Below are 121,896 nucleotides of genomic sequence, written 5' to 3' on the forward strand. Positions count from 1 at the left end.
ACTGTAATATAGTCATTATCAGAAATGTTTATACTGTAACATAGTCATTATCAGTAATGTTTATATTGTAATATAGTCATTATCAGTAATGTTTATACTGTAACATAGTCATTATCAGTAATGTTTATATTGTAACATAGTCATTATCAGTAATGTTTATATTGTAATATAGTCATTATCAGTAATGTTTATACTGTAATATAGTAATTATCAGTAATGTTTATACTGTAACATAGTCATTATCAGTAATGTTTATACTGTAATATAGTCATTATCAGTAATGTTTATACTGTAATATAGTCATTATCAGTAATGTTTATATTGTAACATAGTCATTATCAGTAATGTTTATACTGTAACATAGTCATTATCAGTAATGTTTATACTGTAATATAGTCATTATCAGTAATGTTTATACTGTAATATAGTCATTATCAGTAATGTTTATATTGTAATATAGTCATTATCAGTAATGTTTATACTGTAACATAGTCATTATCAGTAATGTTTATATTGTAACATAGTCATTATCAGTAATGTTTATATTGTAATATAGTCATTATCAGTAATGTTTATACTGTAATATAGTCATTATCAGTAATGTTTATACTGTAACATAGTCATTATCAGTAATGTTTATACTGTAACATAGTCATTATCAGTAATGTTTATATTGTAACATAGTCATTATCAGTAATGTTTATACTGTAACATAGTCATTATCAGTAATGTTTATATTGTAACATAGTCATTATCAGTAATGTTTACACTGTAACATAGTCATTATCAGTAATGTTTATACTGTAATATAGTCATTATCAGTAATGTTTATATTGTAATATAGTCATTATCAGTAATGTTTATACTGTAACATAGTCATTATCAGTAATGTTTATACTGTAACATAGTCATTATCAGTAATGTTTATATTGTAACATAGTCATTATCAGTAATGTTTATATTGTAACATAGTCATTATCAGTAATGTTTATACTGTAATATAGTCATTATCAGTAATGTTTATATTGTAACATAGTCATTATCAGTAATGTTTATACTGTAACATAGTCATTATCAGTAATGTTTATACTGTAATATAGTCATTATCAGTAATGTTTATACTGTAATATAGTCATTATCAGTAATGTTTATATTGTAATATAGTCATTATCAGTAATGTTTATACTGTAATATAGTCATTATCAGTAATGTTTATATTGTAACATAGTCATTATCAGTAATGTTTATATTGTAACATAGTCATTATCAGTAATGTTTATACTGTAACATAGTCATTATCAGTAATGTTTATATTGTAATATAGTCATTATCAGTAATGTTTATACTTTAACATAGTCATTATCAGTAATGTTTATATTGTAACATAGTCATTATCAGTAATGTTTATACTGTAATATAGTCATTATCAGTAATGTTTATACTGTAATATAGTCATTATCAGTAATGTTTATATTGTAATATAGTCATTATCAGTAATGTTTATACTGTAATAGTCATTATCAGTAATGTTTATATTGTAACATAGTCATTATCAGTAATGTTTATATTGTAACATAGTCATTATCAGTAATGTTTATACTGTAATATAGTCATTATCAGTAATGTTTATATTGTAATATAGTCATCATCAGTAATGTTTATACTGTAATATAGTCATTATCAGTAATGTTTATACTGTAATATAGTCATTATCAGTAATGTTTATACTGTAACATAGTCATTATCAGTAATGTTTATACTGTAATATAGTCATTATCAGTAATGTTTATACTGTAACATAGTCATTATCAGTAATGTTTATACTGTAACATAGTCATTATCAGTAATGTTTATACTGTAATATAGTCATTATCAGTAATGTTTATACTGTAATATAGTCATTATCAGTAATGTTTATATTGTAACATAGTCATTATCAGTAATGTTTATACTGTAACATAGTCATTATCAGTAATGTTTATACTGTAACATAGTCATTATCAGTAATGTTTATATTGTAACATAGTCATTATCAGTAATGTTTATACTGTAATATAGTCATTATCAGTAATGTTTATACTGTAACATAGTCATTATCAGTAATGTTTATACTGTAATATAGTCATTATCAGTAATGTTTATACTGTAACATAGTCATTATCAGTAATGTTTATACTGTAACATAGTCATTATCAGTAATGTTTATACTGTAACATAGTCATTATCAGTAATGTTTATACTGTAATATAGTCATTATCAGTAATGTTTATACTGTAACATAGTCATTATCAGTAATGTTTATATTGTAATATAGTCATTATCAGTAATGTTTATACTGTAATATAGTCATTATCAGTAATGTTTATACTGTAACATAGTCATTATCAGTAATGTTTATACTGTAATATAGTCATTATCAGTAATGTTTATACTGTAACAGTCATTATCAGTAATGTTTATACTGTAACATAGTCATTATCAGTAATGTTTATACTGTAATATAGTCATTATCAGTAATGTTTATACTGTAACATAGTCATTATCAGTAATGTTTATATTGTAATATAGTCATTATCAGTAATGTTTATACTGTAATATAGTCATTATCAGTAATGTTTATACTGTAACATAGTCATTATCAGTAATGTTTATACTGTAATATAGTCATTATCAGTAATGTTTATACTGTAATATAATCATTATCAGTAATGTTTATACTGTAACATAGTCATTATCAGTAATGTTTATACTGTAATATAGTCATTATCAGTAATGTTTATACTGTAACAGTCATTATCAGTAATGTTTATATTGTAATATAGTCATTATCAGTAATGTTTATATTGTAACATAGTCATTATCAGTAATGTTTATACTGTAATATAGTCATTATCAGTAATGTTTATATTGTAATATAGTCATTATCAGTAATGTTTATACTGTAATATAGTCATTATCAGTAATGTTTATAATATAGTCATTATCAGTAATGTTTATACTGTAACATAGTCATTATCAGTAATGTTTATACTGTAATATAGTCATTATCAGTAATGTTTATACTGTAACATAGTCATTATCAGTAATGTTTATACTGTAATATAGTCATTATCAGTAATGTTTATATTGTAATATAGTCATTATCAGTAATGTTTATACTGTAATATAGTCATTATCAGTAATGTTTATAATATAGTCAATATCAGTAATGTTTATATTGTAATATAGTCATTATCAGTAATGTTTATAATATAGTCATTATCAGTAATGTTTATACTGTAATATAGTCATTATCAGTAATGTTTATACTGTAATATAGTCATTATCAGTAATGTTTATACTGTAACATAGTCATTATCAGTAATGTTTATACTGTAACATAGTCATTATCAGTAATGTTTATACTGTAATATAGTCATTATCAGTAATGTTTATATTGTAATATAGTCATTATCAGTAATGTTTATACTGTAATATAGTCATTATCAGTAATGTTTATACTGTAACATAGTCATTATCAGTAATGTTTATACTGTAATATAGTCATTATCAGTAATGTTTATACTGTAATATAGTCATTATCAGTAATGTTTATATTGTTCCTTCTATTTTCAGATCCGGATGATGATCCTACTCCTGAGACAACTTCTGGGCCCAGTGTGTCAGGAGTGTTTGCAGGGTATAAAGCAACAGTTCCACCTGCTGACCCTGCAAACCCCTCTAATGACACCCCTCTAAAGACACCCCTCTAATGACACCCCGCTCCTGACACCCCTCTAATGACACCCCTCTAATGACACCTCTCTCCTGACATCCCTGTAATGACACCCCGCTCCTGTCGCCCCTCTCCTGACGCCCCTCTCCTGACGCCCCTCTCCTGACGCCCCTCTCCGGACGCCTCACTCCTGACGCCCCTATCCTGAGGCCCCGCTCCTGACGCCCCTCTCCTGACGCCCCTCTCCTGACGCCCCTCTCCGGACGCCTCACTCCTGACGCCCCTCTCCTGACGCCCCTCTCCTGATGCCCCGCTCCTGACACCCCGCTCCTGACACCCCTCTCCTGACGCCCCTCTCCGGACGCCTCACTCCTGAGGCCCCTCTCCTGAAGCCCCTCTCCTGACGCCCCGCTCCTGACGCCCCGCTCCTGACGCCCCACTCCTGACGCCCCTCTCCTGATGCCCCGCTCCTGACGCCCCGCTCCTGACGCCCCGCTCCTGACGCCCCCTGAACGAAATCAACTGGAACACAAAGGGTACTTTGCTGCCCCCTAGCAGTTAAAACGTAGTCAAAAAGGGATTGCTGCGTGGAAGCGACCTTTACTTCCACAGGTGAGTGGAGGCGTCTAGAGGTCCTTCATAGGGTTCGCGGATACACCCTTTTTCAAAGGCATCTGCAGGTAAGTGAAAGTATCTTGATTGTCTTTTCACCAGTTTAAATTTTTATTGAAAAACGTAGGAGTTGTCCCAAGATGGGAGCCACGCAAACAATAGAAATGTTAGACAATGATGTGCTGCTAATGGAAGCGCCACTTGGGTCGGCCCGTCGTAATATGCATACTAAGTACGGTACTTATGCAATAAGGTATTGTGACGTATGGTTTAAAATAACGATGAAGAGTGCTAGACTGTTTCCCAGGATTGGTAGTTTTGTTAAAGATTAATTAGATAATGTCCGGGATCACATCAGTCTGATGCGTTCTTGAGTGAAAAAGGTAAAACATAACGAATGTTTAAAATTGTGGCAGCATGAAGGGAATGCGTGTCTTAAAAATGTGCAAGTGACGCAAACTAGTGTTGCGAATGCATTGCCAGAAAGTACACCCGCGGCGCTAAATTACAATGCGTGTGAGACGCAAAACGGTGCGCACGTGCGACAAGGTTGTGTTGCGGAAGGTATTGCCAGTAGTTCACGCGCACCACCACCACCTTATGTGGATAGGAGTGCAGGTACAGTTATTGAAAAAACCCATAGAAACGTAACAAGCAATTTGCACCCTCTCTTAAGTAACCATAAGGAAAATATTTATGATGTGGATGATGAGCCTATTGTTATGTCTGCCATTTCCCATGCTGTGCACATGTTAGATGCGGCACCACGACAAGCTCAAGTGGTGCCACCATCTCCATCTGTAACAGCACGGGAAGTGTTAACATCCTCTGCACCCATAGAGGAAGTTGTTAATACCATACGTAGCAGCAACAGACTAAACCCCCAGCCAGGTAATAAGGTCAAAGGTAGCAGTGCGGCCGGTCTGCATCCCATCCGGACAATCACTGTTCCAAAAGGGAATGCGGATGCGAACGGAGTAGTGCCCACAAGGGATGTGGTAATGCATTGTCCTTGGACAAGAGCAGGGCTAAATTCCATCATGAATGATTTCCCCGATCCCAAAAAGGAACTAGCCAAATGTCAAAGATTTTTAAGAAATTTGGGTAGTTCTCAAGAGCCAACCAATAAAGATTGGTGAGTGGTGTTAAGGGCCTGTCTACCATGCAATATCGACATGACAAAATTTATCACGGATTGTGCATTAGATGGTGATGTTCCCTTAACAGACCAAGTGAACCAAGGTAACATTTCCCGTATTATAACTCAATCGGGTGTATATTTTCCAGTAGTAGTTAACTGGAACAAAATTTTCACTATAAAACAAAAAGAGAGTGAATCTGCAGAAGACTATTGCGACCGGGCTCTGCAGGCTATCACCCAGTACACTAGGTTAGAAAATATTAAAGATAGCACTCACCACAGGGGAATGATTGTCACTATACTCATGGATGGCCTTAAAGAGAACCTAAAAACCTGGGTTCAGACCTCACAGCCTGGCTGGAGGGGAGTTACAATAGATACACTCATAGAATCCGCCATAGAACATGACAAAAACATCTCAAAGAAGAGAGAGACCCAGAGCGAGAAACTAATGTCTATCAGTATTCAAGCTCTAGAAGGAATGACGGTAACATCACAGCCAGCAGACACACCTACACCCACACACACACCTGCACCTGAACAGTTACATGTCCTCACCAATCCCACACCACTGCAAACACAGCCTTATCCTACACAACCACAAGTCCCATACCTCCCACAAACTTCATATCCCCCACCATATCCTTTCCCTCAATATCCTTACCCATACCCACCACATCTCCCTCCTGCTCAACCCACACAACAATCCTTTCCCCAAAAGTGTTTTAATTGCAAACAGCCAGGACAACTCAGTAAGAGCTGTATGGCAAAGAGGGTAGGACCCCCTAACCAGGGAGTACCTGGATATCCCCATAAAGGATATACACAGAGACCAGTAAATATCCAACAGGCACCAGCTCCAATTGTGGCCGTTAATGCTTTATTGGAGAGTGGGAGCCAGCGCTAGTGGTCAGGTCATACCAGGTTAACGGGGGGGGGGTACTAGGGAAGAGCCAGTCATGATGGTTGACGTAGCTGGTACTAAATAGACACAGGGGCGACCAGGTCAGTGATAAAATCTCCCGTTAATTTACAGGTAACCAACGAGACAGTACCAGCCATGGGCGTAATGGGTAAAGTGCAACATTATCCTTTAACAAAATCCACAGAGGTTACTATCGGGCCATTGCATACCTGGCATTCTTTCCTCCTGGCAGCAGCAGCTCCTACTAACCTACTGGGAAGGGATTTGTTATGTAAGATGGGATGTGTCATATATTGTACCCCTGATGGTGTATTTTTAGATATCCCAGAGAAAGTTGCGCACGAGGTGAGGGATATGTTGGACACTCCCCAAAGGATAATGTATCACTCTACCAGTTTAAATGAAAATCCATCTCAGGTAGATCAAATGCTATCCCAAATTCAAGATTCACTTTGGACCAAGGATGGACAGGACACTGGATTAATGGCAAACGTAAGCCCCATAATGGTAAATTTAAAAGGCGGTAGGCAAGCTCTAAAAATTCCCCAGTACCCAATAATTGAGTGATTATTACAACAGGGAATTCTAGTTCGTACAGCTAGTGTAGCCAACAGTCCCATCTTTCTGGTGAAGAAGAGTGGTGGGAGGGGATATAGACTGGTACAAGACCTTATAGGTGTTAATAAGGTAGTAGAGAGCCAATTTCCCGTAGTGCCAAATCCAGCTGTCATTCTTATGCAGATCCCACCCAATGCAACCCATTTCACTGTCATTGACCTCTGTTCTGCTGCTCTGTGCCTCTTCATCCTGACTGTCAGTATCTATTCGCTTTCACATACAGAGGTGTACAATATACATGGACACGATTGCCCCAAGGTTTTATAGACAGCCCCAGTATCTTCTCCCAGGCCCTGCACGACTGTTTACAATCTTTTCAACCTGCCAATGGATCTGTTCTAATTCAATATGTGGACGATATATTGCTATGTTCTGATTCGTTTATGTCATGTTTAAATGATACTAAACTTTTGTTGCTTCACCTTTCGCACACAGGACACAAGGTTGCTAAGGAAAAACTACAGCCATGCCAATCCAGAGTAAAATATTTGGCACACTGCCTAACTCAGGGGTTACAACATCTCACAAATGACAGGATCCAGGCCATACAGAACATGACACTGCCGCAGAACCAACAGCAAATTCGTACCTTCTTGGGAATGTGTGGAAATTGTAGAATGTGGATCCCAGGTTTTTCTATTTTGGCCTTGCCATTACAGGACTTAGTCTCTTCCTCAAAGCTCGATCGTGTCATACACACAGAGGTAACAGAGCAGGCTTTCCTTAATCTTAAGGATAGTCTGACAAAAGCACCTGCATTGGGAATACCTGATTATGAAAAACCTTTTGATTTGTATTGTACGGAAGCCGAGGGTTGTGCTGCAGGTGTCCTCACACAAAAACAAGGTGATGCCAGTAGGCCCTTAGCATAGTACAGTGCCCAATTGGACACTGTGGCAAGATCACTCCCAACATGTTTAAGAAGTGTGGCAGCAACGGCTCTATTGGTGAGTAAAAGTGAGGACGTAGTATTGGGCCATGATATGATTGTCTATACTCCCCACGCTGTATCTGCTCTGCTGAACTCTGCCCAAACCAGACATGTTTCTTCAGCTAGGTTTACCAAATGGGAACTAGCTCTAATTGCACCTGCAAACATCACTGTTAAATGATGTAATAGGCTGAATCCAGCAACGTATTTACCATATGTACAACATGATGTACAAAGGGTGGAAGGGACGAGTTGCTGGCGGGAAGTGAGTTCAGCGGACATAGTGATACACACGATTGTATGGAATATCTGAATCAGACCTTTACTGCTAGACCTGACATACGTGACACACCTTTAGAGAAAGTGGATGTGACATTTTACATGGACGGGAGTTGTCATAGACAAACAGACACAAGTGAATTTTGTACAGGTTATGCTGTTGTAAATGACACAGACATCATAGAAGCTGAACCCCTTGGTCCTCCTCACTCAGCCAAGGTGGCAGAGTTAGTAGCACTAAAAAGAGCATGTGAACTGGCAGCAGGCAAATCTGCTAACATTTACACTGACTCTAGGTATGCGTTCGGGGTGGTGCACGATTTTGGAGCTCTATGGCGTCTGAGAAACTTTATGACAGCAGCAGGCACACCAGTTGGACATTCCAGACATATAAAACAATTACTAAAAGCAATCCAACTGCCCAAAACAGTGGCAGTAATTAAGTGTAAAGCCCATACATGTGAGGATGATCCGGTGTCACTGGGCAACAACAGAGCAGATGAAGCTGCGAAATGGGCAGCAGGGTTAAAAATGTTTTTATCAACGGAACAAATTATGTCTTTTCAAACAACTGATATGCTGAAAGTAATTGAGATGCAAAATTTGTGTTCAATCCAGGAAAAGTCAGTCTGGAAGTCCAAGGGATGTGGGCAAGAGTCCACTGGGCCCTGGAAGGATGGACAAGGTAAGCCAGTAGCCCCTAAGGCATATTACCCCAGCCTGGCTGAGGCAGCACACGGTCTGACTCATCTGGGAAAACAAGGTATGTGCAAATTGGTGAGAGCATACTGTGTGCACCGGGTTTTTCTTCATAAGCAGAAAAGAGAGCAATGTCCTGTCTGACCTGCTTGAGGAAGAACATAGGGAAAGCAATCCCTACCGAACTGTCCCACATTCCACCGACTGACGGACCTTTCCAGGTAATACAAATTGATATCATCCAATTACCACCCTGCAGGAATCTCAAGTACGTATTTTCAATTGGATTGAGGCCTACACAGCGGCCACTAATACTGCTGCGTTTACTGCCAAGAAAATAGTACAGGAGTTTGTATGCAGATACGGTATCCCTAAAATTGAGAGTGACAGGAGTACTCATTTCACAGGTGATGTTTTTCAAAATATGTGTAAACTGATGGGTAAAAATAGTCGACTTCACACCCTCTACCGACCACAAACCAGTGCCAAGATAGAGAGGATGCATGGGACTATTAAAAATAAGTTAAGTAAAATCATGGCAGAGACTGGACTAGGATGGCCAGAAGCATTACCGTTGGTCCTACATAGTATAAGGACCACTATAGACCCCCTCTAAATCTGTCCCCCTTTGAAACACTGTTTGGTAGACAACCTCATTTGATTATAAGTCCACAGGAAGACTTGAAGGGTAACAACGAGGTAACTGTAAGGTATCTTATATCAATGAGTAAACAGTTAAAACAGCAACAGCAAAAACTGAATTTGTTGTCCCATGATATGCCTGAAACTAACTGTCATGATGTTGAACCTGGAGAATATGTTATGATCAGAATTTTTTTGCGTTCATGTTGTTTGACTGATTGGTGGGAAGGCCCGTACCAGGTGTTACTGACAAGTACCACATACTTGAAGGTGGCTGAGAGAGATACCTGGGTCCATTCCACTCACTGCAAAAAGGTCAACCATTCGGTTGAGAGACAAGGTGGAGACAATGCTGATAACCTGGATCTGTCGATCGCGAGCTTGTTCCGGGAGGATTGAAAGTTTGTAGTGAGATACCTGAACTAAAAGAAATTTGCAGGTCTTTGTTGTGGCAATGGACTGGCCTGCTGTGTTCATTTTCATATTCTCTTCCAGAGTTTTCACATTCTAGTTGGTTCGGGAATGTCCGGTTTCTGTGATGGGGGACCGATAGAGGAGATGGTAGCTGATGGCAGTGCTGATGGAGTGGAGTCAGAAGGAGGAGTGCTATGCCAATCAGGGGAGTGTCTGATCAATCTTAGTACTGTAATTGTTAAGAGAGCTGCTATTCCGGATACTCGGGGAAGGTGTGGAGGTTTATCGTCTGAAGATTCCTGTATTTATCAGCTTTGTGGGTTCCTAGTTGATGAGAACTGTATCCAATGGTGCCAGCCTAAATATAACCCTTATTGGGGTGGGTATCCTTTAGAGGATTATCATAGCATGGTAGGCAAAGTATTAAACCAGACTGATTTTTGGGTGTGCTCACACGTGCCACAGGGTCAGCATAATGTAGGGTTGGTGCCATTTCCGCTGAATATTACGGAAATTTTAGAATTGCAAAAAGGGAAACCATTGGATGGAAAATTCCTCTCATCCAAACCACCTCATTTCAAACTCTATCAATTCCAAGTAGATAGATCACTTTTGTGCTTAAACATAACCAACCCCAATAAACCAGGGAGTTGGGAAGTGACGGGGAATAACCAGACGATGACCTTCTCACTGAGAGCTGATATTGAGTCCGTGAATCATGATCTGTTACGCTCAATTAGATCTAATGGGAGACACTTTAGGTATTGGTATACATTGAGTTCCACCAAAGAAATTATTGGTAAGGTACCAGATGGATATTGTGCTAAGATAATACAACCAGAAACTTGCATGTACCAGATAGAAGAGCCTGAGATAGGATTGTTTGCAAGGGAAATGTGTTTAATGATAATGATGCATACTATTCCTTATGTTCTCCCCGAAACTGTATATTTTATATGTGGAAGAAAAGCGTATAAGTGGCTCTCCCCGAGTTCCGAAGGTTTGTGCTACCTGGGAAGAGTAGTCCCAGAGGTTATCAAGTCACACATGTTGAAATGCTTGGTATTCATAAAAACACACCATCACCATATCTTCACACGCAGTATGAACACAGAGGCAAAATAAATATGATACCTGGTGACGTGCATAAAGCCACCCAGTTAATTAGTGAGACAACTGGCTTTCAAGTTTTAGTGGCACTGGATCCCACCAGGATCGCTCAGGGTACATTAAATTTTAGATATATTCAGGATCTTGCTAAATTGATAGATAATATCACCGAGATGTACGATGACACATTCAGGTATACAGGTAGGGAATTGCAAGCGTACAAGAAAGAACTGGTGCAACACAGGCTAGTGTTAAATTATTTAACTGCTGTTACTGGAGGGTATTGCGTAACTTTGGCCACCCAATTTGGAGTGAAGTGTTGCACCTATGTCACCAATGATACCAGCGACCCCAAGGAGGTGATAGAACGGAAGATGGATGAAATTCTGCAGCTAAAACGCTTCAGTGGCTGAAGTAGAGGAGAAGGTAGAGGAAAGGGTTTCATGGTTGAACCCAGCAAAGTGGTTCTCAGGTCTAGGGGAGTGGGTCCAGGAAAAGATCGCAAGAATAGGTAAACTCCTGATCCTCATACTGGTTGTCATCATTGTAATTGGCATATGTGTCCGGTGTGTTCCTACTGTGGTGAAGTGTGGAAAATGTAAAGATAAGGTAAAACGAAAGAACGAAATTATGATGGTGGTCAGTAATGACAATATGAATACTGAGGTAAATATAGAACTGCATTACATTACAACCCTGAACTAGGAAATACCATCATATAATGTATTATATTTAGACATGCACAAAATGTATTATCAAAATGTTATTTTAAAAACACCTCAAATAATGTAAGTCCCTATTCCCCCTCAAGACTGCCTTTATAGGATTGATGCATCCCCACATCATTCCCATGATCTTCCAAGATCCGCGGTGTGCGTATAATGGTAGTTTTATGTCCCCTCCCAGAGACACATTGATGGATTAAGAATCACCATGTGCCATCCCATAATAACATTAAATAATATATATAACTGTAAGCCTAAATTAAATTTTTAAATCAGAGTGTGATAGCTGTTGTTCGCTATCAAAGGGTGGGTTGTCGAAGCTGGATAATTGGCTGAGACAAGATCAGCTTAAAATTAGATCGAAATGACGCCATCTTGCGAATGGCCGCAAGACACCATCTTGAAAATTACATCTGCAAGACGCCATTTTGCGAATGGCCGCCCAGCGCCATTTTAGCTAAACTCACACTTAAGTACATATGGCGATGCGATTATTAGCAGCAGGCAATCACATACTTTACCATACCCCATACACACATTAATACACACAGTTGCGCTGTTAACATGTCGCACATGAGCGAATGCATAATACCCCGCATGTGAACGCTGTTTATTAGCTTTGTGCGTACGCATCTGCCCCAAGTTAACCAGCGTCTTTTCCCAAACCCCTAATACTTACACTTTAAAACTATGGAACCTTTTATGTGAGTGTGCATTGTGTAAGATTCAAGTTTTATTCATTTATTACAAATGCTGTGAAATAAATGCTATTTGGTATCTAAGGTTTAATATATGATAAGTAATATGATATGTAATAGGTAGCACCAGTCATTGTGAACCATACACTATCACTATTTCCCTATAGAGTGTAAGCCTGGGAGCAGGGACCTCTCACCTCTCTGTTATTACCCGGCTGGCTTGACCGTTAAGGGTGCTGTAACCCCCGAAAGTACACTCCAGTCCAAACCAAAAAAAAATTTATTTTCTGTTTGTGAATTGTGTGCGCAGTAGCCGCACGTGCATCAACAAAGTAGTGCCAAGCGTGCGCCTGTGTCATAAGTAAAGGGCCGGCTGGCTTGACCGTTAAAGGGTGCTGTAACCCCCAAAGTACACTCCAGTCCAAACCAAAAAAAAAATTATTTTCTGTGTTTGTGAATTGTGTGCGCAGTAGCCGCACGTGCATCAACAAAGTAGTGCCAAGTGTGCGCCTGTGTCATAAGTAAAGGGCCGGCTGGCTTGACCGTTAAAGGGTGCTGTAACCCCCGAAAGTACAGTCCAGTCCAAACCAAAAAAAAAAATATTTTCTGTGTTTGTGAATTGTGTGCGCAGTAGCCGCACGTGCATCAACAAAGTAGTGCCAAGCGTGCGCCTGTGTCATAAGTAAAGGGCCAGCTGGCTTGACCGTTAAAGGGTGCTGTAACCCCCAAAGTACACTCCAGTCCAAACCAAAAAAAAAATTATTTTCTGTGTTTGTGAATTGTGTGCGCAGTAGCCGCACGTGCATCAACAAAGTAGTGCCAAGCGTGCGCCTGAGTCATAAGTAAAGGGCCGGCTGGCTTGACCGTTAAAGGGTTCTGTAACCCCCAAAGTACACTCCAAACCAAAAAAATATATATTTTCTGTGTTTGTGACTTGTGTGCACTGTGGCTGCGCGTGCATCAACAAAGGAGCAGTGCCAAGCGTGCGCCTGTGTCCCATAAGTAAAGAGCCGGCTGGCTCATTTCTTAAAGGGTGGTGTAACCCACAAAGTGCACTACTCTCCAGCAAAAATAAAAAAATATTTTCTGTGTTTGTGTGCGCTTTAGCCGCACGTATATATATCAATATAACATAAATGGAGGACCAAACTTTCTCCGATAAAAATAAAATAGGGAAAGATCAAGAACCACTTCCTCCTAGTGCTGTTGCTGCTGCTGGGAGTTGTTCATCATCCCAGAGAGGAAGTAGGAACATCACTACTTTTACTAAACAATTGACCCTCCAACAGTCCCTAGCGATGAGGATGAAGTACGACAGCAGTCATCCTGAAGCAAAACGTATAACTGAGGCCTTGACTGCTATGTTGGTGTTAGACGTGCGTCCGGTATCCGACATTAGTGCAGTGGGATTTAGACAATTGATGGAGGTAGTGTGTCCTCGGTTCCAAATCCCGTCTAGATTCCACCTGCATCCTCAAAGCAGCAGCGACAAGCGTGCGTCTGTCTGTTAAAGGGTGGTGACACCCTCAAAGTGTGCTACACAAACAATTAAAATATTGTTCTTTTTTTTTCTGTCTTTGTGAAATGTGTGGGCTGTAGCCGCACCTGCATCCTTAAAGCAGCAGCGACAAGCGTGCGTCTGTCTGTTAAAGGGTGGTGTAACTCTCAAAGTGCTCCAAAAAATAAAAAACTATTTTTTAATGTGTTTGTGACTTGTGTGCGATGTAGCCGCACTTGCATCCTCAAAGCAGCAGCGACAAGCGTGCGTCTGTCTGTTAAAGGGTGGTGACACCCTCAAAGTGTGCTACACAAACAATAAAAATATTCTTCTTCTTTTTTCTGTCTTTGTGAATTGTGTGGGCTGTAGCCGCACCTGCATCCTTAAAGCAGCAGCGACAAGCGTGCATCTGTCTGTTAAAGGGTGGTGACACCCTCAAAGTGTGCTACACAAGCAATTAAAATATTGTTCTTTTTTTTTCGGTCTTTGTGAAATGTGTGGGCTGTAGCCGCACCTGCATCCTTAAAGCAGCAGCGACAAGCGTGCGTCTGTCTGTTAAAGGGTGGTGACACCCTCAAAGTGTGCTACACAAACAATAAAAATATTCTTCTTCTTTTTTCTGTCTATGTGAATTGTGTGGGCTGTAGCCGCACCTGCATCCTCAAAGCAGCAGCGACAAGCGTGCGTCTGTCTGTTAAAGGGTGGTGACACCCTCAAAGTGTTCTACACAATTAAAATATTCTTCTTTTTTTTCGGTCTTTGTGAAATGTGTGGGCTGTAGCCGCACCTGCATCCTTAAAGCAGCAGCGACAAGCGTGCGTCTGTCTGTTAAAGGGTGGTGTAACTCTCAAAGTGCTCCAAAAAATAAAAAACTATTTTTTTAATGTGTTTGTGACTTGTGTGTGATGTAGCCGCACTTGCATCCTCAAAGCAGCAGCGACAAGCGTGCGTCTGTCTGTTAAAGGGTGGTGACACCCTCAAAGTGTGCTACACAAACAATAAAAATATTCTTCTTCTTTTTTCTGTCTTTGTGAATTGTGTGGGCTGTAGCCGCACCTGCATCCTTAAAGCAGCAGCGACAAGCGTGCGTCTGTCTGTTAAAGGGTGGTGACACCCTCAAAGTGTGCTACACAAACAATTAAAATATTGTTCTTTTTTTTCGGTCTTTGTGAAATGTGTGGGCTGTAGCCGCACCTGCATCCTTAAAGCAGCAGCGACAAGCATGCGTCTGTCTGTTAAAGGGTGGTGACACCCTCAAAGTGTGCTACACAAACAATTAAAATATTGTTCTTTTTTTTTTGGTCTTTGTGAAATGTGTGGGCTGTAGCCGCACCTGCATCCTTAAAGCAGCAGCGACAAGCGTGCGTCTGTCTGTTAAAGGGTGGTGACACCCTCAAAGTGTGCTACACAAACAATAAAAATATTCTTCTTCTTTTTTCTGTCTATGTGAATTGTGTGGGCTGTAGCCGCACCTGCATCCTTAAAGCAGCAGCGACAAGCGTGCATCTGTCTGTTAAAGGGTGGTGACACCCTCAAAGTGTGCTACACAAACAATAAAAATATTCTTCTTCTTTTTTCTGTCTATGTGAATTGTGTGGGCTGTAGCCGCACCTGCATCCTTAAAGCAGCAGCGACAAGCGTGCGTCTGTCTGTTAAAGGGTGGTGACACCTCAAAGTGTTCTACACAAACAATTAAAATATTGTTCTTTTTTTTTCGGTCTTTGTGAAATGTGTGGGCTGTAGCCGCACCTGCATCCTTAAAGCAGCAGCGACAAGCGTGCGTCTGTCTGTTAAAGGGTGGTGTAACTCTCAAAGTGCTCCAAAAAATAAAAAACAATTTTTTTAATGTGTTTGTGACTTGTGTGCGATGTAGCCGCACTTGCATCCTCAAAGCAGCAGCGACAAGCGTGCGTCTGTCTGTTAAAGGGTGGTGACACCCTCAAAGTGTGCTACACAAACAATAAAAATATTCTTCTTTTTTCTGTCTTTGTGAATTGTGTGGGCTGTAGCCGCACCTGCATCCTTAAAGCAGCAGCGACAAGCGTGCGTCTGTCTGTTAAAGGGTGGTGACACCCTCAAAGTGTGCTACACAAACAATTAAAATATTGTTCTTTTTTTCGGTCTTTGTGAAATGTGTGGGCTGTAGCCGCACCTGCATCCTTAAAGCAGCAGCGACAAGCGTGCATCTGTCTGTTAAAGGGTGGTGACACCCTCAAAGTGTGCTACACAAACAATAAAAATATTCTTCTTTTTTCTGTCTTTGTGAATTGTGTGGGCTGTAGCCGCACTTGAATCCTCAAAGCAGCAGCGACAAGCGTGTGTCTGTCTGTTAAAGGATTACATCGGTGACAGCATCCAAGTAGGCATGTCAGACAGTCCGTACCTGTACTGGCAGGAAAAAGAAGCAATTTGGAGGTCCCTGTACAAACTGGCTCTATTTTATCTGAGTTGCCCCCCCCTACAGTGTGTACTCCGAAAGAGTGTTTAGTGCAGCCGGGAATCTTGTCAGCGAAAGGCGTAGGAGGTTGCTTCCACAAAATGTGGAGAAGATGATGTTCATAAAATGAATTATCAACTCTTCCAGGGAGACCAGCCTCCAGAACGTACAGAGGGACCTGTGGTTCCAGCAGGGACGAATTAATACTCTGTGAGGATGAGGATGTACACACTGAAGAGGGTGAGGAATCGGTGGATGAGGAGGATGAGGATGACATCTTGCCTCCGTAGAGCCAGTTTGTGCAGGGACAGATAAATTGCCAGCTTGTTTTGTGGGGGCCCAAACGAACCAATCATTTCAGCCACAGTTGTGTGGCAGACCCTGGCGCTGAAATGATTGGTTTGTTAAAGTGTGCATGTCCTGTTTATACAACATAAGGGTGGGTGGGAGGGCCCAAGGACAATTCCATCTTGCACCTCTTTTTTTTCTTTGCATTATGTACAGTTTGGGGCCTAGTTTTTCAATGCCATCCTGTCTGCCACTGCAGTTTCACGCCTAGATGGGTCACGTGTTTGTGCCGCCCACTCGTGTCGCTTAGCATAGTCATCCAGCTACCTCGGTGCAACCTTTTGGACATAAAAACACTATTGTGAGGTGTGAAGTATTCAGAATAGACTGGAAATGAGTGGAAATTAAGGTTATTGAGGTTAATAATAGCATAGGAGCAGAAAAACCTACAAATTCTGTGATTTTAGCTGTTTTTATGCTTTTTTTCAAAAAAATACAGATCCAAAACACAAAACCCAGAACCCAAAACACGGAAGGGTGGTTTTGGCAAAACCAATCCAGATCCAAAACACGAAGAAAGATCCAGATCCAAAACCAAAACACAAAACACGAAAAGTGGCCGGTGCACACCCCTAGTTATTACCCTGTATTATATGGCTGGAGCAATATGTAATAGGTAGCACCAGTCATTGTGTACTATACACTATCACTATTTCCCTATAGAGTGTAATCCTGGGAGCAGGGACCTCTCACCTCTCTGTTATTACCCTGTATTATCTGGATGGAGCAATATGTAATAGGTAGCACCAGTCATTGTGTACCATACACTATCACTATTTCCCTATAGAGTGTAATCCTGGGAGCAGGGACCTCTCACCTCTCTGTTATTACCCTGTATTATATGGCTGGAGCAATATGTAATAGGTAGCACAAGTCATTGTGTACCATACACTATCACTATTTCCCTATAGAGTGTAAGCCTGGGAGCAGGGACCTCTCACCTCTCTGTTATTACCCTGTATTATATGGCTGGAGCAATATGTAATAGGTAGCACCAGTCATTGTGTACTATACACTATCACTATTTCCCTATAGAGTGTAAGCCTGGGAGCAGGGACCTCTCACCTCTCTGTTATTACCCTGTATTATATGGCTGGAGCAATATGTAATAGGTAGCACCAGTCACTGTGTACCATACACTATCACTATTTCCCTATAGAGTGTAATCCTGTGAGCACACTCTGGCCCTGATTCAGAGTCGGACGCTCTTACAGAGCGCTCGCCCTGAATCAGGGCCGTCCCCCTGAATTTAAGAGTGGCCTCCTGGACGCTCGCATAGCTGTGGGTGACCACCCACAGCTATAGCGAGCGGCCAAAATGATGGTTGCGATGGTCAAGACCATCGCCACCATCGGGCTTGCGACGAGACCCTTGTGGTAGGGTCTCTTTGCCGCAAGCCCTGGAGTGCTTTTGGCTCTATCACAAGTGATGTCAGTGGGGCCGGCCCCAGACGGTAGGCGTTCCCATGGGTACGCCTCCGTCTGGGCAGCCACGCCCCCGGCACGCCCACCAAAAGGGGGCGTGCTGTCAATCACCATCGACAGCACGCCCCCTTTGGTGCGAGACCCATAGCAACGGCTTGGCCGTCGTTATTCGGGTCTCGCGCATGCGCACTTGGCCAACATCGACCCGCTTGCGAGCGGGTCTGACTCAGTCCCTCTGTCTGTCTGTTATTACCCTGTATTATCTGATTACTGTTTGTTCACAATTGTAAAGTGTAAAGGAATATCCTGCGCTATATAAGTAACTCTTAATAAATAAATAATGAAGTGTCTTTAGTGCTAGTAATAAATGTGAGAGTCACTAATGAGAAGCGTATCTGGGGACGGGGCCACGTCTCAGTAAGTCACATTATTTGTTATTATTATGACTTGTATCCTCCATAATGGCAGCAGTGTAATATACAGTATATGCTGTAATCTTATCTTCTGATGTGTCTTCCTTGGCCACCCAACGTGACGGCATCATGTAATGTAACAATACTGTATAATGGGCCCATGGAGTAACCAGATGTCACAGTGCTGCCTTACAATGCACCGGGCCAGGATCTGCCTCCCACGTGGGGGACCAGACGGTACATATGTGAGAGCCTTTGTCAGTGATCCGGGGAACATTGCGCCTCATTCCTAGGGTGTGCGCACATACGGTAACACAATACTGATTGCCTATGTACCTCCGATGCTTAATGCAATGGATTATTTCCCTATAGAGTGAGACTTCCCCTCTCACTCCTGCACCAAGACAGCCAAAGTGTGGGGAGCAATATATAATGTATGTATTACATCCATGGCTGCCTGGGTATGCAAACGGGAAGCGCTGGCGGACCTAATCCCGACAGCCGGCTCCCCGACTGCTTTATCCCTGCGAGGGTTAAATGACAGGCATCTAAATCTAGACACCTGTCATTTTACTGACGCCGGGAGACCGGCGCCCGGCATCCCGATTGAAGTGATACCGGGCGCTGAGCGCGGACAGCCAAGGGGAGGTTAGGTTTAGGGCTCCCGGTGGGGACTTAGGGTTAAGCACCCCCCGGGAGGTTAGGGTTAGGCTAGGGGGAGAGAGCATTAGGCACCCCGGGATTTCCTCCTTTGCCGGCCTCCTGGTGTAGGGTTTCTAACCACCGGGCAGGGGTCCGGCGGTAAATCATAACGCTTCCGCTGCCTGGCACCAGCCGTACATACAGTAACATATGCTGGGTGCAGGGAAATGGTGACTGTTCTTTATTTTCATGAATATAAATGCACATTCTCTAATAATAACCCTCCGCCTTCATAACCTAATCCGTGCACTAACACGGCGTCAGTGGACCATCGCGGGACATGCGCATTGTTGCTCAGGCGACGTAAACCAAACATTGTCCAGTTGCGTCTGAATGTAAACTGCGTCCGTCTCTAGACTCAGGCCCCCTGTGCAGAAAGAGGCGTTGCGCAAGAAACAGAGGCGGCTGCTCCCAGGTTATGACCCTGTGAGGCACCGATGTGTGAAGACACCAGTGAGGGAAAACCTCACACGCGGATCATTGTGTAAAACGCGCACTTCCTATTTACTTACCTCCTCCTGGGTCTGACCCCGAGGTGACGCTAATTCAACCGCGTCTGCAATTGTTACGCAGCACAACCGCACTTTTATGCCAATGGAATTCCTAGAGATGCTCAATGGCTATGACGCTAATCTGCCGCTTTGTGTACAAAGACTTACCCGTCAGTCGCACCATCCAACGCTGCACCAGCCTTATGGAGGCGCAGAATGTCCGCCTGAACTTGGCTGTTGGGATCAGTGCATCTGAGGAAAAAGTCGCAGTCGCTAGCCGCGACACGCCTGTGTCTGGCCAGCCGCCCCCCTCGTTATCACCCTGAAACACCCACTGAAATCCCACCGCACTGCGTCCAAATTTACTCTGCGTCCCCCGGCGGTGACCATCAGGACGAGTGCGACTCAGAGACAGGTGTATCAACGCTGCGACCGCTGCTGAATAGGACCCTCTGTGTTTAGCTGTGAGCTGGGAAATCTACGTTCCTGGTTCCCTGTGGATGGAGGCAGAGAGGAAACGCTCCAGCTGTGCATTGTGATTGCTCTGTGATTTATAAATGAGAGACGTGCGCTTCCTACTGAGGATAAACCTCTCCCGCCTCAGCACTGACTGTCCCTGGGATTTGCAGGGAGACATTTGTCTGTGACACTTTCGCTTCTCTCCAGGGGGAGATGAGATCTACAGATTCTGAGGCCTTGAGTCATCCTCTTTATCGCAGCCACATCTGAGGGTGCAGAACCGTACAGAGCGCCTGAAGATAACTGCACTGCAGTCTTGCAGCTACAGGCCGCATCCCTCTGATACCTGTATAGGGCTCTTCTATCTCCCTGAGGAATCTTTTCATGGCGACGCGCATCTAGGAAGCAGCGTCCGCTGTGATGTAGCCGGAGTTACCCATATTTCCCATTGCAGATAACCTCACAGGGCAATTCCCAGCCACTCTTATGGAAATCTCCCCGCTGTCGCATTTATAAACATGGAAGGAAGAGAGAAGTGCCGCGCCTGTAGAGCCATTTTGTCTATCTGCTCCAAGAAGTAAATTATTTTCCTAACGGAGCGTAATCATTTATAACTCGCTGACACAACGTCCACAGTTATTGGCACCTGCAGTCATTACTGCCAGATGACGGATAACAGCCAGGGGTAATACATACGGCGGACGCGAGCGCGCGCACACTTAAATGTGACATTGAACTATGAGACGGAGCCGTGCGCTGGATGGATGGTTGCGGCTCAGGAAACTGTGATGTCCTGATTCGTCTGATTGGCTCACTCTAATTTGCAGCTCTCAGAAGCTGATAGCGCGAAGCTGCAGTGATCGGTCAGGACGGGGGACTCGTTAGTTTGGGGATGACAGGGTTAATAACAAGATTAAAGTGAAAAATGAATATTCTGGGTATGGTGCCAGTTGGCGTAGTGTAAATTGCTCAAAATGGCACCATGCTTGCCAAAAACTAGAATACACGCACATATATATATATATATATATATATATGTCAGACATAAGCAGATCTGGGGTGCAGCTAGGCTGTATGTTACCTGGGCAAGGACTTTGAACGACAATCAGCACAGGGGTACACTCCATATAGTACCAGGTGCTTCTCTTAAGTAAAGAAACGTTACTAACTGCAGGTACCATGTGCCAATGCCGGTATTTCTACTCCAGGTTCAACGGTCACTCTCAGGGCCTCATTCAGACCCGCTTGCAAGTGCTGAGCGCTCGCAAGCAGGTCAATGTTGAGGCCCTGCGCACAAGCCCGAGCGAGAGAGGAATTCTCTCGCTCCGGGGCTCACTACAAAAGGGGCGGCTGTCGATGGTGATCGACAGCTCGCACCGTTTTGTCGGCGGGACGGGGGGGGTGGCTACACAAACGGAGGCGATCCCGACTGAACGGCTGCCATTTGGGGGCGGCCCTACTGACATCACAAGTGATGTCAGTGGTGAGCTTCCGGCTCTATTAGAGCCAAAAGTCACTGGGGCTTGCGGCAGACGAGACCCTACCACAAGGGTCTCGTCGCAAGCCCCTATGGTCGCGATGGTCAACCTGGCCGCTCGCATAAGCTGTGGGTGGTCACCCACAGCTTAGCGAGCGGCCAGGAGGCCGGCGCTTTACTGAGAAGCGGCCGCCCTCATTCAGAGCGAGAGCTCGCATTTTGCGAGCGGCTCTGAATGAGGTACTCAGTCACTCTCTCACTGAGGGGTCTATTTACTAAGCCCTGGATGGAGAAAAAGTGAACAGAGATAAAGTACCAGCCAATCAGCTCCTAACTGCCATGTCACAGGCTGTGATTGAAAAATTACAGTTAGGACCTGGTTGGCTGGTACTTTATCTCCATCCAAGGTAAACAGACCCCCTCACTCGCTGACACTGTGCAGTAAGGTAGAGTGTCAGTTGGATGCATGGTGCAAAGCAGCCCCACTTCACTGATCATTGAGCGTGCGCACTCAGGTCTCCAGACACCGTCCGAGGATGCAACGCCACTGATCTGAGGGGCAATGATTCATCAATACCCTTCATTTGATCCCCTTTGGTGCTGACTGATCGCACTCCCCACATGGTACCTGTCCACCCCCCCATCTATCACTGGGGGCACGTGACCCCCCAGCAGTGCCCCTACCAGCACTTGCCTTTCCTTAAGACTGTAGAGGTGAACAGGTGTGGGAAGGATTGTGCACGTGCAGGCCGAGTACAGTAAAGGCGCGTCCATGGAAGTGGCTGGTCAGGCTTGTTCAAGGATTGGGGTATAATCCATAGCTGCTCTGTGCTTGCCGGATTTCTAGGAGTCTCTCCAAACTCTGCACATGGCTTCCAGCAGGGTTACAATGTGAGTGGGGGTAAGATCTAGAGGCTCTCCACACACCTGCAGAAGATTGGACTGGATGGGATTCTTTTAATTCCCTCATCTCACGGTCATCTGCAGTGGAATCGGTATGATTTATCGCCAGACCCATGCCCGGCGGTTGGAATCCCGACAGCGGCATCCTGGCAGAGGAGGAAATCCCAATCGTCCCCAGGTTAGTATATACTAACCTATTTCTACCCCCTAACCCTAACCTTCCCCCCCAGTGCCTAACCCTAATCTTCCCCCCCAGTGCCTAATCCTAACCCCCCCTTTCCCGGCCGCCTAAACCTAACCTCCCTGGGGTGCCTAACCCTAAGTCCCCCCCGGGAACCCTAAACGTAACCCCCCCTGCAGCTATCCGCGCCCGGCGTCGCTTCGATGGGGATACCGGGCATCGGGCTCCCGGCGTATGTCTAATGACAGGCATCGGCATATCGACGTCTATCTTTAGACCAGTGATTCCCAACCTCGGTCCTCAAGGCACACTAACAGTCCTGGTTTTAGTGATATTCATGATTGTGGCCAGAAGGTTAAATCAAAATAACTGAGATACTAATTAAGTCACTTGTGCTCAAGTATGGCTATCCCTAAAACCTGGACTGTTAGTGTGCCTTGAGGACCGTGGTTGGGAACCCCTGCTTTAGACCCTTGATTAGGTCCGCCGGCTTCCTGCCTGCATACCTCAGCAGCTCCACCGGAGTTTTACCAATTCTTATTTGCACTGGACAGGGGCACAGCTAGGTATTCTTTTACCAAAGGCAAAGAATCTGCTCTGCTCCCCTCCCCTCATTTGGGTCCAAAAGTGGAACATTTTGAAAAGTTACTTGCAGAAGACATATCACACGTATGATGGTGAATAATATCTGAAGTCCTGCACCAGCCCCATGGATGTGCATTAATCTGCAGTATACCAGGTTTATACAGAAGTGGCCACTTCCACCTGATCTGACCTCTAAATGGCAGAGAGCACAAAAAATGAACGTTTCAAGAGTTTCCTTGAAGATGCCAGACCTTATACATGAATACATTTCCTCCGTATCACTCTCACTGCCCCTCCATATCACTCTCACTGCCCCTCCATATCTCTCTCACTGCCTCCTCCATATCTCTCTCACTGCCCCCTCCATATCTCTCTCACTGCCCCCTCCATATCTCTCTCACTGCCCCCTCCATATCACTCTCACTGCCCCCTCCATATCACTCTCACTGCCCCCTCCATATCACTCTCACTGCCCCCTCCATATCACTCTCACTGCCCCTCTCCATATCACTCTCACTGCCCCTCCATATCACTCTCACTGCCCCTCCATATCACTCTCACTGCACCTCCATATCTCTCTCACTGCCCCCCTCCATATCAATCTCATTGCCCCCCTCCATATCACTCTCACTGCCCCCCTCCATATCACTCTCACTGCCCCCTCCATATCACTCTTACTGCCCCTCCATATCACTCTCACTGCCCCCCTCCATATCACTCTCACTGCCCCCCTCCATATCACTCTCACTGCCCCTCCATATCTCTCTCACTGCCCCCCTCCATATCACTGTCACTGCCCCCCTCCATATCACTGTCACTGCCCCCTACATATCACTCTCACTGCCCCCCTCCATATCACTCTCACTGCCCCCCTCCATATCACTCTCACTGCCCCCCTCCATATCACTCTCACTGCCTTCCTCCATATCACTCTCACTGCCTCCCTCCATATCACTCTCACTGCCCCCCTCCATTTCACTCTCAATGTCCCCTCCATATCCTCTCACTGCCCCCCTCCATATCCTCTCACTGCCCCCCTCCATATCACTCTCACTGCCCCCTCCAGATCTCTCTCTGCCCTTCCATACTGAATATCTCTTACTGCCCCCCACCATTTCTCTCAATGTCTCATTGCCCCATCCACATCTCTCATTGCACCCTCTCCATATCTTTCTCACTGCCCCACCATGTCTGTCTCATTGCCCTCTCCCTCCATATCACTACCACTGCCTCCTCCATATCTCTCTCACTTCTCCCTCCATAGCACTCTCACTGCTCCTCCATATCTCTCTCACTGCTCCCCTCCATATCACTCTCACTGCCCCTCCATATCACTCTCACTGCCCCTCCATATCTCTCACTGCCCCCTCCATATCTCTCTCACTGCCTCTCCATATCTCTCTCACTGCCCCCCTCCATATCTCTCTCACTGCCCCTCCATATCACTCACTGCCCCTCCATATCTCTCTCACTGCCCCCCTCCATATCACTCTCACTGCCCCCTCCATATCACTCTCACTGCCCCCTCCATATCACTCTCACTGCCCCCCTCCATATCACTCTCACTGCCCCCCTCCATATCTCCGTCACTGCCCCCTCCATATCACTCTCACTGCCCCTCCATATCACTCACTGCCCCCCTCCATATCACTCTCACTGCCCCTCCATATCACTCTCACTACCCCTCCATATCACTCACTGCCTCCCTCCATATCACTCTCACTGCCCTCTCCATATCTCTCACTGCCCCTCCATATCACTCTCACTGCCCCCCTCCATTGCACTCTCACTGCCCCTCCATATCTCTCTCACTGCCTCCTCCATATCACTCTCACTGCCCCTCTCCATATCACTCTCACTGCCCCTCTCCATATCACTCTCACTGCCCCTCTCCATATCACTCTCACTGCCCCTCCATATCTCTCTCACTGCCCCCCTCCATATCACTCTCACTGCCCCCCTCCATATCACTCTCACTGCCCCCTCCATATCTCTCTCACTGCCCCTCCATATCACTCTCACTGCCCCTCTCCATATCTCTCACTGCCCCCCTCCATATCACTCTCACTGCCCCCTCCATATCTCTCTCACTGCCCCTCCATATAACTCTCACTGCCCCTCTCCATATCTCTCTCACTGCCCCCTCCATATCTCTCTCACTGCCCCTCCATATCACTCTCACTGCCCCTCTCCATATCTCTCTCACTGCCCCTCTCCATATCACTCTCACTGCCCCCTCCATATCTCTCTCACTTCCCCCCTCCATATCACTCTCACTGCCCCTCCATATCTCTCTCACTGCCCCTCCATATCACTCTCACTGCCCCTCCATATCACTCTCACTGCCTCCTCCATATCTCTCACTGCCCCCTCCATATCTCTCTCACTGCCCCTCCATATCACTCTCACTGCCCCTCCATATCACTCTCACTGCCCCCTCCATATCACTCTCACTGCCCCCCTCCATATCTCTCTTACTGCCCCCTCCATATCTCTCTCACTGCCCCCTCCATATCACTCTCACTGCCCCTCTCCATATCTCTCTTACTGCCCCCTCCATATCTCTCTTACTGCCCCCTCCATATCTCTCTCACTGCCCCTCCATATCACTCTCACTGCCTCCTCCATATCTCTCTCACTGTGCAACCCATAACTGTCACTGGCACCTCTATGTCTCTCTTTGTTCCCTACATACATAAGTCTCATTGCCACCTCCATAGTTCTCACTGCCCCCACACAGCTCCCTCTAATTCCACACAGCTCACTGCCCTCACGCCGCTGTGATTTTCCCCTCACAGAGCTATCTGCCCCCAGTGCCCCACACAGTTCTATGTCCCCTCTCAGATATCACTGCAGCACACAGCTCACTGCCCCTACACAGCTCTGTACCCCACACCAGCTCTCACTGCCCCTACACAGCTCTCTACGCCACACCAGCTCTCACTGTCCTCTCTCAGATCTCACACTTCCACACAGCTCCCTCTAACCCCAAACAGCTCTCACTGCCCCTACACAGCTCTCTACCCTCAACCAGCTCTCACTGCCCCTACACAGCTCTCTACGCCACACCAGCTCTCACTGCCCCTACACAGCTCTGTACCCCACACCAGCTCTCACTGTCCTCTCTCAGATCTCACCCCCCCCACACAGCTCCCTCTAACCCCAAACAGCTGTCACTTCTCCTACACATCTCACTGTCCCCACAGAGCTCTCCCTGTCATATATATATATATACTATATCCCATCATTACATCATACCTTACCCCTAACTGTATATATTATATATCCCATTATTACATCATACTGTACCCCTAACCGTATATATTATATATCCCATTACTTCATATTTTGCAACTGAACATCTATAATATTTCATTACACTGCAAACATCTAATATACAGCATAACCCATCATTTCATCACTTGAGGAAATTCGCCCATCACATTATGGATTAGCTGACATTATTATCATTAGTGTAGTTACATTGAGCACCGTTCCACCTGTGAGAAATCAGCCTACATCTCATGTATTAGGAGGTCGGAGGAATATATAATCTCACACTGCTAGAATAAAAATAAGGTGCTTTATTGTGTTTATGGGGACAAATAGAACCCAGTCTACATTCTAGTGGAAATACTATAAAGCCTGAAGGCGATAGTAATCTACACATGAAATACCTACAGGAAGGCAGACAAGTAGACATTCAGACAGAAAGACAGGTAGGCAGACTAACAGACAGACAAGCAGACTAACGTACAGGCAGGCAGACTAACATACAGGCAGGCATACTAACATACAGGCAGGCATACTAACATACAGGCAGGCATACTAACATACAGGCAGACTAACATACAGGCAGGCAGACTAACATACAGGCAGGCAGACTAACATACAGGCAGACTAACATACAGGCAGGCAGACTAACATACAGGCAGGCAGACTAACATACAGACATACTAACATACAGACAGGCAGACTAACATACTAACATACAGACAGGCAGACTAACATACAGGCAGGCAGACTAACATACAGGCAGACTAACATACAGGCAGGCAGACTAACATACAGACATACTAACATACAGACAGGCAGACTAACATACAGACATACTAACATACAGACAGGCAGACTAACATACAGACAGACTAACATACAGGCAGGCATGCTAACATACAGGCAGACTAACATACAGGCAGACTAACATACAGGCAGGCAGACTAACATACAGGCAGGCAGACTAACATACAGACAGGCAGACTAACATACAGACAGGCAGACTAACATACAGACATACTAACATACAGACAGGCAGACTAACATACAGACAGACTAACATACAGGCAGAGAGACAGACTAACATACAGGCAGACTAACATACAGGCAGACAGACTAACATACAGACAGACTAACATACAGGCAGACAGACTAACATACAGACAGACTAACAGATAGGCAGACTAACATACAGGCAGACTAACATACAGGCCGGCAGACTAACATACATGCAGAGAGACTAACAGATAGGCAGACAGACTAACATACAGGCAGACAGACTAACAGATGGGCAGACTAACATACAGGCAGACTAATATACAGGCAGGCAGACTAACATACAGACAGACTAACATACAGGCAGACAGACTGACATACAGACAGACTAACATACAGGCAGGCAGACAAACAGACAGGCAGACTAACATACAGACAGACTAACATACAGGCAGGCAAACAGACAGGCAAGTAGTCAGACAGGAAGACTAACAGACAAGCAATTTTGATGTGTTACATTCCGCCACTGATTGCATGTATACTGGCATTAGTAATGCTGTATGCATGAAGACTAAGCAATGGACAGCTCTCCCTATAAGTGGTGTGGTGACTTCTGGGTTTATGACCCAGTAATCCTTCTGCGCTGTCCAACGGGGACCATGTCGGGGAAAATGCTGATAAGAAGCCCATAGGCTTCTATTAGGCAATGCCATGTGTAGATGGCATTGCCTAATGCATACGGTGATTGTGGTCAAACCTCAGAAAACTGCATTTTTAGTGTTGATGCATCGCACCCAATGTATGGCCATGGTATCTGCTGGTCTGACAAATACTCACAGTGTATGCCCAGCATAATAGACAGATAGCCAGGCTGGCAGACTTACTGACAAGCACTCAGACAAACAGACTTACTGACAGCCAGGAGGATGGATGGACAGACAGCCAGGTAAGGAAAGAAGACAGGTAGGCAGACATAGGGACAGCTAGGCAGAAGAAGAGACAGGCTGGAATATGGACGGACAGACATCACCCACCATACTTGCAAATTCAGAAACTGTAATGTTACCTGGAGACTCTGTGCTGACTCTGGGCCTGGTTCTGAGGTGCAGTAACAATGTTTGCGCAGTTCAGCGCTACTATACATGTGCAGTCTAGAAAACCCGTACTGCACACACATGGACCAATGTGTGTGATGGCGTACACATTTGCATATGATATTGTTATGAGTTGAGACAGAGTCAGCGATCCATGGGCGTTTCAGGTTGGTGACAGGAAGGTGACCTAAAGTGATCGCAAAACGAGGTGGTATGGGAGTGTTATGGGAGTGTCCTGGGTGTAATGGGCATGTCATTGGAGTGTTATGGGAGTGTCCTGGGTGTAATGGGCATGTCATTGGAGTGTTATGGGAGTGTCCTGGGTGTAATGGGCATGTCATTGGAGTGTTATGGGAGTGTCCTGGATGTAATGGGCATGTCATTGGAGTGTAATGGGAGTGTCCTTGGTGTAATGGGCATGTCATTGGAGTGTTATGGGAGTGTCCTGGGTGTAATGGGCATGTCATTGGAGTGTTATGGGAGTGTCCTGGGTGTAATGGGCATGTCATTGGAGTGTTATGGGAGTGTTCTGGGTGTAATGGGCATGTCATTGGAGTGTTATGGGAGTGTCCTGGGTGTAATGGGCATGTCATTGGTGCGCTCCTACCACCGGGCCAGCGCAGTGCAATAAAGTAATTTGTTTTGTTTGAGAGCCGCCATGCAACCTCATGTTGTGCCATTTATAGAAAGGATCCGCGGCGCAGTGTGATGTCATGTGCGCCGGTTTTCAAACATAAAAAATTTGCCATGCGCCATCCCGGCATTAGGAACGGGTGGGTGCTAGGTACAGCGCCACACAGTTGCTGTTGAAATGGTCAGGTGGTTGGAGCAGGAATGGACCCCCCTCTCACTTTAATACACAGAGGTATGAGCCCCCCCCACTGTCAGTGTGTGCGTCCCGGAAGTCCCCAACTGACGGTGGCCCTCACAGTACTTACAAGGTATACAGTGACACCGCTCAGTCATGTCGCACACTAAATTGCACCTTGTGCTTTCACAGCGCTCTCACATTCTGGATTATGGGTCTGATTTAGGTGGACGCAGTGCCAGTTTTTGCGCAGTTGAGCAATTATTTGCTTGTGCGCATGCCCAAAAAGTTCTGGAAACCCCTAGAACCATTGAGGTAAACACATTGGAGTCCCTGAGCAGTGATTGAGAGGTGGCCTGAAGTGGGCGCAAAAAAAAGACCATCTCATAGGTGTGTCCTACCGCTGATCCCTGTGGCTGGGGAGTGACTGGGGGAGAGATACTGTGAGATAGGTAGAATCTCTTTCAGCAGCTGCGGGTGGGAAATCCTATGAGGATCACTGTGGCTGGAGAGTGACTGAGGGAGAGACACTGTGAGTTAGGGAGAATCTCTTCCAGCAGCCACGGGTGAGTAATCCTATGAGGATCACTGTGACTGGGGAGTGACTGGGGGAGAGATACTGTGAGATAGGTAGAATCTCTTCCAGCAGCTGCGGGTGAGTAATCCTATGAGGATTGCTGATCACTGTGGCTGGAGAGTGACTGAGGGAGAGACACTGTGAGTTAGGGAGAATCTCTTCCAGCAGCCGCAGGTGGGTAATCCTATGAGGATCACTGTGACTGGGTAGTGACTGAGGGAGAGACACTGTGAGTTAGGTAGAATCTCTTCCAGCAGCTGCGGGTGAGTAATCCTATGAGGATCACAGATCACTGTGGCCGGGGAGTGACTGGGGGAGAGACACTGTGAGTTATGTAGAATCTCTTCCAGCAGCCGCGGGTGGGAAATCCTATGAGGATCGCAGATCACTGTGGCTGGGGAGTGACTGGGAGAGAGACACTGTGAGTTAGGTAGAATCTCTTCCAGCAGCTGCGGGTGAGTAATCCTATGAGGATCACAGATCACTGTGGCTGGGGAGAGACACTGTGAGTTAGGGAGAATCTCTTCCAGCAGCCACGGGAGGGTAATCCTATGAGGATCGCTGATCACTGTGGCCGGGGAGTGACTGGGGGAGAGATACTGTGAGTTAGGGAGAATCTCTTCAAGCAGCTGTGGGTGGGTAATCCTATGAGGATCGCTGATCACTGTGACGGGGGAGTGACTGAGGGAGAGACACTGTGAGTTAGGTAGAATCTCTTCCAGCAGCTGCGGGTGGGTAATCCTATGAGGATCACAGATCACTGTGGCTGGGGAGTGACTGAGGGAGAGACACTGTGAGTTATGTAGAATCTCTTCTAGCAGCCGCGGGTGGGTAATCCTATGAGGATCACTGTGGCTGGGGAGTGACCAGGGAAGAGACACTGTGAGTTAGGGAGAATCTCTTCCAGCAGCCGCGGGTGGGTAATCCTATGAGGATCGCTGATCACTGTGGCCGGGGAGTGACTGGGGGAGAGATACTGTGAGTTAGGGAGAATCTCTTCCAGCAGCTGTGGGTGGGTAATCCTATGAGGATCACTAATCACTGTGACTGGGGAGTGACTGAGGGAGAGACACTGTGAGTTAGGTAGAATCTCTTCCAGCAGCTGCGGGTGGGTAATCCTATGAGGATCACAGATCACTGTGGCTGGGGAGTGACTGAGGGAGAGACACTGTGAGTTATGTAGAATCTCTTCTAGCAGCCGCGGGTGGGTAATCCTATGAGGATCACTGTGGCTGGGGAGTGACCGGGGGAGAGACACTGTGAGTTAGGGAGAATCTCTTCCAGCAGCTGTGGGTGGGTAATCCTATGAGGATCGCTGATCACTGTGACAGGGGAGTGACTGAGGGAGAGACACTGTGAGTTAGGTAGAATCTCTTCCAGCAGCTGCGGGTGGGTAATCCTATGAGGATCACAGATCACTGTGGCTGGAGAGTGACTGAGGGAGAGACACTGTGAGTTAGTGAGAATCTCTTCCAGCAGCCGCAGGTGGGTAATCCTATGAGGATCACTGTGACTGGGGAGTGACTGAGGGAGAGACACTGTGAGTTAGGTAGAATCTCTTCCAGCAGCTGCGGGTGAGTAATCCTATGAGGATCACAGATCACTGTGGCTGGGGAGTGACTGGGGGAGAGACACTGTGAGTTATGTAGAATCTCTTCCAGCAGCCGCGGGTGGGAAATCCTATGAGGATCGCTGATCACTGTGGCTGGGGAGTGACTGGGGGAGAGACACTGTGAGTTAGGTAGAATCTCTTCCAGCAGCTGCGGGTTAGTAATCCTATGAGGATCACAGATCACTGTGGCTGGGGAGAGACACTGTGAGTTAGGGAGAATCTCTTCCAGCAGCCACGGGTGGGTAATCCTATGAGGATCGCTGATCACTGTGGCAGGGGAGTGACTGGGGGAGAGACACTGTGAGTTAGGGAGAATCTCTTCCAGCAGCTGTGGGTGGGTAATCCTATGAGGATCGCTGATCACTGTGACTGGGGAGTGACTGAGGGAGAGACACTGTGAGTTAGGTAGAATCTCTTCCAGCAGCTGCGGGTGGGTAATCCTATGAGGATCACAGATCACTGTGGCTGGGGAGTGACTGAGGGAGAGACACTGTGAGTTATGTAGAATCTCTTCTAGCAGCCGCGGGTGGGTAATCCTATGAGGATCACTGTGGCTGGGGAGTAACCGGGGGAGAGACACTGTGAGTTAGGGAGAATCTCTTCCAGCAGCTGCGGGTGAGTAATCCTATGAGGATCGCTGATCACTGTGACTGGGGAGTGACTGAGGGAGAGACACTGTGAGTTATGTAGAATCTCTTCCAGCAGCTGCGGGTGAGTAATCCTATGAGGATCGCTGATCACTGTGGCCGGGGAGTGACTGGGGGAGAGACACTGTGAGTTAGGGAGAATCTCCTCCAGCAGCTGTGGGTGGGTAATCCTATGAGGATCGCTGATCACTGTGACCGGGGAGTGACTGAGGGAGAGACACTGTGAGTTAGGTAGAATCTCTTCCAGCAGCTGCGGGTGGATAATCCTATGAGGATCACAGATCACTGTGGCTGGGGAGTGACTGAGGGAGAGACACTGTGAGTTATGTAGAATCTTTTCTAGCAGCCGCGGGTGGGTAATCCTATGAGGATCACTGTGGCTGGGGAGTGACCGGGGGAGAGACACTGTGAGTTAGGGAGAATCTCTTCCAGCAGCTGCGGGTGGGTAATCCTATGAGGATCACAGATCACTGTGGCTGGAGAGTGACTGAGGGAGAGACACTGTGAGTTAGGGAGAATCTCTTCCAGCAGCCGCAGGTGGGTAATCCTATGAGGATCACTGTGACTGGGGAGTGACTTAGGGAGAGACACTGTGAGTTAGGTAGAATCTCTTCCAGCAGCTGCGGGTGAGAAATCCTATGAGGATCACAGATCACTGTGGCTGGGGAGTGACTGGGGGAGACACTGTGAGTTATGTAGAATCTCTTCCAGCAGCCGCGGGTGGGAAATCCTATGAGGATCGCTGATCACTGTGGCTGGGGAGTGACTGGGGGAGAGACACTGTGAGTTAGGTAGAATCTCTTCCAGCAGCTGCGGGTGAGTAATCCTATGAGGATCACAGATCACTGTGGCTGGGGAGAGACACTGTGAGATAGGGAGAATCTCTTCCAGCAGCCACGGGTGGGTAATCCTATGAGGATCGCTGATCACTGTGGCCGGGGAGTGACTGGGGGAGAGACACTGTGAGTTATGTAGAATCTCTTCCAGCAGCTGCGGGTGAGTAATCCTATGAGGATCGCTGATCACTGTGGCCGGGGAGTGACTGGGGGAGAGACACTGTGAGTTAGGGAGAATCTCTTCCAGCAGCTGTGGGTGGGTAATCCTATGAGGATCGCTGATCACTGTGACCGGGGAGTGACTGAGGGAGAGACACTGTGAGTTAGGTAGAATCTCTTCCAGCAGCTGCGGGTGGATAATCCTATGAGGATCACAGATCACTGTGGCTGGGGAGTGACTGAGGGAGAGACACTGTGAGTTATGTAGAATCTTTTCTAGCAGCCGCGGGTGGGTAATCCTATGAGGATCACTGTGGCTGGGGAGTGACCGGGGGAGAGACACTGTGAGTTAGGGAGAATCTCTTCCAGCAGCTGCGGGTGGGTAATCCTATGAGGATCACAGATCACTGTGGCTGGAGAGTGACTGAGGGAGAGACACTGTGAGTTAGGGAGAATCTCTTCCAGCAGCCGCAGGTGGGTAATCCTATGAGGATCACTGTGACTGGGGAGTGACTGAGGGAGAGACACTGTGAGTTAGGTAGAATCTCTTCCAGCAGCTGCGGGTGAGTAATCCTATGAGGATCACAGATCACTGTGGCTGGGGAGTGACTGGGGGAGACACTGTGAGTTATGTAGAATCTCTTCCAGCAGCCGCGGGTGGGAAATCCTATGAGGATCGCTGATCACTGTGGCTGGGGAGTGACTGGGGGAGAGACACTGTGAGTTAGGTAGAATCTCTTCCAGCAGCTGCGGGTGAGTAATCCTATGAGGATCACAGATCACTGTGGCTGGGGAGAGACACTGTGAGATAGGGAGAATCTCTTCCAGCAGCCACGGGTGGGTAATCCTATGAGGATCGCTGATCACTGTGGCCGGGGAGTGACTGGGGGAGAGACACTGTGAGTTAGGGAGAATCTCTTCCAGCAGCTGTGGGTGGGTAATCCTATGAGGATCGCTGATCACTGTGACTGGGGAGTGACTGAGGGAGAGACACTGTGAGTTAGGTAGAATCTCTTCCAGCAGCTGCGGGTGGGTAATCCTATGTGGATCACAGATCACTGTGGCTGGGGAGTGACTGAGGAAGAGACACTGTGAGTTATGTAGAATCTCTTCTAGCAGCCGCGGGTGGGTAATCCTATGAGGATCACTGTGGCTGGGGAGTGACCGGGGGAGAGACACTGTGAGTTAGGGAGAATCTCTTCCAGCAGCTGCGGGTGGGTAATCCTATGAGGATCGCTGATCACTGTGACTGGGGAGTGACTGAGGGAGAGACACTGTGAGTTAGGTAGAATCTCTTCCAGCAGCTGCGGGTGGGTAATCCTATGAGGATCACAGATCACTGTGGCTGGGGAGTGACTGAGGGAGAGACACTGTGAGTTATGTAGAATCTCTTCTAGCAGCCGCGGGTGGGTAATCCTATGAGGATCACTGTGGCTGGGGAGTGACTGAGGGAGAGACACTGAGTTAGGGAGAATCTCTTCCAGCAGCTGCGGGTGAGTAATCCTATGAGGATCGCTGATCACTGTGGCTGGAGAGTGACTGAGGGAGAGACACTGTGAGTTAGGGAGAATCTCTTCCAGCAGCCGCGGGTGGGTAATCCTATGAGGATCACTGTGGCTGGGGAGTGACAGAGGGAGAGACACTGTGAGTTAGGTAGAATCTCTTCCAGCAGCCACGGGTGGGTAATCCTATGAGGATCACAGATCACTGTGGCCGGGGGAGTGACTGGGGGAGAGGTACTGTGAGTTAGGGAGAATCTCTTCCAGCAGCTGTGGGTGGGTAATCCTATGAGGATCGCTGATCACTGTTGCTGGGGAGTGACTGGGGGAGAGACACTGTGAGTTAGGTAGAATCTCTTCCAGCAGCTGCGGGTGAGTAATCCTATGAGGATCGCTGATCACTGTGGCTGGAGAGTGACTGAGGGAGAGACACTGTGAGTTAGGGAGTATCTCTTCCAGCAGCCGCGGGTGGGTAATCCTATGAGGATCACAGTGACTGGGGAGTGACTGAGGGAGAGACACTGTGAGTTAGGTAGAATCTCTACCAGCAGCTGCGGGTGAGTAATCCTATGAGGATCACAGATCACTGTGACTGGGGAGTGACTGAGGGAGAGACACTGTGAGTTAGGGAGAATCTCTTCCAGCAGCCGCGGGTGGGTAATCCTATGAGGATCACAGTGACTGGGGAGTGACTGAGGGAGAGACACTGTGAGTTAGGTAGAATCTCTTACAGCAGCTGCGGGTGAGTAATCCTATGAGGATCACAGATCACTGTGACTGGGGAGTGACTGAGGGAGAGACACTGTGAGTTAGGGAGAATCTCTTCCAGCAGCCGCGGGTGGGTAATCCTTTGAGGATCGCTGATCACTGTGACTGGGGAGTGACTGGGGGAGAGACACTGTGAGTTATGTAGAATCTCTTCTAGCAGCCGCGGGTGGGTAATCCTATGAGGATCACTGTGGCTGTGGAGTGACCGGGGTAGAGACACTGTGAGTTAGGGAGAATCTCTTCCAGCAGCTGTGGGTGGGTAATCCTATGAGGATCGTTGATCACTGTGACTGGGGAGTGACTGAGGGAGAGACACTGTGAGTTAGGTAGAATCTCTTCCAGCAGCTGCGGGTGGGTAATCCTATGAGGATCACAGATCACTGTGGCTGGAGAGTGACTGAGGGAGAGACACTGTGAGTTAGTGAGAATCTCTTCCAGCAGCCGCAGGTGGGTAATCCTATGAGGATCACTGTGACTGGGGAGTGACTGAGGGAGAGACACTGTGAGTTAGGTAGAATCTCTTCCAGCAGCCGCGGGTGGGAAATCCTATGAGGATCGCTGATCACTGTGGCTGGGGAGTGACTGGGGGAGAGACACTGTGAGTTAGGTAGAATCTCTTCCAGCAGCTGCGGGTTAGTAATCCTATGAGGATCACAGATCACTGTGGCTGGGGAGAGACACTGTGAGTTAGGGAGAATCTCTTCCAGCAGCCACGGGTGGGTAATCCTATGAGGATCGCTGATCACTGTGGCAGGGGAGTGACTGGGGGAGAGACACTGTGAGTTAGGGAGAATCTCTTCCAGCAGCTGTGGGTGGGTAATCCTATGAGGATCGCTGATCACTGTGACTGGGGAGTGACTGAGGGAGAGACACTGTGAGTTAGGTAGAATCTCTTCCAGCAGCTGCGGGTGGGTAATCCTATGAGGATCACAGATCACTGTGGCTGGGGAGTGACTGAGGGAGAGACACTGTGAGTTATGTAGAATCTCTTCTAGCAGCCGCGGGTGGGTAATCCTATGAGGATCACTGTGGCTGGGGAGTAACCGGGGGAGAGACACTGTGAGTTAGGGAGAATCTCTTCCAGCAGCTGCGGGTGAGTAATCCTATGAGGATCGCTGATCACTGTGACTGGGGAGTGACTGAGGGAGAGACACTGTGAGTTATGTAGAATCTCTTCCAGCAGCTGCGGGTGAGTAATCCTATGAGGATCGCTGATCACTGTGGCCGGGGAGTGACTGGGGGAGAGACACTGTGAGTTAGGGAGAATCTCCTCCAGCAGCTGTGGGTGGGTAATCCTATGAGGATCGCTGATCACTGTGACCGGGGAGTGACTGAGGGAGAGACACTGTGAGTTAGGTAGAATCTCTTCCAGCAGCTGCGGGTGGATAATCCTATGAGGATCACAGATCACTGTGGCTGGGGAGTGACTGAGGGAGAGACACTGTGAGTTATGTAGAATCTTTTCTAGCAGCCGCGGGTGGGTAATCCTATGAGGATCACTGTGGCTGGGGAGTGACCGGGGGAGAGACACTGTGAGTTAGGGAGAATCTCTTCCAGCAGCTGCGGGTGGGTAATCCTATGAGGATCACAGATCACTGTGGCTGGAGAGTGACTGAGGGAGAGACACTGTGAGTTAGGGAGAATCTCTTCCAGCAGCCGCAGGTGGGTAATCCTATGAGGATCACTGTGACTGGGGAGTGACTTAGGGAGAGACACTGTGAGTTAGGTAGAATCTCTTCCAGCAGCTGCGGGTGAGTAATCCTATGAGGATCACAGATCACTGTGGCTGGGGAGTGACTGGGGGAGACACTGTGAGTTATGTAGAATCTCTTCCAGCAGCCGCGGGTGGGAAATCCTATGAGGATCGCTGATCACTGTGGCTGGGGAGTGACTGGGGGAGAGACACTGTGAGTTAGGTAGAATCTCTTCCAGCAGCTGCGGGTGAGTAATCCTATGAGGATCACAGATCACTGTGGCTGGGGAGAGACACTGTGAGATAGGGAGAATCTCTTCCAGCAGCCACGGGTGGGTAATCCTATGAGGATCGCTGATCACTGTGGCCGGGGAGTGACTGGGGGAGAGACACTGTGAGTTATGTAGAATCTCTTCCAGCAGCTGCGGGTGAGTAATCCTATGAGGATCGCTGATCACTGTGGCCGGGGAGTGACTGGGGGAGAGATACTGTGAGTTAGGGAGAATCTCTTCCAGCAGCTGTGGGTGTGTAATCCTATGAGGATCGCTGATCACTGTGACCGGGGAGTGACTGAGGGAGAGACACTGTGAGTTAGGTAGAATCTCTTCCAGCAGCTGCGGGTGGATAATCCTATGAGGATCACAGATCACTGTGGCTGGGGAGTGACTGAGGGAGAGACACTGTGAGTTATGTAGAATCTTTTCTAGCAGCCGCGGGTGGGTAATCCTATGAGGATCACTGTGGCTGGGGAGTGACCGGGGGAGAGACACTGTGAGTTAGGGAGAATCTCTTCCAGCAGCCGCGGGTGGGTAATCCTATGAGGATCACTGTGACTGGGGAGTGACTGAGGGAGAGACACTGTGAGTTAGGTAGAATCTCTTCCAGCAGCCGCGGGTGGGAAATCCTATGAGGATCGCTGATCACTGTGGCTGGGGAGTGACTGGGGGAGAGACACTGTGAGTTAGGTAGAATCTCTTCCAGCAGCTGCGGGTGAGAAATCCTATGAGGATCACAGATCACTGTGGCTGGGGAGAGACACTGTGAGTTAGGGAGAATCTCTTCCAGCAGCCACGGGTGGGTAATCCTATGAGGATCGCTGATCACTGTGGCCAGGGAGTGACTGGGGGAGAGACACTGTGAGTTAGGGAGAATCTCTTCCAGCAGCCGCGGGTGGGTTATCCTATGAGGAACAGCGCGTTGCGTGTAATGAGGCACAGATGTGTTAGCACTGTAGGAACAGCGCGTTGCGTGTAATGAGAGGCACAGATGTGTTAGCACTGTAGGAGCAGCGCATTGCGTGTAATAATGAGAGGCACAGATGTGTTAGCACTGTAGGAGCAGCGCGTTGCGTGTAATGAGAGGCACAGATGTGTTAAAACTGTAGGAGCAGCACGTTGCGTGTAATGAGAGGCACAGATGTGTTAGCACTGTAGGAGCAGCGCGTTGCGTGTAATGAGAGGCACAGATGTGTTAGCACTGTAGGAACAGCGCATTGCGTGTAATGAGAGGCACAGATGTGTTAACACTGTAGGAGCAGCACGTTGTGTGTAATGAGAGGCACAGATGTGTTAGCACTGTAGGAGCAACGTGTAGCGTGTAATGAGGCACAGAAGTGTTAGCACTGTAGGGGCAGCGCGTTGCGTGTAATGAAAGGCACAGATGTGTTGACACTGTAAGAGCAGCGCGTTGCGTGTAATGAGGCACAGAAGTCTTAGCACTGTAGGAGCAGCGCATTGCGTGTAATGATGCACATATGTGTTAGCACTGTAGGAGCAGCGTGTTGTGTGTAATGAGAGGCACAGATGTGTTAGCACTGTAGGAACAGCGCGTTGCGTGTAATGAGAGGCACAGATGTGTTAGCACTGTAGGAGCAGTGCGTTGCGTGTAATAATGAGAGGCACAGATGTCTTAGCACTGTAGGAACAGCGCATTGCGTGTAATGAGAGGCACAGATGTGTTAACACTGTAGGAGCAGCACGTTGCGTGTAATGAGAGGCACAGATGTGTTAGCACTGTAGGAGCAACGTGTAGCGTGTAATGAGGCACAGAAGTGTTAGCACTGTAGGGGCAGCGCGTTGCGTGTAATGAAAGGCACAGATGTGTTGACACTGTAAGAGCAGCGCGTTGCATGTAATGAGGCACAGAAGTCTTAGCACTGTAGGAGCAGCGCATTGCGTGTAATGAGGCACATATGTGTTAGCACTGTAGGAGCAGCGTGTTGTGTGTAATGAGAGGCACAGATGTGTTAGCACTGTAGGAACAGCGCGTTGCGTGTAATGAGAGGCACAGATGTGTTAGCACTGTAGGAGCAGTGCGTTGCGTGTAATAATGAGAGGCACAGATGTGTTAGCACTGTAGGAGCAGCGCGTTGCGTGTAATGAGAGGCACAGATGTGTTAAAACTGTAGGAGCAGCACGTTGCGTGTAATGAGAGGCACAGATGTGTTAGCACTGTAGGAGCAGCGCGTTGCGTGTAATGAGAGGCACAGATGTGTTAGCACTGTAGGAACAGCGCATTGCGTGTAATGAGAGGCACAGATGTGTTAACACTGTAGGAGCAGCACGTTGCGTGTAATGAGAGGCACAGATGTGTTAGCACTGTAGGAGCAACGTGTAGCGTGTAATGAGGCACAGAAGTGTTAGCACTGTAGGGGCAGCGCGTTGCGTGTAATGAAAGGCACAGATGTGTTGACACTGTAAGAGCAGCGCGTTGCGTGTAATGAGGCACAGAAGTCTTAGCACTGTAGGAGCAGCGCATTGCGTGTAATGAGGCACATATGTGTTAGCACTGTAGGAGCAGCGTGTTGTGTGTAATGAGAGGCACAGATGTGTTAGCACTGTAGGAGCAGCGTGTTGCGTGTAATGAGGCACAGATGTGTTGGCACTGTAGTAGCAGTGCGCTGCGTGTAATGAGAGGCACAGATGTGTTGGCAATGTAGGAGCAGTGCGTTGCGTGTAATGAGAGGCACAGATGTGTTAGCACTGTAGGAGCAGCGTGTTGCGTGTAATGAGAGGCACAGATGTGTTGGCACTGTAGGAGCAGCGTGTTGCGTGTAATGAGGCACAGATGTGTTAGCACCGTAGGAGCAGAGCGTTGCGTGTAATGAGAGGCACAGATGTGTTGGCACTGTAGGAGCAGCGTGTTGCGTGTAATGAGAGGCACAGATGTGTTAGCACATTGTGTGAACAGCACTAAGGGTTTTATTTACAAAGTTGTAAAACTCGACAATTCTGTTTGTCTTTCTGCCCTTACTAGCAGTGTCTTGAGAGTAAAATGCCCTTTTTTTTAACAAATAAACCACTTAGTGTGCAATGAGATACACAGAGTAGATGCAATAACTCTGGAGCTCAAAACGCACATGCATATAGATCATACAGTAAATGCAAACAGGTGAAATTGGCTCAACCAAATACACTGGCGCCCACTGGACTTCACCATGGATATGGATTTTACTAATTGAGGACACTGCCCAGTGCAGTTGGTTCCCACCATGAAAGCAACAGAGTACTTAGCTAGTATTTGGACTGGAAATTACGCTGGAAATGCAGGTATGGCTGTGTTGCTGTCAAGGAGACCAAACATTGTAGTTGAAACAACACTGGAAGCAAACTATACTGGAAATTATAGTTCTGAAGCAGGAGCATCTATGAAAACACGATTGATACTCTGGCACTGGAGAATCCACCGAGCAGACTTTTATAGTGGCTGGCTGATAGGCGATTCCCTACATGAGTCTTCAGTGCTGAAGGTTAGTGGTAACATTTGAGAGAGGTATTATGTCATCTCTAGCCTAAAGCTGGGTACATACTAAATGACATGCGACCCAACCACATTAGATGATCAGTTGCCCGACTGTACGATGTCGGCCCCTGCCGCATGAAGTCATCAGCAATCTCGCCAGGTTGAGCTGCATGTAAGTCTGACCTGAAAATGCGGTTGACGACCCCATGGGAGCTCGCACCGTCCGATATAGTGGGTACACACTAGACAATTTTGAGAATTTTCCGTTCCGATCCATCGGAATTGCCCAAATTGCTCAAAAAATCATCTAGTTTGTACCCAGCTTCAGGTTGAGCCCAGCTGGGTTCTGTTTAGGCTTGCATGAGTCACCAGTGCTGGAGGTTAGTGGTAACATCTGAGAGAGATATGCCATCTAGAGCCTGTGTCATGTCTGAGGGTTGGTTTGGGTAGGAACAGGTATGGTAGGCTGAAGGGGAGATCAGAGATGTGTGAAGGAACTTGGGTGGTGTAGCCAGGACTTCCTCATGTAATGATGTGAGGAGATAGAGACATGGCAGTGGATGATGGGCCCAAAGGTGAGGACAGGAATAGAATGTCTTTATTTAATAGCGGGTTGGGATGAGAACTGGAAGTGATAATACTGAATGAATGAGCAGAATCGGATTACAGTAGGACTGATGATGCTGGATTGAGAGCTGGATCGGTTTGAGACCGATGTTGATGATTTAAAGAACTTGATGGATTTGAATCTGATGTTGAAGAATTGATGAACTTAATTGGTTGGGACCGATGTTGATGAACTTAATTGATAAGAGTCTGATATTGGAATCATCGGATGAGACTGATGGCTGGAGTTATCGGTTGGAACCAAGTAAAAACCAGACTAGTGTGCAAGATGGTATAGGAGACTTGGGGGCTTGCGTGTACTGCTCAATGCAGATTCCCGATTGCTGTGAGTGTGCAGAATGGGTCCTGCTAAGACGCAAGCGAGCCTTTGCATGCCTCTGCCTGATTCCGCATTTCTGCCGTTTTTCGGGAGTGGCCAGCCCAGAGAGTGCGTGGACGTACGCAGTCCGCTGGGCTTGCAAGTATGCTGAAGTTTACTCAGCTGGCCGGCGGCCCGGCACCATCCCCCATCGCGACCACAGATGGTCACGATGGTGATCACAGCACTGCAACCTCCGCCGCAGTGCTGGGATCGCAAATGCAGCAGGGGGTGTCATACACCTCCTGCTGCATTTGCATGATTGCAAGGATTGCATTGCAAAGATGCCTGCATGCATAAATCATATATCTATAGCCTGCGTGTATACATCATATATCTATAGCCTGCATGCAGCTTCGCAATTGCGATCCTTGCTGAATCAGGCTCTAGTTTACCAGATCTAGGAACTGGATATGATGGACTGGGGGCTTCACTATGGATCGCATCTGCGAATGCAATAGCGATTCCGCACTGGATGCGAGTGCTCGCTCTGAATGAGGGCGGCCGCATCTCTAAAAAGAGCAGGCCTCCTGGCCACTCGCTAAGCTGTGGGTGACCACCCACAGCTTTAGCGAGCGGCCAGGTTGATGGTCGCGATGATCAAGACCATTGGGGCTTGCGACGAGACCCTTGTGGTAGGGTCTCATCTGCCGCAAGCCCAAGAGAGCTTCCGGTTCTAATAGTGCCGGAAGCTCTCCCACTGACATCACTGGTGATGTCAGTGGGGCCGCCCACAAACGGCAGGCATTCGTTTGGGAACGCCTCCGTTTGTGAAACCACCCGCCACGCCTACAAAACAGGGCAAGCTGTCGATCATTGTAGTGAGTCCCGTAGCAAGAGAATTTCTCTCTTGCTCCGGCGCTTGCGTATGCGCAGTGCGGCCGCTGAGCGTGTGCAGAGCCCAACATTGACCCGCTTGCGAGCGCTCAAGCGATTGCAAGCGGGTCTGAATGAGACCCTCAGTTCAACTGCGATAGTATGCGAATCCATTGCACTACATAGGGACGCCCACCTTACCTTACACATATCCATAATGAGCATGGAGATGGCACTCCGCAGTCACTTGCTTACAGCGTGTCTCCTCAGCATTATGGCACACAAACTGCACGCCGAGTTCTCTCCAGAACAACAGTATGGGCGCAGCCATGTTGGACTCTGACATCTGACTCTCCACCACTCAGAGCGCTGCTCCCAGACCAGCTGATTGCAGCATCCAATCCCTGGGAATTCTCCCATATAAATTCAAGACCATCGGGCTTGCGACGAGACCCTTGCGGTAGGGTCTCGCTGCCGCAAGCCCTGGAGTGCTTTTGGCTCTATCAGAGCCAAAAGCACTCCCACTGACATCACTAGTGATGTCAGTGGGGCCGGCCCCAGATGGTAGGCGTTCCCATGGGAACACCTCCATCTGGGCAGCCACGCCCCCGGCACGCCCACCAAAGGGGGCATGCTGTCAATCACCATCGACAACACGCCCCCTTTGGTGCAAGACCCATAACGACGGCTTGGCCGTCGTTATTCGGGTCTCGCGCATGCGCACGATGGAGCCCTGCTGCCAGTCTCTGTATGATACTTAGCCTGCCCTGGTGCCAGTCTCTGTATGATACTTAGCCTGCCCTGCTGCCAGTCTCTGTATGATACTTAGCCTGCCCTGGTGCCAGTCTGTATGATACTTAGCCTGCCTTGGTGCCAGTCTCCGTATGATACTCAGCCTGCCCTGGTGCCAGTCTCCGTATGATACTCAGCCTGCCCTGCTGCCAGTCTCCGTATGATACTCAGCCTGCCCTGGTGCCAGTCTCCGTATGATACTCAGCCTGCCCTGGTGCCAGTCTCTGTATGATACTTAGCCTGCCCTGGTGCCAGTCTCTGTATGATACTTAGCCTGCCCTGCTGCCAGTCTCTGTATGATACTTAGCCTGCCTTGGTGCCAGTCTCTGTATGATACTTAGCCTGCCCTGGTTCCTCAGAATGTTATACAGTGTTTAGAAACTGTTGGGAAATAGGTGGAACCTGTGTATGGATTTTGCAATCAAACAGAGAACTCTGTATTATGCAGACTGAATGGAGCAATATATTGTACAGAGCCGCCAGACGCGTTGGATCAGGCCGCCACAATGCCAGGAAACACACTGAGATGTGATGTGATTGTTCCCTTTGTGTCTCCATGATAAGAGGAGCTTTGTGCAGTCGCTGCTGCTCAGGAATCCGGGATGAGCTGATAAGATGGGAATCGTTACACGTGTCTGATCCTTTCTGTGCTTATTCCCAATCGCCATCCATCCATTTGTCTCCTAAGAAGCCGGATCCCTGGGGTAATGATGGAAGGCTCAGACTCAGGGACAGTAACCTCCTTTCTTCTCTTTGCAGAACTGCTCAGTATATTGGAGTCAGCAGCATGATACAGATCCTCCAGAGCAGAACTATGGCTTCTGCCTCAGTAAGTGCGTCTCTCGGCAGGCACCATACGTGTCCTCATCATCCTTCTGTCACCATGCCCTGTACATGTAACGGAGGCAGCACTCACACGTATGTGATGTACAGAGATGTATGTGGGTTTCCAGGTGCTGTCAGTATAACCAGGTCCGGCAGCAGATGTGACGGCACCAGGTTCCCTGTAAGAACCGGTGGGCGGTAGTTTCCTGGGACCCTGATAGCCTGTGACATTCAGGCCCTTATTGCATGTTGTTGTGTTGCCTCCCGTGAGACAGGAAACCCCCCCCTAATTCCCCATCTCCTGCATCTTGTTACATTATCTGAGATTTGCACGCAGCTCATTCATTCCCCGGCCCCCACTGACAGTTATTGTACATCAGCACTGCTTTCTAGCCTTATATTAATCATGTTGTCACTCCTCTCAGCACAATAATAGGGATGGTACGAGATCCTGGCGGTCGGGATGCTGACTGTCAGAATACTGACAGCGGCTTCCTGACAGTCACAATCCAAACAGGATTAAGCCTAACCCTCCCCCTAACCCTAATAATTACCATCGGTATGTCAGCGGTTGCGATGCCGGCGCCAGGATTTTAACTGTTGTCGGGTTTCCAGAGATGGTATTCGGACCGCCGTCATCCAGACCGCCGGGATGCCAACTACATCCCCCTACAATAGGCAGGCTTCTCACTATAACCGGGAATCAGGTTTTTATTTTGTAGTCCTCCCAAGGTTTTTGCCCCATGTTCAGGTCAGTCTGTACACACGTTTATCAGGTCAGTCCGTACACACCTTTATCAGGTCAGTCCGTACACGCCTTTATCGGGTCAGTCCGTACACGCCTTTATCGGGTCAGTCCGTACACGCCTTTATCGGGTCAGTCCGTACACGCCTTTATCGGGTCAGTCCGTACACACGTTTATCGGGTCAGACTGTGAACACCTTTATCGGGTCAGCCCGTGCACGCCTTTATCGGGTCAGCCCGTGCACGCCTTTATCGGGTCAGCCCATGCACGCCTTTATCGGGTCAGCCCGTGCACGCCATTATCGGGTCAGCCCGTGCTCGCCTTTATCGGGTCAGCCCATGCACGCCTTTATCGGGTCAGCCCGTGCACGCCATTATCGGGTCAGCCCGTGCTCGCCTTTATCGGGTCAGCCCATGCACGCCTTTATCGGGTCAGCCCATGCACGCCTTTATCGGGTCAGCCCGTGCACACATTTGGCAGTTTATTGGGAGAAATATATTTTTTCATTTTTATATTACAGGTAAGAATGAAGGCAATGGCACTACATAGAACTCTGTACATGGGCAGGCTATGAGATAAGACCCACTTAGTTGGGTTACTTAGGAACAGCGCACATGGCCTAGGAGCTGTCAGCGGCGTCCCAGTTCCTGTAACAGCGCAACATGAATGTAACCAGGATGTAAATGTAATTCTGAGTGCAATAAGGTCCAGCGGGCCTGGACCTTATTGCACAATCATATATACAGATATGCTATATACATATTCACATTCATATCCTTGTACAGTCATATCCTGCTCCATGAAAGGGTTAAACCACTGATGCATAGATCAATCTCACATACAATGCATTCTCCACCCAGAGGGCACTGGTGACATCTATGTATAGGGGAGAAGACGTGGGGAATGGTGGGTAAATATAAAAGTTAGGCTAATAGGGATCAGTGATCCATCAGTAGAACAGGCACAAGATCAGCAATCATATACACAGCATGTGACAGACCATGGACATGGAGTAAAAGTGCTTTATGTGTTTATGTCCCTAAAGTTGAGCAGTATAATATGTGTGTTTATTCCACCTATTGTCCATAAGGATCAGTAATCCCTATTACCTCTCCTGTATGTGCAAGCGTCACTCTCCATGTGTGTACATACTGGTACAGACCCCTGATCCGTGCATAATGCTGTATTTATTACCCCCTCTCCTTCCGCTGTTCACCTCCTGTTCTGTGTGATGCTCTTTATGACGCGTTTCTGGCTCGGCAGGGGCAGGCAGAATAAAACAGCCCAGCTTGTTATGGAACCAGGGATCGTGGCATTTTTGGACATACAGTATGGTCCTAAAAGGTAATAGCCAGCGAGTAATGCGCAGCGTCAGAACCATGTTGGTTTTGCCATTAAAAAAAAAATAAAAAATTGCACCTTTAAATCTCCAGGAGATTACTGCAGAAATATTGCCACTGCCAGCGACTCGCAGGCTATTCCATTTGTGTCTTTGTTACATGACGTTCTATCAGAATGTTTATCTAATATAACAGAACAATGATCTGATATTGTACCGGAAGCAACGCTCTGGGGAACAAACTACAATATTGCTATACTCAGGTTGGAACTTAGAACATGCTCTTCACAGTCCAAAAAGTTTCACCACCGTTATGTCCAGAAAAGTCTCCGTTCACTAATTATCACCAAGTTCTTCCATCCAGCCGTATCGCTGCTATGGCTGAGGCCGGTATCTCCTGGGCTTAGATGAGCGGCAGAAGCTCATTGGTGAGTGCGTAACGTTTCCCGTTCCAGAGAAAAGAGATGGGATTGCCAGCATTAGACCCACTGGTGAATTCAAAGCAAGGACTCATCTCAAACGCCAGCGATGATTTGACAAGTCCGACGCCTCCGCTCTTCTTTGGGGCCGGGTGGTAAACTCGCCCGTTTTCCGGTAACATCACTAACTTCTCAGGCTCGAATCTGACCACGAGCTTGTCTCCTCCACCACAGTATGACAGCTGCTGGGCTCCTGAGCGCTCATCCCCCAGTAGGTGGGTGAAGACGACCGGGCGATCGTCACAGCGGACGTAATTCCTTTCCCTGCCGCAGGGGGACATGTAAGGGAAATGTTCCTCGTGCCGACCACTCTTATTCCTCTGGACTTGCTTGAAGAAAAACACTAGAAACTGTTTATCTGGAAAACATACAATAATAGGTAAATAATGGGGCATGAGCAGGACGTCCAGGGCTGATGGCGGGAGTACAGGGAACAATTGTTCACATTCAGAAAGTGAATCACCTTCTCTCCATCTGTGCCATCAGATGATAATGGGTGTGATATATGTTGAAGACATTCATTATGTCGATATGAGTATGTCAACATGGTTGTGATGTTAAACAAAAGTAGAAGTGCTAGCGCTACGAGATAAACTGTGATTTGATAAACGACTAGATGTTAATAATATTATTGATTATGGTTTTCTTACACTGGGACGTATGTGAATAAAGATAAATGGTGAATGTTAATCAGGGTGTAATCCACCTATTAAACTTAAACTGAAGGGTGGGTGTTCTTATGACAAGGTCTATTGTCCTGCTGTGATCCACCTAATAAACTGTGGGGTGGGCGTTCTTATAATGAAGATTAATGTCCTGGAAATATATATAATATATGGGGCCTGGGTTTGCAATAACTTTAGGCAGGATGTTCTTATACAGCCAGTTGTCAGTACTTCTATTGAAAGTCACTGATGAGGTTCTCCAAACAACTAATTCCCTTCATCCACTGGTATATTTCAGTCTCTGACTCACCTCCTCAGACGTCACCCATATGAGGAAAAGAGAGAAACCGGAGCATCAGGTGCAGGCATGCAATGGTGCTGGGATACAAGGTAGATTGTGCCAACTTACCCAGCTCCTGTCGCGAATTCACAGATTTGCCTGCAGTCCCTGCTCCACGGTCCAGTGTGTGCGGGTATAGGGGTGGGTGGTGGTCTGGCTAGACCATATATACACTATGAATGTGGATGTATGGGAATAAAACTGTATTTATTGCCTGTCTACACACCTAGGTGCTGCAAGTGGTACAGGTAATTTAAAAATGGCAGTAATCACGTATACATATATAGTATTGCCAATTATACAAGTTCAGGGGTATAAAGTCTGTAGGTGTTAGGTAGGTCCCCAACGCGTTTCGTCCCCTGTAGGGACTTTTTCAAGGGTAGGTGGTCTGGTGGGCACAATGCACTGCCTTAAATACCTTAATTTTGATCCACATGTGGTGTTCACCATGCTACTTCCGGTTCGCGGTAACCACTGTGCGCTGGTCCCGTCACTAGAGTGTGCTAAACCCTCTACATGGTGAGCTAACTGCGCATGCTCCATGCGCTAACTGCAGACACTTCATAACATAGTAAGGTGCGGTAGATCTAACTGTCTGTGCCACAGCGTGTGATGCAGCTACCTTGGTCTCCCCTGTCTCCATAATGTGGGCGGCCATTTTGGGTGGGATTTTTTTCTCATATTCAGTAACTATAGAACCGTGCTTCCCGTGAAGAGGCATTGTGTGCTGCAGGATAATTCCTTGTTCCCCAAATGGAATATCACATACAAATTACATGCACAAATGTTCCTATTTAATCAACCCTCCACATTGGTGGTGATATTACATGTACATTGTAAGGTTAATCTCTCTTACTGTAAAGCACCATTCTAGTTAAAGGGGCAGTGTAATTTTGTCCCTTATATCACCAAGCTAATCCTGACTGCACATTGTATTCTCTTTTTAGCTTACATATGTTTCACAGCTGTCATGCTGTATGGATGGATATTAATAAAATAAAATACCTCCTCATAGAAAATTTATTTTGACATAATGTACTCCATTGTTCAGTGTGCATCTAATATTCTGCCCAAATTATGACTAGATCTACTCCATTATGCAGTGTGCATCTAATTGTTGAAATAATAGTTGGGATTTTTTGTCATTAGTGGGCACCATTGGATTGTTTGATTCGTTGTGCCTTATATTCACAAAATAATTAGTATTACATTCCCTTCTCCTAACAAATTGATGACGGCTATATTTTGGGATTTCTTTAAGGGTCAATGTTTAGACCTTCTGGTTGGAGGGTTCTCATTTCAAATATCCACTGACTTTCTATTCTGTCGATTCTAGTTATGTGGTCCCCACCTCTCCAATTGGGTTCAACCTTCTCTAGTCCCATGAATGAAAGACCCTCTGGTTTGCACGCATGTACTAACCTGAAATGGTCTGAAACACTATTGCCTATAAATCATTTTATAATGTTGTTGATATGCTCATTAATTCTGATTTTAAGTCTATGTGTGGTCCTTCCAATGTACTGAAGTTGACACGGGCATTTAAGTACATATATAATATTGCAACTGTCACAGGTAATTGTGTCTTTAATCTTGTATTTCTTACCCGTTATGACCGATGTTATTTCTTTTGTGGGTGCCGTGCTTCTATACTTAAGTTGCTTACATGACCTACATCGGCCGCAGTGGTAAAAACCTGCATTTACCCTTTGCCCATCCAAGGTTTGTTGTCTCGAAGAGTTTTGTTTTGGTCTAATGTGATTCGTTACTACTTTCCTACCAATATCTGGTGCTTTTCGGAAAACTATATCTGGTTGATTAGGTAGTATATGGTGTAGTTTCTCATCCATATGTAATAAACCCCAGTGTTTTTTTACAATATTCTTCACCTTGAATGCAGACCCCGTGTAATTAGTTATAAGGTAGACCTTGTTTAGGTCTTCCTGTTGCTTTTTATCCTTGTATTCTAAAAGTGGTGCCCTCGGTTGTGTTAATGATCTAGTATAGGCCTTCTCTACATGGTTCATATCATATTGCTTTTCTTTAAATTGATCTTTTAAGCTATTACTTTGGTTCACAAAAATCTGTTAGGTTGGAACAATTCCTCCTGATCCGAGTGAATTGACTCATGGGGATGCTATTTAACCAATTGGGATGGTGATTGCTATCGGCCCTGATGTAACTATTCACATCCACCTGCTTGTGATGTGTTCTAGTGTGAATCTTATTGTCCTGGATGAAAATGTCCAGGTCCAAAAATTGGACCTGTTCTTTACTGAAATTGGTAGTAAAAACCAAACTACGGTCATTCGTATTAATGTAGGTCAGAAAATTTTCTAGCGATGCCTTGTTGCCTCGCCAGATGAATAGTACATCATCTATGTACCGTCGCCACAGGACCAAGCTTGCTCCAAGTTCGCAGGAGGACCAGATGTTATTGTCCTCCCAATGACTCATGAAGAGATTCGCGTAACTTGGAGCAAACTTGGTCCCCATGGCTGTCCCGCACCGTTGTAAATAGAATTCATCCCCAAACCACATGTAATTGTGGCTGAGGATGAACTCTATACCTTGGAGAATGAAAGTGGCCTGTTGTTGGTCCAATTCTGGGTCTTTATCCAGAAAGTATTTTATGCTATTTAGACCTTGAGTGTGGTTAATAACCGTATACAGCGACGTGACGTCGCTTGTGGCTAGCCACAACTCCTCGGTCCAATTAATGTCTTGCAATACATTGAGTACCTGAATCGTATCCCTCAAATGTGATCTTTGTTGTTTCACATATATCTGTAAAAATTGATCTATGTATTGGGACAGTGGTGCAGTTAGAGAATTGATCCCAGATGTTATTGGCCTTCCCGGTGGATTTGTTGAATCCTTGTGCAATTTCGGGAGATAATAGAACAAAGGGATCACGGGGTGGGGGTTATTTAGGAATTCAAACTCATGTTTCCTAAGGATCCCTATTCTCAAACCTTCTTTCAAAAATGTTGTTAACTCCCCATGGTATATCTTGGTGGGGTCCCCTTTTAATTTGGTATAGGTGTTGGTATCCCCTAGGATTCTCATGGCTTCTTTCTGATAGTCCTCTTGATTGAGAATAACAATTCCCCCCCCCCTTATCTGCCGGCTTGATGATTATTTTAGTGTCTTTCTTCAAATCATTGAGCGCTTTAATCTCTATTTTTGTCAGGTTGCATGTATTGCGTCTTGATTCAGTATTGATTTTATCGATATCGTTCATAACTGCCTTTTCAAAGGTATGGATATAAGGGCCTTTTAAATGACTTGGATTAAACTTTGACTGTGGTTTCAGTGTCGTGTGCCTGTATCTGTCACTATTCAGGTTATTATTAAAACTAGCTGGTTTATCCAAAAAAATATTTTTTTAAACTGAGTTTCCTGGTGAAATTCATTATGTCCATGTATGTTGCGAATTTATCAATCTTGTTACTGGGGCCGAATTTTAAACCTTTGCTGAGCACTGAGGTTTGAGTTGGTGTTAATGTTTTGCTACTTAGGTTAAAGATTCCTATTGGGTGTTTAGCATTGGATTGGGATCTTGATCTTTTTTGCACTTTTTTCCCTCCCCTACAGCCTCTTCTACCGTGTTTAGTTTCCTTTTTTGTGATAATGGGTTCCGGTTCTTTGAAATGGGTATTTGAGTCCCTAAGTCTAAAAAACTGTCCCCCCCCATCGAAAAATAAAAAAAAATAAAAAATTGAGGAAGATCACCATAAATCCTAAATATAACAAGTATTATACTGCAGGCACCCCGATATATAAGAAATTTAACCTAACCTACCAACAGTTTATGACTCGTATACATACAAAACCAACAGTGAACATTGAAGTGATTGATCTTCTTAACTTGAGCACTTATAGTGAGGATGATACGAATAGCTTTTCTATTCATTCCATTAAGGATTTAAGCCCAAATAAGGATCATTACACGAAAACTGTAAGACAGTCCTTCGAAAGAGGGTGGAGGGATTCATTAGCCCCGTAAGAGATCACTACAGAGGGGAATACCCCTATTACATTATCAAGTATCAACACGTCAGAGGCATTACTAAGTGCTGTACAGGAGGACCTCACATCAGCAAAAAGATGGGGGGGACAGTTTTTTAGACTTAGGGACTCAAATACCCATTTCAAAGAACCGGAACCCATTATCACAAAAAAGGAAACTAAACACGGTAGAAGAGGCTATAGGGGAGGGAAAAAAGTGCAAAAAAGATCAAGATCCCAATCCAATGCTAAACACCCAATAGGAATCTTTAACCTAAGTAGCAAAACATTAACACCAACTCAAACCTCAGTGCTCAGCAAAGGATTAAAATTCGCCCCAAGTAACAAGATTGATAAATTCGCAACATACATGGACATAAGGAATTTCACCAGGAAACTCAGTTTAAAAAAATATTTTTTGGATAAACCAGCTAGTTTGAATAATAACCTGAATAGTGACAGATACAGGCACACGACACTGAAACCACAGTCAAAGTTTAATCCAAGTCATTTAAAAGGCCCTTATATCCATACCTTTGAAAAGGCAGTTATGAACGATATCGATTAAATCAATACTGAATCAAGACGCAATACATGCAACCTGACAAAAATAGAGATTAAAGCGCTCAATGATTTGAAGAAAGACACTAAAATAGTCATCAAGCCGGCAGATAAGGGGGGGGGGGAATTGTTATTCTCAATCAAGAGGACTATCAGAAAGAAGCCATGAGAATCCTAGGGGATACCAACACCTATACCAAATTAAAAGGGGACCCCACCAAGATATACCATGAGGAGTTAACAGCATTTTTGAAAGAAGGTTTGAGATTACGGTTATTAACCACACTCAAGGTCTACATAGCATAAAATACTTTCTGGATAAAGACCCAGAATTGGACCAACAACAGGCCACTTTCATTCTCCAAGGTATAGAGTTCATCCTCAGCCACAATTACATGTGGTTTGGGGATGAATTCTATTTACAACGGTACGGGACAGCCATGGGGACCAAGTTTGCTCCAAGTTACGCAAATCTCTTCATGAGTCATTGGGAGGACAATAACATCTGGTCCTCCTGCGAACTTGGAGCAAGCTTGGTCCTGTGGCGATGGTACATAGATGATGTACTATTCATCTGGCGAGGCAACAAGGCATCGCTAGAAAATTTTCTGACCTACATTAATACGAATGACCGTAGTTTGGTTTTTACTACCAATTTCAGTAAAGAACAGGTCCAATTTTTGGACCTGGACATTTTCATCCAGGACAATAAGATTCACACTAGAACACATCACAAGCAGGTGGATGTGAATAGTTACATCAGGGCCGATAGCAATCACCATCCCAATTGGTTAAATAGCATCCCCATGAGTCAATTCACTCGGATCAGGAGGAATTGTTCCAACCTAACAGATTTTGTGAACCAAAGTAATAGCTTAAAAGATCAATTTAAAGAAAAGCAATATGATATGAACCATGTAGAGAAGGCCTATACTAGATCATTAACACAACCGAGGGCACCACTTTTAGAATACAAGGATAAAAAGCAACAGGAAGACCTAAACAAGGTCTACCTTATAACTAATTACACGGGGTCTGCATTCAAGGTGAAGAATATTGTAAAAAAACACTGGGGTTTATTACATATGGATAAGAAACTACACCATATACTACCTAATCAACCGGATATAGTTTTCCGAAAAGCACCAGATATTGGTAGGAAAGTAGTAACGAATCACATTAGACCAAAACAAAACTCTTCGAGACAACAAACCCTGGATGGGCAAAGGGTAAATGCAGGTTTTTACCACTGCGGCCGATGTAGGTCATGTAAACAACTTAAGTATAGAAGCACGGCACCCACAAAAGAAATAACATTGGTCATAATGGGTAAGAAATACAAGATTAAAGACACAATTACCTGTGACAGTTGCAATATTATATATGTACTTAAATGCCCGTGTCAACTTCAGTACATTGGAAGGACCACACGTAGTCTTAAAATCAGAATTAATGAGCATATCAACAACATTAAAAAAGGATTTATAGGCCATAGTGTTTCAGACCATTTCAGGTTAGTACATGCGTGCAAACCAGAGGGTCTTTCATTCATGGGACTAGAGAAGGTTGAATCCAATTGGAGAGGTGGGGACCACATAACTAGAATCGACAGAATAGAAAGTCGGTGGATATTTGAAATGAGAACCCTCCAACCAGAAGGTCTAAACATTGACCCTTAAAGAAATCCCAAAATATAGCCGTCATCAATTTGTTAGGAGAAGGGAATGTAATACTAATTATTTTGTGAATATAAGGCACAACGAATCAAACAATCCAATGGTGCCCACTAATGACAAAAAATCCCAACTATTATTTCAACAATTAGATGCACACTGCATAATGGAGTAGATCTAGTCATAATTTGGGCAGAATATTAGATGCACACTGAACAATGGAGTACATTAAGTCAAAATAAATTTTCTATGAGGAGGTATTTTATTTTATTAATATCCATCCATACAGCATGACAGCTGTGAAACATAGGTAAACTAAAAAGAGAATGCAATGTGCAGTCAGGATTAGCTGGGTGATATGGGGGACAAAATTACACTGCCCCTTTAACTAGAATGGTGCTTTACAGTAAGAGAGATTAACCTTACAATGTACATGTAATATCACCACCAATGTGGAGGGTTGATTAAATAGGAACATTTGTGCATGTAATTTGTATGTGATATTCCATTTGGGGAACAAGGAATTATCCTGCAGCACACAATGCCTCTTCACGGGAAGCACGGTTCTATAGTTACTGAATATGAGAAAAAAATCCCACCCAAAATGGCCGCCCACATTATGGAGACAGGGGAGACCAAGGTAGCTGCATCACACGCTGTGGCACAGACAGTTAGATCTACCGCACCTTACTATGTTATGAAGTGTCTGCAGTTAGCGCATGGAGCATGCGCAGTTAGCTCACCATGTAGAGGGTTTAGCACACTCTAGTGACGGGACCAGCGTACAGTGGTTACCGCGAACCGGAAGTAGCATGGTGAACACCACATGTGGATCAAAATTAAGGTATTTAAGGCAGTGCATTGTGCCCACCAGACCACCTACCTTTGAAAAAGTCCCTACAGGGGACGAAACGCGTTGGGGACCTACCTAACACCTACAGAATTTATACCCCTGAACTTGTATAATTGGCAATACTATATATGTATACGTGATTACTGCCATTTTTAAATTACCTGTACCACTTGCAGCACCTAGGTGTGTGGACAGGCAATAAATACAGTTTTATTCCCATACATCCACGTTCATAGTGTATATATGGTCTAGCCAGACCACCACCCACCCCTATACCCGCACACACTGGACCGTGGAGCAGGGACTGCAGGCGCATCTGTGAATTCGCGACAGGAGCTGGGTAAGTTGGCACAATCTACCTTGTATCACAGCACCATTGCATGCCTGCACCTGATGCTCCGGTTTCTCTCTTTTCCTCATATGGGTGACGTCTGAGGAGGTGAGTCAGAGACTGAAATATACCAGTGGATGAAGGGAATTAATTGTTTGGAGAACCTCATCAGTGACTTTCAATAGAAGTACTGACAACTGGCTGTATAAGAACATCCTGCCTAAAGTTATTGCAAACCCAGGCCCCATATATTATATATATTTCCAGGACATTAATCTTCATTATAAGAACGCCCACCCCACAGTTTATTAGGTGGATCACACCAGGACAATAGACCTTGTCATAAGAACACCCACCCTTAAGTTTAAGTTTAATAGGTGGATTACACCCTGATTAACATTCACCATTTATCTTTATTCACATACGTCCCAGTGTAAGAAAACCATAATCAATAATATTATTAACATCTAGTCGTTTATCAAATCACAGTTTATCTCGTAGCGCTAGCACTTCTGCTTTTGTTTATCATTTATCCATATGAGGTTGGGATACCTCCTTTGTGTCTAGCAGCTAGAGGTAAAACTACAATCCTATAGCGCGAACCACTAAAAAGCATGGTTGTGATGTTGACACCAAACATAATGGTCATGTCGAAGTTTAGTATGTCAACACTGATGTTATGTCAACATTGTTTAAATGTCTTTTTACTGTACTTCTGTCCCTAATCCTTATTGCTACCCTGACGCTAACCATAAACCAAACGGTATCATAACCTTAACGGTAACCCTAAACCCAACGATAACCCTGATGCTAACCCTAAACCAGACAGTTACCATAACCTTAACGTTAATTCTAAAATTAACTGTAATCTGAACACTAACCCTAAACAGAATGGTAGCCCTAACCCTTATTGTTACTCTAACCATAACCTTAATGGTAACCCTAACGATAACCCTGACGCTAACCATAAACCAAACGGTAGCCATAACCTTAACCCTAAACAGAATGGTAGCCCTAACCCTTATTGTTACTCTAACCATAACCTTAATGGTAACCCTAACCCTAAAGCGAACGGTAACCCTACCACAAAGTGAATGTTAACCATAATCTTAATGGTAAGCCTACTATGAACCTAACGGTAGCCCTACCCTAATGCTAACCCTAACTCAAACGATGATCCTAATGTCAACGTAAAACTAACACTAGTGTCGACATTACGACAATGCAGACATTTTGCAGATGTCAACATTAACAATTTTAAAATGTTGACATCAATGTAGACCATCTCCTGTCGGCATTGTGGATGCTTACACCTTGAAGGAAGACACTGTGACTGCACCATAATCACACAATATCGCCCAGAGAATACAGAGCCATGCTGAGCCCTCCCAGGGGACGCACATAAAATATGAGATATGGTAAGAACTTACCCTTGTTATCTCTATTTCTACGAAGTCCATAGGGTTCCACAGGATACCTTGGGGGTATAGGTGTGACGTCAGTCATCAGGCACCAAAGAGTTAAGCTTTCAGCCTCCCAGGATGCTCTAGGTCCCCCTCCTATACCCCGCCCCCGAGCCAAGGCATCTCAGTTAGTTACCAAGCCATTGGCCGGAGGAGGAGAAGGAAGAGAGAGAACAAAGATCTGGACACATACAAGAATCACATTCTCACCAGAGGGAGATGGAAAACTGGTGACCAGAGCAAAGCCCATCTGCAGCACAGGTGCGACAGGGCGGGAGTCCTGTGGAACCCTATGGACTTCGTAGAAATAGAGATAACAAGGGTAAGTTCTTACCATATCTCATATTTTCTACTTCAGGGTCCATAGGGTATCCACAGGATACCTTGGGGATGTCCCAAAGCAGTATCCTTTAAGGGTGGGGATGCTCCTGTGCAGAAAGGAGAATCCGCCGCCCGAAGGAAGCATCCTGAGAGGCGAAGGTGTCAAACCTGTAATACCTCATGAAGGTATGGACAGAGGACCACGTAGCAGCCTTGCAGATCTGGACTGCAGAGGCACCACGTCGAGCTGCCCACGAAGGACCCACAGACCTAGTGGAATGAGCCTTCACAGAAGGAGGAACCGGCAGGCCTTCATGAAGATAAGCTTCAGAAATAGCCATACGGATCCAGGCTGCCAAAGTTTGCTTTGAAGCAGGCCAACCCTTTTTACGGAAGCCATAGAGGACAAACAAAGCGTCCGACTTCCTAAACGAAGAAGTGCGGTCAACATAAGTCCTTAAGGCCCGCACAACATCCAAAGAGGCCTCACCCACGGAAAGACCCAGTGAGTTAAAGGCCGGAACAACGATTTCCTCGTTAACATGAAACTGGGAAACAACTTTGGGAAGAAACTCGGGCCGAGTGCGGAGCACTGCCCTGTTCCCATGAAAAACCAAGAAAGGGGGTCTACAAGAAAGAGCCCCTAACTCAGAAACACGTCTGGCCGAAGCAATAGCCAGAAGGAAAACAGTCTTAGCTGTTAGCCATTTAAGATCCACTGAGCCCAGTGGTTCAAACGGCGGTCCTTGGAGAGCCCTCAGGACCACAGCCAAATCCCAAGGCGCCACAGGTGGAACAAAGGGCGGCTGAATGCGGACAACACCTTGCATAAAGGTGCGCACATCCGGGATTGTAGCAATCCTACGGTGAAACCAGACAGACAGGGCCAAAACCTGTACCTTCAAAGAAGCAAGGCGAAGCCCATGATCTAGTCCCACTTGTAGGAAGGCGAGAATCCAAGACAGACGAAACTCCCGCGGTGCATAACCTCTCGGTCGACACCACTGGAAGAACGTATGCCACACGCGATGGTATATCCTCGCGGAAGACGGTTTCCGAGCTCGCAACATGGTACGCACCACAGAGCTGGAGAACCCCCGGGACCTCAGCATGGCCGTCTCAACAGCCACACCGTCAAAGACAGCCGAGTCAGGTCCGGGTGAAGACAAGGACCCTGAGACAGAAGGCCCGGTCATCGCGGCAACCGCAGAGGACTGACCATGGACAGACCCTGAAGGTCTGAGAACCAGTGCCGTCTGGGCCACGCGGGAGCTATCAACAGGAGCGTCCCTCCTTCCTGTTTGAATCTCCGGATTACCCGTGGAAGAAGGGAGACCGGAGGGAACAGGTATGCGAACCGGAACGTCCACCGGACGGACAGAGCATCCACCAGAGACGCCCCTTCGTCTCTTGTGCGAGACCCGTACACCGGCAACTTGTTGTTGTGCCGGGACGCTATGAGGTCGATCTCTGGAAGACCCCACCTGTCCACCAGCAGTTGAAAAACGTCCAGGTGCAGGGACCATTCCCCCGGATGAACGTCCTGGTGACTTAGAAAGTCCGCCTCCCAATTTAGCACTCCCGGGATGAAGACCGCTGATATGGCCGGAAGATTGCGCTCCGCCCAAACCAGGATCCGAGAGACCTGTACGAGAGCCGCCTGACTGCGGGTTCCTCCTTGCCTGTCTATGTAGGCCACGGTGGTAGCGTTGTCCGACTGGACCTGTACCGGGTGACCCTGGAGAAACCGATGTGCCTGATGGAGAGCATTGAAGACCGCACGGATTTCCAAGATATTTATGGGAAGCTCCGCTTCTGTCGGCGTCCACCTGCCCTGGAACAAGTGTGGACCCAAAACCGCTCCCCAGCCCCGAAGACTGGCGTCCGTTGTCAACAGGACCCAATTTGGAACCCAGAACGGACGTCCCTTGTTGAGGTGGGTCGTCTGTAACCACCAAGCAAGGGACAGGCGAACCGGGGTGAGCACAATCATCTGGGACTTCAGAGACTGAGGCAGCCCGTTCCACTTGGACAGGATCAGGTGCTGCAGAGGTCTGGAGTGAAACTGGGCATATTCCACCATGTCGAACACCGACACCATGGAGCCCAGTAACCTCATCGCCGAATGTAGGGACACCCGGCGGCTGTGCAGACAACTGCGCACCCTTGACTGTAAAGCAGAGATCTTGTCCTCCGTCACGAAGATCCTTTGCTGTCCCGAGTCCAATAAGGCTCCAAGATGCAGAATCCTCCGAGACGGGATTAGAGTGGACTTCTGCCAGTTGATTAGCCAGCCGTGCCATTGCAGCAGTGCAATGGTCAGGTCCAAGTGGCGTAACAGGAGCTCTGGAGATCCTGCCACCAATAACAGGTCGTCCAAGTACGGCAACATGCGGACTCCCTGCAGCCGCAGAGAAGCCGCCATGACCGCCATCCCATCCGTGGTGCTGTCACCAGGCCAAAAGGTAACGCCCGAAACTGGAAGTGGTCGCTTCGGATTGCAAACCTGAGGAACTGTTGATGGCGCAAAAGAATAGGGACATGCAGGTAAGCGTCCTGTATGTCCAATGACACCATGTAGTCCCCAGGTTCCAGCGCCAGAATGATGGACCGTAGGGTCTCCATCCGAAACTTCGGTACCCGCAAAGACCTGTTGAGTGCTTTGAGGTTGAGAATCGGACGATACGACCCATTGGGTTTCTGTACCAAAAAAAGATTTGAATAGAAACCCTGGCCCCTCTGGGAGAATGGAACAGGCACTATAACTCCAGCCTGGAGCATAGTGTGCAATACCTTCCACAGCTCCGTAGCCTTGTTCCGGTCTGATGGTAGACCCATGGTGAAGAATCGAGCCGGGGGTCTGTGCCGGAAGGAGAGGGCGTACCCGTGGGAGACCACCTCCAGAACCCAAGTGTCTGTCGTAGTGGTCGACCAACACTGGGCGAACTACAGCAGGCTGCCTCCCACCCTGGGATCCCCCAAAGGGAGGCTCGGACCGTCAGGCTGCAGGCTTGTCATCTGGCTTGGGGGCCGGACGTCTGGTACTCCATGTCTGCTTCCGGGGCTTGACCGATTTCTTAGGGCCAGCCTGTCGAGGAAACGACTGTGGTTTGGGCCTGCCCTGGGCCCTAGATGACCGAAAGGACGATGGTCCAGAACCAGAAGGAGCAGCGGCCGACGGGAGACAAGCCGATTTGGCTGCTGCCAGCGTGGCCACAATCTTATCCAGATCCGGACCATTTTTGGAATCTGCGTCCGCCTTCCAGGATCGCAGCCACAAGGTGCGACGAGCAGCTACCGCTGCTGAAGAAATCCTAGACACCAGAGTACTAATGTCTACGGCCGCCTCGTTGATGTAGGTGGCCGAATCACGTAGATTGCCAATCAACTCTGCCTGTTCGGCCGGACAGTCGGAATCAAAAGAAGCCTCTAATGAATCCGCCCAGCGCTCCATCGCTCTGGCAGCCCAGCAAATGGCCATAGCCGGCCGTGCTGCCCCCCCCCCCCGCAAGGGAATAAGCGGACTTAAGGCAGATCTCCACCTTGCGGTCCGTAGCATCCTTAAGGGAGGACATGGATGGCATCGGCAACGTGGCACTACGGACAAGACGGGTCACGTGAGAATCCACCTGTGGAGGGGATTCCCACTTTGCAAAATAATTATCCGCGAACGGATAAGCCACCGCCAGGCGTCTCTGCGGCTGGTAACTCTTGCCAGGCTGTTTCCACGCCTCCTCTAAATGGTCCACCAACTGACCCGAAAGAGGAAAGACTGTGGCATCGCCCTTCACATCTTTGAAAAAGGCATACTTAGATTTAGCCGCTGGGGGAACTTCGTCCTCAATCACCAAGGCTGTGCGGACCGCCCGAATAAGTCCAGGAATATATACTTTGGACTTAGCATCAGCGTCCTTAGCATGGAGAGGTTCCTGATCGTAAGGATCCAGAATCTCCCCATCATCAGACGTCCCCTCGTCATCCTCATAAGGAGCCGACAGAGACGCCACCGGCCGTTTATGCGGCCGCATCACAGACTCCCCTTGCAACACATCCAACAAGTGCTGTACAGAACTCGTCAGGGAGTTAACCCACGCTGGCTCCTGAGAAACCGGGAGCGGGGAAATAGGGAGACTGTGGGGTACACCAATTGTCGTGGGAAACCCTGCATGGGTGACGACACCACTGACTGCTGGGACAAACCCATCGGTGTAAACGCGGGCTGCGGAGCTAACTGGCCCACTAAGGCTGTAAGCGCTTGAGCGAAACAAGCCCAGGGCGGCTCCTGTACCGGTGCAGTAACAGTAAGAGGCCGCGCCATAGACAAACACTGCTGGCAGAGGCCCTCCGCGCTACCCTCCCCCTCCGCTAACGGTACTTTACACGTAGTACACTGTAGGCGGAGGAGAAAATCACTTTCAGACATGATGGCACCACGTATGTGACCCCTCTCACCAATTATATATTTAAGAGGCGAGAGACCACCCTGCAGCACCGCACCACAAGGGCTTAGCAGAAAAAACAGGGACAGTATAAAGCTGACAGTTTAGAAAAAAAGTTACAGGCAGCAGCGCTAGCACAGTCACATACAATGCAGAGGAATAACAATTCCTGCACTAACAGCGCTGATCACTCAACTACACAGACACAGGGCCTGGTAGGACACAGCGCTGCATACACAGACCTGACCACAGCGGAGGAGAGGTATGCGGGGGGACCCAGTCCACGATGCTTCCAATGCAGGCTTCCAGCAGCGTTCACCATGCTTCAGAAAAGATGGCCACCGAGGAGCAGAGAGAAGGCTGGCCTGGGGGAGGAGCGCTGACACAGGGCCAGTCAGCACAGTGCAGAGAGGGCTGTGTGCAGCTGGGGAGGCGCCGGCTGTGAGACAGGGAAGGCGCGCTCCCCTGGCATGCATTTAACCCCTGGGATGCCGCAGCGCTACCGCTCTACTGCGGTCCGCTGTCCCAGGGGGTAGTGGAAGCGCAGGTTGGTCGCCTGGCTCCACGCTGCAGCCAGTCCCCAGGGAGCCACCTGCCTGGGGACTTAGGACCATGTGATCAGCGGGGACCCCCCGCGGGACCCTGCTGCTTACCTCTGTCCCCCTTGAATCCGGCCATGGTCCGGAACATCTGGGGTCACCGCTAGCTGTGACCCCAGATGTCCACCAGCATCCCCGGATCAGTACCGGCGTTCTGGTACCGGCGGGGTGTAGGGAAGACAGCATGGACGTCAGGACTGACTGTCCATGCTGTTCATCCCGATGTGCAGCCACAGCTGCATGAAGACAAAGCTTCAGGGGCTCTTCTAAGCCCCCCTCTAGCAGGTGCCTCCGACTACGGCCGGGCACCAAACGAAACTGAGATGCCTTGGCTCGGGGGCGGGGTATAGGAGGGGGACCTAGTGCATCCTGGGAGGCTGAAAGCTTAACTCTTTGGTGCCCGATGACTGACGTCACACCTATACCCCCAAGGTATCCTGTGGATACCCTATGGACCCTGAAGTAGAAATACCTTGTCCATCTCCTGACCTTGTTTTAGGGGATTTTCAGGCCTATGTATTAGGTAAATTCCCCTGTAAATGATGCGGATATGGCTGCTTAGTATGTAACAAATCCCTAATGCACAGTAGCAGAGAGTACCGCCGTCCCCATTACCCGCAGGCTGTAGGTTCCAGCAATGTACCTACTGTAGCTCTGACCGGCTTCGTCATTTGGACCTTGGTCCCGTTATCTAATGCCATACATTTATGGGTAGGACCCATCTCTGGTAGACTATTAATGGTCTGATATGGTATGAAATCCCGGCCATCAGGATGCTGCTGGTCAGAATACCAACAACGGCATGCCGACAGCCAGAATCCCGACACCCAAAGAAAGTAACGGTGAGTATTTTTCTAACCCCTACCCCACCTTCCCTAGTGCCTAAACCTAACCTCCCCCTCCCCGTACCCTAAGCCTAACATCCCCTCTTTGGTGTCTAAACCTAACCCACCCTCCCTGGTGCCTAAACCTAATCCTAACCTCCCACCCTAGTCCTAAACCTAACCTTCCCCTCCCCGCACCCTAAACATAACATTCCCTCCCTGGTGCCTAAACCTAACACCCCCTCCCCGTACCCTAAGTCTAACATCCCCTTTTTGGTGCCTAAACCTAACCCACCCTCCCCGTTGCCTAACCCTAAGTGCCTAAACATAACACCTCTTCCCCGATGCCTAAACCTATCCTTCCCCCCTAGTGCCTAACCCTAACCTCCCCCTCCCCGCACCCTAAACCTAACTCTCCCTCCCCGGTACCTAAACCTAACCTTCCCCCCTAGTGCCTAACCCTAACCTCCCCTCCCCGGTGCCTAACCGTTACCCTCACCCTAATGCCTAACCCTAACCTTGCTACCTAACCTCCCCCAAACACCCAGATACTTACCATCGGGATGCCGGCGGTCGGGATACTGGTGCTGGGATCACAGGGCCGGAATTCAGACCGTCAGTATCCTGCACGCCGAGATGCCGACTATATCCCGTCTGATATCACATGCATGTACATTATATACTGACCCAGGGCTGAGGGAAAAGATGAATATTACATGTGTGGTCTGATATCACATACATGTACATTATATACTGACCCAGGGCTGAGGGAAAGGATGAATATTACATGTGTGGTCTGATATCACATACATGTACATTATATACTGACCCAGGGCTGAGGGAAAGGATGAATATTACATGTGTGGTCTGATATCACATACATGTACATTATATACTGACCCAGGGCTGAGGGAAAGGATGAATATTACATGTGTGGTCTGATATCACATACATGTACATTATATACTGACCCAGGGCTGAGGGAAAGGATGAATATTACATGTGTGGTCTGATATCACATACATGTACATTATATACTGACTCAGAGCTGAGGGAAAGGATGAATATTACAGGTGTGATCTGATATCACATACATGTACATTATATACTGACTCAGGGAAAGGATGAATATTACATGTGTGATCTGATATCACATACATGTACATTATATACTGACTCAGAGCTGAGGGAAAGGATGAATATTACAGGTGTGATCTGATATCACATACATGTACATTATATACTGACTCAGAGCTGAGGGAAAGAATGAATATTACAGGTGTGGTCTGATATCACATACATGTACATTATATACTGACCCAGGGCTGAGGGAAAGGATGAATATTACATGTGTGGTCTGATATCACATACATGTACATTATATACTGACCCAGGGCTGAGGGAAAGGATGAATATTACATGTGCGGTCCGATATCACATACATGTACATTATATACTGACCCAGGGCTGAGGGAAAGGATGAATATTACAGGTGTGGTCTGATATCACATACATGTACATTATATACTGACTCAGAGCTGAGGGAAAGGATGAATATTACAGGTGTGATCTGATATCACATACATGTACATTATATACTGACCCAGGGCTGAGGGAAAGGATGAATATTACATATGTGGTCTGATATCACATACACGTACATTATATACTGACTCAGGGCTGAGGGAAAGGATGAATATTACATGTGTGATCTGATATCACATACACGTACATTATATACTGACTCAGGGCTGAGGAAACGGATGAATATTACATGTGTGATCTGATATCACATACATGTACATTGTATACTGACTCAGGGCTGAGGGAAAGGATGAATATTACATGTGTGGTCTGATATCACATACATGTACATTGTATACTGACTCAGGGCTGAGGGAAAGGATGAATATTACATATGTGGTCTGATATCACATACACGTACATTATATACTGACTCAGGGCTGAGGGAAAGGATGAATATTACATGTGTGATCTGATATCACATACACGTACATTATATACTGACTCAGGGCTGAGGAAACGGATGAATATTACATGTGTGATCTGATATCACATACATGTACATTGTATACTGACTCAGGACTGAGGGACAGGATGAATATTACATGTGTGATCTGATATCAAATACATGTACATTATATACTGACTCAGGGCTGAGGGAAAGGATGAACATTACAGGTGTGATCTGATATCACATACATGTACATTGTATACTGACTCAGGGCTGAGGGAAAGGATGAATATTACATGTGTGGTCTGATATCACATACATGTACATTGTATACTGACTCAGGGCTGAGGGAAAGGATGAATATTACATGTGTGGTCTGATATCACATACATGTACATTATATACTGACTCAGGGCTGGGGAAACGGATGAATATTACATGTGTGATCTGATATCACATACATGTACATTATATACTTACTCAGGGCTGAGGGAAAGGATGAATATTACATATGTGGTCTGATATCACATACATGTACATTGTATACTGACTCAGGGCTGAGGGAACGGATGAATATTACATGTGTGGTCTGATATCACATACATGTACATTATACACTGACCCAGGGCTGAGGGAAAGGGTGAATATTACATGTGTGGCCTGATATCACATACATGTACATTATATACTGACTCAGGGCTGAGGAAAGGATGAGTATTACATGTGTGGTCTGATATCACATACATGTACATTATATACTGACCCAGGGCTGAGGGAATGAAAGAATATTATATGGGTGATCTGATATCACATACCAGTACATTATATACTGACTCAGGGCTGAGGGAAAGGATGAATATTACAGGTGTGGTCTGATATCACATACATATACATTATATACTGACCCAGGGCTAAGGGAAAGGATGAGTATTACATGTGTGGTCTGATATCACATACATGTACATTATACACTGACCCAGGGCTGAGGAAAAGGGTGAATATTACATGTGTGGCCTGATATCACATACATGTACATTATATACTGACTCAGGGCTGATGGAAAGGATTATTATTACATGTGTGATCTGATATCACATACATGTACATTATATACTGACTCAGGGCTGAGGAAAGGATGAGTATTACATGTGTGGTCTGATATCACATACATGTACATTATATACTGACTCAGGGCTGAGGGAAAGGATGAATATTACATGTGCAGTCCGATATCACATACATGTACATTATATACTGACCCAGGGCTGAGGGAAAGGATGAATATTACATGTGTGATCTGATATCACATACCAGTACATTATATACTGACTCAGGGCTGAGGGAAAGGATGAATATTACATGTGCAGTCCGATATCACATACATGTACATTATATACTGACCCAGGGCTGAGGGAAAGGATGAATATTACATGTGTGGTGTGATATCACATACATGTACATTGTATACTGACTCAGGGCTGAGGGAAAGGATGAATATTACATGTGCAGTCCGATATCACATACATGTACATTATATACTCACTCAGGGCTGAGGAAAAGGATGATTATTACATGTGTGGTCTGATATAACATACATGTACATTATATACTGATTCAGGGCAGAGGGAAATGCTGAATATTACATGTGTGGTCTGATATCACATACATGTACATTATATACTGACTCAGGGCTGAGGGAAATGCTGATTATTATATGTGTGGTCTGATATCACATACATGTACATTATGGCCCTCATTTCGAGGAGCTCGCAAGAAGCGAGCGCTCGTTCTGAATGAGGGTGGCCGCTTGTAATTTCAAGTGCAGCCTCCTGGTCGTTAGCTAAGCTGTGGGTTACCACCCACAGCTTTAGCGACCGACCAGGGTGATGGTCGCGATGGACAAGACCATTGCGACCATTGGGGCTTGCGACGAGACCCTAAGGTTGGGTCTCAGCAACCGCAAGCCCCAGGGAGCTTCCTGCTCTGATCGAGCAGGAAGCTCCCCACTGACATCACTGCTGATGTCAGTGCGGCCGCCCACAAAACGCCTCAGTTTGTGAAACCACCCCCCGCCCTGCCTACAAACTTTTGTAGTGAGAATTTCTCTCTCGCTCCGGGGCTTGCGCACGCGCAGTGCGGCCGCTGCGTGTGCGCAGGGCCTTAACATCGACCCGGTTGCGAGCGCTTGCGACCGGGTCTGAATGAGACCCTATGTCCTGTCTCAGGGCTGAGGGAAAGAAGTTATGGAGGGTAATATGATTCTCAGCATCTGCATGTATAAAATAATACCCATTATAACCATCTCGCTCACACAGAATCCGCCAGATGGTTACTGCAATCAGATGCTTAATGACTCGATAAATACAAAATTAAACAAAATAATAACAAATCAAAAGCTGCTAAACAAAAGTTTTGGGAGAGGGGAAAAGTGCCACATGATGGAATAAAGACATTTATCTCCCTCTAACTTCTATTATCTGCTAATCCCAGACTGTGTACATCCATCTTGTTCCAGTCTCCTCTCTGCGATGGCAGAAGAAAGATGTTCCGTTAATTGGGGGAAATGGACGTGACCGTGCTGCTGGCTACATGTATGAGCAGCTCTGTGGTCCCGGTATGTAAGCGTGTGCTCTGTCCGGGCATCTGGGCTCCTCTGATAGTAACAGGAGGCAGGGAATACAGAGCCGGCCAGCTGCCTTCCATAATCACAGATAGCAGCACTGCTTCTACTGTCCCTGCCCTGGATGAGGGGACTCAGGGATAAGGCTTATGGCAGACACATAATATAGACTCAGGTGAGAATCGCTGAGGTGACCTGGTACAGAACATGGACAATAATCACAGATAGCAGCACTGCTTCTACTGTCCCTGCCCTGGGTGAGGAGACTCAGGGATAAGGCTTATGGCAGACACATAATATAGACTCAGGTGAGGATCGCTGAGGTGACCTGGTACAGAACATGGACAATAATCACAGATAGCAGCACTGCTTCTACTGTCCCTGCCCTGGATGAGGAGACTCAGGGATAAGGCTTATGGCAGACACATAATATAGACTCAGGTGAGAATCGCTGAGGTGACCTGGTACAGAACATGGACAATAATCACAGATAGCAGCACTGCTTCTACTGTCCCTGCCCTGGATGAGGAGACTCAGGGATACGGCTTATGGCAGACACATAATATAGACTCAGATGAGAAACGCTGAGGTGACCTGGTACAGAACATGGCCAATAATCACAGATAGCAGCACTGCTTCTACTGTCCCTGCCCTGGATGAGGAGACTCAGGGATAAGGCTTATGGCAGACACATAATATAGACTCAGGTGAGAATCGCTGAGGTGACCTGGTACAGAACATGGACAATAATCACAGATAGCAGCACTGCTTCTACTGTCCCTGCCCTGGATGAGGAGACTCAGGGATAAGGCTTATGGCAGACACATAATATAGACTCAGATGAGAAACGCTGAGGTGACCTGGTACAGAACATGGCCAATAATCACAGATAGCAGCACTGCTTCTACTGTCCCTGCCCTGGATGAGGAGACTCAGGGATAAGGCTTATGGCAGACACATAATATAGACTCAGGTGAGAAACGCTGAGGTGACCTGGTACAGAACATGGACAATAATCACAGATAGCAGCACTGCTTCTACTGTCCCTGCCCTGGATGAGGAGACTCAGGGATAAGGCTTATGGCAGACACATAATATAGACTCAGGTGAGGATCGCTGAGGTGACCTGGTACAGAACATGGACAATAATCACAGATAGCAGCACTGCTTCTACTGTCCCTGCCCTGGATGAGGAGACTCAGGGATAAGGCGTATGGCAGACACATAATATAGACTCAGGTGAGAATCGCTGAGGTGACCTGGTACAGAACATGGACAATAATCACAGATAGCAGCACTGCTTCTACTGTCCCTGCCCTGGATGAGGGGACTCAGGGATAAGGCTTATGGCAGACACATAATATAGACTCAGGTGAGGATCGCTGAGGTGACCTGGTACAGAACATGGACAATAATCACAGATAGCAGCACTGCTTCTACTGTCCCTGCCCTGGATGAGGAGACTCAGGGATAAGGCTTATGGCAGACACATAATATAGACTCAGGTGAGAATCGCTGAGGTGTCCTGGTACAGAACATGGACAATAATCACAGATAGCAGCACTGCTTCTACTGTCCCTGCCCTGGATGAGGGGAATCAGGGATAAGGCTTATGGCAGACACATAATATAGACTCAGGTGAGAATCGCTGAGGTGACCTGGTACAGAACATGGACAATAATCACAGATAGCAGCACTGCTTCTACTGTCCCTGCCCTGGATGAGGAGACTCAGGGATAAGGCTTATGGCAGACACAGAATATAGACAGGTGAGAATCGCTGAGGTGACCTGGTACAGACATGGCTAATAATCACAGATAGCAGCACTGCTTCTCCTGTCCCTGCCCTGGATGAGGAGACTCAGGGATAAGGCTTATGGCAGACACATAATATAGACTCAGGTGAGAATCGCTGAGGTGACCTGGTACAGAACATGGACAATAATCACAGATAGCAGCACTGCTTCTACTGTCCCTGCCCTGGATGAGGAGACTCAGGGATACGGCTTATGGCAGACACATAATATAGACTCAGGTGAGAATCGCTGAGGTGACCTGGTACAGACATGGCCAATAATCACAGATAGCAGCACTGCTTCTACTGTCCCTGCCCTGGGTGAGGAGACTCAGGGATAAGGCTTATGGCAGACACATAATATAGACTCAGGTGAGAATCGCTGAGGTGACCTGGTAAAGAACATGGACAATAATCACAGATAGCAGCACTGCTTCTACTGTCCCTGCCCTGGATGAGGAGACTCAGGGATAAGGCTTATGGCAGACACATAATATAGACTGAGGTGAGGATCGCTGAGGTGACCTGATACAGAACATGGACAATAATCACAGATAGCAGCACTGCTTCTACTGTCCCTGCCCTGGGTGAGGAGACTCAGGGATACGGCTTATGGCTGACACATAATATAGACTCAGGTGAGAATCGCTGAGATGACCTGGTACAGAACATGGACAATAATCACAGATAGCAGCACTGCTTCTACTGTCCCTGCCCTGGATGAGAGGACTCAGGGATACGGCTTATGGCAGACACATAATATAGACTCAGGTGAGAATCGCTGAGGTGACCTGGTACAGAACATGGCCAATAATCACAGATAGCAGCACTGCTTCTACTGTCCCTGCCCTGGGTGAGGAGACTCAGGGATAAGGCTTATGGCAGACACATAATATAGACTCAGGTGAGAATCGCTGAGGTGACCTGGTACAGAACATGGACAATAATCACAGATAGCAGCACTGCTTCTACTGTCCCTGCCCTGGATGAGGAGACTCAGGGATACGGCTTATGGCAGACACATAATATAGACTCAGGTGAGAAACGCTGAGGTGACCTGGTACAGAACATGGACAATAATCACAGATAGCAGCACTGCTTCTACTGTCCCTGCCCTGGATGAGGGGACTCAGGGATACGGCTTATGGCAGACACATAATATAGACTCAGGTGAGAATCGCTGAGGTGACCTGGTACAGAACATGGACAATAATCACAGATAGCGGCACTGCTTCTACTGTCCCTGCCCTGGATGAGGAGACTCAGGGATAAGGCTTATGGCAGACATATAATATAGACTCAGATGAGAAACGCTGAGGAGACCTGGTACAGAACATGGCCAATAATCACAGATAGCAGCACTGCTTCTACTGTCCCTGCCCTGGATGAGGAGACTCAGGGATAAGGCTTATGGCAGACACATAATATAGACTCAGGTGAGAATCGCTGAGGTGACCTGGTACAGAACATGGACAATAATCACAGATAGCAGCACTGCTTCTACTGTCCCTGCCCTGGGTGAGGAGACTCAGGGATAAGGCTTATGACAGACAAATAATATAGACTCAGGTGAGAATCGCTGAGGTGACCTGGTACAGACATGGCCAATAATCACAGATAGCAGCACTGCTTCTACTGTCCCTGCCCTGGGTGAGGAGACTCAGGGATAAGGCTTATGGCAGACACATAATATAGACTCAGGTGAGAATCGCTGAGGTGACCTGGTACAGAACATGGACAATAATCACAGATAGCAGCACTGCTTCTACTGTCCCTGCCCTGGATGAGGGGAATCAGGGATAAGGCTTATTGCAGACACATAATATAGACTCAGGTGAGAATCGCTGAGGTGACCTGGTACAGAACATGGACAATAATCACAGATAGCAGCACTGCTTCTACTGTCCCTGCCCTGGATGAGGAGACTCAGGGATAAGGCTTATGGCAGACACATAATATAGACAGGTGAGAATCGCTGAGGTGACCTGGTACAGACATGGCCAATAATCACAGATAGCAGCACTGCTTCTACTGTCCCTGCCCTGGATGAGGAGACTCAGGGATACGGCTTATGGCAGACACATAATATAGACAGGTGAGAATCGCTGAGGTGACCTGGTACAGAACATGGACAATAATCACAGATAGCAGCACTGCTTCTACTGTCCCTGCCCTGGATGAGGAGACTCAGGGATACGGCTTATGGCAGACACATAATATAGACTCAGGTGAGGATCGCTGAGGTGACCTGGTACAGAACATGGACAATAATCACAGATAGCAGCACTGCTTCTACTGTCCCTGCCCTGGGTGAGGAGACTCAGGGATACGGCTTATGGCTGACACATAATATAGACTCAGGTGAGAATCGCTGAGGTGACCTGGTACAGAACATGGACAATAATCACAGATAGCAGCACTGCTTCTACTGTCCCTGCCCTTGATGAGGGGACTCAGGGATACGGCTTATGGCAGACACATAATATAGACTCAGGTGAGAATCGCTGAGGTGACCTGGTACAGAACATGGACAATAATCACAGATAGCAGCACTGCTTCTACTGTCCCTGCCCAGGATGAGGAGACTCAGGGATAAGGCTTATGGCAGACACATAATATAGAGTCAGGTGAGAAACGCTGAGGTGACCTGGTACAGAACATGGACAATAATCACAGATAGCAGCACTGCTTCTACTGTCCCTGCCCTGGATGAGGAGACTCAGGGATAAGGCTTATGGCAGACACATAATATAGACTCAGTTGAGGATCGCTGAGGTGAACTGGTACAGAACATGGACAATAATCACAGATAGCAGCACTGCTTCTACTGTCCCTGCCCTGGGTGAGGAGACTCAGGGATACGGCTTATGGCTGACACATAATATAGACTCAGGTGAGAATCGCTGAGATGACCTGGTACAGAACATGGACAATAATCACAGATAGCAGCACTGCTTCTACTGTCCCTGCCCTGGATGAGGGGACTCAGGGATACGGCTTATGGCAGACACATAATATAGACTCAGGTGAGAATCGCTGAGGTGACCTGGTACAGAACATGGACAATAATCACAGATAGCAGCACTGCTTCTACTGTCCCTGCCCTGGGTGAGGAGACTCAGGGATAAGGCTTATGGCAGACACATAATATAGACTCAGGTGAGAATCGCTGAGGTGACCTGGTACAGAACATGGATAATAATCACAGATAGCAGCACTGCTTCTACTGTCCCTGCCCTGGATGAGGAGACTCAGGGATAAGGCTTATGGCAGACACATAATATAGACTCGGGTGAGAATCGCTGAGGTGACCTGGTACAGAACATGGCCAATAATCACAGATAGCAGCACTGCTTCTACTGTCCCTGCCCTGGATGAGGAGACTCAGGGATAAGGCTTATGGCAGACACATAATATAGACTCAGATGAGAAACGCTGAGGTGACCTGGTACAGACATGGCCAATAATCACAGATAGCAGCACTGCTTCTACTGTCCCTGCCCTGGATGAGGAGACTCAGGGATAAGGCTTATGGCAGACACATAATATAGACTCAGGTGAGAATCGCTGAGGTGACCTGGTACAGACATGGACAATAATCACAGATAGCAGCACTGCTTCTACTGTCCCTGCCCTGGATGAGGAGACTCAGGGACATGGCTTATGGCAGACACATAATATAGACAGGTGAGAATCGCTGAGGTGACCTGGTACAGAACATGGACAATAATCACAGATAGCAGCACTGCTTCTACTGTCCCAGCCCTGGATGAGGAGACTCACGGATAAGGCTTATGGCAGACACATAATATAGACTCAGATGAGAATCGCTGAGGTGACCTGGTACAGAACATGGACAATAATCACAGATAGCAGCACTGCTTCTACTGTCCCTGCCCTGGGTGAGGAGACTCAGGGATACGGCTTATGGCAGACACATAATATAGACTCAGATGAGAATCGCTGAGGTGACCTGGTACAGAACATGGACAATAATCACAGATAGCAGCACTGCTTCTACTGTCCCTGCCCTGGATGAGGAGACTCAGGGATAAGGCTTATGGCAGACACATAATATAGACTCAGGTGAGAATCGCTGAGGTGACCTGGTACAGAACATGGACAATAATCACAGATAGCAGCACTGCTTCTACTGTCCCTGCCCTGGATGAGGAGACTCAGGGATACGGCTTATGGCAGACACATAATATAGACTCAGGTGAGGATCGCTGAGGTGACCTGGTACAGAACATGGACAATAATCACAGATAGCAGCACCGCTTCTACTGTCCCTGCCCTGGGTGAGGAGACTCAGGGATAAGGCTTATGGCAGACACATAATATAGACTCAGGTGAGAATCGCTGAGGTGACCTGGTACAGAACATGGACAATAATCACAGATAGCAGCACTGCTTCTACTGTCCCTGCCCTGGATGAGGAGACTCAGGGATAAGGCTTATGGCAGACACATAATATAGACTCAGATGAGAAACGCTGAGGTGACCTGGTACAGACATGGCCGATAATCACAGATAGCAGCACTGCTTCTACTGTCCCTGCCCTGGATGAGGAGACTCAGGGATATGGCTTATTGCAGACACATAATATAGACAGGTGAGAATCGCTGAGGTGACCTGGTACAGAACATGGACAATAATCACAGATAGCAGCACTGCTTCTACTGTCCCAGCCCTGGATGAGGAGACTCAGGGATAAGGCTTATAGCAGACACATAATATAGACTCAGATGAGAATCGCTGAGGTGACCTGGTACAGAACATGGACAATAATCACAGATAGCAGCACTGCTTCTACTGTCCCTGCCCTGGATGAGGAGACTCAGGGATAAGGCTTATGGCAGACACATAATATAGACTCAGGTGAGAATCGCTGAGGTGACCTGGTACAGAACATGGACAATAATCACAGATAGCAGCACTGCTTCTACTGTCCCTGCCCTGGATGAGGAGACTCAGGGATAAGGCTTATGGCAGACACATAATATAGACAGGTGAGAATCGCTGAGGTGACCTGGTACAGGCATGGACAATAATCACAGATAGCAGCACTGCTTCTACTGTCCCTGCCCTGGATGAGGAGACTCAGGGATAAGGCTTATGGCAGACACATAATATAGAATCAGGTGAGAATCGCTGAAGTGACCTGGTACAGACATGGACAATAATCACAGATAGCAGCACTGCTTCTACTGTCCCTGCCCTGGATGAGGAGACTCAGGGATAAGGCTTATGGCAGACACATAATATAGACTCAGGTGAGAATCGCTGCGGTGACCTGGTACAGAACATGGACAATAATCACAGATAGCAGCACTGCTTCTACTGTCCCTGCCCTGGATGAGGAGACTCAGGGATAAGGCTTATGGCAGACACATAATATAGACAGGTGAGAATCGCTGAGGTGACCTGGTACAGACATGGACAATAATCACAGATAGCAGCACTGCTTCTACTGTCCCTGCCCTGGATGAGGAGACTCAGGGATAAGGCTTATGGCAGACACATAATATAGACTCAGGTGAGGATCGCTGAGGTGACCTGGTACAGAACATGGACAATAATCACAGATAGCAGCACTGCTTCTACTGTCCCTGCCCTGGATGAGGAGACTCAGGGATAAGGCTTATGGCAGACACATAATATAGACAGGTGAGAATCGCTGAGGTGACCTGGTACAGACATGGACAATAATCACAGATAGCAGCACTGCTTCTACTGTCCCTGCCCTGGATGAGGAGACTCAGGGATAAGACTTATGGCAGACACATAATATAGACTCAGGTGAGAAACGCTGAGGTGACCTGGTACAGAACATGGACAATAATCACAGATAGCAGCACTGCTTCTACTGTCCCTGCCCTGGATGAGGAGACTCAGGGATACGGCTTATGGCAGACACATAATATAGACTCAGGTGAGAATCGCTGAGGTGACCTGGTACAGACATGGCCAATAATCACAGATAGCAGCACTGCTTCTACTGTCCCTGCCCTGGATGAGGAGACTCAGGGATACGGCTTATGGCAGACACATAATACAGACTCAGGTGAGAATCGCTGAGGTGACCTGGTACAGAACATGGACAATAATCACAGATAGCAGCACTGCTTCTACTGTCCCTGCCCTGGATGAGGAGACTCAGGGATAAGGCTTATGGCAGACACATAATATAGACTCAGGTGAGAATCGCTGAGGTGACCTGGTACAGACATGGCCAATAATCACAGATAGCAGCACTGCTTCTACTGTCCCTGCCCTGGATGAGGAGACTCAGGGATACGGCTTATGGCAGACACATAATATAGACTCAGGTGAGAATCGCTGAGGTGACCTGGTACAGAACATGGCCAATAATCACAGATAGCAGCACTGCTTCTACTGTCCCTGCCCTGGATGAGGAGACTCAGGGATAAGGCTTATGGCAGACACATAATATAGACTCGGGTGAGAATCGCTGAGGTGACCTGGTACAGAACATGGACAATAATCACAGATAGCAGCACTGCTTCTACTGTCCCTGCCCTGGATGAGGAGACTCAGGGATAAGGCTTATGGCAGACACATAATATAGAGTCAGGTGAGAATCGCTGAGGTGACCTGGTACAGAACATGGCCAATAATCACAGATAGCAGCACTGCTTCTACTGTCCCTGCCCTGGATGAGGAGACTCAGGGATAAGGCTTATGGCAGACACATAATTTAGACTCAGGTGAGAATCGCTGAGGTGACCTGGTACAGAACATGGACAATAATCACAGATAGCAGCACTGCTTCTACTGTCCCTGCCCTGGATGAGGAGACTCAGGGATAAGGCTTATGGCAGACACATAATATAGAGTCAGGTGAGAAACGCTGAGGTGACCTGGTACAGAACATGGACAATAATCACAGATAGCAGCACTGCTTCTACTGTCCCTGCCCTGGGTGAGGAGACTCAGGGATAAGGCTTATGACAGACACATAATATAGACTCAGGTGAGAATCGCTGAGGTGACCTGGTACAGAACATGGATAATAATCACAGATAGCAGCACTGCTTCTACTGTCCCTGCCCTGGATGAGGAGACTCAGGGATAAGGCTTATGGCAGACACATAATATAGACTCAGGTGAGAATCGCTGAGGTGACCTGGTACAGACATGGACAATAATCACAGATAGCAGCACTGCTTCTACTGTCCCTGCCCTGGGTGAGGAGACTCAGGGATAAGGCTTATGGCAGACACATAATATAGACTCAGATGAGAAACGCTGAGGTGACCTGGTACAGACATGGCCAATAATCACAGATAGCAGCACTGCTTCTACTGTCACTGCCCTGGATGAGGAGACTCAGGGATAAGGCTTATGGCAGACACATAATATAGACTCAGGTGAGAATCGCTGAGGTGACCTGGTACAGAACATGGACAATAATCACAGATAGCAGCACTGCTTCTACTGTCCCTGCCCTGGATGAGGAGACTCAGGGATACGGCTTATGGCAGACACATAATATAGAGTCAGGTGAGAATCGCTGAGGTGACCTGGTACAGAACATGGATAATAATCACAGATAGCAGCACTGCTTCTACTGTCCCTGCCCTGGATGAGGAGACTCAGGGATAAGGCTTATGGCAGACACATAATATAGACTCAGGTGAGAATCGCTGAGGTGACCTGGTACAGACATGGACAATAATCACAGATAGCAGCACTGCTTCTACTGTCCCTGCCCTGGGTGAGGAGACTCAGGGATAAGGCTTATGGCAGACACATAATATAGACTCAGATGAGAAACGCTGAGGTGACCTGGTACAGACATGGCCAATAATCACAGATAGCAGCACTGCTTCTACTGTCACTGCCCTGGATGAGGAGACTCAGGGATAAGGCTTATGGCAGACACATAATATAGACTCAGGTGAGAATCGCTGAGGTGACCTGGTACAGAACATGGACAATAATCACAGATAGCAGCACTGCTTCTACTGTCCCTGCCCTGGATGAGGAGACTCAGGGATACGGCTTATGGCAGACACATAATATAGACTCAGGTGAGGATCGCTGAGGTGACCTGGTACAGAACATGGACAATAATCACAGATAGCAGCACCGCTTCTACTGTCCCTGCCCTGGGTGAGGAGACTCAGGGATAAGGCTTATGGCAGACACATAATATAGACTCAGGTGAGAATCGCTGAGGTGACCTGGTACAGAACATGGACAATAATCACAGATAGCAGCACTGCTTCTACTGTCCCTACCCTGGATGAGGAGACTCAGGGATAAGGCTTATGGCAGACACATAATATAGACTCAGATGAGAAACGCTGAGGTGACCTGGTACAGACATGGCCAATAATCACAGTTAGCAGCACTGCTTCTACTGTCCCTGCACTGGATGAGGAGACTCAGGGATATGGCTTATGGCAGACACATAATATAGACAGGTGAGAATCGCTGAGGTGACCTGGTACAGAACATGGCCAATAATCACAGATAGCAGCACTGCTTCTACTGTCCCTGCCCTGGATGAGGAGACTCAGGGATAAGGCTTATAGCAGACACATAATATAGACTCAGATGAGAATCGCTGAGGTGACCTGGTACAGAACATGGACAATAATCACAGATAGCAGCACTGCTTCTACTGTCCCTGCCCTGGGTGAGGAGACTCAGGGATACGGCTTATGGCAGACACATAATATAGACTCAGATGAGAATCGCTGAGGTGACCTGGTACAGAACATGGACAATAATCACAGATAGCAGCACTGCTTCTACTGTCCCTGCCCTGGATGAGGAGACTCAGGGATAAGGCTTATGGCAGACACATAATATAGACTCAGGTGAGAATCGCTGAGGTGACCTGGTACAGAACATGGACAATAATCACAGATAGCAGCACTGCTTCTACTGTCCCTGCCCTGGATGAGGAGACTCAGGGATAAGGCTTATGGCAGACAAATAATATAGACTCAGGTGAGAATCGCTGAGGTGACCTGGTACAGACATGGACAATAATCACAGATAGCAGCACTGCTTCTACTGTCCCTGCCCTGGATGAGGAGACTCAGGGATAAGGCTTATGGCAGACACATAATATAGACAGGTGAGAATCGCTGAGGTGACCTGGTACAGACATGGACAATAATCACAGATAGCAGCACTGCTTCTACTGTCCCTGCCCTGGATGAGGAGACTCAGGGATAAGGCTTATGGCAGACACATAATATAGACTCAGGTGAGGATCGCTGAGGTGACCTGGTACAGAACATGGACAATAATCACAGATAGCAGCACTGCTTCTACTGTCCCTGCCCTGGATGAGGAGACTCAGGGATAAGGCTTATGGCAGACACATAATATAGACAGGTGAGAATCGCTGAGGTGACCTGGTACAGACATGGACAATAATCACAGATAGCAGCACTGCTTCTACTGTCCCTGCCCTGGATGAGGAGACTCAGGGATAAGGCTTATGGCAGACACATAATATAGACTCAGGTGAGAATCGCTGAGGTGACCTGGTACAGACATGGCCAATAATCACAGATAGCAGCACTGCTTCTACTGTCCCTGCCCTGGATGAGGAGACTCAGGGATACGGCTTATGGCAGACACATAATATAGACTCAGGTGAGAATCGCTGAGGTGACCTGGTACAGACATGGCCAATAATCACAGATAGCAGCACTGCTTCTACTGTCCCTGCCCTGGATGAGGAGACTCAGGGATAAGACTTATGGCAGACACATAATATAGACTCAGGTGAGAAACGCTGAGGTGACCTGGTACAGAACATGGACAATAATCACAGATAGCAGCACTGCTTCTACTGTCCCTGCCCTGGATGAGGAGACTCAGGGATAAGGCTTATGGCAGACACATAATATAGACTCAGGTGAGAATCGCTGCGGTGACCTGGTACAGAACATGGACAATAATCACAGATAGCAGCACTGCTTCTACTGTCCCTGCCCTGGATGAGGAGACTCAGGGATAAGACTTATGGCAGACACATAATATAGACTCAGGTGAGAAACGCTGAGGTGACCTGGTACAGACATGGCCAATAATCACAGATAGCAGCACTGCTTCTACTGTCCCTGCCCTGGATGAGGAGACTCAGGGATAAGGCTTATGGCAGACACATAATATAGACTCAGGTGAGAATCGCTGCGGTGACCTGGTACAGAACATGGAGCAGACCTGCTGTCTTGTACATTCTGTAATATCTGTATTAGGGGTATAACACCATTATACAGGTTCTGTCTGACTGAGACCCATTATATCCTCTACATCCAGCAACCTCTCTGCCGGGCTACAAATGATTTGTTTCCTCTGTGTTGTCCAGAAACGTACAATATTCTGTGACTCAATCCTGAGCTATCACTGCACCTGCTGACTCAGTGATACTGTGCCCCCGAACACCTGAGTATACTGACCCCGAGGCTGGCATACCATTTAGCAGAACTGAGCTGATATGTCGGCAGAGGGAAGCCGAGTGCAGCCACATCTGTGACAGGAAGAGCGGATAATTAGATTTCACACATTAGTAAATGTGTTATGTTAATATGTTACAGTTTTAAATACATTACTAGATAATATGAAGAAGGATGTGGGAGGACTGAAGTGTTAGTATGTTCTATGGGCAAACACGTCTGCAGAGCTGTAAGGAAGGGTGGGAGATATGCCACAATGTGACTCAGATGCCGAAATAAATCATGCATAGTATATACCTTTAATAGCTATATACACATACTGTACATTGTATCCTCAGTATCTCCATCCCATAACATCACCCAGCACTATAATTATATATTCCCCAATCACAGCTGTCTGAGCTATATATACACATTATATCCTCAGTATCTCCATCCCATAACATCACCCAGCACTATAATTATATATACCCCAATCACAGCTGTCTGAGCTATATATATACATCATATCCTCAGTATCTCCATCCCATAACATCACCCAGCACTATAATTATATATTCCCCAATCACAGCTGCCTGAGCTATATATACATCATATCCTCAGTATCTCCATCCTATAACATCACCCAGCACTATAATTATATATTCCCCAATCACAGCTGTCTGAGCTATATATACACATCATATCCTCAGTATCTCCATCCCATAACATCACCCAGCACTATAATTATATATTCCCCAATCACAGCTGCCTGAGCTATATATACATCATATCCTCAGTATCTCCATCCCATAACATCACCCAGCACTATAATTATATATTCCCCAATCACAGCTGTCTGAGCTATATACACATTATATCCTCAGTATCTCCATCCCATAACATCACCCAGCACTATAATTATATATACCCCAATCACAGCTGTCTGAGCTATATATACACATCATATCCTCAGTATCTCCATCCCATAACATCACCCAGCACTATAATTATATATTCCCCAATCACAGCTGTCTGAGCTATATACACATTATATCCTCAGTATCTCCATCCTATAACATCACCCAGCACTATAATTATATATTCCCCAATCACAGCTGCCTGAGCTATATACACATCATATCCTCAGTATCTCCATCCCATAACATCACCCAGCACTATAATTATATATTCCCCAATCACAGCTGTCTGAGCTATATATACACATCATATCCTCAGTATCTCCATCCCATAACATCACCCAGCACTATAATTATATATTCCCCAATCACAGCTGTCTGAGCTATATATATACATCATATCCTCAGTATCTCCATCCCATAACATCACCCAGCACTATAATTATATATTCCCCAATCACAGCTGTCTGAGCTATATATACACATCATATCCTCAGTATCTCCATCCCATAACATCACCCAGCACTATAATTATATATTCCCCAATCACAGCTGTCTGAGCTATATATACACATTATATCCTCAGTATCTCCATCCCATAACATCACCCAGCACTATAATTATATATTCCCCAATCACAGCTGTCTGAGCTATATATACATTATATCCTCAGTATCTCCATCCCATAACATCACCCAGCACTATAATTATATATTCCCCAATCACAGCTGTCTGAGCTATATATACACATCGTATCCTCAGTATCTCCATCCCATAACATCACCCAGCACTATAATTATATATTCCCCAATCACAGCTGTCTGAGCTATATATACATTATATCCTCAGTATCTCCATCCCATAACATCACCCAGCACTATAATTATATATTCCCCAATCACAGCTGTCTGAGCTATATATACACATTATATCCTCAGTATCTCCATCCCATAACACCACCCAGCACTATAATTATATATTCCCCAATCACAGCTGTCTGAGCTATATATACACATCATATCCTCAGTATCTCCATCCCATAACATCACCCAGCACTATAATTATATATTCCCCAATCACAGCTGTCTGAGCTATATACACATTATATCCTCAGTATCTCCATCCCATAACATCACCCAGCACTATAATTATATATTCCCCAATCACAGCTGTCTGAGCTATATATACACATTATATCCTCAGTATCTCCATCCCATAACATCACCCAGCACTATAATTATATATTCCCCAATCACAGCTGTCTGAGCTATATATACACATCATATCCTCAGTATCTCCATCCCATAACATCACCCAGCACTATAATTATATATTCCCCAATCACAGCTGTCTGAGCTATATATACACATCATATCCTCAGTATCTCCATCCCATAACATCACCCAGCACTATAATTATATATTCCCCAATCACAGCTGTCTGAGCTATATATATACATCATATCCTCAGTATCTCCATCCCATAACATCACCCAGCACTATAATTATATATTCCCCAATCACAGCTGTCTGAGCTATATACACATTATATCCTCAGTATCTCCATCTCATAACATCACCCAGCACTATAATTATATATACCCCAATCACAGCTGTCTGAGCTATATATACATCATATCCTCAGTATCTCCATCCCATAACATCACCCAGCACTATAATTATATATTCCCCAATCACAGCTGTCTGAGCTATATACACATCATATCCTCAGTATCTCCATCCCATAACATCACCCAGCACTATAATTATATATACCCCAATCACAGCTGTCTGAGCTATATATACACATCATATCCTCAGTATCTCCATCCCATAACATCACCCAGCACTATAATTATATATTCCCCAATCACAGCTGTCTGAGCTATATATACATCATATCCTCAGTATCTCCATCCCATAACATCACCCAGCACTATAATTATATATTCCCCAATCACAGCTGTCTGAGCTATATATACACATCATATCCTCAGTATCTCCATCCCATAACATCACCCAGCACTATAATTATATATTCCCCAATCACAGCTGTCTGAGCTATATATATACATCATATCCTCAGTATCTCCATCCCATAACATCACCCAGCACTATAATTATATATTCCCCAATCACAGCTGTCTGAGCTATATATACATCATATCCTCAGTATCTCCATCCCATAACATCACCCAGCACTATAATTATATATTCCCCAATCACAGCTGTCTGAGCTATATATACATCATATCCTCAGTATCTCCATCCCATAACATCACCCAGCACTATAATTATATATTCCCCAATCACAGCTGTCTGAGCTATATATACACATTATATCCTCAGTATCTCCATCCCATAACATCACCCAGCACTATAATTATATATTCCCCAATCACAGCTGCCTGAGCTATATACACATCATATCCTCAGTATCTCCATCCCATAACATCACCCAGCACTATAATTATATATTCCCCAATCACAGCTGCCTGAGCTATATACACATTATATCCTCAGTATCTCCATCCCATAACATCACCCAGCACTATAATTATATATTCCCCAATCACAGCTGTCTGAGCTATATATACACATCGTATCCTCAGTATCTCCATCCCATAACATCACCCAGCACTATAATTATATATTCCCCAATCACAGCTGTCTGAGCTATATATACACATCATATCCTCAGTATCTCCATCCTATAACATCACCCAGCACTATAATTATATATTCCCCAATCACAGCTGTCTGAGCTATATATACATCATATCCTCAGTATCTCCATCCCATAACATCACCCAGCACTATAATTATATATTCCCCAATCACAGCTGTCTGAGCTATATATACATCATATCCTCAGTATCTCCATCCCATAACATCACCCAGCACTATAATTATATATTCCCCAATCACAGCTGTCTGAGCTATATATACACATCATATCCTCAGTATCTCCATCCCATAACATCACCCAGCACTATAATTATATATTCCCCAATCACAGCTGTCTGAGCTATATATACACATCATATCCTCAGTATCTCCATCCCATAACATCACCCAGCACTATAATTATATATTCCCCAATCACAGCTGTCTGAGCTATATATACACATCATATCCTCAGTATCTCCATCCCATAACATCACCCAGCACTATAATTATATATTCCCCAATCACAGCTGTCTGAGCTATATATATACATCATATCCTCAGTATCTCCATCCCATAACATCACCCAGCACTATAATTATATATTCCCCAATCACAGCTGTCTGAGCTATATATACACATTATATCCTCAGTATCTCCATCCCATAACATCACCCAGCACTATAATTATATATTCCCCAATCACAGCTGTCTGAGCTATATATACATCATATCCTCAGTATCTCCATCCTATAACATCACCCAGCACTATAATTATATATTCCCCAATCACAGCTGTCTGAGCTATATATATACATCGTATCCTCAGTATCTCCATCCCATAACATCACCCAGCACTATAATTATATATACCCCAATCACAGCTGTCTGAGCTATATATATACATCATATCCTCAGTATCTCCATCCCATAACATCACCCAGCACTATAATTATATATTCCCCAATCACAGCTGTCTGAGCTATATATACACATCATATCCTCAGTATCTCCATCCCATAACATCACCCAGCACTATAATTATATATTCCCCAATCACAGCTGTCTGAGCTATATATACACATCATATCCTCAGTATCTCCATCCCATAACATCACCCAGCACTATAATTATATATTCCCCAATCACAGCTGTCTGAGCTATATATACATCATATCCTCAGTATCTCCATCCCATAACATCACCCAGCACTATAATTATATATTCCCCAATCACAGCTGTCTGAGCTATATATACATCATATCCTCAGTATCTCCATCCCATAACATCACCCAGCACTATAATTATATATTCCCCAATCACAGCTGTCTGAGCTATATATACACATCATATCCTCAGTATCTCCATCCCATAACATCACCCAGCACTATAATTATATATTCCCCAATCACAGCTGTCTGAGCTATATACACATCATATCCTCAGTATCTCCATCCCATAACATCACCCAGCACTATAATTATATATTCCCCAATCACAGCTGTCTGAGCTATATATACACATCATATCCTCAGTATCTCCATCCCATAACATCACCCAGCACTATAATTATATATTCCCCAATCACAGCTGTCTGAGCTATATATACATCATATCCTCAGTATCTCCATCCCATAACATCACCCAGCACTATAATTATATATTCCCCAATCACAGCTGTCTGAGCTATATATACACATTATATCCTCAGTATCTCCATCCCATAACATCACCCAGCACTATAATTATATATTCCCCAATCACAGCTGTCTGAGCTATATATACACATCATATCCTCAGTATCTCCATCCCATAACATCACCCAGCACTATAATTATATATTCCCCAATCACAGCTGTCTGAGCTATATATACACATCATATCCTCAGTATCTCCATCCCATAACATCACCCAGCACTATAATTATATATTCCCCAATCACAGCTGTCTGAGCTATATATACATCATATCCTCAGTATCTCCATCCCATAACATCACCCAGCACTATAATTATATATTCCCCAATCACAGCTGTCTGAGCTATATATACACATTATATCCTCAGTATCTCCATCCCATAACATCACCCAGCACTATAATTATATATTCCCCAATCACAGCTGTCTGAGCTATATATACACATCATATCCTCAGTATCTCCATCCCATAACATCACCCAGCACTATAATTATATATTCCCCAATCACAGCTGTCTGAGCTATATATACATTATATCCTCAGTATCTCCATCCCATAACATCACCCAGCACTATAATTATATATTCCCCAATCACAGCTGTCTGAGCTATATATATACATCATATCCTCAGTATCTCCATCCCATAACATCACCCAGCACTATAATTATATATTCCCCTATCACAGCTGTCTGAGCTATATATACATCATATCCTCAGTATCTCCATCCTATAACATCACCCAGCACTATAATTATATATTCCCCAATCACAGCTGTCTGAGCTATATATACACATCATATCCTCAGTATCTCCATCCCATAACATCACCCAGCACTATAATTATATATACCCCAATCACAGCTGTCTGAGCTATATATACACATCATATCCTCAGTATCTCCATCCCATAACATCACCCAGCACTATAATTATATATACCCCAATCACAGCTGTCTGAGCTATATATACATCATATCCTCAGTATCTCCATCCCATAACATCACCCAGCACTATAATTATATATTCCCCAATCACAGCTGTCTGAGCTATATATATACATCATATCCTCAGTATCTCCATCCCATAACATCACCCAGCACTATAATTATATATTCCCCAATCACAGCTGTCTGAGCTATATATACACATTATATCCTCAGTATCTCCATCCCATAACATCACCCAGCACTATAATTATATATTCCCCAATCACAGCTGTCTGAGCTATATACACATCATATCCTCAGTATCTCCATCCCATAACATCACCCAGCACTATAATTATATATTCCCCAATCACAGCTGTCTGAGCTATATATACACATCGTATCCTCAGTATCTCCATCCTATAACATCACCCAGCACTATAATTATATATTCCCCAATCACAGCTGTCTGAGCTATATATATACATCATATCCTCAGTATCTCCATCCCATAACATCACCCAGCACTATAATTATATATTCCCCAATCACAGCTGTCTGAGCTATATATACACATTATATCCTCAGTATCTCCATCCCATAACATCACCCAGCACTATAATTATATATTCCCCAATCACAGCTGTCTGAGCTATATATACACATCATATCCTCAGTATCTCCATCCCATAACATCACCCAGCACTATAATTATATATTCCCCAATCACAGCTGTCTGAGCTATATATATACATTATATCCTCAGTATCTCCATCCCATAACATCACCCAGCACTATAATTATATATACCCCAATCACAGCTGTCTGAGCTATATATACACATCATATCCTCAGTATCTCTATCCCATAACATCACCCAGCACTATAATTATATATACCCCAATCACAGCTGTCTGAGCTATATATATACATCATATCCTCAGTATCTCCATCCCATAACATCACCCAGCACTATAATTATATATTCCCCAATCACAGCTGTCTGAGCTATATCTGAGCTATATATACACATCATATCCTCTGTATCTCCATCCCATAACATCACCCAGCACTATAATTATATATTCCCCAATCACAGCTGTCTGAGCTATATATACATCATATCCTCAGTATCTCCATCCCATAACATCACCCAGCACTATAATTATATATTCCCCAATCACAGCTGTCTGAGCTATATATATACATCATATCCTCAGTATCTCCATCCCATAACATCACCCAGCACTATAATTATATATTCCCCAATCACAGCTGTCTGAGCTATATATACACATCATATCCTCAGTATCTCCATCCCATAACATCACCCAGCACTATAATTATATATTCCCCAATCACAGCTGCCTGAGCTATATATACATCATATCCTCAGTATCTCCATCCCATAACATCACCCAGCACTATAATTATATATTCCCCAATCACAGCTGTCTGAGCTATATATACACATCATATCCTCAGTATCTCCATCCTATAACATCACCCAGCACTATAATTATATATTCCCCAATCACAGCTGTCTGAGCTATATATACACATTATATCCTCAGTATCTCCATCCCATAACATCACCCAGCACTATAATTATATATTCCCCAATCACAGCTGTCTGAGCTATATATACACATCATATCCTCAGTATCTCCATCCCATAACATCACCCAGCACTATAATTATATATTCCCCAATCACAGCTGTCTGAGCTATATATATACATCATATCCTCAGTATCTCCATCCCATAACATCACCCAGCACTATAATTATATATTCCCCAATCACAGCTGTCTGAGCTATATATACATCATATCCTCAGTATCTCCATCCCATAACATCACCCAGCACTATAATTATATATTCCCCAATCACAGCTGTCTGAGCTATATATACATCGTATCCTCAGTATCTCCATCCCATAACATCACCCAGCACTATAATTATATATTCCCCAATCACAGCTGTCTGAGCTATATATATACATCATATCCTCAGTATCTCCATCCTATAACATCACCCAGCACTATAATTATATATTCCCCAATCACAGCTGTCTGAGCTATATATACACATCATATCCTCAGTATCTCCATCCCATAACATCACCCAGCACTATAATTATATATACCCCAATCACAGCTGTCTGAGCTATATATACACATTATATCCTCAGTATCTCCATCCCATAACATCACCCAGCACTATAATTATATATACCCCAATCACAGCTGTCTGAGCTATATACACATCATATCCTCAGTATCTCCATCCCATAACATCACCCAGCACTATAATTATATATTCCCCAATCACAGCTGTCTGAGCTATATATACACATCATATCCTCAGTATCTCCATCCCATAACATCACCCAGCACTATAATTATATATTCCCCAATCACAGCTGTCTGAGCTATATATACACTTATATCCTCAGTATCTCCATCCCATAACATCACCCAGCACTATAATTATATATTCCCCAATCACAGCTGTCTGAGCTATATATATACATCATATCCTCAGTATCTCCATCCCATAACATCACCCAGCACTATAATTATATATTCCCCAATCACAGCTGTCTGAGCTATATATATACATCATATCCTCAGTATCTCCATCCCATAACATCACCCAGCACTATAATTATATATTCCCCAATCACAGCTGTCTGAGCTATATATACACATCATATCCTCAGTATCTCCATCCCATAACATCACCCAGCACTATAATTATATATTCCCCAATCACAGCTGTCTGAGCTATATATACACATCATATCCTCAGTATCTCCATCCATAACATCACCCAGCACTATAATTATATATTCCCCAATCACAGCTGTCTGAGCTATATATACACATCATATCCTCAGTATCTCCATCCCATAACATCACCCAGCACTATAATTATATATACCCCAATCACAGCTGTCTGAGCTATATATACATCATATCCTCAGTATCTCCATCCCATAACATCACCCAGCACTATAATTATATATTCCCCAATCACAGCTGCCTGAGCTATATATACATCATATCCTCAGTATCTCCATCTCATAACATCACCCAGCACTATAATTATATATTCCCCAATCACAGCTGTCTGAGCTATATATACACATTATATCCTCAGTATCTCCATCCCATAACATCACCCAGCACTATAATTATATATTCCCCAATCACAGCTGTCTGAGCTATATATATACATCGTATCCTCAGTATCTCCATCCCATAACATCACCCAGCACTATAATTATATATTCCCCAATCACAGCTGTCTGAGCTATATATACATTATATCCTCAGTATCTCCATCCCATAACATCACCCAGCACTATAATTATATATTCCCCAATCACAGCTGTCTGAGCTATATATACATCATATCCTCAGTATCTCCATCCCATAACATCACCCAGCACTATAATTATATATTCCCCAATCACAGCTGTCTGAGCTATATATACACATCATATCCTCAGTATCTCCATCCCATAACATCACCCAGCACTATAATTATATATTCCCCTATCACAGCTGTCTGAGCTATATATACACATCATATCCTCAGTATCTCCATCCCATAACATCACCCAGCACTATAATTATATATACCCCAATCACAGCTGTCTGAGCTATATACACATCATATCCTCAGTATCTCCATCCCATAACATCACCCAGCACTATAATTATATATTCCCAATCACAGCTGTCTGAGCTATATATACACATCATATCCTCAGTATCTCCATCCCATAACATCACCCAGCACTATAATTATATATTCCCCAATCACAGCTGTCTGAGCTATATATACACATCGTATCCTCAGTATCTCCATCCCATAACATCACCCAGCACTATAATTATATATTCCCCAATCACAGCTGTCTGAGCTATATATACATCATATCCTCAGTATCTCCATCCCATAACATCACCCAGCACTATAATTATATATTCCCCAATCACAAGCTGTCTGAGCTATATACACATTATATCCTCAGTATCTCCATCCCATAACATCACCCAGCACTATAATTATATATTCCCCAATCACAGCTGTCTGAGCTATATATACACATTATATCCTCAGTATCTCCATCCCATAACATCACCCAGCACTATAATTATATATTCCCCAATCACAGCTGTCTGAGCTATATATACACATCATATCCTCAGTATCTCCATCCCATAACATCACCCAGCACTATAATTATATATTCCCCAATCACAGCTGTCTGAGCTATATATACACATTATATCCTCAGTATCTCCATCCCATAACATCACCCAGCACTATAATTATATATTCCCCAATCACAGCTGTCTGAGCTATATATACATCATATCCTCAGTATCTCCATCCCATAACATCACCCAGCACTATAATTATATATTCCCCAATCACAGCTGTCTGAGCTATATATATACATCATATCCTCAGTATCTCCATCCCATAACATCACCCAGCACTATAATTATATATTCCCCAATCACAGCTGTCTGAGCTATATATACACATTATATCCTCAGTATCTCCATCCCATAACATCACCCAGCACTATAATTATATATTCCCCAATCACAGCTGTCTGAGCTATATATACACATCATATCCTCAGTATCTCCATCCCATAACATCACCCAGCACTATAATTATATATTCCCCAATCACAGCTGTCTGAGCTATATATACACATCGTATCCTCAGTATCTCCATCCCATAACATCACCCAGCACTATAATTATATATTCCCCAATCACAGCTGTCTGAGCTATATATACATCATATCCTCAGTATCTCCATCCCATAACATCACCCAGCACTATAATTATATATTCCCCAATCACAGCTGTCTGAGCTATATATATACATCATATCCTCAGTATCTCCATCCTATAACATCACCCAGCACTATAATTATATATTCCCCAATCACAGCTGTCTGAGCTATATATATACATCATATCCTCAGTATCTCCATCCCATAACATCACCCAGCACTATAATTATATATTCCCCAATCACAGCTGTCTGAGCTATATATACATCGTATCCTCAGTATCTCCATCCTATAACATCACCCAGCACTATAATTATATATTCCCCAATCACAGCTGTCTGAGCTATATATACATCGTATCCTCAGTATCTCCATCCTATAACATCACCCAGCACTATAATTATATATTCCCCAATCACAGCTGTCTGAGCTATATATACACATCATATCCTCAGTATCTCCATCCCATAACATCACCCAGCACTATAATTATATATTCCCCAATCACAGCTGTCTGAGCTATATATACACATCATATCCTCAGTATCTCCATCCCATAACATCACCCAGCACTATAATTATATATTCCCCAATCACAGCTGTCTGAGCTATATACACATTATATCCTCAGTATCTCCATCCCATAACATCACCCAGCACTATAATTATATATTCCCCAATCACAGCTGTCTGAGCTATATATATACATCATATCCTCAGTATCTCCATCCCATAACATCACCCAGCACTATAATTATATATTCCCCAATCACAGCTGTCTGAGCTATATATATACATCGTATCCTCAGTATCTCCATCCCATAACATCACCCAGCACTATAATTATATATTCCCCAATCACAGCTGTCTGAGCTATATACACATCATATCCTCAGTATCTCCATCCCATAACATCACCCAGCACTATAATTATATATTCCCCAATCACAGCTGTCTGAGCTATATATACACATCATATCCTCAGTATCTCCATCCCATAACATCACCCAGCACTATAATTATATATTCCCCAATCACAGCTGTCTGAGCTATATATACATTATATCCTCAGTATCTCCATCCCATAACATCACCCAGCACTATAATTATATATTCCCCAATCACAGCTGTCTGAGCTATATATACACATCATATCCTCAGTATCTCCATCCCATAACATCACCCAGCACTATAATTATATATTCCCCTATCACAGCTGTCTGAGCTATATATACATTATATCCTCAGTATCTCCATCCCATAACATCACCCAGCACTATAATTATATATTCCCCAATCACAGCTGTCTGAGCTATATATATACATCATATCCTCAGTATCTCCATCCTATAACACCACCCAGCACTATAATTATATATTCCCCAATCACAGCTGTCTGAGCTATATATACATCATATCCTCAGTATCTCCATCCTATAACACCACCCAGCACTATAATTATATATTCCCCAATCACAGCTGTCTGAGCTATATATACACATCATATCCTCAGTATCTCCATCCCATAACATCACCCAGCACTATAATTATATATTCCCCAATCACAGCTGTCTGAGCTATATATACACATTATATCCTCAGTATCTCCATCCCATAACATCACCCAGCACTATAATTATATATTCCCCAATCACAGCTGTCTGAGCTATATACACATTATATCCTCAGTATCTCCATCCCATAACATCACCCAGCACTATAATTATATATTCCCCAATCACAGCTGTCTGAGCTATATATACACATTATATCCTCAGTATCTCCATCCCATAACATCACCCAGCACTATAATTATATATTCCCCAATCACAGCTGTCTGAGCTATATATACACATCATATCCTCAGTATCTCCATCCCATAACATCACCCAGCACTATAATTATATATTCCCCAATCACAGCTGTCTGAGCTATATATACACATCGTATCCTCAGTATCTCCATCCCATAACATCACCCAGCACTATAATTATATATTCCCCAATCACAGCTGTCTGAGCTATATATACATCATATCCTCAGTATCTCCATCCCATAACATCACCCAGCACTATAATTATATATTCCCCAATCACAGCTGTCTGAGCTATATATATACATCATATCCTCAGTATCTCCATCCTATAACATCACCCAGCACTATAATTATATATTCCCCAATCACAGCTGTCTGAGCTATATATATACATCATATCCTCAGTATCTCCATCCCATAACATCACCCAGCACTATAATTATATATTCCCCAATCACAGCTGTCTGAGCTATATATACATCGTATCCTCAGTATCTCCATCCTATAACATCACCCAGCACTATAATTATATATTCCCCAATCACAGCTGTCTGAGCTATATATACATCGTATCCTCAGTATCTCCATCCTATAACATCACCCAGCACTATAATTATATATTCCCCAATCACAGCTGTCTGAGCTATATATACACATCATATCCTCAGTATCTCCATCCCATAACATCACCCAGCACTATAATTATATATTCCCCAATCACAGCTGTCTGAGCTATATATACACATCATATCCTCAGTATCTCCATCCCATAACATCACCCAGCACTATAATTATATATTCCCCAATCACAGCTGTCTGAGCTATATATACACATTATATCCTCAGTATCTCCATCCCATAACATCACCCAGCACTATAATTATATATTCCCCAATCACAGCTGTCTGAGCTATATATATACATCATATCCTCAGTATCTCCATCCTATAACATCACCCAGCACTATAATTATATATTCCCCAATCACAGCTGCCTGAGCTATATACACATCATATCCTCAGTATCTCCATCCCATAACATCACCCAGCACTATAATTATATATTCCCCAATCACAGCTGTCTGAGCTATATATACACATCATATCCTCAGTATCTCCATCCCATAACACCACCCAGCACTATAATTATATATTCCCCAATCACAGCTGTCTGAGCTATATACACATCATATCCTCAGTATCTCCATCCCATAACATCACCCAGCACTATAATTATATATTCCCCAATCACAGCTGTCTGAGCTATATATACACATTATATCCTCAGTATCTCCATCCCATAACATCACCCAGCACTATAATTATATATTCCCCAATCACAGCTGTCTGAGCTATATATACACATTATATCCTCAGTATCTCCATCCCATAACATCACCCAGCACTATAATTATATATTCCCCAATCACAGCTGTCTGAGCTATATATACATTATATCCTCAGTATCTCCATCCCATAACATCACCCAGCACTATAATTATATATTCCCCAATCACAGCTGTCTGAGCTATATATACACATTATATCCTCAGTATCTCCATCCCATAACATCACCCAGCACTATAATTATATATTCCCCAATCACAGCTGTCTGAGCTATATATACACATCATATCCTCAGTATCTCCATCCTATAACATCACCCAGCACTATAATTATATATTCCCCAATCACAGCTGTCTGAGCTATATATACACATCATATCCTCAGTATCTCCATCCCATAACATCACCCAGCACTATAATTATATATTCCCCAATCACAGCTGTCTGAGCTATATATACACATCGTATCCTCAGTATCTCCATCCCATAACATCACCCAGCACTATAATTATATATTCCCCAATCACAGCTGTCTGAGCTATATATACATTATATCCTCAGTATCTCCATCCCATAACATCACCCAGCACTATAATTATATATTCCCCAATCACAGCTGTCTGAGCTATATATATACATCATATCCTCAGTATCTCCATCCCATAACATCACCCAGCACTATAATTATATATTCCCCTATCACAGCTGTCTGAGCTATATACACATCATATCCTCAGTATCTCCATCCCATAACATCACCCAGCACTATAATTATATATTCCCCAATCACAGCTGTCTGAGCTATATATACACATCGTATCCTCAGTATCTCCATCCTATAACATCACCCAGCACTATAATTATATATTCCCCAATCACAGCTGTCTGAGCTATATATATACATCATATCCTCAGTATCTCCATCCCATAACATCACCCAGCACTATAATTATATATTCCCCAATCACAGCTGTCTGAGCTATATATACACATTATATCCTCAGTATCTCCATCCCATAACATCACCCAGCACTATAATTATATATTCCCCAATCACAGCTGTCTGAGCTATATATACACATCATATCCTCAGTATCTCCATCCCATAACATCACCCAGCACTATAATTATATATTCCCCAATCACAGCTGTCTGAGCTATATATATACATTATATCCTCAGTATCTCCATCCCATAACATCACCCAGCACTATAATTATATATACCCCAATCACAGCTGTCTGAGCTATATATACACATCATATCCTCAGTATCTCTATCCCATAACATCACCCAGCACTATAATTATATATACCCCAATCACAGCTGTCTGAGCTATATATATACATCATATCCTCAGTATCTCCATCCCATAACATCACCCAGCACTATAATTATATATTCCCCAATCACAGCTGTCTGAGCTATATATACACATCATATCCTCTGTATCTCCATCCCATAACATCACCCAGCACTATAATTATATATTCCCCAATCACAGCTGTCTGAGCTATATATACATCATATCCTCAGTATCTCCATCCCATAACATCACCCAGCACTATAATTATATATTCCCCAATCACAGCTGTCTGAGCTATATATACACATTATATCCTCAGTATCTCCATCCCATAACATCACCCAGCACTATAATTATATATTCCCCAATCACAGCTGTCTGAGCTATATATATACATCGTATCCTCAGTATCTCCATCCCATAACATCACCCAGCACTATAATTATATATTCCCCAATCACAGCTGTCTGAGCTATATATATACATCATATCCTCAGTATCTCCATCCCATAACATCACCCAGCACTATAATTATATATTCCCCAATCACAGCTGTCTGAGCTATATATACACATCATATCCTCAGTATCTCCATCCCATAACATCACCCAGCACTATAATTATATATTCCCCAATCACAGCTGCCTGAGCTATATATACATCATATCCTCAGTATCTCCATCCCATAACATCACCCAGCACTATAATTATATATACCCCAATCACAGCTGTCTGAGCTATATATACATCATATCCTCAGTATCTCCATCCTATAACATCACCCAGCACTATAATTATATATACCCCAATCACAGCTGTCTGAGCTATATATACACATCATATCCTCAGTATCTCCATTCCAGAAGATCAATGAACACATAAACACCCTAATGATATAGTTGCAAACCTGACACCAGTTTCTGATCTGTATTTATTTTTTTTAATAAAGAAATAATACTGTAAAAGAGACATGTAATCTGTAGAGAAGAGACAGGAAGGTGAAGTCTCATGACTGTAATGGTGCATACACACGGTCAGATTTTCCTTCAGATTTGTACAATAACAATTTTTTATTTTTTTATTTTAATCATGTACATTTTTTATTAGAAAATTTTCTACATATTATAAACAAATAAACAAAAACAAATAAACAAAAACATAAATGTTGCCAGTGAACAAGAAAAAACAGTGGTACAATTAATTACCAAAAAATACAGTCAGAGAAATATCAACAGTAAGCCGAACCTGAGATCACAAATAAAGCATGTAAACAGCTCACGCATGGAGGCAAAATAAAACATTAAAACAAAAAGAAAGGAAACAAAACAGAAATGGGGTAAAAAACATAAAAAGGAAAATAAGAGGGAGAATAGAAGAAGACAGATTACACAACCGGTCTACAAAGGCCCAAGAAAGAAAGGGCCCATCTATCCCATAATTTGTGAAATTTAGAAAGGGCTCTACGACTAGTATCATTCATGATCAATGGTATCATTAACAAGCGCCCTCCATTTGTGTATATCAGGGGGATCTGGAGCACACCAGGAATGGGCAATAATTACTTTTGCTAAGGTGGATAAGCCTAAAACATAACGGTAAATATTTGCATTAAACAATTCCTCAATATCGAACGGGAATAAACAAATTTTTGCCTCTAAGGGAGCTAGTGATGGAAAAGTAAACTGCATATTAGAGCATACTAAGTTCCAAAAATCGTTAATCCTAGGGCAATCCCATAACAAATGCCAAAAATCACAATCAATAGCAGGGACATTTGGGGCAATTAGTTGGAACATTAGTATCAATACGTGCAATAGAAACACCGGACCAGTAAGACCTGTCCAAAATAAAATAATGGATTTGTTGGAAACGAACACAAGGCGAAGTGTATCTTATAGAGCCCAACAACTGAGACCATTGTTCATCCTGAAGAGAACCCAAATCTAATTCCCATTTATTCCTAAGGGGAAGAAGGCCATCTGGCAAATTACGAGAGGTAAGATCACTATAAAGATGGGAGACTGCTTTACGAACGGGTAATTTGATAAGTGCAAGTTTAAGAAGAGAAGGTGTTAATAAAACAGGATCAGATCCAAACTGGGAGTGCAGGGCATGACGAAGTTGAAGGTATCTATAAAATGCCGCATGAGGAAGGCCAAACTCCATGCGCAAATGATCAAAGGCGTGAAGCACCCCATTATGAAACAAATGGCCAAGGGTTTTGATACCATATGAAATCCAGAAGGACTCCGATCTCAGCAATCCCAGCTCGGAAAAGCACCATTATACCACAGGGGGACATCTGGATCACCTTCATCCCTAAATAATCCTTGAGCAAAATGCCAAACCAGTCGAGCCTGTCGAAGTAAGGTGGGGGAGATCTACCCTCCGAAAGGGAGGAACAAATAATTATGCACAATGGAAAGTGTTCGTAGAAACCCCTCAACAAATAGTCAACTGCAGGGAACCAAAACAGGTGAGATAAAAACCATATCAATATGGGAAAAAATACGATAAGTAGAGGACTGACAGGAGAAAGTAAAAACAGCAGAATAACGGACACGCCAGACGGCTAACCTGTGACAGAACTAGGGCTCTTTTAACCTTATTACTAAGGCCCCGAACATTCCAGGTGAGCAAACGAACGCCCCCAGAATTATCCCCAGCAGCCATAATAATATTAAATCACATAAGAGAGCAAAAAGGATAAAGAAACAGACAGAAAAAACATAAAGATACCCCCGTACACAAACAATACACAGGTCGGCACATATACCATCATATCAGAATAACAAAAAAACGGCAACACATATAAAAATAATTCAAATAAAAACAACCTAAGAAAAATAACAAACTAACCCACATCCAAAACCCACCCTGCATATCCTCCCAAACTTAAGGTATACCTAATCCCGAGAAAAAAAAAAAAAGAGAAAAATTCCCCAGTCTAAATGAACAAACATAGACTAAAGTAAGCAAACAGTAACTAACGTATCTAGGGCTGGTAGACAAAGTTATTGCTAGCAAGGCCCTCCAAACAATTATAGGGGAGCGGTTACCCCTCAAAACAAACTAGAGTCTACTAAACTGTCCCAGCTCCCCCCATTACCAGAGAACAAATAAAAAAATCACGACAAAACAGCAGATGGACCAGTATATACAATAAAATACATTAAATGATCAAACAAAATAGGGAGAGCACTTAAGACAGGGGAAACCAGTAACGGACTCACGAAACCCCCAGATCGGCATCAGGAATCAGCAAGGAGTCCAAGGCAAAAAAGTCAACGTGGAAGCCGCGGACGTCCAGCCAGCCAGGCCTCAGCACCTACAGGTGTATTGAAAAAATGAGCTGCACCATCAGCCACCACCCGAATACGGGACGGAAAAAGCATGGAATATAGGAGTTGGAGCTTCCGTAGCTTGCGTTTAACAGGCATAAACTGAGAACAGCTTTTTTGCACCTCAACAGCAAAATCAGGAAACACTGCAATAGAGTGATTATCCAACTTGAGAGGACCATGGAGATGGACCAGCTGCAAGACTGCGTCACGGTCTTTGTAATGAAGCATGCGGGCAATAAATGTCCTCGGTGGGGCTCCCGGAGGCGGCTGCCTAGCAGGCACGCGGTGGGCCCGTTCAACGGAAAGCTGCGGTGAGAAGGCATCTTTACCAAAGAGTTTCACCAACCACTCCTCCAGGAACTCCTCAGGAGCAGAACCTCCAGCCCGCTCCGGCAGGCCTACAAAGCGCAGGTTATTTCTTCGGAGGCGTCCCTCCAAATCAGAGAGCTTGGAACGACAGGCAGCCACTTCAGTGGAGAGGGCCGCAATCTGCCCAGGTATTGGAGTGGTAAGAGCCTCCACAGCAGAGATACAATGTTCAGCCTCCCCATCTCGTTCCCGTATTTTCTGAAGATCATGACGGATCTGTGTGACCAAATCCAAGATGGCCGTCATCACTGTGCAACACCCGGAGCCAGCACCGCAGCCTGAGGCGGAGGGAGATCCGATCCGGCCAGCAGTCCACCCAGCAGAGGAGCAGTATCTTGCCCCCAGAGGATCACCAGAGCCAGAAGTGAGAGGAGACCTGCAGTCAGCAGCCGCCGGGCAGTATCAGCGGGAGCCGTCCACGTGACCAGCAGAGGAGAGGAGACCACAGCCGGATAGCAGCGTCTGCTTCCAGCCACTTGTGAGCGCTGGAGGGAGAGGAGACGGCCCAACACTGACCCAGGGGCAGCAGCACACACTCACCCTCTATGTAGGCGAGTATAAAGCCAGGGGCACCGCTCCTGTAGGATATGGGCAGGATATTTCAAGGGAGAGCACGCAGGTATACTTCCCACTACATGCCGCTCCAAGCCACGCCCCCTACAATAACGATTTTAAAAATCGTTCATATCTCAAAGAAAATCTGACATGTGTCCCTGCAACGATGAACGATGCGCATTCCCGCATATCAGATAACGATATCTGACATCTGATGTGTTTGCAGTCAGATTTGGTCGATTTTCATTCATTTTAATACTGTCAAAAATCGTTCGTAGATCATGAAATCGCTGGTAAAATCATTCCAAACGTTCATCGTTCGTCTGACAGATCTGACCGTGTGTATGCACCATTACATATCTTTGCAACAAGAGACTGAAATTTAATTAAAAACCTTTCCCTCTCCTTTAGTTCATCTGTGCTCTGTAGTGTATGTGACCTGCAGTGCCCTCATGTGGTCAGACTGTGTAATGCACCACGTTACTGTGTGGACAGGTGTTTACGTGGCTCTTGTGACCTGCAGTGCCCTCATGTGGTCAGACTGTGTAATGCACCACGTTACTGTGTGGACAGGTGTTTACCTGGCTCTTCTCCCAGATCAGCATCCACATGGTCCAAACTCCATTACTGCATATTATAGGGTAACTGTTACTGAACGCAGCTATCAAAGCCAATCGTCTGCTGTCTGGGCATTAATGTTCCAGTAATGCCAGCCACCTCGGAGTGTGCTGCCACAATCACATATGTACACCACACGGGTCACTGGCAGCGGGTATGACTTTACTATGTCGTTACCATCTGTCCTGCGCCTGCTCGCATTCCCTGCGTCTCCTCCTGTCAGCTGGACACTAGTGATAAAAGCTGGGGGCACACAGAGGAGGCCTGGTCCTGTAATGCAGATTTGTTGTGTGGCACTAAGGCCGAGCTGCTCCGACTGGCAGCCTGTGAAAGCTAAAAGGTGTCTGGGTCACTTTGAGACCCTCTCGGCATGGAATAGTGATAATCCCCACAGAATAGGGCATTTCTGGCCGGGTTAAATCCCTGCGGCTTCACCTCTGTGCATTATTGGCTGTAATCTCAGATTATTTACACCCGCTCATTCCATGTACTCAATCAGTAGCAGCGCCACGTGCGTCATCTAACGTGTGTGTGGCATCGAATTCGAGGCAGAAAAACACTAGGTGCAACCATTTAATAATGCGGCATATACAGAGAGCGTGTACTGTAAAAGGACTGGCGTTGGGTCCCAAAATTACATACTACAATATGACATGGATGATATGGAGACCACAGTGTGCAGCACAGGCAGAGATAGGAACAAGGCTGCTTCTGGGAGTGCACACTCAGCTCACCACCTCTGGTTGCCCTCACACGTCCCCGACTGACATACACTTCTAGGCACGGACTGCACTCACACGTCCCCGACTCACATACACTACTAGGCACAGACTGCACTCACACGTCCCCGACTCACATACACTTCTAGGCACGGACTGCACTTACACGTCCCCGACTCACATACACTTCTAGGCACGGACTGCACTCACACGTCCCCGACTCTCATACACTTCTGGGCATGGACTGCACTCACAGGTCCCCGACTGACATACACTACTAGGCACAGACTGCACTCACAGGTCCCCGACTCACATACACTTCTAGGCATGGACTGCACTCACACGTCCCCGACTCACATACACTTCTGGGCATGGACTGCACTCACACGTCCCCGACTCACATACACTTCTGGGCATGGACTGCGCTCACACGTCCCCGACTCACATACACTTCTGGGCATGGACTGCGCTCACACGTCCCCGACTCACATACACTTCTGGGCATGGACTGCACTCACACGTAGATCTTCTGAGGCTTGGACACACGTTTATTCTTGCGGAAATACCGTGACTAGTGTGCGGAGGGGAATCGCTGGGACAGAGCTTTATCACAAGCTCTGTCCCCCTGCAAGGGATTTGTAGTAAATCCCTGTGATATTGCCTGTGATAATATCACACTATAATCTGCATTCAATATGCGGATTGTAGTAAATAGAGCCCCAAGTGTCTTATTACATTAGAGCATCTCCCCACGCTCCTTATTACGCTACTGCATCTCTCCGAGGGGTCTATTCAGAAATGATTTTTTTTTACATAAAAAATACGGAAACTATGATTTTCTTATGTGATAATGGAGAAAATAACGCAATTATCTTCTCCTTTGATTCCCATCTTCCTGAGTACCGCACTGTAGGAATCGGTCATTGATATATACAGCGCTTTTACACGCTTTAACACTCTTTGCTATTCAGCAAAGCAAAAAGTGTTTAATCACTCGATAAATATTTCCTTTATATAACGCCATCTCAGAATGGTGTTATATGAAGAAAATACTTAAATATCCCGAAAACTGCAGGAACAGAGGGAATATTTCCCATAAGTCCCTGCAGCGTCTTGTAAGCTCGCTCAGTCTTGGTACCTGCTTCCCGGTGATCGGCGGCAGGTAAGTCACTCTAGAGCCTTGTAAACCTCCCTGAAAATGACTGATATGTGTATACAGGCTTTATACTAGCCTGCATACATGTATATTTATGTGCGATTATATATATATATATATATATATATATATATATATATGTTAAATATAAAAGCACATAAATATACATGTATACAGGCTAGTATAAAGTCTGTATACACATGTCAATCAATTTCAGGAGGCTGGAGCTGTACTTACCCCTCCGCGGTCACCGGGAAGCCAGGATGGAGACTGTTCCCGAGAGCATAACTGAGCATGTGCAGGGAACAAACAGAAGGGATTGTTTTAGGAATCCCGATAACAATCCCTTCTGTGACATCGCAGGGACGGTGTGTTAACGCAACCGCTGTCCCCGCACAGAATAATGCTGCATAGCTTCCTATTTTATCATAGTTAATAAAATCTTGTGACGATGTTGCCCGATAATATTCCTGGCAACATCGTCACTGGTGCTGAATAGACCCCCGTGTGTCTTATTACGTTACAGCACCTCTCTGCGCGTTTTATGTTACAATATCTAGACATATCTTGTTATGTTACATGGGTGGACGGCGCAGTGGAACATGTGCGCTGTGACCTCCAGAGCCGACGCAGTAGAAGCTTCCGCGCAGATATCACCGATCTATGCTCATTTTGTCACATACATTTCCATCACAATGATCTACAATAATGACAGCGGAGACAGACGCAGGCTTTATTTCTACACTGTATTATCTGGAACCTTCACCCTTTGTCCATAACACAACAGAACTCAGTCTGCAGAAGAGAAGTTTATTACCTTGCAGCACTAGAACGGGCCTTTGAACTGAAGAATCTGACTAAATCCCGTTATTCCCAATAATAGCACTTTGGAGGCTTTTCCATGTATTGGAGGCGCTGTGTCGGACACGTCCTGTTACAGAGATGAAAGCGAATACATAATGCGCTGTACCCACAAACGCAGGAGTCTAAGCGCAAACATAAGAAGCTCCCGCAGGGACTTTGATGACGAGGAGATTGCAGATGCTATAAATACCCCAAGCCCTCCAACGTCCCAGGGCCTGATGTCCTATAACAACCCGCTTCTCTGTGTGTCAGCGATCTCGGAGACAACTTCTTCCACCGCTGAAATGACCAGAACTACAGTTACTGTTATACTGTTATTCCCAACCCAGGTAAAGCTCCCTCTGACCGCACCAGCTATCGCTCCCCAATACACAAACAGACGCAATACGCCCTTCCCTACCCTCACTCATCCACACAAACATTATTTATCACAAGGACGATGGATATTATATACATTATTGCAGCAAAATGAAATCTCCTTCCCTGGCGCTCGCTCAGGACAAGTAGGAGGTATTTCACGCGGTCACATGACCCTTTATCACTCAAACGCGGTAATTATGGCTGTAACTGTCTGCAAACTATTAGGCATTATACTGTAACCCCTTCGCATCAGTCCTCGCCAATGGCGCACCATCTGCAACATTCTCTCAGCCAATGGTTCTAGGCTCGGAAGTCCCCTATCCTGCCTGATATTTGTCATGTCCAACAGAATTAGAAGTAACCCTGTCTCGGGTGTAACTCATAAGCTGGGCACACACCATACGATAGTTAGTGACCTGTCTGTTATTAGATTCGCTGCAGGGAGAATGGGAAAAGTGTAGTGCTGGAATTCTTCTCGTTCTTCATTAAATGTCGTGTGACAAATCCACAGTCACTAAAATTCCCCACAGATCCTAAATCCATCACTGAATACATTCCCAGGGACTCAGATCATTTATCCACACACTGGATGAAGCAGCCGGACCCTGGCCCTGATTCAGAGCCGGACGCTCTGACAGAGCGCTCGCTCTGAATCAGGGCCGTCCCTCCAACTTTTTCGAGCGGACTCCTGACCGCACGCATAGCTGTGGGTGACCACCCACATCTATAGCGAGCGGCCAAAATGATGGTCGCGATGGTCAAGACCGTCGCGACCATCGGGCTTGCGATGAGACCCTTACGGTAGGGTCTCGCTGCCGCAAGCCCTGGAGTGCTTTTGGCTTTATCAGAGCCAAAAGCACTCCCACTGACATCACTAGTGATGTCAGTGGGGCCGGCCCCAGACGGTAGGCGTTCCCATGGGAACGCCTCCGTCTGGTCAGCCACGCCCCCGGTGCGCCCACCAAAGGGGGCGTGCTGTCACTCACCATCGACAGCACGCCCCCTTTGGTGCGAGACCCATAACGACGGCTTGGCCGTCGTTATTCGGGTCTCGCGCATGCGCACGATGGAGCCGCCTCCGTCGTGCGCATGCGCACTTGGGCAACATCGATCCGCTTGCGAGCGCTCAGTGCTCGCGAGCGGGTCTGAATCAGGCCCTCTATTCTCTCCCTATAAGATATCTGGATTCAGTCATTTCCTGACATATCATTAGCAGAGAACATTCTGTCAAGAACTGTTTTGAGCTGTCACAGTAATGGCAGAAGTTCTGTTCCTTTCTCCCACTGACATCCGCCCTCTGATAGCGCTGGCTGGCAGGGGTTCTGATTCTGGCACAGATGTCTTCAGAGGGCAATATAGGAACCAAAGGAAGATTGTGTCTGTGTTTCTCCCAGGAAAGCTCGTTAAGACGAGTGTCTATAACAATGTATCTGTCCACAAATCCTTCACGATCTTGGGGAAGAGCAACACTGGCTAATTCTTTTTTCATGTTATCATCATGGCAAACCTGATGGAGTTTAGCTGCCAAATTTCACCCCTCGCCCTCCGTTCACTGCCAGAATTCGATGGTTCAGTCTAGCACAGAACATGAAGATCAGACAGAAATAACGCCGAAGTATTAGCTCTGAGGGTCATCAAAGACTCTGTCAAGAGCCTGAAGAAAGGAAAGTGTCAGGAAGTTTGGCGTGGGATCTCTCTCTCTCCCATAGCCGTGAGGCCTAAGCCGATGCCTCCCCATTAAGCGGTATAAGGATTAGACCAACCTTTACATGATCTGTATCTTAAGTTCAAGAACACCCCTGAAAAATCATATAACAATGAGCTACAAATGGACGGCACTGTCTCCTCCAAACATTTCCAGCACTGGTAAAGGAGCTGCAGGGGAGGCTAGCTTCCTAGGAACACCAATGTCAGATCTGGCAGAGGCCTAGCGAGACCCATCATATGTTACCAGGCTATTCTGTAATAGTACTTGCAGGGTCCTTATGTGTTCCCTGTGGCTGGAGTCACTGTGATCAGAGATAATGTCCAGGTTTTAGTGTACTTGAGAGCAACAAAGTTATCAACAAGCAGGGTCTGGGTTAGCAGCAGAGGGTGGGTACTCTTGGAAGCAACAGCCCTTATAGCAGGAACAAGGACAGAGGGCATGAGTCAGTACAGAACGTAACTGCGATTGCAGCTGCGATAATATGCTAATGCCTTCCACTGCTCAGCCAGCAAAGAGACGCCCACTACTGCTTTCTCACATCTGTAATACCTCCCAGTCCTGTGTATACATCTGTAACATCAGCCACAGCTCAGCCAGCATAGAGACACCCACTACTGCTATCTCACATCTGTAATACCTCACAGTCCTGTGTATACATCAGTAACATCAGCCACAGCTCAGCCAGCATAGAGACACCCACTACTGCTTTCTCACATCTGTAATACCTCCCAGTCCTGTGTATACATCTGTAACATCAGCCACAGCTCAGCCAGCATAGAGACACCCACTACTGCTATCTCATATCTGTAATACCTCACAGTCCTGTGTATACATCTGTAACATCAGCCACAGCACAGCCAGCATAGAGACACCCACTACTGCTTTCTCACATCTGTAATACCTCACAGTCCTGTCTATACATCTGTAACATCAGCCACAGCTCAGCCAGCATAGAGACACACACTACTGCTATCTCACATCTGTAATACCTCACAGTCCTGTGTATCCATCTGTAACATCAGCCACAGCACAGCCAGCATAGAGACACCCACTACTGCTATCTCACATCTGTAATACCTCAGTCCTGTCTATACATCTGTAACATCAGCCACAGCTCAGCCAGCATAGACACCCACTACTGCTTTCTCACATCTGTAATACCTCACAGTCCTGTGTATACATCTGTAACATCAGCCACAGCACAGCCAGCATAGAGACACCCACTACTGCTATCTCACATCTGTAATACATCACAGTCCTATGTATACATCTGTAACATCAGCCACAGCACAGCCAGCATAGACACCCACTACTGCTATCTCACATCTGTAATACCTCACAGTCCTGTGTATACATCTGTAACATCAGCCACAGCACAGCCAGCATAGAGACACCCACTACTGCTATCTCACATCTGTAATACCTCACAGTCCTGTGTATACATCAGTAACATCAGCCACAGCACAGCCAGCATAGAGACACCCACTACTGCTATCTCACATCTGTAATACCTCACAGTCCTGTGTATACATCTGTAACATCAGCCACAGCACAGCCAGCATAGAGACACCCACTACTGCTATCTCACATCTGTAATACCTCACAGTCCTGTGTATACATCAGTAACATCAGCCACAGCACAGCCAGCATAGAGACACCCACTACTGCTATCTCACATCTGTAATACCTCACAGTCCTGTGTATACATCTGTAACATCAGCCACAGCTCAGAGAGTATAGAGACACCCACTACTGCTATCTCACATCTGTAATACCTCACAGTCCTGTGTATACATCTGTAACATCAGCCACAGCACAGCCAGCATAGAGACACCCACTACTGCTATCTCACATCTGTAATACCTCACAGTCCTGTGTATACATCTGTAACATCAGCCACAGCACAGCCAGCATAGAGACGCCCACTACTGCTTTCTCACATCTGTAATACCTCACAGTCCCGTGTATACATCTGTAACATCAGCCACAGCTCAGCCAGCATAGAGACACCCACTACTGCTATCTCACATCTGTAATACCTCACAGTCCTGTATATACATCTGTAACATCAGCCACAGCACAGCCAGCATAGAGACACCCACTACTGGTATCTCACATCAGTAATACCTCACAGTCCTGTGTATACATCTGTAACATCAGCCACAGCTCAGCCAGTATAGAGACACCCACTACTGCTATCTCACATCTGTAATACCTCACAGTCCTGTGTATACATCTGTAACATCAGCCACAGCACAGCCAGTATAGAGACGCCACTACTGCTATCTCACATCTGTAATACCTCCCAGTCCTGTGTATACATCTGTAACATCAGCCACAGCTCAGCCAGCATAGAGACACCCACTACTGCTTTCTCACATCTGTAATACCTCCCAGTCCTGTGTATACATCTGTAACATCAGCCACAGCTCAGCCAGCATAGAGACACCCACTACTGCTATCTCACATCTGTAATACCTCACAGTCCTGTGTATCCATCTGTAACATCAGCCACAGCACAGCCTGCATAGAGACACCCACTACTGCTATCTCACATCTGTAATACCTCACAGTCCTGTGTATACATCTGTAACATCAGCCACAGCACAGCCAGCATAGAGACGCCCACTACTGCTATCTCACATCCGTGATATCTCACAGTCCTGTGTATACATCTGTAACATCAGCCACAGCTCAGCTAGCATAGACACCCACTACTGCTATCTCACATCTGTAATACCTCACAGTCCTGTGTATACATCAGTAACATCAGTCACAGCTCAGCCAGCATAGAGACGCCCACTACTGCTATCTCACATCTGTGATATCTCACAGTCCTGTGTATACATCTGTAACATCAGCCACAGCTCAGCTAGCATAGACACCCACTACTGCTATCTCACATCTGTAATACCTCACAGTCCTGTGTATACATCTGTAACATCAGCCACAGCTCAGCCAGCATAGAGACGCCCACTACTGCTATCTCACATCTGTAAAACCTCACAGTCCTGTGTATACATCAGTAACATCATCCACAGCTCAGCCAGCATAGAGATACCCACTACTGCTATCTCACATCTGTAATACCTCACAGTCCTGTGTATAAATCTGTAACATCAGCCACAGCACAGCCAGCATAGAGACGCCCACTACTGCTATCTCACATCTGTAAAACCTCACAGTCCTGTGTATACATCAGTAACATCAGCCACAGCTCAGCCAGCATAGAGACGCCCACTACTGCTTTCTCACATCTGTAATACCTCACAGTCCTGTGTATACATCTGTAACATCAGCCACAGCTCAGCCAGCATAGAGACACCCACTACTGCTATCTCACATCTGTAATACCTCACAGTCCTGTGTATACATCTGTAACATCAGCCACAGCTCAGCCAGCATAGAGACGCCCACTACTGCTATCTCACATCTGTAATACCTCACAGTCCTGTGTATACATCTGTAACATCAGCCACAGCACAGCCAGCATAGACACCCACTACTGCTATCTCACAACTGTAATACCTCACAGTCCTGTGTATACATCTGTAACATCAGCCACAGCTCAGCTAGCATAGACACCCACTACTGCTATCTCACATCTGTGATATCTCATAGTGCTGTGTATACATCAGTAACATCAGCCACAGCTCAGCCAGCATAGACACCCACTACTGCTATCTCACATCTGTAAAACCTCACAGTCCTGTGTATACATCAGTAACATCATCCACAGCTCAGCCAGCATAGAGATACCCACTACTGCTATCTCACATCTGTAATACCTCACAGTCCTGTGTATAAATCTGTAACATCAGCCACAGCACAGCCAGCATAGAGACGCCCACTACTGCTATCTCACATCTGTAAAACCTCACAGTCCTGTGTATACATCTGTAACATCAGCCACAGCACAGCCAGCATAGAGACATCCACTACTGCTATCTCACATCTGCAATACCTCACAGCCCTGTGTATACATCTGTAACACCAGCCACAGCTCAGCCAGCATAGAGACACCCACTACATTTCTCTGACCATTCCCCCGTCACCACTCCAAAATGCTCATGTCCTGTCACTCAGTCTGCGATGAATTGCTATCTGCGTACGTAATCGAAGAGCAATCGCAGCGCACGGGCAATGTGGTAGATATGCATGCGCAGTACACATCAATTGGCCGATTTGCGTACGCGGTAGCAATAGCAATCCATGCTGAATCAGGCCCAGAATACGCAGACTCCTGCGCGGGCAGCATTTACCATACAGCCAGCATATTATGCATCAACCATGCTACAGGACGGAGGAGAGCACCAAAGGACCACGGTAAACATAAGGGGCCCATTCAAAAATGTCATATTGGTTTGGGGTAGAATTATCCTTTAATAAATGAGGGTAGAGGAGAGGGAATGGGTATGAAGTTCGGCGGCTGTAGTTCAAATCCCAACGCCGGCAGCCCGTAAGGAGAAGATCCCAACAGGGCAACTAAGTGCCCTATCCCCTACCCTTCTCCCCCCTTAACCCTAACGCTCCCTTAGTGGTGCCTGACCATAACCTCCCCCCGGGGGTGCCTAACCCGGCTGCCGGTCTCATAACTACATCCCAAGGAAAGACACACAGTAAATGTAGGATATAATGCATACAGTGCACATTAGAATTGCCTCCATTTCTGTAAGTACTTTAGTGACATCTTGTGGATAAATCAGGAACTGCACCACACTTAATACAGTAATTGTATATTTCTATAACCACAATATCCTTTACTAATATAGCGCAAACATATACCACACTACTGTACAATCAGGGTGATACATTTGAAGAAACAATGATAAAGCAGAAGTAGTCAACCAGAGCTTGCCGGTAAAGCTTACAATCTAGCAGATACAGGGAATGACACATTGGCTCGTGCACTGCACCAACCACAGATAGCCTACAGCCAACAATGATGCACTATATTATATGCTGACTACTCCTCTATGGACCTCTACAGATCACAGGGCAAATACTGGTATTTATTAAATGGTTCAGAAACTGGATTTGTCTAGATATGTACATAATAAATTTTAGCTGTTAATCCGGGATCCTAGAATTATTCTGATAATAACAGTCGGGAGTTATTATATAAAGAGCCAAGATGTGACAAATATATATCACACGCTGTGTACTACTGCGCTGTATAATATACATGTAATAAATGTGCATCACCTGTGCCAGATGAAAGATTGGAACCTCGGACAGATCACATTTGGGGGGGCCCCGCTGCATGGGCCCTCTGAGTCAGGTGGGTCTGTTCTGGGTACAGAGTGTTTGGTTTTGGGGCCCCCTTTGACCTGGGGGCACCACACACCTGGCCCCATTATAGAGACGTCACTGACTCCGATAGAAGCCGCCAGAGTGTGACAATAACTGGAAATATTGCAGATAGGACTCCAATGTGACATTTTCCATCATGTGCATTTAAACCTGAACCTTCAGTTTCAGGATGGGGCTATGTATGGATGAAGGTCATTGGCAATCACACAAGACATGGCCAAATTCCGTATGTATACTGTTGAGTTGGCGAACTGCAAACCACGCTTTAAATAGATAAGCCAAACATCACAAAGACATCCATGGCAGAGGCGCCCCCAGCTGCGTGAATGATAGTCTGCTGTGTTCTCCGGTACGCTGGCGGTTATAGTAAGACTCACTAGGAGAATAGTATAGTGTGAGCTGAGCGATCTGTGATTAGCCTGCTAGGCATTACACATACATACTGCACGCTAGACTGAGACCATCTTACCTGTCCCCATAGCCCAGTATAAGCAGCCACCCAGCTGTACCGTTTTATTACTTCTCTGCATTCTGTGGCTTGTATGTGATCTTACATTTTTCTGGTATATACAAGAAAATAATTATTATCTCTTACCTATTTTCTTCTGGCAATGTCTATATGTACGAGCGATAAATTCATGCATAATATGACCTATCTCACTCCGCAACTGGAACAAATATCCAGCAGCACTCTGCAAGTAAAGCAAATCTGAGGTTCTCTCACCTGTGCCCTAAAGGCAGGGCCACATCTATAATGGGTGTAGGGTGCACACGGGCCCCTGGGTCCAGGGGGGCCCACACCGCACACCCAGATCCCATACAGTCTTTATACTTACCTATCTGTTGACTTCAAAGTGCTGCTCTGCGGTGCCTGCCCGGCCCTGTAGAGTAGCAAAAATCACTGGGAAAATGACGGAGGCCATTTTTTTCAATGCTTCGTGTATTCGCAGTACTGCTGTCCCCGGGAAAATGGCCAGAATCGACTGCACCGCGCGAGAGAAGGGGGCCTGCACTGAGTCTGCACACTGGCCCTCTCCTCTCTTAAAACGCCCCTTCCTAAAGGGGTATGTATCTCTGAATACAAGGGTGCAGAGGTAGAAAGGATTGCAGAGGGAGATATCGCATCCGCTACCATTCTGATAACACAAATATACTGCTACAAAATACACTAGAATACTGAGCACGGGAAGATACTGAGCGCATACAGACACACAGATGGCACTGCTGAGCTGGGCACTGCAAACGGCAATATGAAAAATAACACTATAACAGCTGGTTAATAATTACAAAACCGTCATACTGTACCTCAAAGTAAGAAACAGGTTTCATTTCTCCTGTGAGAGCTGCCATTCAGATACATGGGCCTGAACGATGCCCTCGGCCACGGAAGGCTGCCATTCAGATAGATAGATAAATTCCCCACGCCCAGCACTGAGAACTAGCGGCGGTGCAGCCGATACATTGCACAGGGGCCCGCACCCACCGCTAGTGTCCCCAGGGCCCCACAGTGAGCAGTGATCTGCCCTACATAGAAATTAACACACAGCCGCCAGCGACAGCTGTGTGTTTGTCATAGCAGCGCATCCAGCCAATGACAGTCATACAGACTCTGATTGGCTGCTGCGGCCACGGAGGGAGCCGGCTGGAGCTCACTCATGAGCTCCCATCTCGGCCCCCCCCCCCCGCAGCGGTTGATGGGAGAGACGTCATGATGTCTCTCCCATAGTGTAGAGCGGGGCGGGAGCAGCGGACAGCGGCGGTCGTTGGCTGGAGCGGGGATCAGGTAACTTGTCTTTTTTCTTTTGTGAGTATGTGTTACTGTATAAAGGGGGCTGCTAATGGGGGCACTGTATAAAGGGGGCTGCTACTGGGGGCATTGTATAGGGGTCTGCTACTGGGGGCACTGTATAGGGGTCTGCTAATAGGGGCACTGTATAGGGGTCTGCTAATGGGGGCACTGTATAGGGGTCTGCTAATAGGGGCACTGTATAAAGGGGGCTGCTACTGGGGGCACTGTATAAAGGGGGCTGCTACTGGGGGCACTGTATAGGGGTCTGCTAATGGGGGCACTGTATAAAGGGGTCTGCTAATAGGGGCACTGTATAGGGGTCTGCTAATAGGGGCACTGTATAAAGGGGGCTGCTCCCGGGGAAACTGTATAAAGGGGGCTGCTACTAGGGGCACTGCATAGGGGTCTGCTAATGGGGGCACTGTATAGGGGGGCTGCTACTGGGGGCACTGTATAGGGGGGCTGCTACTGGGGGCACTGTATAATGGGGCTGCTAATAGGGGCACTGTATAATGGGGATGCTACTGGGGGCACTGTATCATGGTACTGCTACTGGGGGCACTGTATCATGGGGCTGCTACTGGGGGCACTGCATAAAGGGGGTTGCTACTGGGGCACTGTATAGGGGGCTGCTAATGGGGGCACTGTATAAAGGGGGCTGCTACTGGGGGCACTGTATAAAGGGGGCTGCTACTGGGGGCACTGTATAAAGGGGACTGCTACTGGGGGCACTGTATAGGGGTCTGCTAATGGGGGCACTGTATAGGGGGGCTGCTAATGGGGGCACTGTATAGGGGGGCTGCTACTGGGGGCACTGTATAATGGGGCTGCTAATAGGGGCACTGTATAATGGGGCTGCTACTGGTGGCACTGTATAAAGGGGGCTGCTAATGGGGGCACTGTGTAATGGGGCTGCTACCGGGGGCACTGTGTAATGGGGCTGCTACCGGGGGCACTGTGTAATGGGGCTGCTACCGGGGGCACTGTGTAGTGGGGCTGCTACCGGGGGCACTGTCTAATGGGGCTGCTACCGGGGGCACTGTGTAGTGGGGCTGCTACCGGGGGCACTGTGTAGTCTGGCTGCTACCGGGGGCACTGTCTAATGGGGCTGCTACCGGGGGCACTGTGTAATGGGGCTGCTACCGGGGGCACTGTGTAATGGGGCTGCTACCGGGGGCACTGTGTAATGGGGCTGCTACCGGGGGCACTGTGTAATGGGGCTGCTACCGGGGGCACTGTGTAATGGGGCTGCTACCGGGGGCACTGTGTAATGGGGCTGCTACCGGGGGCACTGTGTAGTGGGGCTGCTACCGGGGGCACTGTCTAATGGGGCTGCTACCGGGGGCACTGTGTAGTGGGGCTGCTACCGGGGGCACTGTGTAGTGGGGCTGCTACCGGGGGCACTGTCTAATGGGGCTGCTACCGGGGGCACTGTGTAGTGGGGCTGCTACCGGGGGCACTGTGTAGTGGGGCTGCTACCGGGGGCACTGTGTAATGGGGCTGCTACCGGGGGCACTGTGTAATCGGGCTGCTACCGGGGGCACTGTATAGGGGGGCTGCTACCGGGGGCACTGTATCATGGGGCTGCTACCGGGGGCACTGTATCATGGGGCTGCTACTGGGGGCACTGTATCATGGGGCTACTACTGGGGGCACTGTATCATGGGGCTGCTACTGGGGGCACTGTATCATGAGGCTGCTACTGGGGGCACTGTATCATGGGGCAGCTACTGGGGGCACTGTATCATGGGGCTGCTACTGGGGACACTTTATAGGGGGCTGCTACTGGGGGCACTGTGTCATGGGGCTGCTACTGGGGGCACTGTGTCATGGGGCTGCTACTGGGGGCACTGTGTCATGGGGCTGCTACTGGGGGCACTGTATAGAGGGCTGCTACTAAGGGCACTGTATAGGGGGCTGCTACTAAGGGCACTCTATAGGGGGCTGATACTGGGGGCACTGTATCATGGGGCTGCTACTGGGGGCACTGTATAGGGGGCTGCTACTGGGGGCACTGTATAGGGGGCTGCTACTGGGGGCACTGTATAGGGGGCTGCTACTGGGGGCACTGTATCATGGGGCTGCTACTGGGGGCACTGTATAGGGGGCTGCTAATGGGGGCACTGTATAGGGGGGCTGCTAATGGGGACACTTTATAGGGGGCTGCTAATGGGGGCACTGTATCATGGGGCTGCTACTGGGGGCACTGTATCATGGGGCTGCTACTGGGGGCACTGTATCATGGGGCTGCTACTGGGGGCACTGTATCATGGGGCTGCTACTGGGGGCACTGTATCATGGGGCTGCTACTGGGGGCACTGTGTCATGGGGCTGCTACTGGGGGCACTGTATCATGGGGCTGCTACTGGGGGCACTGTATAGGGGGGCAGCTACTGGGGGCAATGTATAGGGGGGCTGCTACTGGGGGCACTGAATAAATGGGATGCTACTGGGGCACTGTATAAAGGGGGCTGCTACTGGGGGCACTGCACAAGAGGCCAGCCTGGGGGCATTGCATAAGGGACACTATTTAAGCCTGGGGTCCTGCATAAGGGGCCAGTCTGGGGCACTATTTAAGCCTGGGGGCACTACATAAGGGACCAGTCTGGGGGCACTACATAGGGACACTACTTCAGTCTGGGGGCACTGCATAAGGGCAAAGCTAAACTACAGGGGGCACTGTATAAAGGGGAAAACTACAGGGGGGACTGTATAAAGGGCACAAATACAGGGGACACTGCATATGGGGATAACTACAAGGGGCACTGTTTAAAGGGCACAAATACAGGGGACACTGCATAATGGGCACCTTTAACTGAGAGCCAGTGGGGGAGCAGCCTGAGACCTATCGGGCTGGATTGGTAAAGGAGATACCCAATTTCCCGACTACATAATTGCGAAGACCCCCACCTGGCTACTTTTTGATGCCACCTGCCCGGAAAAAAATTCTGGGGAGAACACTGCATGAGCCAGAACAATCCCCTCGGGCGCGGGAGGCTGACATTAAGATACATGAACCTGAACGATGCCCTCGAGCGTGGGAGGCGGGCATTAAGATATATGAACCTGAACGATGCCCTCGGGCACGGGAGGCTGCCATTAAGATACATGAGCCTGAATGATGCCCTCGGACGCGGGAGGCTGCCATTCAGATACATGAGCCTGAACGATGCCCTCAGCCGCAGGAGGCTGCCTTTAAGATACCTGAGCCTGAATGATGCCCTCGGCCACGGGAGGCTGCCATTAAGATACATGAGCCTGAATGATGCCCTCGGACGCGGGAGGCTGCCATTCAGATACATGACCCTGAACGATGCCCTCGGGCGTGGGAGGCTGCCATTAAGATACATGGACCTGAACGATGCCCTAGGGCACGGGAGGCTGGCATTAAGATATATGAGCTTGAATGATGCCCTTGGCTGCAGGAGGCTGCCATTAAGATACATGAGCCTGAACGATGCCCTCGGCTGCCATTAAGATACATGAGCCTGAACGATGCCCTCGGCTGCCATTAAGATACATGAGCCTGAACAATGCCCTCGGCCACGGGAGCCTGCTATTCAGATACATGAGCCTGAAAGATGCCCTCGGTTACGGGAGGCTGCCATTCAGATACATGAGCCTGAACTATGCCCTCGGGCGCGGGCAGCTGCCATTCTCAGACATTGACATAATGCACAAACATCAGACTTTACCTTTAAAGCAAGTGATGAAATTCTTCACTTTCATATCATCTAAAAAAAGCTGAAAAACAAAACACCAGGTGTCTGTACTGTATGGTGCGTTTCCGCTGCAATTATAGTATAGCAAATATTACAGTATACAGTATGTCAGAGGCGTAATTAGGAATACAGGGGACCAATAACAATATTACTGTATGACGGGGCCTCATTTCCTCCTCGCACTGTACCCAAATCCCAGGTCCTATTACCGTACAAGACGCCACACCAGCGGGTGCACAGTCCAGGAGCTCCGGCAGCAGTATGAAGCAGGGCATGACTAACTCGGTGCGGCTATGTTACCAGCCTTTCTGATTGCCCACTCCAAATGCCCTCCCTGATCCTGCTAAACCCATGCGGCCCACGGGCACCATAGCAGCCACATGGGCTAGTAAGGTGATAGTTAATGCGCTGGTGTCATTGTAGTTGATAGGAACCAGAGACCCACTGCTGCTGGGATTGTTACCCTGACCTGGCTCACTACACTCATCACACTGGGGCCCCTGAGCTGCTCACTGCCCTCATCGTACTGGGGCCCCTGACCTGGCTCACTACACTCATCACACTGGGGCCCCTGAGCTGCTCACTGCCCTCATCGTACTGGGGCCCCTGACCTGGCTCACTACACTCATCACACTGGGGCCCCTGACCTGGCTCACTACACTCATCCTACTGGGGCCCCTGAGCTGCTCACTCCTCTCATCCTACTGGGGCCCCTGAGCTGCACACTACACTCATCCTACTGGGGCCCCTGAGCTGCTCACTACACTCATCCTACTGGGGCCCCTGAGCTGCTCACTACACTCATCCTACTGGGGCCCCTGAGCTGCTCACTACACTCATCCTACTGGGGCCCCTGAGCTGTTCACTGCCCTCATCGTACTGGGACCCCTGAGCTGCTCACTACACTCATCCTACTGGGGCCCCTGAGCTGCTCACTACACTCATCCTACTGGGGCCTCTGAGCTGCTCTCTCCTCTCATCATACTGGGGCCCCTGAGCTGCTCAGTCCCCTCATCATACTGCGGCCCCTGAGCTGTACACTCCTCTCATCATACTGGGGCCCCTGAGCTGCTCACTGCCCTCATCCTACTGGGGCCCCTGAGCTGCTCTCTCCTCTCATCATACTGGGGCCCCTGACCTGCTCTCTCCTCTCATCATACTGGGGCCCCTGAGCTGCTCACTCCTCTCATCCTACTGGGGCCCCTGACCTGCTCACTGCCCTCATCCTACTGGGGCCCCTGAGCTGCTCACTACACTCATCCTACTGGGGCCCCTGAGCTGCTCACTACACTCATCACACTGGGGCCCCTGAGCTGCTCACTACACTCATCACACTGGGGCCCCTGAGCTGCTCTCTCCTCTCATCATACTGGGGCCCCTGAGCTGCTCACTCCCCTCATCATACTGGGGCCCCTGAGCTGCTCACTACACTCATCATACTGGGGCCCCTGAGCTGCTCTCTCCTCTCATCATACTGTGGCCCCTGAGCTGCACACTCCTCTCATCATACTGGGGCCCCTGAGCTATTCACTCTTCTCATCCTACTGGGGCCCCTGAGCTGCACACTCCTCTCATCCTACTGGGGCCCCTGAGCTGCTCACTCCTCTCATCCTACTGGGGCCCTGAGCTGCTCACTCCTCTCATCCTACTGGGGCGCCGGAGCTGATCACTACACTCATCCTACTGGGGCCCCGGAGCTGCTCACTACACTCATCCTGCTGGGGCCCCGGAGCTGCTCACTCCCCTCATCCTACTGGGGACCCTGAGCTGCTCACTACACTCATCCTACTGGGGCCCCTGAGCTGCTCACTCCTCTCATCATACTGGGGCCCCTGAGCTGCTCACTACACTCATCATGCTGGTGCCCCTGAGCTGCTCTCTCCTCTCATCATACTGGGGCCCCGGAGCTGCTCACTCCTCTCATCATACTGGGGCCCCTGAGCTATTCACTCCTCTCATCCTACTGGGGCCCCTGAGCTGCTCACTCCTCTCATCCTACTGGGGCCCCAGAGCTGCTCACTACACTCATCCTACTGGGGCCCCGGAGCTGCTCACTGACCTCATCGTACTGGGGCCCCTGAGCTGCACACTACACTCATCCTACTGGGGCCCCTGAGCTGCTCACTACACTCATCATACTGGGGACCCTGAGCTGCTCACTCCTCTCATCATACTGGGGCCCCTGAGCTGCTCTCTCCTCTCATCATACTGGGGCCCCTGAGCTTCTCACTCTTCTCATCATACTGGGGCCCTTGAGCTGCTCACTGCACTCATCGTACAGGGGCCCCTGAGCTGCTCACTCCTCTCATCATACTGGGGTCCCGAGCTGCTCACTGCCCTCATCGTACTGGGCCCCTGAACTGCTCACTCCCCTCATCGTACAGGGGCCCCTGAGCTGCTCACTACACTCATCATACTGGGGCCCCTGAGCTGCTCACTCCTCTCATCATACTGGGGCCCCTGAGCTGCACACTTCTCTCATCATACTGGGGCCCCTGAGCAGCTCACTGCCCTCATCATACTGGGGCCCCTGAGCTGCTCACTCCTCTCATTATACTGGGGCCCCGAGCTGCTCACTGCCCTCATCGTACTGGGGCCCCAGAGCTGCTCACTCCCCTCATCGTACTGGGGCACCTGAGCTGCACACTACTCTCATCATACTGGGGCCCCGAGCTGCTCACTCCTCTCATCATACTGTGGCCCCTGAGCTGCTCACTCCTCTCATCATACTGTGGCCCCTGAGCTGCACACTCCTCTTATCATACTGGGGCCCCTGAGCTGCACACTCCTCTCATCATACTGGGGCCCCGAGCTGCTCACTCCTCTCATCATATTGGGGCCCCTGAGCTGCTCACTCCTCTAATCATACTGTGGCCCCTGAGCTGCACACTCCTCTCATCATACTGGGGCCCCTGAGCTGCACACTCCCCTCATCATACTGGGGCCCCTGAGCTGCACACTCCCCTCATCATACTGGGGCCCATGAGCTGCTCACTCCTCTCATCATACTGTGGCCCCTGAGCTGCTCACTCCTCTCATCGTACTGTGGCCCCTGAGCTGCTCTCTCCTCTCATCGTACTGGGGCCCCTGAGCTGCTCTCTCCTCTCATCGTACTGGGGCCCCTGAGCTGCTCTCTCCTCTCATCGTACTGGGGCCCCTGAGCTGCTCTCTCCTCTCATCGTACTGGGGCCCCTGAGCTGCTCTCTCCTCTCATCGTACTGGGGCCCCTCATTATACTCTGGCCCCTGAGCTGCCCACTCCCCTCATCATACTGGGGCCCCTGAGCTGCTCACTCCTCTCATTATACTGGGGCCCCTGAGCTGCACACTCCTCTCATCATACTGTGGCCCCTGAGCTGCTCACTCCTCTTATCATACTGTGGCCCCTGAGCTGCACACTCCCCTCATCATACTGGGGGCCCTGAGCTGCACACTCCTCTCATCATACTGTGGCCCCTGAGCTGCACACTCCTCTCATCATACTGTGGCCCCTGAGCTGCTCACTCCCTCATTATACTGGGGCCCCTGAGCTGCTCTCTCCTCTCATTACACTGGGGCCCCTGAGCTGCTCTCTCCTCTCATTATACTGGGGCCCCTGAGCTGCTCACTCCCTCATTATACTGGGGCCCCTGAGCTGCTCACTCCCTCATTATACTGGGGCCCCTGAGCTGCTCTCTCCTCTCATTATACTGGGGCCCCTGAGCTGCTCTCTCCTCTCATTATACTGGGGCCCCGGAGCTGCTCACTCGCCTCATCATACTGTGGCCCCTGAGCTGCTCTCTCCTCTCATAATACTGGGGCCCCTGAGCTGCTCTCTCCTCTCATTATACTGGGGCCCCTGAGCTGCTCACTCGCCTCATCATACTGTGGCCCCTGAGCTGCTCTCTCCTCTCATAATACTGGGGCCCCTGAGCTGCTCTCTCCTCTCATTATACTGGGGCCCCTGAGCTGCTCACTCGCCTCATCATACTGGGGCCCCTGAGCTGCTCACTCCTCTCATCATACTGGGGCCCCTGAGCTGCTCACTCCCTCATTATACTGGGGCCCCAGAGCTGCTCTCTCCTCTCATCATACTGGGGCCCCTGAGCTGCTCACTCCTCTCATCATACTGGGGCCCCTGAGCTGCTCACTCCCTCATTATACTGGGGCCCCTGAGCTGCTCTCTCCTCTCATTATACTGGGGCCCCTGAGCTGCTCTCTCCTCTCATTATACTGGGGCCCCTGAGCTGCTCACTCGCTCATTATACTGGGGCCCCTGAGCTGCTCTCTCCTCTCATTATACTGGGGCCCCTGAGCTGCTCACTCGCCTCATCATACTGTGGCCCCTGAGCTGCTCACTCGCTCATAATACTGGGGCCCCTGAGCTGCTCACTCCTCTCATAATACTGTGGCCCCTGAGCTGTCCACTCCCCTCATCATACTGTGGCCCCTGAGCTGGATGTAGCATTGCTGTGCAGGTCTCACCTGGCCCTGGTGGTCGATATAATAGAAGTATTCCCGGACACGGGGCTCCGGGCTCTGACCCTGCACGTAGCTGAGGCCGCAGTGGGGGCTCCGGGAAGGTAGAAGCTGAGACAGGCGGCCGGCGGAGAGAAGGTGTCGGGGGCTCCGGGCTCCCAGGAGCAGCGCTGGGCAGGCCATGGCTAGGAAACACTGGGGATTCTCTAAGCTGACAGGCCGGGCGGTTTCTATGGAAACGAGTTCACTCCTTTCTGTGTCCCAGGGAAACAACTTCCACTGAGATAAGTTCCAGGCACACAGCGACTCCTCCCCCCTGTCTACATAGAGATGTGTGAGGGCTGCCAGCTCCTACTGGGGCTATGTACTGGGGAATGTCAGTGCTCAGCCCCCTGTATACTACAGTATATATACAGCATGCTATATACAGTCAGTGTATAGAGATGTGTGAGTGCTGCCAGCTCCTACTGGGGCTATGTACTGGGGAATGTCAGTGCTCAGCCCCCCTGTATACTACAGTATATATACAGCATGCTATATACAGTCAGTGTATAGAGATGTGTGAGGGCTGCCAGCTCCTACTGGGGCTATGTACTGGGGAATGTCAGTGCTCAGCCCCCTGTATACTACAGTATATATACAGCATGCTATATACAGTCAGTGTATAGAGATGTGTGAGTGCTGCCAGCTCCTACTGGGGCTATGTACTGGGGAATGTCAGTGCTCAGCCCCCCTGTATACTACAGTATATATACAGCATGCTATATACAGTCAGTGTATAGAGATGTGTGAGGGCTGCCAGCTCCTACTGGGGCTATGTACTGGGGAATGTCAGTGATCAGCCCCCTGTATACTACAGTATATATACAGCATGCTATATACAGTCAGTGTATAGAGATGTGTGAGTGCTGCCAGCTCCTACTGGGGCTATGTACTGGGGAATGTCAGTGCTCAGCCCCCTGTATACTACAGTATATATACAGCATGCTATATACAGTCAGTGTATAGAGATGTGTGAGTGCTGCCAGCTCCTACTGGTGCTATGTACTGGGGAATGTCAGTGCTCAGCCCCCCTGTATACTACAGTATATATACAGCATGCTATATACAGTCAGTGTATAGAGATGAGTGAGGGCTGCCAGCTCCTACTTGTGCTATGCACTGGGGAATGTCAGTGCTCAGCCCCCCTGTATACTACAGTATATATACAGCATGCTATATACAGTCAGTGTATAGAGATGTGTGAGAGCTGCCAGCTCCTACTGGGGCTATGTACTGGGGAATGTCAGTGCTCAGCCCCCCTGTATACTACAGTATATATACAGCATGCTATATACAGTCAGTGTATAGAGATGTGTGAGTGCTGCCAGCTCCTACTGGGGCTATGTACTGGGGAATGTCAGTG

General features: G+C 46.5%; 1 protein-coding gene across 1 annotated transcript; it reads right to left on the reverse strand.

Annotated features, from left to right (window-relative positions):
* Nucleotides 1-45,596: 45,596 nt before the first annotated feature.
* Nucleotides 45,597-120,699, reverse strand: CUNH8orf82 (chromosome unknown C8orf82 homolog). Its single transcript, XM_088457167.1, has 3 exons — nucleotides 120,498-120,699; nucleotides 116,008-116,056; nucleotides 45,597-47,473 (listed from the first exon to the last, which is right to left on the reverse strand). The coding sequence occupies exons 1-3, from the start codon at nucleotides 120,672-120,674 to the stop codon at nucleotides 47,040-47,042; spliced, it is 660 nt and encodes a 219-aa protein (XP_088313293.1). The 5' UTR covers nucleotides 120,675-120,699; the 3' UTR covers nucleotides 45,597-47,039.
* Nucleotides 120,700-121,896: the final 1,197 nt, after the last annotated feature.

Source organism: Taudactylus pleione, unplaced genomic scaffold (genome assembly GCF_031769625.1).
Source record: "Taudactylus pleione unplaced genomic scaffold, aTauple2 ptg000742l, whole genome shotgun sequence".
In the NCBI taxonomy this organism is placed as follows: Eukaryota; Metazoa; Chordata; class Amphibia; order Anura; family Myobatrachidae; genus Taudactylus; species Taudactylus pleione.

Excerpts from the sequence above, each read along its gene's own strand:
- CUNH8orf82 (XM_088457167.1), bottom strand. The coding sequence starts at position 120,674 with ATGGCCTGCCCAGCGCTGCTCCTGGGAGCCCGGAGCCCCCGACACCTT. Across the intron at positions 116,057-120,497 it reads ATATCGACCACCAGGGCCAG|CTTTTTTTAGATGATATGAA; the intron begins GTGAGACCTGCA and ends TTTGTTTTTCAG. Across the intron at positions 47,474-116,007 it reads TTTCATCACTTGCTTTAAAG|ATAAACAGTTTCTAGTGTTT; the intron begins GTAAAGTCTGAT and ends TATGTTTTCCAG.